General features: G+C 42.1%; 1 protein-coding gene across 2 annotated transcripts; it reads right to left on the bottom strand.

The window, feature by feature from the left end:
* Positions 1-17,444: 17,444 nt before the first annotated feature.
* Positions 17,445-78,849, bottom strand: PRLR (prolactin receptor). 2 transcript variants are annotated; one of them, XM_060295407.1, is made up of 10 exons: positions 78,819-78,849; positions 67,297-67,357; positions 33,803-33,915; positions 30,762-30,894; positions 29,186-29,355; positions 24,477-24,646; positions 22,926-23,067; positions 21,587-21,686; positions 20,804-20,873; positions 17,445-18,984 (listed from the first exon to the last, which is right to left on the bottom strand). In XM_060295407.1, the coding sequence occupies exons 3-10, from the start codon at positions 33,870-33,872 to the stop codon at positions 17,962-17,964; spliced, it is 1,878 nt and encodes a 625-aa protein (XP_060151390.1). In that variant the 5' UTR covers positions 33,873-33,915; positions 67,297-67,357; positions 78,819-78,849; the 3' UTR covers positions 17,445-17,961. The 2 variants fall into 2 exon arrangements, with proteins under 2 accessions (XP_060151390.1, XP_030699522.1); XM_030843662.2 differs by lacking the exons at positions 67,297-67,357; positions 78,819-78,849 and having other exon boundaries at positions 33,803-33,932.
* Positions 78,850-144,179: the final 65,330 nt, after the last annotated feature.

The following is a 144,179-nucleotide window of genomic DNA, read 5'->3' on the forward strand; positions in this document are numbered from 1 at the left end:
CCATTTGTCACTCCTGACTCCCCTGCACCCCTAATCTCCATAAACAACTATTTTGTGTGTTTAATATATACCTTTTTGTTGGTATGTATTCTTGTAAAATGTTTATTGTTTGCGGTGAATGCATTTTTAAAAAAAAAATACTTATTTTTGGCTGTGTTAGGTCTTCGTTGCTGCATGCGGGCTTTCTCTAGTTGCGGCGAGCGGGGGCTACTCTTCATTGCGGTGCGCGGGCTCCTAATTGCAGTGGCTTCTCTTGTTGCGGAGCACAGGCTCTAGGTGCGCGGGCTCAGTAGTTGTGGCTAGTGGGCTCTAGAGCGCAGGCTCAGTAGTTGTGGTGCGCGGGCTTCGTTGCTCCACTGCACGTGGGATCCTTACGGGATCGAACCCACGTCCCCTGCATTGGCAGGCAGATTCTTAACCACTTCACCACCATGGAAGTCCTATGCATTTTTAGTTTATGTCAATAGGTGTGCTTTTTTTTTTTTTTTCACTCAGAACCATGTTTTAAAAATCCATCCAGGTTGCTGTAAGTAGATCTCTTCCGGGTTTCCAGCTGCTCTGGACTGGGTGTCCACGTGCCTTTGCAAGGCAGTGCCTAAGAAGGGAGAGTGACAAGGGCAGTAGGAGCTGGGAGGGTGAGGGGGTGTTGGGTTGATAACTGGCTCCCATCCACAGAGGGCAAGGAAGAGCCAGGCCTCTCCACAGTGGCAGGTGGCAGATTTAATAAACAGGGGAACTTATGAGACTTGTCTTGGGAGAGTAGGTCTCTGCATCTGCCCACTGGAATCTTAAAATTTTATATAGAGGCCTTAATTGGGTTCAGTAATGTACACCGTCCAGTCATGTACACATTACTCTCTCAAGGCTGCGTCCTTGGACGAGCTCTCACTGTGTGAATGATGGGAAGAATGTATATTCCAAGGACAGAGGAGGGGGTGAGAGCCTCTGAGTGCGTGGATCCAGCTCGCAGGTCAGCCAGTGGTCACATCTTCTCAACTTTCTCCTCCAGCAGGGTGGGACTGGGGGAACAGCATACAGAGTGAACGTCTTGTATCACCTTGCACAGGGGACAACTGGCTTGGCCACATCGCCCACATCTGGGAAATAACCTTTTATCCCAAATGCCCGTAAGAGGTGAGATTACCAGGTAAGCACAGAAAGGTTTTAAATTCAATGTCAAGTGTCCCCTTTTGCGTGGGCTCCCAGCTCCCAGCCCATCCTGCTCTGGGGCTGTAGGAAGTGGTTCTGTGATCTGGCTGGTCCAGTGCTGTGGGAATGACACATGTCGGCAAGGCCAGTGGTGAGGCGAGGCCAGTGGTGATGCAGCCTCTCCCTGGGGTGCCCAAGCGATCACGGTGTTGGACTGAGGTGAGAAAATGCTGAGTTCCTGGGGGCTGGCATGTGTTCCTCAGCTCTACTGGGCTGTGATCTATTTTGCTCCTGCGAGCGCTGGAGGCTGTAAACTCCTTGGATTTGAGACTTTTCTTGGGCTGTAAGTTTAAAGGCTGTTATGGTGAGAAGTGCCCAACAGCATCAGGGGCTGCCTAGGGCGGGAAAGCAAAACACGGCATATTCTGAGCAACTTCACAGTGAGAAGTTGTACCTTCTTTATTTAAAAGGAAATATGTTTATTTTGATCACTGTAACGTAACGTATGCTTTTCGTGAAAACAACAAACTCAAGCCTAGAAAACATGAGAGAAAGTAATAATCACAAAAAAATCTAACCTTTATATTTTAGTAAAGATTCTTTCAGAAATTTTTTTTCATGTGTGTACCTGTGTATATACATGATGTTTCATAAACTGCTTATAGTCAATAATATAGCTTTTCATTCACAAAATGTCGATCTGGGTCATCACTCCTAATTCTTTCATAATATTTCTTGATATATTTTATTTAATTTTGGAAGATTCTTGGCCACTGTTACTTCAATAGTTTTTCCCTGTTCTTTCTTCTCCTTCTGATATTTCAATTATACACATATTACACTTTTAGAAATTGTCCCACAGTTCCTGGAGGTTCTGTTATTCTTTTCCCCCCACTCTATTCTCTCATTGCATTTTAATCTGGGAGTTTCTATTACCCATCTTCAGAGTTCACTGATTATTTCCTCAGCCATGTTCAGTCTACTGATGAGCCAATCAAAGCCATTTTTTCATTTCTGTTTGTTGTTGTTATGTGTTTTTGATTTCTAGCATTCCTTTCAATTCTTTCTTGCAGTTTCCGTCTCTCTGTTTACATTACCCATTTGATATTACATAATATCTGCCTTTCCCATTAGGGCCTTGAATGTATTAATCATAATTATTTTAAATTGTCTGATAACTCCAGTATTTGTGTTATAGCTGAGTCTGGTTCTCATGTTTACTTTGTCTCTTCAGACTGTATTTTTTTTTTCCTATCATTTTAGCATCCCTGCAACTTTTTAATGAAAGCTGGTTGTGATGTATTGAGTAATAGGACCTGAGGTAAATGAGCCTTTACTGTGAGGTTTTATGTTAATCTGGTTAGAAGCAGGGATGTGTTTGTTTTCTGTAGCTGTAGGTGCCAGAGGATTCAAATTCCTCTAGTGTCCTTGTTTTTGTCCCCTCTTATCTTAGGGTTTCCTTAAGAAATTCTCTTTAAATAGAGCCAAGGCAGCTCTTTCAGCTGTAATCCACTGTTACTATACTGGAGGCTTAAAACTCTTATGATTAGATCTTAGTCTTTTAGTGGGCCTATGTCTCTGGACTGGGCTGTGATCTTCACAAGTATTTCTCTATAAGTTCTCTGTAAGTATAAACTAAAAAAATTTTCCGCCCTTGACTCCCTCCCCTGGCTTCTTTTTCCCAGTTTGTTTCCTTGAAGCCCTTACCCCTTTTGACTATGTTCTTTTTTTTTCTCCCTTAGGTGAGGTAGGAAGCATAGAGGTGGCTGCAGTGGGAGCGATGCCCTTCACACAGCTGATATAGGGCTCTGACAAAGTCATCTTTGTTACATCTTTGTTAACAGATCTTTGTTAAGGTGAAGTCTCCGTGCACATCGTGTGATAGTTACTCTTCCCCTTTCCCAGCCAGAGCAATGAAGGGATCTTCACCATGACAAGGGATCTTCACCTGGTGATGTTCCCTTAAGTAAGGCCCAGAGAAGTTAAGGGTCCTCCTAACACTCTGGCAACCAGGGAGTTTCTCATTCTCACGCTAGTCCACACTCAGCCTCTAGCAATTTGTCAAAATTACTGTTTAATGTTTCTACCAGTTATGGCTCCAGGTTAAGAAGGTCTTGCCTGTGACTTTGAAGATCTGCCTGTATTTCTAGATTTCAGAGTGACAATTCACTATGCAACCTCACTTCTCTGATGGGTTCAAGAAAAGTCATTGGTTTTCAGTTTGTTCAGCTTCCTCTTGTAAAAATGGGAGTGATATCTTCCAAGCCCTTTACATGGTAGAGAAGCTGGAAGTCTACATATATTTTATTTAGTGAGTCCCTATAGATGGACAGCTGTATTTTCTCCAGCATCCTAGGAACTAGAACTCTGTGCACTAGATTAACTATTTTTTCCTTTGGAGAAATACTTGAAGAGGGATTTCTAGGTCAAAATGTATGTCTGTTTTAAATGCACTCCAGTAAGTTGGCAGTTTATAATTCAACTAACATGGCACAAAGTTGTTTTCCAAGATGCTGGGTCTTTTGATATTTTTAGAATTACAATGATATCCACTGAGTCTGAAAACTGGGATGAGGAGGAAACTTGGGTTCCCTCCCGATCTACGAGGCATTTGAAATAACACTCCAAGATCTTCCTGTAGTTTCAGAGGTAAAAAGACTATTAAACAGAAATTATTTCCAAGTTATAAGGGATGTTAAGAGACTTCTGCTCTGGTTCTTTTTGTTCTCTCTCCCTCAAGCAGATCAGGTGTAATTTTCTTCATTTTCTATAGGACCAGAGAAGACAAGGAACTACCCCATGACTGGTAAATAGGAAGGACAGGATATCAGTCAAGAGACTTGCCATCTCTATTTCCCAACTAATGAGTTACTTTGAAGATACAGAATATACTTCATCAGCTAGGAAAATATTGGAATCTCTCTTTGAAAAAGATAATTGGCAAAAGAGGAAACATGGAAATTCTGTTGTCATGTTAATAATTATAGGGTTTTTTTCTATTTGTACACAGGTTCACTAATGATTTATCAGTTAAACCCTGAGTGAACTTTGTTCTTTGACCCCAATCCTTCTGCCAATACCAGAGCAGGGTCCGTAAGATAACAGCTTTTCCAAAGTGATTCTTTCTCTCTCCTAACTCATTTAGGAGTGACGGATTGAAGGAAAGGGAAACATTTTGGAAAGATTTCAGATAAAACCCAATTTACATGAAACCTCCTATGACAGGTATTCCATTTCAGTGAACGGACTCTGAAGGAGGGCATGTGCAGGTGTTGAGACTGAGGGGCAGAGATAGCAGGTGTGCTGGGGAGAAGAACTGCATGGAGGTGAGGCTCAGACACTGCAACCCTTAGGTAGCACTGATTTTCTTGAAAAATGGTGCAGAGTCAAAGTCCTTCAATTTAGTTATTAGGATGAACTCTTTGAGCAAAGCTCATCTGGAATTATTAATTTTTTGTTTAAATAAATTTATTTATTTATTTATTTATGGCTGTGTTGGGTCTTCGTTGCTGCATGCAGGTTTTCTCTAGTTGCGGCGAGTGGGGCGTATTCTTTGCTGCAGTTTGGGCCTTCTCATCGCAGTGGCTTCTCTTTTTGTGGAGCATGGCCTCTAGGTGCACAGGCTTCAGTAGTTGCGGCACGTGGGCTCAGTAGCTGTGGCTCGTGGGCTCTAGAGCGCAGGCTCAGTAGTTGTGGCCCACGGGCTTAGTTACTCCGTGGCATGTGGGATCTTCCCAGACCAGGGCTCGAACCCGTGTCCCCTGCATTGGCAGGTGGATTCTTAACCACTGTGCCACGTGGGAAGTCCCGAGTTAATATTTTTTTAAAGTCAGCCTGATAAGACTTGGGGACACAGTGGTTACCCCAGCCTTCCCACTAGACTGTGATCCCCGGGAGAGCGGAAAGCACGTCCCTAATGCTTCCTGAATCCTAACACAGTGCCTGGCACACATGCTCATCAGGTGTTGTTCAACAGTGTATGTAGTTGAATGACTAATAGACCACTTAATGAGGAAGTGTTAAAAGGGGGGTCTTGAATGTTCAGATTAATTCCTTTTGGGTAGAATGTATGGCAGAAACATTTTTGTGCATAGGCCCCTTAGCAGTTGGATTTCTCCAGTTGTTCATTCCCTTGAACTTCACAAACAAAGCATGCTGTATCTCCCAATCTCAGCAGGATGGGATTTGTCAGAATTTGGCTCACTGTGACCGGGCTTGATTCTGCAGGGGAGAGAAGCTGCCCTGAAGTTTGGGCCCTCAGATACAGTGAATTAGCTGACTAGGCCCTTTAATTATATCCCATTCCTATGATGATGGTTACAGAATTGTTTGATTTAAATGACAAATTGCAAATAGATTCAGATTGCAAATGAAAAGTGAAGGAAGATTGAATCAAATGTGAAAAAGGGAACTGATTTATCACCTAAAAGAAGAAATTCTCAAGTAGAAGGAGAAAACAAAATCTAGCTATATCGTGTTTATAAAAGAAACATTTAAAACATGATGACATAAAACAATTGAAAGTAAAGGAATGGAAAGAGATTCATCAGAGAATTACCACCCAAAAGAAAACTAGTGTAGCAATATCAGTATCAGAAAAGAAAAATAAGGATTTTAAGACAGAGTCATTAAGGATATAGGGGATCATATTTAATGATGAAAGGAATAATTTGTTAGGAAGATACACCTAATAATATGGCCTCAAAATATATAAAGCAAAAATTGATAGAATTACAAGGAGAAAGAGGAATTTCTATAATCCTAGAAGATTTTAACTTATTTACAAATCACCTCAGAAAATTATATCTTAAGCAGCACAAAAGATGAATCTCATAAATGTAAAATTCTTAAATAAAATGTTACCAAACTGAATGCAGCAAAGATTGCAAAAATACATCATGACCAAGTAGAATTCATTCCAAGGATGTGAGGGTAATTTAATATTAAAGTATTTTCTCTAAATAAATTCTTTGTTATAATTTACATGTTAACTGAATAACAGAGAAAAGTCACATTATCATATAAATAAATTTGAGAGCCTTTAACACCAATTCAAGATAAAAAAATATTATTAGCAAACAAGGAATAGAAAGGAGTTTCCTTAACATAGCCAAGTGTATCTGCAAAAACCTACAGGAAACATACTTAAAGGTGAACTTTTAGTAGCATTTTCTTTAATGTCAGGATCAACAAAGAATGTCCACTATTCTGCTTCTATTCAACCTTGTACTGGAAATCCAACCCCAAGAAATAGATCAGGAAAAAGATATAAGTGTTATAAGGATCAGAAAATAAGAAAACCCAGTTGTTACATTCTGATGATATAGTTGTAAAAATGGAAAATCCAAGAAAACTTACAAATTACAAGGATTAATAATTAGAGTTCAGTAAGGTTTCAGGATATAGGATCAATATGAAAAAAATCAGTGGTTCCTATATACAAGCAGCAACCACTTAGAATAAGATAATCTTTAAAAAGATACCATTTGCAATAGCAACAAAAATATTATGGTGCCTAGGAATGAATCTAATAAAACACATGAAGACATTTATGAAGAATAGAGTAAAGCTTTATTAAAAACAAAAGTAAATGAAGTGATAAACCATGTTCGTGATTAGGAAGAAACAATATTATAAAGATGTGATTTCTCCCAGAATTAATACATAAATTCTACTAACGACAATTTGAATCCCAGAACAAGTTTTAGGCTTATCTCAAAATTCATGTGATGAGCAAATGGCCCAGAATTTCCAGAATAATTTTGAAGAAGGTATGGAGGTGTAGGAATTAATTTACCAGATAACAAGACTGCATAAAACTAGAGTAATAAAACAGGGGACATTGGAGCATGGATAGATAAAGAGACCACTGGACTGGAATAGAAGCCCAGACTTAGGACTTGTGCTTATGTAGAGACTCACGTGGCATAAAAGATAAGCAAATCAGGGATGAGTTATTCAGATCCAGAATGGATTCATTAGGACAATGAAAATTAAAATAGCAACAATAAATTATGTTATGCTCATCAAATTGTCAAAAATTAAATATCTGACAATACTAGGTAATGATTAAGGAGTGAACTCCTACACTGCTGACTGGGGTAGACATTGGTACAACCGCTTTGAGAGCAATTTATCAGTATTGAGAAAATGTTAAGATATGTGTCCCATATGATCCAATAATTTCACTTCTAGAGGGACATCCTGGAGAAAGTCTTGCAAACACTTAAAATGTGAAACTTGCATAAGAATATTCATTGCAGAGTCATTATAATAGTGGAAATGGAGAGTTGATCAACACAGGGATTAACAAATACATTTTACATAGGTACACAACTGCATACGGCAGATAAAAACCAATCAACTGGAGCTATTTGGATCTCAAAAACCCAATGCTGAATGAAAAAAAATCAAGGTGAGTAATGATCTATGTTATTATCTATGTAAAATTTATAAACAGCAGAAAAATTATATATATAGTTTACAGATACATATGTATGAAGTAAATGCATTTTTTAAATGGCCAGGAAGGATATACACCTGCAGGATTGTGGTTATACCACTGGAGAGGGAGATAGAGAATTTGGTTATTGAGGGATGCCAGTTCCTGCATCCATCATGTTTCATTTATTGAAAAGAAAAGGTGTGCAAATGTAAAATAGATAGCTAGTGGGAAGCAGCCGCATAGCACAGGGAGATCAGCTCGTGCTTTGTGGCCACCTAGAGGGGTGGGCTAGGGAGGGTGGGAGGGAGGGAGACGCAAGAGGGAAGAGATATGGGAACATATGTATATGTATAACTGATTCACTTTGTTATACAGCAGAAACTAACACACCATTGTAAAGCAATTATACTCCAATAAAGATGTTAAAAAAAAAAAGAAAAGGTATAGAAAAAGGTAATATTTGTGAAATTTGGGTGTTGGTAAGTGGATCTTTGTTGTATCATCCTCCCTAATTTTCAAGTGTGTATGAAATATTTTATGCAATAGACAAAATATTATAAATGGAAGAGTCAATTACAGCTGGCGTTCTAAGTGGAGACATGGGATAATTCCAGGTAGGAGGAAGCAAACAAAAGAAAATGTGCATTGTCGGTGCGAGATTTGTGGCTTAAACTTCATTTGGGAGAGTCGGTTGTTTATCAGATTTGGAACCTCTCATCTTCGCGGTTCCCAGAAGGCCCAAGGAACTTCTGAGTGCTTCCAAGCATGTTTGCATTTCTGAAGCTTGGGTCTGGCAAATGGCTGAAGACTGGAGGAACTTGAGGGCAGTGGAAAGAGAAGATGTAGGATTTAGCTGGGTTGGAAGCAAGATGTCAGTTTTGATTTAGAATTAGTAGGAAATAAAATCAGAGAATATGTTGAAAGAGGAGTACAAGAATGCATGCCTGGAAAAAAAAAACGCCTTGGATGAGCGTTCTAAACCAAATATTTTAGCCTGTGTCTGCGTTAGTATTTAGATTGCTGTTTCTTTCCTTCTTTAAAAAAAATATGTCCTAATAAAGTTTGCTGAAACAAAGAAAACCGCCCCCCGCAAACTTACATTACATATAAAATATGTGTTTCACATATATAGAAAAAGACCCTCCAAAAATCATTGCTTAGGAAGTAATTTATTGATTCAATTTAAATTAACCATTGCTACCATTGCAAAAGCAGTTGCTCTGAAAAAGTATTGAAAAATGTATCATGAGATTACATAGTTCAGTAACAATATCAATATTGATCATGTGAAGCAAAACTACTGGCAAATGTCACTGAAGCTCATTTTATAATTTCTAATAATTTATGCAGCGAATGTGTGTCACCTTAAAAATGTACCTGTGACGTTTACAAATTCTTTCAAACACATTTATAAATACAGTAATAAAAATTCCTGAGCTCCCTTAGCTTATACCAGTGTTCGCCAACCAACAATCCACTTGGTGTTTGACTAACACCCTCTAGCCTTTACTTAAAAAATATTTTAAGTAATAATCATAATAATTGCATTCGTAAAAGTATCTGTGCTTCAAGTCTGTTCGTAAGTGTAAGTTTTAACGTGAACCTGATCATAATAAGAGAAAAATGCTTAACACTTGTATGGGCAGCAGGAGTTGAGGGGTGAGGTGAGTAGGCGAGGTTGTAGACAAAAGAATTCTAATTTAAGTGTCGAGACATCCAAAGTAGAGTATGTTTTATAGTACGGGTTTTGTCTCATTTGCATTCTTCAGAAGGATTCTCAGAAGTAAATCTGCAAGAATCTGCTTCCCTGGCCAGTAAGGTCCTATTGGAGGCTTTTCAAAAACCCCATTTCCTATAGTCCTGCCCTATCTCCCAGCTCCAAGATTTCTGTTAAATAGATATTATATCTCCCAGTCCCTCAAAATAGTGGGGGATTTAGAATGTGTAAAAGTTGGTTAGTAAGTTGTAGAGTTTAGTGGGATTAAGGTTTCAGATATGGTTCTGGCAGGATGTGGCAACATATAATTTCTGTTTTCTTTTAGGAAAGCACATGTGATAACTTTGGAAAATTAGCTACACATTACTTTTCCAACTCGTCATTAATTATATGAACACCGTGTCTGGTGACTAACACTACAATTTTTTCCAGCTTAGAAGTAAAAGTATGTCCAGTAATTAAAGGCAGGTGGCACCAACGTAAGCATGGGGGAGTCAGTGTTTCTTTGACAGAAGCCAAGTTGTAGGGAGTGATACTCACTAAATGAGAAATTTCTCATTCCCTGGTAAGACATGGCATTAGGGGATTTAGGAGGCAAAGAAGAATTTGTAAAGCAAACCCCACACCATCCCACAATTCTGTAACACAAGCATGAACAGTAGGTAAAGATTCCTAGATCTAGATTCATTAAAAGTAAAAAGTTATCAGTTTACACTTAATCCAATGAACTTGGTCAGAAAAGATGTTGTTAGTAATATGGACGAATCATACTGTTCAAAAGCATCCCATTTTTTAATGGCTTGGTTTTACCTTTATTTTATAATACTTAAATGAGCTTCTCTGATCTGATCTCCATGTGCCTGGTTCCATCTCACATTATTTTTTAGCAGCTTCTTGTGTGAGGGATGGGTGCAGGAAGATTATGTTTTGCAATCATATGGAAAGGTGAAGAGAAAGGAGGAAAACTGTTTTGGTCCAATCTATATAAACAATTTCTGGATTATAGATCCTTAGCAGCAAAAATCCATCAAGAAAATTGTTTCAGCCATGAATGTGTTATTTTGCTATTTACATATCAAATAAAAATAAATAGAGGAAGGGGAGGCAAGGGGAATAAACATTTATTGAGCCAGGCACTGAGCTGGGTGTTTTCAACAGCATGAATAGAAATATAATGATCATATGCTACTGGGATGATTTTGTTTGGCAAGTGTTGTTTCTGGCGTGCAGTAAAAATGAAGATGTTCTGGCAATAGCAATTAGCAGAATTTCCCATACTGCTGACAAGGATTTAACTGTCCATGTTGCCCCCTCAAAATGGAAGGAGACAAATGAATAAATCCATGGGAAAGAGAAAGCACAATGTGCTATAACCAAAGATTTACAGAATTAAAGATGCAAGATGAATCAGATGACTATAGTCTTCTATAATTCTTTAAGGCTAAAAAAATAGGCATTACAATAAGTTCATGTAGAAGTGAGTTTTTAAAATCAAAACAAGATTATTTCTGATATATGGCTGATTTTCCCCATACCATAATATCTTTGATGGTTAAAATCAAATAAGGAGGGGCTTCCCTGGTGGCGCAGTGGTTGAGAGCCTGCCTGCCGATGCAGGGGACACAGGTTTGTGCCCCGGTCCGGGAAGATCCCACATGTCGCGGAGCGGCTGGGCCCATGAGCCATGGCCGCTGAGCCTGTGCGTCTGGAGCCTGTGCTCCGCAACGGGAGAGGCCACATCAGTGACGGCAAAAAAAAAAAAAAAAAAAAAAAAAAAATCAAATAAGGAAAAGATTTATTTCTAGGGGCTTTAGGGAAGTCAAATTGTGAGAAATGTCGCTATCGTGGCTTTGGGTAACCACCTTGAAGTGACTTACGGTTGGGAAAAATCTGCATCTATAGTTTTGTTGGTTTTTTACCTGGTGAATTACTATGTATTCTTTCTGGCTCTTATTCATCAGCCAGCTTTTATAAAAGGGAAAAATGGTTATTGAGAAAACCTAGCATAAACCTACTGACTGGTGAATTAGAAGGTGTATTCTCATGTAAAAACAAAACCAAACCCCAGTAACATATTATAACAATCACTTCTAATTTCCTATGTAATGTTTAAGAATTTTGCTTGGCATTTTCTAGGAAGAGAGAAAAAGCAGAGGTAGTGGTAGCTTTGAAAATGTGGAACCTTTTGCTATTCCATAGCCTTCACTTCAATATGGCTTTACAGGAGACACAGATCACCTAACAGTCCGGTTCTATAGGTTGCTTCGGTTTCCGTGTGAGACACAGAAATTGTCTGAAATGACTGATCAAGCAGAAGAACAAGCCTCATGATGCAAATAACATTCAAGAAGTATAAGAGGTCACGTGAAGCAAAGCTGGGGGGGGTTGACTTTTAAACAGTTGTTGGATTGTACGTTAAACACTTACCCCAGAGCAGCTGTACGAGGGCAACTTACACTACTTCTAGACAAAAATTAAGAAAAGAATGAGTACATTCATGGTTTCATCAGAAAGATATGATTACATATTTTTTTCAGTTTTGTTTTCCAGACATAGAAACAATCATACTGAAATACATATACATAGATTCTAAGTCATTAAATAATTATTTTCTTTTGTATTACATGGTGAGTTTCACAACAGGAGGATTATATATTTCAATGTGTCATACAGTTTTTGAACCACATAAAGCAATATAATATAAAATCATATAACAGTTACTTTAAAGTCAGGAATATCACATGGCAAATACACAACTATGGCACTGAAAATAGTCAAAGTGGGAGATGTGACATCTTCCGTCTCTAAATGATAAGCAATTTGAAGGAAGGATATTAGAACAAGAAGGGAGGTAGTTACTTTTAAAACTTCAAAATCATTTTATCAGGAATTTTATCAAACAAATTGCTGTTCAGGAAAATCTTTGCCATATAGTTTTTCAATTTCAGATAACACAACAACAAGATATTTTCCCCCCTCAGGATTTGTGAAATCTGCATGGAAAAAACTCAGACTGGACCTTGAAGTGTACCCAGGTGAAGCATAATTTGACCATAACTATTAAACTATCATTTTTGATGTTACTACTTAAGTAGCTAAAGTTTTTAGAGTTAAGTGTTTTTTCTTTTTAATCAGCAGCAGGTAAAAAGTTAACTAATAGACTGTGATTATCTAAGGGTCTCTCTCTTCACTGACGACAACCATGTAAACAGTACATGTTTTCCCCCTTTGCACATCTCAGTGCTTCCTGACATGAAATCAGAGCATAACTCAAAGGAATCAGTGTGGACAAAACAGTCATGGGCATATGGTATTGTGAGTTACGTGCATCTCTTAGCCATAAACTCAGAACACTGAATAGATTATAGAGTGACTATGTCCAATAAAATTTGGGTTTAGCAGGCTACTCTCGGCATCTTGTGGAATCCTAAGGTGCCCAAACATTTGGAAACACCCTTTCTATCTCTTTCCTTTTATTGAAATAGATACCATGTAATGGTCTCAGACCAAAAATCACCTTCTTGAAAGACACAAATCTAGGGAGAGAACTCCTGTTTGATTTGCAGATGACATGTATACTGATCATGAAATAAGTCCAGGCCATAACTATAAGTAGAACTTCTGGTTAGGTCATAAGCTCTCAAGCAATCATTTTGTATTTTTAAGTTTCTGCTTAAGACCTCCACGGCCGAGTCGTCAATGTAGCTGGATTTATTCATGGCCTTCGAATGAATGAATTGGGCTAGAATATCTAAGCCTGAGAACCTTTAAATGGGGTAACTTGTGACCCTCAACCTGGGCCTTGATATCTGTGTGGCTGACTTAACATCTGACTCAGTCCTTTGACTCAGGCCAAAGTCATCGTTTATGTGTAATTTAGTTTCTTGCAAATCCTATGGTTGCTACTGCACATAATGAACTCTCAGGAAAAATAAAGGCCCTGGAGTGAGAGCATAAGAAGCCTACAAGATGGACAGCTAAGCAGAAGAGAAGAAGCAAGGATGCTAACTGAAATCGATCTGACTTGGAGGAATGGATCTGTTTTTCTCTTCAGCGGTGTCACAGCCACATTGTCCACTGCTTCAGGTTAAGGCCACACCAGCAATATTTCCCTGCACTGCCCCTGGGCCTTCTACAGAAACCCTGGACTTTACTTAGATCATGAGCATCAAAGACAGTTAGAGCCGGAAGGGGTCTTAGAAATATTTTAGGCCAATGCACTCGTTTAACAGGTGAGGGAACTAGTGGCTAGAGTTTAAAGGACTTGCCTAAGATCACACAGCCTGTTTAGTGGCAGCAGGATGACCTCGACCTGGAAATTGAGTGCTCAGCCCACTACCCTAGCAACAACACAATGACGCTTGGGCTGAAAAAGGAGAAAAAGAAATTGGTTCACTGAAGTACACGTGAGGCTTTCATCAATGACAAATCTACGTTAGCAACCCTGCGGATGGTAACCCAGAGCCTTTACATCTTTCTGCATGTGTGCAAGTTTCCACGGTGCATGCATTCCCCTTCTCAGGCCCTGGCATGCAAGTCCAAGCTATTCAGAAGTTCATTAATATGTTTTCAAATTGAGGGTCTCAAGTAACAGGGTGGCAGGCTTATTCCAAAATCCTAGCCAGAGTCAATTTCTTGTCAAAGTAAGTTACACTATTCACATCAGCTCTGTGGCAATTCAATTAAACAATAAATTAAAATCCACTCAGTAGTTGCTGATTGGACCTTAGACCGTTTAGTCATTCTCTTTCTGGCTTTTTCATTCATTTACCTAAATTGTAAGATTTACTTTCTAATCGATACACTTTTCTTGTGAAAATGAAACTTCAAAAAAACAAAAAGTAAAGAAAGGCACTTTGTAAGATGTGTACAAATCTGTTTCTTTCATGTCTACTCTAAGGAGATAGTAAAATTACTACAGGCAGCGGCAAGTCTTTCTGCCAGTGATGGGCAGTGGCGGGCAGCCTGGAGAAAGAGGCAGATTTGGGAAGGGACCCTCCTTAACCAAGCTGCACCCTGGGGCTCAGGTGCCTCTGGTTGTTCATCGGATTCTCCTGTTCGGCTGGGTCACTACAGGACAGTCAAACTCCTTCGTCTCGTACAGATGGTAAGGGATTGACCAGCTTTGGACCAAACCAGTGAAAGCAAGTATTTAGTACATAACTGCCTACCAGGATTGGCCTTAGGCACTTAGGAGGTGGAGAGTCTGTTAAATGTCAGTGACATGGCTGATCATAACTTGTGCTCATTTGAGGTGCCTTGTACCCATTTGCTAAAACTGACCAGAGAAGATTTTGCAGTTTGAGTCATCAGCTTCCATAAATCATCCATTGGCTATCCCTCTTCCGTGTGCTTTGTAACTTGAATATGTAGGTGTTTGTTTATAAAAATATGACCTTTATAATTAAGAACTTAAGGCTTTTAAAGCCAGATGTGCAATGGTGGTACATAATCCATGGGAGAAAAAAAAAAAACAAACCAGAATCAGCCGCCTGATATAAGAAAAGTGTTTTTCTTTCTAAAAATCAAAGCCTCTTTCAATGTCTTTAAAAAAATATCTCATGCCTCTTCTCTCTACACGCATATTTGCACATAATCTTAGACTATGATTCTATACCTACATGATGTATAAAATGCATGTGCGATATGTTAAGATCAGTTGGACTTGATGATTTGCAAGTGAAATAAAATGACCACATCCCTGAAGAGGACTTGTATTTCTATGATAAAGGGCAACTATTTATTAGCTTAATTATGATACAAGGCATTGGTTAATTATCTTTGCAGGACACTATTCAGTGAATCATGGAATCAAGGAGTCGGAGTTTGAAAGGACATTAGAGATTTTCCGGCCTAACATTTCCTTCAGAGGAAACTGAGGCCCAGAGAAGGGAGTTGATCTGTCTAAGGTAACATAATTAGCATTAGAAGCTGGGTCTCTTGGCCCCCAATCTGCATACTTTCATTCGACTAGGGGATTCCTTAACAGAAAATAGGCTAGACCATGAAAAAAACATAGTTTATTAAAGAGTGCTAACTGACCATAGACTTATAGCCTTGGCTTTAGTTAACAAGTGGTAGTAATTTACTTGCTAACTGGTGTTCTTTTTAAGGATTTAGTTTGAGTCTTCAGCCATGACATTTTTTTCCATATATGCCAAATTATATATCAAAAGCAGACTATTTTTGAATTTTCATACTATCAGACTGATTGATACACATCTTGGAGGAGATTGGACTATTTTTGGGAAAGGTTTAGTCTGTACTGGCTGTGAAGGGCAGAGTCTTTTGTCAATGCTTCTCAAGGTGGAATATATTCCCTGGACCTCTTAGAAGTTGTGTGTACTTTTTCAGGTCATTCTCTACCATTATGCGAATCCTAAACCACTAATATGTTTTAAAAAATGATGCCTTTTTCTTACAGTACCGTTCAGTGCAAGTCAAATAGGCTCAACCTGTACTTTCCAGGAGAGGATCGCTTCACGCACTAAAATAAGCTTTAGTGGAAATGATCACCTAGGGCAATGCTTCTCAAACTTCACTGCGCACATGAATCATCTGGGGATCTTAGCAAAATGCAGATTCTGAGGCAGGGTTGGGGTGGAGATTCTGCATTTCCAAGCAGCGCCCAGGTGATGCTGATGCAGCTGGTCAGACCATATTTTGAGTAGCAAGGATCTAGGGGATTGAATAAACTTGGACAACTTTCCCAAATAGCCCCCTCACTCTGAACATGTTGTTTGCATATTGGGAGAATAGAGCCTCAGATGTATTTTGCATTTCTGGAAGCTCTGGCAACGTGTTCACTTTCACACATCAGGCCACTTCGGAGTCCAGTTCCTATCCACATGGACTTATTGGGCTGGAATATTTAACTCACAGAGGGAGCTCAAATTCTCTATGTTCCAGCTAGTGAGCGGATACAGAAATGGATTTGCTTTCAGGTGAAATGGAAATAGAGGCAGGCAGTTTGATGAGTCATGGATGTTCTCTTTAAAATGGAGATCCAGGCTTTTGACCGCTCTTGGAGAGCCTGCCCTTGGAACTGACTTGGGGCTTCCAACTACCATACCCTGGCCTTTGTAGTGGTTCCCACTAATCCACAGATGCCTGGTTTCTTGGAACTTTGCTTTGGATACTTCTGACGTGAGTGCTCTTCCTGCCCCTGCCAAAATTTTGCAAGTGGATCTGCTGGATCTATTCCAGAGAGACACGAACTCCTGGCTTTACTTAAAATGTCCTCGCTGTCCAAGATTATTCAGAAAAGCAGAACAAGAACCCTCTCTCTTGGACAGTGCGTTAGATGTTACCACTCTCCTTTTTCATTGTAGCTTTATGAATATTCACCCAGAGAAGAGCAGAAGCCCCGGAGTAGCCCTAAATTACAAGAGAAGTAATTTCTGGTCTGTGGAGAGCCCTAAAACTCTAGCTCTATGATTGTTGTTTAAAGTATCCTGGAGATAAAAAGAATCAGCTAAACTATACTACACTGTGTTGGAAACTGAATATTGTCATCCACTTCATATTCCTCAGTGGGCTTTGGGTTGGTGTGGTATTTTATTCCACAAACAGGGACTGCATCTATCACTCTGTACTGTAAATACTCCTTATAATCACATAATGGAAAATACTGTACCCACTGAATAGGTAAACAGCTGTACTGGGAAGGTAGAAAACAGTGTTTTATTTACCTAAGTGATAGAAAAATAGTCTTCAAAAATACATTGTTCAACTTACGGGTTTCTATTAAAGTAGAATTTGTATGTACAGTAAGGCAGTACTTCCGTTAGCGATGATCTTTTAAATTAAAGTTAGTCTTTGGGGATTTTTTTTTCACTAACAGAAGACTAGGGTGTGTAATAAATTATCATGCTGAAATGAAGGAGGAAACATTTTAGAAAGATTCACCACATGAAACTCATTTGCCTCTTATGTAAGAAAATTTCACTTTCTAAAACTCTATTCTCCAGAAACTTCAGAATGAAATACAATTTAGCGGGGGGGGGGGGGGGGGGAATCCATGCTTAATAAATTCAAACTATTTTAAGAAAAAATCAGAGGCATCCTTTTTATTTGCATATTGGCAATGCGTCATTAAGGTAATAGGAACGGATGTAAACAATTTGTCAGGTGTTCTAGAATGCACTCTTTTTTTAAAATGTGTTTAATTTGGTTAATCCTAATAAAATGAGAGAGGAGTGCTAAAGGTTAAGCAATTGGTCTTCAAAAGTGGTTTTCATGGCATTTTTCTCATATCTACCATCTTCCTGTGGTAAACAGTTTTGACTAGTTGATATCCTTCTGTCGTATACCAGACCATGAAAGCCTGTTCCAGGGGATACACCTATTGGCACTGTCCCTCAAGAATACTAAGCAATGTGCTTTTATTTCATTGAACACATAATTTTGTAACTGATAGCAAAACGTAACTCTACAAATCACACGAAACTAAACGATTTGTTCTGGAATCAACTGTTGGAGAAAGAGGCAACTGGTTGAAAATGGATCATGAAGACGAGTGACCTGGGAGTTTGGTAGTGTCATTCTAACCCCGTTCTCAAGCCTTCTCTGGTAGAGTGCATTTCATGTACTCTGTAGTGTTACCTGAAGGAAAATCACATTTTAACCCATCCTTCCATGAATCAAGCTCTCACTGAAAGGGGTGCATAAAACCTGTGGGATGTAGGTAATCCAGCCCACCGAGCTGGAGTCTGCAGCTGCTCGGGGCCGTGGGGAAGGAGGCCAGGTCTACCGCGGCTGGATTCTGTGGCAGGGATGGCGGGGCCTCCTTGGCCGGTTCTTCAAACGGAGCCAGGTTTTGCGCTCGCCGATCCTGCACCAACACCAGGATGTTGCTCTCCATCACCCGGGACACCTTCGAGTACTCCTTGCTGGTTTCAGGGGTGCTGGTCTTCTCCGCCCGGCCGCTGTGCTCGTTTTGTTTCGGGAGCAGCGCCAGCGCTCCATCTTTGCTGACTTTGTGGATCTCCACGTACTCCAAGGGTTTAGCAGAGGTCAAGGGGGTCTTGTCCTGGGGCAGCAGCCGTGCCGCATCTTGGTCGGTCTTGGAACGGAAGCTTTCTGACTCCCCGCGCTCAGCTGCCTTTCCTTCCCCGCCAGTCTCAATAGTTTGTGAGGGTGTTAAAGCACGTGTGTCTGTTTTGTCCAACAAAGTGGATGCAGCACCTGCCGTGCCCAGGCCCAGCTTACACACATCAGCAACGCTGTGGTAAGATGACCTGGAGTAGTGCAGGCCGGGGGGCTGCAGCAAAGGCCACGTTGAAGATTGGGATCCGCTGGCATGAAGAGAGGGGATTTTGCCTTCCACGCTTGTGCTCTGAGGGCCTTGGGGCTGGGTAACGTTTGTTTCAGGTTTCTCTGCCTTCTCAAGGCCCTCAGGAGTGTGGAACTTGGAGGGATTGGCCCGAGGTTCATCACACTTTTCAGACAGAAGGGAAGGGCTGTCGCAGCTGCCCCGGCCAGAGTCACTGTCGGGATCCGAGTGCGTGGGCTTCACGCCTTGCCCCGGGTGTTCTTTGGAGTGAGCTGCCAGCAGCTGCTGGTCCCCACTGTCATCCACCTCTAAGAACTCCACCAGTAAGTCCTCGCAGTCGGAAGTGGGAGGGAAGTCTTGGCACCCCAGGGCGCTCAGAAGTTCCTCGGACTTGCCCTTCTATTAAAACACAGACACAAGGCAAGAAGGCTGTCAGGTTCATAACATTCCAAATGGACATCGCAGCCAAGTCTGTGTTCCTGACTACGGGCAGGTGGGACGTGGCCACGGCCTCGCAGAATTTCCCAGACGTCAGACATCTGTGTCCCAGGCCATCTAGAATCACCTCCTGGACTATTACTCACCTAATATTTTTCTTTAAGTCAATTCACGATTTTAACTTAGTCTTTCTCTAAGCAATAATGATCACGAGTTGAATGGGCAAGTAGTATATATGCATATAATAAAAATATAACTATTAAATAAGAAAAGCTTGGGAAACATCTAAACCCATAGTGCTCATGCGTGCACTTGGTACTGGGACTCACTAGTTCTGAAATTGGGTTGCTGGCCTCCTAACTGGCTCCCTCACCCCACGTTCTGGAGTCTGGTAGTGAGAAGTTGATTCTCATCTTTTCCTTCTTCTCTCCCTTCTCCTCTTCCTTGCTTCTCCCTCCCCATCCCTCCCTTCGCCTCCCATCCCACTCCTTCCTTTCCTTCTGCTCCATTTCCCCTCCCTCCCCTCCCTCCCCCACTTCCTGCCAGCCCATATTCCCTCCATCTCCTTGGGTTCCTCTCCCTCCTTCTTCTCTCTATCCTCCTCTCCCCCGACTTCTCCTCCAGCCTCCTCTTCTTATTTTCCACGCTTCTCCAGATGCTCTGATTTAGGTCAGGGACTGGTGCCTAAATCTTGGCTCTATTACTTATTAAAGCTCTATGACTTTGGATAAGCTGTTCTGTGATCCTCAGTTTCTCCATTTGTAAAATGGGAATAATAGCACCCATCTGGGAAAGTTCTTTTGAGAATTAGGGGTAATGGCATTAAAAATCCAAGAACTTTTTCTTCGGACACAAAAAGCAGTTTTTAAAAGTCATTAAGTCCCTGTGGCTACAAGGTCAAATTGCGAGCTAAACAATAATTCATTTAGTTAGCTGAGATGTTCATGCTGGGTCTATAAAGGTCAGTGCTAGAAACTGGGTAGCAGAATAAGAGCCCAAATTCTGGGGCTCTAGTTCCTGCTCTGATATCTGCAATCAGAGCGAATGCCGTCAAGCCAAATTCCCCAGGACTCACTCTTCACATTCTTGTGCTTTTGGCCTCACAGTAGCTGGGGTCAAGCGACAGTGTGTAGGTGACTGCTTTTATATACATCAGTGTTAAGCAGAAGGTCAAACTGAAACTATAGATTTCAACCTGCAGAGAAATTAAAAATGTTCTAACACCTCTTTTCATTGGAAACACTTAAATTTCATTCCCACTTGAATCGGTCTAAATGGGCCCTGGCAAACACCAGTTCCACTGTACTGAGCCAGTCTTAACTGAGCTCTCAAACTGAGCAAAAATTGCAATAGGATATTCTGTTACTATGGCCTTCTGTAAGGAACATTCAAGTGAGAGCTTACACCAAAGTATGACGGAGGGGCTGGTGGTAGGTTCCTCTTTCGTATTCATCAAAATATTCACCCTCTTTCTCAATTGATTATTTGTACAAAATGTTTTAGATGGGGCTTATGAAAAGAGCTGATAAACCTAGCAAGCATTCCTATGTGTTTTGAGGTTTTCTTGGCTTTCTTTCATTGTCCTCTGACACTCAGTATCTGATGGTAAGTACCCTCATGCTTCCCACATCTTTCTGTAAACACACCTGCTGAAGAGGAGGGACAGCTGGTCAAGGATGGCCGAGCTGACCAGGCTGCACTGATGGGAGCTGTGTGCTCATGTGTAAAGATAATGAGTAGAGAGAAGCTGGTCACAATACATTCTTACCTCTGGACTTACCTCCAGCAGATGAGTATCAAATCCTTTTATTTTTGGCCCGGGAACTGGAGGGAGGATGCAGGTCACCATGCTATAAAAAGATTTGTGAGATAAGATAAATGACACATGTTTTCACTTTGTAATTTTTGAAAGATTAGCGTTATCTCCAAATAGCTGCTACATGGACTATGGTAGATAGAAGTTAGAGTTCCGAGGTTATGTGAAACTAACAATCAGTGGTGAAGACAATGAATACTTCTAGAGGTCAACATCAAAATGAATCCTCGCGGGCTTCCCTGGTGGCGCAGTGGTTGAGAATCTGCCTGCCGATGCAGGGGACACGGGTTCGTGCCCCGGTCCGGGAAGATCCCACATGCCGCGGAGCGGTTGGGCCCGTGCGCCATGGCCGCTGAGCCTGCGCGTCTGGAGCCTGTGCTCCACAAGGGGAGGGCTCGCAGCAGTGAGAGGCCCGCGTACCGTAAAAAAAAAAAAAAAAAAAAAGAATTCTCGCTAATTAACTCTGGCTGATTCTGAAGTGACTAGGGGATTATTTGCTGTTCTTGCCAGATTTTTACTACTTCACAACTGTGAGCCTCCATTTGATGGAAAGAGCGTCAACTTCAAATGTGTCTATTCTACTTTTGCTAGCACTGATAAAAGTTTTTCATGGTGAACACACTGCAACTAATGGCTAAAATGAGGTGCTTGAATTAGCTGTAGGTTTCCATCATTTTTGTATTGTCTTTCTTGGCCATTATCCCTGACAACCATGATTGGGAGGAGGGTTGATAGACAGTGAAGTACCTGTAGCCCTTCAAAGCCACTGCCCAGACCATAATCAAACAGATGACAGCAGAAAGAATGGCCACAAAGATCCACACGGTTGCATCTGTCATTGAGAAGTCTAAAAAGCAAACAGCCAGAAAGTTTTGATCACATACAGCATCATTAAAAACAAACAAACAAAACAAATCAATGAAACTTTTGAACATAAGTTCCGCCCCTCCACACCTTTTCTGATTTGAACATCAATCCAGAGTAACATTAATGATGGATTTAGTTTTTTCCAGTATTATTAAATTTTAAAGTGGCATATATTTTATAGTTCTCTAAAATTTTCAAGATCCTTAAAAATATTATTTGATTTGATACTTATATAGGAAGTCCAAGGGGACATGGTCAGTTGCAGTAATAATAATTTAAAAAGCTAACATTTATTAAGTTCTCAGTAAAAGCCATATGATGTTAAGCTCTTTATATATATTGCCTGTATGTAAACATGAGGAACTGAGACTGTAAGAGTGGTTTACCCAGAGGCATGTAGCTATAAAGTTGCAGTCTGGGATTTGAACCCAGGGCTTCTGCTTTTATTTAGTAAGAGCCAGGGCTGGACTGGATGCACACTTTTATGGCCTGTAATGCGGTGCTCTTTCCAGTATGCCAATGCAAGCCCTGATACTTTGGCCAGGCAAGTTGTCACAAGAGCTAGGTTTCGCCATGCAGTTCTGGGCAAGACTTCTAACTCCACTGACCTTTAGTTTCCTCCCTTTCAGTTCCTAATGGCAATTCTGTTCTCTCTGAATACTTGAGATGGTTGGGAGGAACAAACAAGGTAAAGACTTTGTAAACTGTAAAGTACTTGGAAATGCAAATGATTCATTCCATGTAGAATGCCAGCCACCATGTTTAATGGCACTTAAAGAATTGGGTGTCTTTTATACACTGTTCCTTGACTAAGAGACCAACATGTAATTGCCTTCAAGCACTGAAAATCAATTCATGCTTTTCAGATGGGATAGCGCCTTACAAATTTTAGGAGAACTAGATGATGACCTTGAATGATAGGAATGGGGCAGATGGGGAGGGCAGAATGACTGACCATCAAGCCCTCTGAGACATTTCAAGCCCATGACTGCAGACTTATCCTAGAAACTGGTCCTCACTGACAGTGACCCAGGGAGCAATGCTGTACTTACAAATGTCTTTGTGTTGAGAGGAGAGATGATAAACTCACCTCTACTCATTCTTCTGGCTAAGACTCAAAATAGTTTCTCTGTTAGTAGTTACTACATACAAATTTACCAAACTCATTCTATTTTAAAAATATTTAGGAGTATAAGCAAAAGAGAGCCAAGACACTCACCATTAGGTATCGGGATGGAGCTCTCTGGGCTCCACTCACTCCAGAATCCATGGTCTGGCTTGCAGTGAACCTGAACAAGGTATTTCTGCCCTGGATATAAGCTGAGAATCTTAAACTGAGTCTGCTGCCCAGCGAAATGAGTCTAAGGGAGGCCAAGGAAAACAGAAGTCACTCTGACTTGTGTTATGAAGAAAGAGACTTTTTCTATAGGCAGTAAACTATTGGAGGAGCGAGACAAAATGATCACACTTAGTAAATACCCTGTTCACACCATTCCACCCTCTCAGCCCACCCCTTCCTCCTGTTAAATACTGCTCACACAAAAATCAACAGGCTTTCTATCTCTCCATTGGGAACTCTAGTTCGGAAAGACAAATGTTCTGCTCCCTACACCTTGCTTTCTAAATTCTACATTATGGAAGGTGACTAGTTAATAAAATTGGAAAATTATTCTTTTCTAAACTCTAATAAAATAATTGATTCAAGGATCATTCACTGATGTAAAGCCACTAGGTGGAAGAGAACTGGGAATTCATGAACACTGAAGCAATTGTGCACAAATTAAACATGACTTTACAATCAAGGGATCAAGATGTGATCTCCCCGATCCAGGGGCCACTTTTAACATCATTTATGGTAGGTTGACCAGATGGTCTTTGTTTCCTGATATGATGGAATATGAAGCATATATATCACCTCTGAAGTTTTCTTACCAAAAATTGTTCACCTGGAATCTAATCAAGTCTTTAGATCTAATGTCTGGTTACAGGAAATATGGGGACATAGAAATTGGTTAAATGACCTCACAAAGAACTAATCAGACAAATGCAGAAGGTGGGGCATTCTATGTGACAAGTGGCCCAGTCTCCTGAGCACGTTGAGAGTGAAGGGATATATCAGCCAGCCACAGTGAGTGATCCTGGAGTGGATTCTGGTTTGAACAAACCAGCTGTTAAAAATATTTTTTGAAGCAATTGGGGGAATTAAAATATGGACTGGCCATTAAATGATATTAAGGGATTCAAAAAGATGATATTAAGGAATTTCAATTAATTTTCTACATGTGATCCTATTATTTTGGCTATATTTGGAAATATTCCCTTTTTAAAAGAGACATATACTAAACTATTTAAGAGTAGATTATCATAATGCCTATAATTTATTGTACTATTTGTTTATAATGAAATATTTTAAAGTGAATAAAAATGCCATTAGCCGTGGACTGGTTACACTGAAATTTTTTCCTCCCACTTAGTGCCATTTAAGTACTCTCACAGATGTTAGATCTAAGTTATCCTGAGGGAGGTGGGCTGAAAACTTGGCAGAAGTGGCTGTTCAGTTGCAAGGAGCTAGGCATGGGAGAGCTGTAAAGATGAGCCCCCATCCATCCCAGTGGAGGGGAGAAGGCCCTTCCACACATGGGTGGGTAACATCAGCATCAGGAAGGCAACGTGGTGGCCCAATAATTAGGGGGCATGACCTATTCTCAGTTGGGGTACTTCATCTTTGCCAAAGGACAGGGTTCCCTCCAAAAGCTTCTGGTTGACTCACCTCCCACTCAGCTGCTTTCTCAGGTTTTAATCGAATTTCATACTGGAGTGTGAGCCAACCAGATCTTACATCAACCAGGGTGGGTGGAAACCATTTTATCCACAGATACGGTTTTCTGTCTTCTGGCTGTTTAAATTCCAAAGTCAGGTTCACAGGAGGGTCTGGTTCAACTGTAGATATGAAAGAAACTCCATATTTAGTCAAATATGGGTATTTGAATCCAGAACTATATGACTTAGAGGCAGATCTCTCTACCTTTTTTATCTCCATGGTTATGAGACACTTGGTATTTGATGTCAGGTTCCTTTAAGTACAGGTCTGTGAACGCCTCCTTAAGAGTGAGGTGCCTAGACCATACTCTCCAAAGCAATCTACAGATTTAGTGTATCAAATTACCCATGACATTTTTCACAGAAGTAGAACAAATAATCCTAAAATGTATATGGAACCATAAAAGACCCAGAATTGCCAAAGCAATCCTGAGGAAAAATAACAAAGCAGGAGGCATAACCCTCCCAGACTTCAGACAATACTACAAAGCTACGGTAATCAAAACAGTCTGGTATTGGCACAAAAACGGACATATGGATCAATGGAACAGAATAGAGAGCCCAGAAATAAACCCACACACCTATGGTCAATTAATCTTCAACAAGGGAGGCAAGAATATACAGTGGAGAAAAGACAATCTCTTCAGCAAGTGGTGTTGGGAAAGTTGGACAGCCACATGTAAATCAATGAAGTTAGAACACTCCCTCATACCATGCACAAAAATAAACTCAAAATGGGTTAAAGACAAATATAAGACATGACACCATAAAACTTTCAGAAGAGAACGTAGGCAAACATTCTCTGACATAAATCGTACAAATGTTTTCTTAGGTCTGTCTACCAAGGCAATAGAAATAAAAGCAAAAATAAACAAATGGGACCTAATCAAACTTACAAGCTTTTGCACTGCAAAGGAAACCATATACAAAATGAAAGGACAATGTACAGAATGGGAGAAAATACTTGCAAATGATGCAACCAACAAGGGCTTAATTCCCAAAATATACAAACAGCTCATACAATTCAATATCAAAAAAAAAAAAAACAAAAAACAAAAAACACCAAATAACACAAACCAATTGAAAAATGGGCAAAAGACCTAAATAGACATTTCTCCAAAGAAGAAATACAGATGGCCAACAGGCACATGAAAAAATGCTCAACATTGCAAATTATTAGAGAAATGCAAACCAAAATTACAATAAGGTATCACCTCACACCGGTCAGAATGGCCATCATTAAAAAATCTACAAATAACAAATCCTGGAGAGGGTGTGGAGAAAAGGGAACCCTCCTACACTGTTGGTGGGAATGTAAATTGGTGCAGCCACCATGGAAAACTGAATGGAGGTTCCTCAAAAATCTAAAATTAGGGTTGCCATATGGTCCAGCAATCCCACTCCTGGGCATATATCCAGTCAAAACTATAATTCAAAAAGATACATGCACCTGTATGTTCATAGCAGCACTATTCACAATAGCCAAGACATGGAAACAACCTAAGTGTCCATCAACAGATGAATGGATAAAGAAGATGTGAGACACACACACACACACTGCAATACTACTCAGCCATAAAAAATAATGAAATAATGCCTAGAGATTATCATACTAAGTGAAGTAAGTCAGAAAGAGAAAGACAAATACCGTATGATATTACTTGTATGTGGAATCTAAAATATGATACAAATGAACTTATCTACGAAACAGACTCATAGACATAGAGAACAGACTTGTGGTTGCCAAGAAGGAAGGGGGGTGGCAGAGAGATGGAGTGGGAGTTTGGGATTAGGAGATGCAAACTCATATATCGAATGGGTAAACAACATGGTCCTACTGTATAGCACAGGGAACTATACTAAGTATACTGTGATAAACCATAATGGAAAAGAATATAAAAAAGAACATATATATATATATATATATATACGTATAACTGAATCATTTTGCTGTGCAGCAGAAATTAACACAACATTGTAAATCAACTATACTTGAATAAAATAAATTTAAAAAAAGAGTGAGGGCCCTAGGATGCTGGCTTGCCTTACCCTAGTCTCAGCCCTGCTGGCCAGTCACATTTTCTCCATTCATTTCTTACCTCCTCAAATCAGTCTCCACTACAGGTGAGAGAAGGGTGAGTGTAACTCTAGTGGACTTGACATCATACCCTACAGTTGCTTAAAAAAATAGCTTTAGAAAATTTGCCACTAATCCTAATGCTTGTATGTTACTAAGTAAATACCTAAGAAAGATTGTTTTATATGGCCTTACTAAATAAATATCAGTTATTTAATATAAGTTTTAATTTGAACACAAGACTGAGAAATGCTGATCAAAACATCTTTGTACAAAGGTGCAAGTAAAATGTTCAAGATGAATCCTTGAAAGCAAAGTTTCTCAACCTCAGCATTATGTGTATTTTGACCAGATAATTCTTTGTGGTAGGGGCCTTCCTGAGCATTGTAGGACGTTAGCAGCATCTCTGGCCTCTCCCCATTAGAGGCCCTCTCTCCCTGTGTTGCAAACATCAAAAATATTTCCTGCCATTGCCAAGTACCCTATGCGAGGCAGAGAGCACCCAGTTGAGAATCACATTTCAAGTGTCCTCAGCATAGCTAAATATTTCTCAGTGACAACAATGAAATCTATTTCTGAGAGATTATGTGCCAATATCTTGTACCGCAGGTTATCGCTGGATGAGATTCAAGTTGGTAGACTTTACTGTGGTTAAAACTGTGTTGTAAATGAACTTCTGTGGCCTGTCACCAACACTGTACGCTGCAGGGTTATATGAGAATTCCATGAACACTTCTTTTATTATTTTGAAAAGTATGGCCCAACACATTCTTTCCCCAGAGAATTTGTTTTCCAGAGTCACTATGAATTGGATCCATTCATTAATTTCACTTTTTAAACATACTACTTTTCTTTAGTGATCCCATTTTTGTTTTTGTGGATAATCTTTGTTACAGCAGTTGTACATTTCAGAACTTCTCTTGCTTTCACTGTTTTGACCTTAAATATTTTAACACTTGAGGGCAGAATACTTGAGGACAAGGAAATTTAAGAAAGAAACTATGCAAATGGAATTATTTGGTGTTTAGCATTTTCAAGACTTCATATCTCAAGTAAATTTATATGAATGGAATTTATTTTATTCCTACTTGTCAGTGGGGTTACTTTTTGATTTTCTTAAGCTAAGATCAAGTTCTGTTTCCATCCCCATGCTCATTGCAATAATTTGCTGGGGAGAGACAGAATTCAAATGGGTACCAGTTGATGTTGCAAGCTTCTCTAGTTTTTAAGGATCAATCACTGATAACACGCCAATGGGATGACACTTGAGAGTCCTAGCCTGATTTTCCTTGTTGGTTGGTGTTAGGTAAGTCAGGAAGACTTGGGTGACCTTGAACCTAATTAGCTACTCCTTAGGTTAGCTAAGGCCAAGCCATCTCTTGTCCTAAGCCATCTCTTGTCCTAAGATTCCCTTTGTTGTCCCTGCTAACCCATACAGATCACTGCAGTTATGTCTCATCACCCTGCAGCTCAATATTGATCACGCACAGCAAGAAGCAGCTCTCAGGTCGATTTTGCTTCACTTTGCTAATGACTTCTCCAAACATCGTGGCTGTGACCCTGGCCTTCAGCCTTCTGTTCAAGCAGCACTATTTACTCCCCAAATTCTTTATTTTGAAAAGAATAGCTCCAGGTGCTAAGAAACATATGTATGTTGAGAATTGAATTTGGGGCAAAGCAGTTTGGAGCAATTCCTGTGGGTGGAGAAGCAGATGAGACGCTTCTAAGAGCTGCTACTCCATGAAGCAGTTCTGTCTTTCAGGGAGAAAAATCTCAGAAAAGAAATCCCAGCTTGCCAAGGGAGAAGGGGACATCGGTCGCAGGGGGAGGGCTGGAGAGAAGCATTGATAAGGGAAGCTAAATAGAACATTCCTGTTGGATGCAAGGGGATGGGAAGAAGGGTCAAAGGAAGGCATAAGGATTTTACTGTCTTACCATCATAAATAAAAATTGGTTTACTCAGCCATAAAAAAGGATGAAATAATGCCATTTACAGCGATATGGATGGACCTAGTGGTTATCATACTGAGTGAAGTAAGTCAGACAGAGAAAGACAAGTATTATATGATATCCCTTATTATGGAATCTAAAAAAAGGATACAAATGAACTTATTTACAAAACAGAAATAGAGTCACAGAGGTAGACAACAAACTTATGGTTACCAAGGGGGAAGGAGGGGGAGGGATAGATTGGGAGATTGGGATTGACATATACACACTACTATATATAAAATAGGTAACTAATAAGGACCTACTGTATAGCACAGGAAGCTCTACTCAATACTCTGTAATGACCTATATGGGAAAAGAATCTTAAAAAGAGTGGATATATGTATATGTATAACTGATTCACTTTGCTGTACAGCAGAAACTAACACAACATTGTAAATCAAATATACTCCAATAAAAATTAATTAAATCCAAAAAATTGGTTTAAAACACTCAGTTGGCAAGGATGGTGTGAATTTTCTCATCTTTCTTTATGGGAATCTATCCATAGCCCAAGAAGACTCAAACTGAGTTTGACGATTGGTAGATTTATATTGGAGAACAAATTCCTCACCAATCACCCTTCCCCTTACCTATGTAAGTCACGTCCACGTAACGTGGATCCGAGGAACTGCTTCCCATCTGGTTCGTGGCGTTTACTGTGATGATGTATATCGTCCATATGGAGGTGTGCTTCTTGTTAAAGTAGCAGGAGTTGGGACCACCGGTTTTGTAGTCCGGACATTCATGGGTGAATGTCTCTCTGCAACGAGTAATATATTAGGAGTCAGTAAGAAAGTGGTAAAAAGAGTCTAGTATTTTCTTAATAGATCAATACCACTGGATTTTGGGGAACAGGCATTCCAGATGCAAAAACCAGAGCTGAAGAAGGGCTCCCCAAGTCCTTCTGCCCTTCCCATGTCAGCTGGGGGTGACAAAGGGAAGAGAGTGCTGGAGAACGGGTGGCAGGGTCACATCACAGCCCCAGTGACTCTGTTTCTCACCAACCCTTCCTGTCTACAGGTTGCTGTGGGCTTTGTGATATAAGCCCCCTGCCAATAAACACTTGAGTTTTCTGTGGCCAATGCACCGCTTTCCTCAGGGAACCACCATTGGGTCATCGCAGGACACTGGGACTTTCCCCTGCACATACACACGGGGTGGGGGTAATGCACGAGGCAGCATTTATTGCTCATATGTTTTGAATTACATTTCATTAAAAAACGATTAAAGGGAATACAAACTGCAGTGTATTTCCAATTACACTAAGTCAGCCACAGAGAAAAGTGACTCTGAAAGGAGATATTTCAGGCCCAAGAGGCTCCTTAGGCCACTCACGTTTAGACTTGGGGGCCTCCTCGCGAGACTCACCACAGAGGTGTGCAGGCGTGTTCCACTTTGCTCGCCACCTTGAGTTCCTGAGACCTGTTTGCATGACACCCCTTTGGGTCCCAGAAGGGATGGCAGCTTTGCACACCACTAAGTCCTGTCACTGGGAAGTGAGCCAGGTGTTTCTACTAGTAAATATTCTCTTCACTGGGGAAGGATACAGCCGTCCCTGGATTTCCAGGAGGGTCTCATTGTAACTGACGAACTCCTTGCCCAGAGATCACCCTGTTTACTCTGCACTGCAGTTTTAGCTCCCAATATGCCTTCTGGGAGATCATGGGTCCATGGATTTCCTAAGGAAAACACCTCATCTTCCTTTTCTTGTAGGGCTTGTTATTTTCTTGCACAAGAAACAAGTTCGAAAAGCTAATGTACCACGGTTGTCAAAGATTACATGATAATACTCTGAGGTTACAAAAGTAATGATTACAAAAAATGATAAATGGCACAAGATTGATAGATAAGCATCTAAAATTAACTAGCACCTAGGAAACACTTATACGTGACCTTGGGCTACAACCTAAACTTACGACAGGCAATGAGAACATTGCTGGATTGTGTTGCCGAGGTGGTGGCTGAGCTTATGTGCATGAGGGAGCTCGGCAGGGACATTAAGAGGAAGATGTGGACGCGTATGTTTGATTCCCTTCCTCCAGTAGCAGGAGTCTTATCGGTATCCATTCAGGGAAGCGTGGCAATTAACCCAGAGTCAGTGTTCCTGTGGCCCTGAGAGTGAGGACACCCCAGGTGCGCTTTGCTAGGAGAGAAGAGAACGTTTACCCTTCCTTGTGGTAAGTCAGCGTGTAATTGGTAGGTAATCCTCCGTCTGCCCCAGGCTTCCACCAGCAGGTGAATGTTTCCTTTTCGGGAGAACGACATTTAAAGATCTCAGGTTTTCCAGGAGGTGACTGTCCTAGAAAAAGCCGGAAGCCACTGGCGTCAATATTAAGGTCTGTTCAACTCTTTGACCATTCTGCTGGTGACAGAAGCAGACTGATGGGGCCAGGCCAGTGATGAGGTCTCGGCGGGAGTAGGCCTAGGGGTGGAGGGCTCAGAAGTGCCAAGGTGTCAACATCCAGCAACACTCCTCTGTGGGCTGCGCTGAAGTTGGCAGGACTCAGAGAGAGAGATTTGCGGTGGGGGCAGGGTGTGTGCGTGCGTGTGTGTGTGTGTGCGTGTGCGCGCGCGCGTACTGTGAGATGGCGATGCTACACCATTTGATGTAGTTTCAACAACGGTGAGCATTAAGAGTGTAGGGACCCATATGGACTGAGGAAGAGGATGTGGCCCTGCTATAATCCCATGGAGTCTATGGAGCGGATACACACCCACAGCCCCATACAAAGAATTCTTCCCCAGGCACCAGCATCCTGTGGTCATTTGCTAATCCAATGCTCTCTGGACCTCTCCCCTCTGGCTCACTAACCACCATCTTTCTGCCATTCCCACACAATGAACCCAGCTCTCTTCTCCTGTTCTTTCACTGTATCACCGAGGCTCCCCCTTGAGCTGCTTCCTCCCCATCTTCTCTGTCCCTTCCTTTTCCCCTTCACTCTTCCTTGATTCCATTCACTTTTTTTTTTTTTTTTTTTTTGCGGTATGCGGGCCTCTCACTGTTGTGGCCTCTCCCGTTGCAGAGCACAGGCTCCGGACGCGCAGGCTCAGCGGCCTTGGCTCACGGGCCCAGCCGCCCGCGGCATGTGGGATCTTCCCGGACCGGGGCACGAACCCGTGTCCCCTGCATCGGCAGGTGAACTCTCAACCACTGCGCCACCAGGGAAGCCCTCCATTCAGCTTTGACCTCCGATTCAGCATCACAGTCTGGCTCCCCATCCTCCCTGCCTCCATTTCCTAATTTGGGTTTTTGGTCCCTTTTCCCTTATATTTCTCCCTCTCCCCCTGGGTCTTTATGGGTAGGAGGCATGGCAGCTCCTACAGGTGGCTGCACTTGCGGTTACTAGCTACCATCATTATCTAGGAGCTGTACTTAGTCCCAGCTGGAAGCTAGCAGGGCTGAAAGAGCTGATGTGGAAAACCCGATGCCAAGTGGATGAAGGTTTTGAGTTCCCTAATCCCCAAAGCTCTTGGTGAGCTGGCTCCCTCTTCTAATCCTTGTCTGTCAGGTCCAAAGAGGGAAACAGTGGCCCTGATGCTGCTGGGCTGGGGGCCCCATCCACCGCGAGCCACGTAACCCCAGTTGGTGTTTAGTTCAGGAAATCAGGAGCAGAGAGGAGAACTTCCAGGTGGTGGTCCCTCAGCCTCTGGGGCTTCTCTGTTTTCTGCCACACTTGCCCTTCACCCCTCACACTGGCTCCCGGGTAGAACTGCTAGCAGGTTAGAAAGAGCAAGTTTGGAGGAGAACACAGGTGGGAAGACAGGGCACTAGGCAAAACCGCTGGAAAGAAGAACTGAATGGAAGGGGACGATGCGGTGCACAGGCTGGGGCCGAGGTCACCAGGCTGCGTGTCAGCCGGAGCCCAGCCACCTCCCAGCCCCCCGAAAACGGTCCATGCCAGACAGCCTGGGGTCAGCTCTGCCAATGTTTGTAATGTTGCTGTCCTCTACGGAACATTTCTTCAGGGTAATGTCACAGGGTGAAGCGATTTTTCGTTTGTTTGTTGTTGTGGCTATAGGGAGGAGTATGTGAGGTAGAAAGGAAAGTTTACTTTTAAAAAAGCACAAAACTTATGGCTCAATAATGGGCATCTTTAGAAGCCAATTAAGGCCACTGCTGATTATTTGAATACTTAAAATTTCGTTATGGATTATACTGCTCTCTGCGGTCCTTTTTCTCTGAAAGCTTCTCTCTCTCACATTTCACTGGTTATTAATAGTACCTGGAGGAAACTCAAGAGAGGAGGGTAAAGTTGTGAAATTATAATTAGTTAAATGTTTCTTTCACCCACTTTAGAGGAGATGGTTACAATGAATGGACAGTCTCACTATCCCTGTAAAATGCACACAAACACAGGAACAACCACAGAGGTACCACACACAGGCGCACACACACACACACACACACACACACACGCTCAAATAGAGCCCATATCAGAAGCACACCCACATACCACAGAGGAATAATATACACGGGTGCATACTTGTAGAAGTATACACCAGTACACACACAGGTACATACACAGAAATATACACCCACAAATGTGTACACAGACAGGTATACCCAGAGAAGCATTTGCAATCAGGCACATATAAGGAAGTTAAGATATACACAGGTATACAAAAGTATACACACCCAGAAATACGCAGTGGTAGATACACTGACGTGTACACACACAGGCTCACACACTCTAGTCTAGTTGTGAATTTCATTTCCCCATAACAGAGTTGGCTCTATACCCATTTCCCACCATGTAACAGCAATCCCCTTATAACTCTTTACAGGTTTTCAAAGATTTTTCTCACACACCTTTTCATCTGAGGTGGAAGAAACATCACTATTCTCACTTTGAAAATGTATAAATCCAGAGAGTTTAGGTAATTGGCTCAAGGTTGCACAGCTAGTAAGGGACAGAACCTGAACTGAAACTCTCGTCTGTTGTTGGTAGAGCTCTTTCCCTGCACTCCCAGAATGAGGATGGAAGTCAGCACAGTGACAGGATTTTGCATTAATTGCACTCATTCTTTTTCATTAATTTTTGCATTCGTTTTAATCCCCAAAATGTTGTAAATAATTTAATAGCAGCAAATGACATGGACATTTTCATTTCTCATAACTGCATTGCAAGAGGACTGTGATGGATTCTCCCCTCCTCTCATATAAACACCCCAGGGAATGAAAGAGAACAGGACAGTCTCTTACTTACCATTCAGAAGGTTGGTGTTGAGAAACAGTAGCAAAATGAAAACCACTGTGGATGCCACATTTTCCTTCATGTTGGCTCCCTTCTCTTTCCACAGGAAATGGATCAGAGGTTCACTGAAAGAGAAGGCACAGGCAACTCTTTTGAAACGACAGTCTGGTTAGGCACATGCACCACTTTACTCTGGGTGTTTGCAACTGATTCTTGCTCCTTGCTGAACGTGAATAACAAAACAGGAGGAAAGGAATGTAGGAAAATGTGACAAGGATGGCTTGGCTCAGAAGCATCGCTGCACACATGCTGGGAAAAATGCCACCACCAGAGGTCATCAGATGACAACGTTCAAGGGCAGCCCAGCCGCAGCTGGCTCTTTGCACACACCCCAAGGAAAAATTGTTCTCTTTGCACCCCACAGTCAACTAACGATAGATCACCTGTTTTACGTGACATAGATTGTATTCCCTACAAAAGAATTGTTCTGGGAGGGCTTTGATCCTCCAGCCAAAATTAAGCCAGGCTGAAAAAGTCAGTGCATTCAGTTTAACTCCAACCTGGCCTCACGGATGCCACCAAGTAAGGGGGGCTTCGCCTGAAGGTTCAGGTTGAGAAGACTCTGGAAGCCTTCTGGGCTATGGGCATGGCTGTGAATGATGCAGTGAACTCTAGTGAACCTCCACATGGTTCCTTTTTCCCCTTTGGAAAAGCCCCATAAACAAGAAATGACAAATCCCAGTAATAATTCAAGTCCCTTGGGTTTCAAGAATTAAGCAAATTTTGAACCTGCAGGGGTTGGGAGTTTTGAGAAATTTATTATTATATTATTATTTTTACCCTTGGAACAACTTTTAAAGCCTCTAAATGTCCTTCTAAGAAAAAAGGATTTTTAAAGACATTTGGAAAAGGCTCATTAGTCTTTTTGGACTCCACACAACTCTAGGAAAACAATAGATTTGATGAAGTAAGTGTAAATTCTTGGAAACCCATGGCTTACATTTTCCCTTTAAAATTTATGGGTTTTTTTAAATCAGGGGAAGGGCATCCAGGGGCAAGTCTGCCCGTCTAAGGACGTTGGAAATGACTGAGTGCTGTTTGATGAACCCTGAAAAGACCAGCCTTCCTTTGTCCATTCCTCCTGGTCAGAGGGCGGATCACCATCTGCCAGCCTCACACCACCTAACAGACAGCTTCTTGAAGCCTTCCACCTGCTACTACTCCCTCTGCGACGTACTCGGAAATAGAAATCTTAGTGACAGTAGAGGTTCGGTGCACACAGGAGCCATCAAGCGACTCTCTCATAACTGGGGCTCCTGGGTCAGTAACAACTCCTGTGAAGTAGCCAGTATCCTGTTCTTTGGGGACCTTCTAGTTGCTTTTTCAGGATTCTTTTTGAATATCCTCCCAGGTTACACGTTCTAAGCCACCTGCTCTATCTAACCCCTCAGGGTCATCTAATTAAATCAAGATGCTAAAGGCTCATAATGGGTTTCAAGTCATTCCTCCTGTGTATGGAACACTTACCATGGGCCAGGCATTGGGCTGAGTGTCTTTTAAAAATTTTTTTCGGCTGTGCTACGCAGCATGTGGGATCTTAGTTCCCTGACCAGGGATCGAGCCCGCACCCCCTGCATTGGAAGGGCAGAGTCTTAACCACTGGACTGCCAGGGAAGTCCCTGTGCTGAGTGTCTTAATCATCCAGATTGCACTGAGCCCTCACAGTACCCCTGTGCATAGCATGGGCTATTACAATCCCCCCCTTTTTTAATTTAATTTTTATTTTATATGGGAGTAGGTTCATTTACAATGCTGTTTCGGGCGTACAACAAAGTGGATCAATTATACATATACGTATATCCATTCTTTTTCAGATTCTTTTCCCGTATAGGTTGTTACAGAATATTGGACAGAGTTCCCTGTGCTATACAGTAGGTCCTTGTTGATTATCAATTTTATACATAGTAGTGTGTATCTGTTTATCCCAGCCTCCTAATTTACGCCTCCCCCCAACCTTTCCCCTTTGGTAACCATAAGTTTGTTTTCTAAGTCTGTGAGTCTGTTTCCTTTTTGTAAATAAGTTCATTTGTATCATTTTTAAAGATGCCACATGTAAGTGATATCATCTGATATTTGTCTTTCTCCATTACCACCCCTTTTAACAGAAGAGGAAATGAAAGTGTAGAATGGCGTGGTAAATTGTCAGTCACGTGCCATTGGGAGAGAGGAATCCGGCAAATCTGAGAGCGTCTGATGAATCATCCTCGTTTGTGGACAGTGTGTGATGAACGTGCAATTATTCCCCATTCTATGGGGGAGACGGTGGAGACCACAGTGACTGAGTCAAGGTGAACAGCACCCCAGCCTCGAACAGGTGTGGAGTCAAGACAGCCAAGACACAGCGAGCTCAACTGCCATACTTGTGCCTGAGGATCTCAAACACCGCTGTTCTCCCTAATCCAGCTTCACTGGATCCATCTAGACCTGAAAGAGTTTTTTTGTCCTAAAGATCTGATCTCAGCCTGGCTTGGGGATGGGAATTCTACCTACTGGCTGAAGAAGTTCTATAATATCATTTTATTGAAACTTCCCTTCTCTTTTTGCATCAAAATACTTGAGATCAACTGCTATAAATCACACCTTCTGGGCGAGGTCACGTGCTAACTAGACAGCTCTTCCAAATCAGGGCTCCACATGTTTTGAAAAAGAAATGCCTGGATGGGGAGCAGGGTGGAGCAGACAGGAGCAGATACTTTCATCACTTATGCTTCCTGGTATGCTGGTCCAGGCTCAAAGAAACTCTCCTAAATAAAGTTTTCCAATAAAAATGCTTTCAGGAAGCATTTTATAAACTAAAAAGGAATGAGCTCCTCTGGGATTTCCTAAGATATCCTGGAATCTGTTGACTAGCCATGGGTAGTTTCTGACACCTTGAAACCCCCATGTCAGGGAATTGGACACACTCATAGTGGTCTCATTACTGTGTTTCAATATATAATGATTCCCAACTCATCCTGCAACTGACTCTCCAGCAGGGTAAACACAGTGGGGTAAGTAAACCTTCAGAGAGAAAGATAACCCCAACTGCCCATTTTGCTATGCTGACTGTTAACCTGACCATCTGTTGTGGTCTCTCCCCACACTAGGCATACCTCCTGCCGTCCACTGATCATTTTTATGGCTGGTGGACATGAGGCTGGGGATACATTTGGTTTTTGTCTCAAACTAAAAATAGAGTTACAGTATGATCCAGCAATCCCACCCTTGGGCATATATCCAGAAAGGACAACAATTCTAATTCGAAAAGATACATGCACCCCAATGTTCACAGCAGCACTATTTACAATAGCCAAGACATAGAAACAATCTAAATGTCCATCAACAGATGAATGGATAAAGAAGATGTGGTGTATATATACAATGGAATATTACTCAGCCGTAAAAAAGAGTGAAACAATGCCATCTGCAGCAATGTGGATTACCTAGAGATTATCATACTAAGTAAAATAAGTCAGACAAAGACAAATATAATATGATATAACTTACATGTGGAATCTAAAAATGTTGATACAAATTAACTTATTTACAAAACAGAAACAGGCTCACAGACATGGAAAACAAACTTAAGGTTACCAAAGGGGAAAGTCGGGGGGAGGGATAAATTAGGAGGTTGGGATTAACAGATACCACTATACATAAACAACAAGATCCTACTGTATAGCACAGGGAACTATATTCAATACCTTGTAATAACCTGTAATGGAAAAGAATCCAAAAAAGATATTATAGTCAGATCTGAAGTCTGACTCACTTTGCTGTTTGCTGTACACCAGAAACTAACACAACATTGTAAACCAACTATACTTCAATGAAAAAAGTGTAAATAACTTAAAAAATTTTTTGTTTTTGTCTCTCTGAGTCAACTCCCCCATTGCAGCAGGATCTTGGTCAAGATTATTCACTCTAAGTGGGGCTGGAACATCTGAAGAGTGTCCACAGGCCGCTTTTAGTGATGGTTATAGTGGTAAATGGCTCCAAATATTTGGAGTGCAACTAGGAAAAAGTTAGCCCTATACTCCCACCAGAGGACAGCTATCTTGGTTTCACTCCTCAGTAGCTCCCCTAGTGTGACTGTGGTTTAAAAATGCAAAAATTAAAACTGAAAAGCAGGTCTGTAGCAAGTCAGCAGCCTCCACGCCTTGCCCATGACAAACTGTCTTGGCTTCCTCGCTTCTGAATCCTCAGAGACCCTCCCATCTTTACGCTCCTCCGTAATCTTATTCAAATGTGCCTTCTCACGGTGTTACGTCCCACTCTGGTATGACCCCACAGACCCTCTTCTTCCTCACCTTGCTCTGCATTAATGCTCATCTGGTTCAGATTCTCCGTCCAAACGCTTCCCTTCATCACTCTTTTCCCTTAAGCCAAGTCTCATCTACACAGGCCAAGAGTTGAGAAAGCAGGGGCAGGACAGGAGTGGAGACGCAGACGTAGAGAATGTACTTGAGGACACGGGGAGGGGGAAGGGTAAGCTGGGACAAAGTGAGAGAGTGGCATGGACATATATACACTACCAAATGTAAAATAGATAGCTAGTGGGAAGCAGCCGCATAGTATAGGGAGATCAGCTCGGTGTTTTGTGTCCACCTAGAGGGGTGGCATAGGGAGGCTGGGAGGGAGACGCAAGGAGGAGATATGGAGATCTATGTATACGTATAGCTGATTCACTTTGTTATACAGCAGAAACTAACACACCATTGTAAAGCAATTATACGCCAATAAGGGTGTTAAAAAAAAAAACAAAACACAGACCTGAGCTTTCACCCTTTACCCCCTGGTAGACTTATCTACCTATGCTGGCTCATCCAGGCCCCGAGCCAATCCCAGACGCCAGAAATCTCAGTCCTACCATTTTGTGGGACTTGCTCCCAAGACCTGGTGTCAGGTGGTCTTGAAGTGAATGCAATTCTCACCTTGTCTTGCCTCATCTGCTACTGTTGCCCCAATGCTCTACTCAGATTTTGACTCAGTTTCCCTGACTCTAGAAATGAACCTAGCATGCTGGGCAGGGATTCTGAGGACCTACCTAGCTCTTGCAAGCCCAATTCCCATGGATAAGCAGGGCCCCATCCAAGATTTGAATTTCTTTAAAGAATGTCACACATGTGAAATGCACAAATCATAAGTATTCTGCTCAATGAATTATCACAAAGTGAATATGTCTTTGTTACCATCAGGTCAAGAAATAGAACACTAATAGCATCCCAGGAATCTCCCTGGTGCCTCGCCCCAATCTCTACCCACCCCTTCCCAAGAGGAACCACTCTTCTGACTTAACACTGCAGATTAATTTTGCTTACTTTTGGACTTTATAGAAATAGAATCATACAATATGCATTTTTTGAGTGGGTGTGTCTGGCTTCTTTCATTTCACGTTGTATGATTCAATCTTGTTGTTACATGGACTCATACAAAATTCATTTTCACTTCACCTCATTCATCTTCATTCATATTACATTGAATGAAAGACCATAATTTATTTCCTCATTCTACTCTTGATGGACATTTGAGGGTTCCAGTTTTTGGTAAACTTTGGATTTTGCTAAGATCGATCAAGACTCCGATGGCAGGGGAGCCCTGCACACCTCATACCCACTTTGCGCTCCTCCCCAACTTTCAGTTCTCTACCATCAATGGTTAGGACACCACCTGCCACACCTCCTGACTATAAATGCAAATTAAGTTCCAAATGCCTGTCTGGTCCTAAAAATGCAAACAATCTCATTTCTTGCAAACAAATTTGAAATACATTCACCCATTGTTTGAAATGTTGGGGATTGTGTTAGCTGCTCCCTTTGGGGTCTGCTGGGTTGGTGTCCTCTGCCCTCTGGGTCTCCTTACCTGTTGCTCCACCTGTTAGATGGCCTGAGGCTAAAAAAACAGGGCCAGAACCCCACAGGTACCTTTTGACTTCCAGGAATCTGGCATGTCTTTCCAATATAGAATGCTAATATTTAGTTTGGAAAGCAGAGGACATAATCTGCTAAGGGTGGGGAGAGCAGCAGGAAGGATTAGCTATTTCACACCAGGCTCAAGATTAAGGCCATTTTACAAGCTCTGCCCCAAATCAATGGTCAATGACTGTAGAGAGAATAAGTGAATCCCTGAAGCCTTCAAGTTGAAAAAGCAGAACAAGAATCTAAGATAGGGGATGCTAATCTGCACGCAGAAGAACTGGTCCTGTGCTAGTATTGTCAAACACTGGACTTAGAGCCAGCTTAGCGTTCTGTCTTTGACAGGGGAATCTGAAGAGGTTTTCAGGATAACATGGCAGCCACTCCTGAATGCAGACATTGAATGCTGCGGATACAGTGCTAGGAGAACCCCGGCCTGAGTGTGGGGAGGTGAAGGTCCTAGCTCTTCCTGGGTTGCCTGCAAACATGTGCCCACAGCACTGAAGTGTTTATCTGTCCATAGCCCAGAAATCATAGTTACACATTTGTTTGAAATTTCACAGCAGGACGTTTGCTCATATGTCATCCATTATTATTTTTCTTTTCTTTTCTTGTCTTTTTTTTATCACTGCAATGATCAAGTTTACATTTTATTGCTTCTCAAACAGGTTGCCTTCTCATTCCCTGTCCTGAGATATCCTTTGGTGGGAAACATCTAGCACTTTCCATAAGGGAACCACTTCTATGTAAAATGACCATCCCAGTCGAACCCAGCAGTTTAGTCAGAACATCATGGCTGTGTGGATGTTACTAGAAATAGTAGAGAGACAGTTAGAGAATGTCCACCTCTGATTCCAGACACCCCCTCCCTCCTCCCGTGTGAATCCCAGCACTTCTCGAACTTCTTGAAGACTCTCTGTCTGTGAAAATGCATCTAAGCAGAGGGAGTAGGCTGTGCATGACCACAGCTGTGTGATGTAAGAGGTACGCAATTAGCAGAGATCGGATTTGTCCAAACTGGGGCAAAATCAGGGTTGGTACTGCACCTGGGGACTTATATAGAAAGATCTCCTGGCCCCTAACCTAACTGGGGTAAATCGCTCACGGTGATGTATGTGCCTTTGCACGGGAGTCACTTTAATAAAACAGGACACTGAATGCTTCCCCATGGCTGGAGGCATCGCTTCCAAATCCAATTACACCAACTCCTCTCACTGGCCGCAACATCCCAGCAGCATCTTTGCTCTCAGACAGGCTTATTTTCACTCAGCCTCCTGGGCTTGAAGGCAAGAATAGGAACTGGGTGAGTTTCAATTTTCCCCAGTCAGTGCACACTTCAGACAGATGGTGGAAATTGCCCTTTGGCTCGATTTTCAGAGGAACTAGTTCCTCATAAGACCATCAATTTAAAAAATCCACAGGGCTTCCCTGGTGGCACAGTGGTGGAGAGTCCGCCTGCCGATGCAGGGGACACGGGTTCGTGCCCTGGTCCGGGAGGATCCCACATGCCGTGGAGCGGCTGGGCCCTTGAGCCATGGCCACTGGGCCTGCGCGTCCGGAGCCTGTGCTCCACAGCGGGAGAGGCCACAGCAGTGAGAGGCCCGCATACCAAAAAAAAAAAAAAAAAAAAAAAAAAAATCCACAAATTGTACATTAAGTTTTGTAGTTTACAAAGCTTTTCCAGACTCCAGTGGTTTTCAGTCCAGGATTCACATTAGAACCATGTAGGGAACTTCTTAAATGGACAAACTCCTATGTCTCGCAAGAGGTTCTGATTGATTCAGAGCTGGGTCCACTGGCACATGGACATTTTAACAAAGCCCTCCAGATGATTTCAATGTAAAGTCAGGGCTGGGAACCACTGATGCCGCCTAACACATATAATGTCTCTGCTAGGAGGCTTCCCTCGATGGGAGAGGAAACCGAGGCTCAGAGAGGTAGCTGGCTTTGCTCACCATCACACAGCTCAGCCAGCACAGCAGAAATGGGAATCCAGTCTTTAGACTGGGAGTCCTGCCTCAAATTAACAACAACACCAAAGACAAAATGACAAAACATTTACACGGTGATCTGTAGTGTTTAAAGCACTTTCACATCATGGTCATATTTTATTCTTAAAATAATCCTGTGCAGAGGCAGGAAAGCTATTATTGTTCCTACTACTATGTCATGGCTCCCATGTCAAAGATGAGGAGATGGAAGCCCAAGGGGGTAAGTGGTTTAAACCAACAAGCTTATCTTAAAAGCCTCCAGTGTGCTCAGAACTGCGTGGTGATAAAATCAGCAAACCCTCGTGTAGGACACACTACATGCCAGGCACTGAGATGTAAGTTCTATGAATATGTCCATTTTACAGATGAGGACACTGGAGCCCAGAGAGGCTCCATGAGTTGTCTGAGGTCACACAGCTAGTGAGCAGTGTATGGAGGGAGAGGAACTCTGCAGCTGGGCTCCATGATCTGGGTTGTTAACCACCATGCTTTGCACTTCTGATGGCTACAGAGGAGTAGTGGCCCCTACCTTCAAGAAGCTCCAACGCACAGAACCCAGCCCGGCCATGGCTTGGTGGACAGGTCAGAGGACCTTGGGACCATGGGTTCTGAGCCAACTAAGGCATCCCTCTTTCTGATAAAGGGCTCTCTCAGCACACTCTCCCTTCCCAAAGTCGGCTCTGATACAGGGTGCTGCGGGGATCTAGGTATGGTCCTTCAATAGCAGTGGATGTTCCTCGGGCACTGCTTCTAGAGTCTGTTCTGGGCACCACTGCCCATCCCAGATACAACGGGTCAAAATTTTTGGAGGGTGGGACCTAGGAAGGGGCATTTTTTAAATTAAAAAATGTTATTGGAATATAATTGTGCAGCATTAGCTAAAACCTCTATCAAGTCACATAACAATCATTTCTGTGATGGGAACAATTAAGATCTAGTCGCCTAGAAACTTTGAAGTTTATAGTACATTGTTGTCTATAATGACTACGCTCTGCATGAGATCTCCAGGGCTTATTTATCTACTGATTGCAAGCTGGTACTGGAAGGGGCATTCTTAACAAGCACTTAGGTGATTCTTAAGGAGCCCTGATTATAGCATAAAGGACTAGGCAAGGCAGCTACTGGTTAGGGGGTAGGATTGGATCCGCCTCCATCCTCTGGGCCTGGAAAGGGCATTTTCCTAAAAGGACTGCCCTGAGCTGAGGGTTCCTTGTGAGGAGGGCTACGAGGTCAAGGGCACTCTCCCCGGGAGTGTAGGTCTACACCAGGGAGCAACTGTTACATTTTCAAGGAATGTTGTAAGCCAGCGGGCTTCCTGTTGGTAGCTTGAAATCAGCTGTAGTGGGAGTACTTCTATGGTGGGAATTGGCAAATGCTATAAATCAGAATGTTTCTTTCTTCTTGTTTTTCTCCTGGAAGAGCAGTTGTTAAACTTTGACCAGCATACCCCTCGCTCCACCTCTCTGGGCTCGGCGTCCCCCCATGTAAGAGGAGGACTTGGGGGCAGTTGAAACTTTCAGGCCAGCTTAATGCAGGCTTGCAGGGAGCCCTTTCTGACTGGGGGAGACCTCGTGAACCCAGGATCCCTTCCCTCCTCCCTTTCCTCTCATCTGCCTCCCTCTCTGTGCTGACTTAACCCGGCCTTCCTCGGGGTCCTGGTCAGACTCCCCCCATTGCTGCCTCTGTTTGTTGAGGCTGCAAGGTTATTATTTTGCTCCTTCCTGTTGACAACTGCATCGGAGGTTAGTGGGACTTCCAATTGCTTAACACGTTAGCTTTCTAGATATGGTACGCAACACCAAAATCAAACAAACGAACCCCCCATAACCGTAAGCTAAAAACTCGGCTCACCTTGACCCTTGTAAGTGCGCCTCTCACAGTAGCCTGGCTCTTCTGTGATAGAACATTTTCAGTGTGTGTCTATTCACCCAGCCCGGAGAGTGCCCTGACCTGCCTGCCACAGCTTTCCATAGCTGGGGCCACTTGAGCTCCACCTGCAGGCTCTGGGCACGATACCCATGCAGTGAGAGAAGCCCAGGGAAGGCTTGCATCGGGTCCTGTTCTGTTCCTGGTGCTGGAATCCTGCGTGGTCAACTGTTAAGACCCCATTTCTTCCATAACAGGCCCTTCAGGCCCTGGATCTCTGCTCAGTGCCCAGATCAGTGGCTGACTCCTAGGGCCAGCCTGCATCCCCGTATTCTGTTGGCCCCAGCATCCATGGTGTGTGGCTGGACCGTCTTTCTGAATGCCTGGCAGAATTCCCAGATGCTGCCTCCTTACAGCTCAGCTTGTCGCCTGACCCCTTCCGTCTTGCGCTGTCCCTCTCATTGTCGACTCTCCTGCTCTTCTTGGGAGGAATGATAGGTTTCAAGGTCCTGGCCCCTTCTCATCCTGGTCCGTCTCATTCCTAGAGAGCAGTAAAGCGCCCCTCTGCATTCTTCTTTTTCTAATAAGTTTATTTATTTATTTATTTATGGCTGCATCGGGTCTTCGTTGCTGCACGCAGGCTTTCTCTAGTTGCGGTGAGCGGGGTCTCCTCTTCGTTGCAGTGCGCGGGCTTCTCATTGCGGTGTCTTCTCTTATTGCGGAGCACGGGCTCTAGATGCGCAGGCTTCAGTAGTTGTGGCTCGTGGGCTCTAGAGCACAGGCTCAGCAGTTGTGGCGCACGGGCTTAGTTGCTCCGCGGCATGTGGGATCTTCCCGGACCAGGGCTCGAACCCATGTCCCCTGCATTGGCAGGCAGATTCTTAACCACTGCGCCACCAGGGAAGTCCCCTGAAGTCCCCCTCTGCATTCTTGATATCAACCAGGTTTAATCTCTGCACACTTCCGAAAGTTTCACACCTTCTCATTTACCCATTTTGCTCAGTAATTCTATTATCTGTCTGTTTTCATATCTGGCTCACCTCCCTGTCAAAATATGCTCAGCCTCGTCTAACATGCATGTGCAGGCACACAGACTAATAATAACAGCCCAGATCAGCCCCCTTCCTCCCACCCTGCAGCCCAGAGCAGGTGAACAATTGCTACCATGTGACTCCTGCACATTCCCAGAAAAATCCCTCGGCCATTTAAAGAGATCATAGGTGTGTCCTCTTCCACCCTGGAGGAAATTCATTGGTGAAATTGGAAGTGGCAGCAGCCACGTGACGGAGGAAGAGCATCCGGACTCAACCAGAAGATCAGCTTGAATTATGCCAGGGGAGGGCGGGCCTGGCCAGGTCTGAGTAATAAGGTAACTTGTTTCTTTTTTTTTTCCTTCACCAGGATACTTAAATATGGTTGAGTATTCATTCATTCATTTATCAAATATTAATATTTATCTCCTTCACCTTCTTCAAGCCATTGCTTAAATGTCACCTTATCAGCAAGATCTTCGTTGACCACTGTCTTCAAACCCCATCTCCAGCACTGTTCCACATTCTTCATCCCTCACCCAACTTTACTGTTCTCCACAGCTCATACCATCAACTGACCCGTGATATTTTTCCTCATTTGTTTGTTGATGGTGTGTTTCCCTCCACTAGTCTGTAAGCTCCATTAGAGCAGAGACTATGCAGGACAGTGCCTAGGGCAGTGGCCTAAATCCCAGTAATCTCAGAATGTTCAGTTTTGTCTATGTTCTGGAAAACATGTCATGTCTTACTGAAACAATGTCTGCCCCTTCCAGAGGAAATTGGTATCCTTGTTCCCCTAAAATTGTATCATATCAGCAACTAGCTAATCCATGGTGCTGGAATCCTCCCATTTCTCTTCCCTTCAGAGTATTTAAGAAGAGAGATTTTGGAGCCAAATTATCTGAGTTGGAATCCTGTTCTGTCATTTACTAGATGTGTGATCACAGATAACTTACTTCTCTGTGCCTTAGTTTCCTCATCTGTAAAATGGGAATAATGCACAGATCAACCTCACAGAACTATGATGAAGATTCAGAGAGTTGGTATTGGTAATGGGCTTAAGATAGTGCCCAGTCTACAATGAAGACTATATAAATGTTTGTTAAATTTCCTCCACTCTCCCATTGCTGATTGCTTCTCCCTCCTAACTCTCTCCTACCCAAGAACTTTCCACAGTGGAAGAACTAAGGTAGAGTGGCATCCTTTCTATGGGAAATGTTGCCATTAGAATTTCAGTGGAGGCAATGGGGGTGTGAGCAGATTGGATTATAGTCCCCAACTCTTTGCTCCCTCCCAGTCAGAGGATTCCATGCCCCCATCCATTGTCATTAGACACACTCGTGTAAACAAAGACGAACAAAGAGTTTGCTCACTCCCCAACTCTATAAAGATGAAGTTGTCAGCCACTGCAGTGCACCCTAAGAGGAACAGAGGATGAAAAATGGGATGAGGCACTTGGCTTTGGAAAAACAGCCCCTTGGATGGTTGGATGCACAGATCGGGGAGAATTTTAATGAACCCAGATTCTTGCATCTTCCCACACGTAGAAGAGTAAAAAAATCATTAACTTGAGATATCCATTCTTGTGACCAGCAGTAATCTTATTTTTTTTCAATTTTTATTGAAATATAGTTGGTTGATTTACAATGTTGTGTTAGTTTCAGGTGTACAGAAATGTGATTCAGTTAAATCTATCTATCTATCTATCTTAGATTCTTTTCCATTATAGGTTATTGCAAGATATAAGTATAGTTGCCTGTGCTATAGAGTAGGTCTTTGTTGTTGGTTATCTATTTTATATATAGTAGTGTGTGCATTTCAGCATTAATCTTTTACAAGATGTATACTGAATTGCATGTATTTCCTAGCCAAGAATCATATATAAACTCTCTCCTCCTTTACCTCTTCAGAAAGGTTCCCTCCGAGCTACTGAGGGGCTGTCTCCCAGGTTGTAGTCCTCAGTAAGGTCCTTGAATAAAACTTAAACTCACAACTCTTACGCTGTGTGTTTTTCTTTAAGGCTTCCCATGCGCCCTGTGGGTGGAGTACACATCTCATCTCAATGAATTTGGACTTGGCCACATGAAAAACTCTAGTCAATGGAATGTGAGTGGTTGTGATTGTTTTTGCTGTATCCAAACAGAGCCTTACATACAATTGCATGGTATTGTATTTATTGGCTGAGGCCTTCCTGCTCTAGTTCTCCATATGTCCTCCGGATGTGCCACATGGTACCTACTCCCTCCATCTGGGTTCCAGAATGAGAAAACAGGTGGAGCCCAGATAAGCTCAGCTGAGTCCAGCCAACCCCAGCAGAGCCACGGCCAACCTACTGCTGAGCCACAGTCCTTACGTAAAGGGAGCAAAAGGGAAATGTGTTGTCAGCCACTGAGAGAGCATCATTTGTTACCACTGCAGAACTGACTAATCCAGGGCAAGAGCAGTAGGAGGAGAACATATGTCTCACAAGACTGTTCAAACGAGATTATTTTTTCACAGAGGGATCTCTGTGTGTGTTATATATGTGTCTGTGAATGTGCTGTTCATCCAAACACAAAACAACTTAAATAATCATCACTCTTATATTGGTAACAACCTGGTCTACTATGTATATTTCCATTGCTAGAAATGTGGTCTTGGGAAGTGAGAAGGGAAGCTAAAAACAAAATTAAAAACAATAAATTGTTGACCAACTGGCATTACTGCTCTGGCTCCCTGGTTATTTGTCTCAAGAGGAAATGAACAGCAGGATTTCTAGAATCATGGCATTTTGGATATGAAAGGAGCCAAAAGACATGGAAGGATTCTGATCCAACCTCTCCCTTTTACAGGTTGGGCAACTAAGGCCTGGAGAGATGAAGTGCTTTGGCCAAGTGCCTGATGGGAGAATCTTTAGAGCACTGAGAGCAGGCTGTGTGCATATCTGAGAAAGTTGCAATATCTAAGAAGAAATTTTCAAGAATGTGTCGAAAGCATTTTTCCTCTCTAATTCCTGCTTTTTTCTACATCTCGGTTAGAATCCTGGGAGACCACAGGAGTAGTAAAAGCTTCTAGTGTCCATCAGAATTTGGTTCTCCTTTTCCTTCTGGGCAGAGAGTTAAAGTTTGCTTCATGGGCTCCCCTTTAGTTAGACAGAGACAGGTGAAGGAGTTGGGGCCACTGAAAGTGGGCAGAAATGATGTACTTTTCGTCTAGTCCTGGTCTATAAGATATTCACACATTCTCTCTCTCTCTCTCTCTCTGATCCATTACTGCCCAGAGGATGATGAAATGGAAGACTTCAGTCGTATGGGCTTAGTACAGCCCATAGATGGAAGGGTCCTGCGTCCTCTTCTGATGCCCACTGGACTGGGACATGGGTGAGAAACAAATTTTGGTTGTTAAGCTTCTGAGACAGAGAGAGGTTGGGTGTTATAATGACTAGCCTTACCTAGATGACTAATCCAGGGATAATCCAGAGACAATCAATGCAGCTTAGTTTAGATGGTAACTACCGTATTTAACCAAGTAGAAGAGCTGTAAATAAGAAGGAAGCCCCTGACATCTGGCCCATTGCCACTGTTCCTTCTTGAATACCATCATCAAAGTCTCCGAGTAACCTGTGCCTTGCTTCCTCTGCATTTTCAGCCCCACACACTGTCACATTCATACGTGTCCACAGGTGTTCAACAACACTTGTTGATGGCTGACTGACTACTTTTATAAAGCCATACACAATATATTATTTTGATTCACAGATCCATTGAAAGAGCACTTGACTTGAGCTCTACAATACATTCTTCCCATTAAGCAATAGGCCCTCCATATTACTGAGGGCTATGTTCTGAGACCTTATGGATTCTTCCAGTAAAGCTGCTCGTGTTCATCAATTCAAACTCTAGGACAGATGGGGGACAAAGCCAACTGAGATGTGGTTGCTGGATAAGTGAGCTTTGAATAGCGATGCACTTGTGTAGCCCAAAGTAAGACAACAGCACTTAGAAAAAGAGAATATAATATGCCTAACGCCTTAAAACGTAAGTGCTATTGTCAATTATAAAAGAATCCCTCTATAGATTTCTTAATAAGTCCACCATCCTATTAGTGTATATTAACAACCAGTAGGCCCAACTCCCAATTGGTTGCTAGGTTTCCTGTGTCAGTGCATTTGCACATGGAAATAGAAAGGCCCACGCAAACGTCTGCGTATTTGGCTACCGTGACATTGGCCTGGCAGGACCCAGTAAATCATCGTTGACTCACTGCTTTACAATAATAGCATCACCTCTTTGTGCAACGTGTAGTTGACAGTGTGTCTTCCAGACAACCCTCTCTGAGATTACCAAGGAAAAAAAAAGATTAGGAAGTCCGTATCTAAAAGTTTAGTCAATTTCTCCTTATCTTTGTAAACATTCTTGTAATATTATCCATAATGATTTTTCATCCTTGGCCTGGCAGCCATCCCATACCATGCTTCTCAACTCAGCTTCAGAGACAGAAATTAATTTTAATATTATGACAAGAACAATATAATTTGGAAGGGAAGTTTGCTGATACCTCCAGTTCTGTCAATTACCAACTTATTTACAAGTCAAAATATAAGTGGCTTGGGATGCTTTTATGGGAGTGCCTCAGCAGAGGGACTGATCTGCACCTGGATGTCTGGAATGCCTTTCTGAATGTCCTTGATTGCTTAAAAAACTACAAATAGAACTACCATATGACCCAGCAATCCCACTACTGGGCATATACCCTGAGAAAACCATAATTCAAAAAGAGTCATGTACCGCAACGTTCATTGCAGCACTATTTACAATAGCCAGGACATGGAAGTAACCTAAGTGTCCATCGACAGATGAATGGATAAAGAAGATGTGGCACATATATACAATGGAATATTACTCAGCCATAAAAAGAAATGAAATTGAGTTATTTGTAGTGAGGTGGATGGACCTAGAGACTGTCATACAGAGTGAAGTAAGTCAGAAAGAGAAAAACAAATACCGTATGCTAACACATATATATGGAATATATATATGGAATCTAAAAAAAAAATGGTTCTGATGAACCTAGGGGCAGGACAGAAATAAAGACACGGACGTAGAGAATGGACTTGAGGACACAGGGAGCGGGAAGGGTAAGCTGGGATGAAGTGAGAGAATGGCATGGACATATATACACTACCAAATGTAAAATAGATACTAGTGGGAAGCAGCCGCATAGCACAGGGAGGTCAGCTCGGTGCTTTGTGACCACCTGGAGGGGTGGGAGAGGGAGGGTGGGAGGAAGGGAGGCGCAAAAGGGAAGAGATATGGGGATATATGTATACATATAGCTGATTCACTTTGTTATAGAGCAGAAACTAACACAACTTTGTAAAGCAATTATACTCCAATAAAGATGTTTAAAAAAAAAAAAGACCCATTATAATCCCCGCCTTTTCTTTCAGACTCTGTGCATGTTCCAGACACACAGAGCTGAAGTGTGGCCAGTGAGTCAGTCTGGGAAGAGCAGCAGATAATGTTCCCTTTAATACCCTGGGCAGTTCAGAAGAGCGGTTTCCTGCTTAGGAAAGTCCTCAGGAGCACTTACATGCTTACTGAATGAGGGATGAGTGAACCAAGGGTCGCAGCCTCCAACAGGTTGTCTTCGTTCTCAGTCTTTACCCCTCTGGAGGTCACATTTAGCCCCATGTCACTTCATGGATTAACAGGAACAAGGATTTTGTGGGTGGACAGGTTCCCCATATCACGGCAGACCCTTGGCCAGATTCCTTATCAGGCATCTCCGTCTTCCCCTCCAAAGTTCTTCTCCTTGTCAGTTGCCTTGTCTTACCCCTTTATCTTCCTTTCACTCCGCTCTAAATCCCCTTGGCAGTCCCAAGCCATCCTGCTCTCCCTCAACTTCTGTGTCTCACAGACTAAAATACCAGGCTGATATCTAGAGAAATAACCATGAGCATTCCTCAGAGTATGCCCCATGGGGCAAGTCCTCCCACCACATGCCTTGTTATAGCCTTTGCCCCACAGAAACGGCTCCCTTTCTATGCAGGCACAGGGCTGCATGGAAAATGTGATCTCTCCATGCTGTTTCAGAAGCAATAAAGATTGACACATGGCTGCCCACTCAAAAGCCCAGCTGCCTCCTTCGCCTCAATTTCAGCTTTCCTTCCTGCAGGCAGGGACTTCCTTGGGTCTCCCCAAAGCGGGGGATGCCCTGTCCACAGAGCACCCAGGACCTGACCCTATCATAGAACTGATAATGAAACCTGATTTATCTTTCTTCCTGAACCTGCCCAGGCCGGTAGCTCATGTATGTCAAGAACAGTGTTTATTATTTTATTAGTTTTTCTTCTATGTTCCTCATCCTTAATATAAATCTCAATAAATGGTTTTGAATAAATAAATGTATTGGGTGTCAGCTGCATTTAGAGGGAAGTTGGTAAGGATTTTATGCTCTAATGGGCTCTAAATCATTGGCGTACGTGGTTGAGAGGGTAATGCCTTGTCTATATTGGGTGGTTTAAAAATTGATAATAATGGCGATGTGTGTTTTGATGGGATTTCCAATTTTCAAAGTATTTTCTTATAAAATATTTATTTTATTCTTTTCCCAACACTGTGAGGTTTCTGGATGGTATCACTGAGTTTGCAAATGCTTGTGGCTATTCAACAGTAGAGGCGGGGCTGGCAACTTGCCTTCTGAGTGTAAATTGGTGAACTCTTTCTGGTAATACATGTTAAAGCCTTAAGAATGTAGATACACTTTTTTTTTTTTAGAACAGTATACATAGTTGCCTGTCATTTTATTTTTTCTCTTTATTTTTAACATCTTTATTGGAGTATAATTGCTCTACAATGTTGTGTTAGTTGCTGCTTTATAACAAAGTGAATCAGCTATACATATACATACATCCCCATATCTCCTCCCTCTTGCGTCTCCCTCCCACCTTCCCTATGCCACCCCTCTAGATGGGCACAAAGCACCGAGCTGATCTCCCTGTGCTATGCAGCTGCTTCCCAGTAGCTATCTATTTTACATTTGGTAGTGTATATATGTCCATGCCACTCTCTTCGTCCCAGCTTACCCTTCCCCCTCCCTGTGTCCTCAAGTCCATTCTCTACGTCTGCGTCTTTATTCCTGTCCTGCCCCTAGGTTCATCAGAACTATTTGTTGTTGTTGTTGTTTTTAGAGTCCATATATATGTGTTAGCATACGGTATTTGTTTTTCTCTTTCTGACTTACTTCACTCTGTATGACAGACTCTATGTCCATCCATCTCACTACTAATAACTCAATTTCGTTTCTTTTTATGGCTGAGTAATGTTCCATTGTACATATGTGCCACATCTTCTTTATCCATTCATCTGTCGATGGACACTTAGGTTGCTTCCATGTCCTGGCTATTGTAAATAGAGCTGCAATGAATATTGTGGTACATGACTCTTTTTGAATTATGGTTTTCTCAGGGAATATGCTCAGTAGTGGGATTGCTGGGTCGTGTGGCAGTTCTATTTTTAGTTTTTTAAGGAACCTCCATACTGTTGTAGATACACTTTGAATTGGAAAATACACTTCTAGAAATTTATCCAAAGGAAAAGAAATGTGCAAAAACAATTTTGTACACACACAAAACATCCCCCCTGTGCTATTTATAAAAAAAGAATATTGGGAAAAAAATCTAAATATCAAATCATAAAGGCTTATTTAACTAGATCATGGTATAGATATTCAGCAAAATATTGTCTAATTTTAAAAATAATGTGATAAAACTTTTAATGATATGGAAACATGTGAAAGAAAGAAGATAACTGGGTACAGAAAGTGGATGTGTTTGACCTCAATTCTAACATATGTATCTCCATATGTGCACAGAAGAAAAACTGGGAATATATATATGCACCCGGTATATTAGCAGTGGTTATCTCTGGGAGGATGATTCTAAAATTAAAAAATATTATTTTTGTAATAAAATAAAGTGTTACTAAAATACCTAAATAAAATTAAAAGTTATTACTTTTATAATTGAGGGGGAAAATCCCAATAAAAATTTTAACACCATAAAAACAATCACTTCACGGACACCTGGCGTTTTGGAATGTAAATACATGGACGGAGTCCCCACTAGGGTGAGGTACAGACATTGGTTATATGTGTCATGGAACAATTTTCAGTTGCTGACAGCCAGCCTCCCTGTGTTAATTAGTGGTTGTGTCTGAGCACGTGACCCATCTCTTGGGCAATAAAGAGGGGTTTCAACATTTCTTGTTGTCCTGCTCACTTGTTTTTAAGAACTCCCTCCACTTCTCAGAATTCCATTATTATGTCCATCTTAGGGTTATTTTAAATCCTCTGGGGCAACTAGCTATTATTTGCCATTAAGCTTCTGACAAGTGGATGAGAGGCAATTTCATGGAAAAACCCCTTGCACTGAGCCTCAGAAAAGGGTGCGTCATCTTATTAAAACGGAGTTTAAGAAGTTCAGCTGGGTTCTCTCTGCGAAGCTGTGTACTTGTTTTACCCTGGCCCCTCAGCTTCTGGTCATCCTTGGGATACGAAGCAAAAGGAATTAGAAGTTTAAAGTGTGGAAAAGAAGGAAAGAAGGTGGAGAAAGTGGGAGAATCTGGAAGTCCAAAAGGTGGTAAGGAAGAGCGGCAGTTGGTGGACTCAAGGGTTAAAGCCCCACTGTCTTGTCTATGGCCAGAAATCTGAGCATCTCTGCCACATCCTGAAACCACTCCCAGTGCCAAAGTCTCTCTCTCCCCTTACCTTGCTCCCTCTTGTACCGGCACATCCTGTCCTTACCTGATTTAATCACCTGTTCTCACTCTTGTACGATATGTTCTTTCAAACTTCCTTCTTCATTCAAAGCATCTGGGCTACTTACACAGCAAGATAATTACTTGTCTCTCTTACTGGCTTATATTTACTCTATTTTTTCTTCTTTCCCCTTTACTCAGCTTCCCTCAGGAGCCCTCTCTTAGCAGAAAAGCCACCTGTCCAATCAAAGATGTAATGGCCAGGGATCTGAGCTAGGCTGGATCTGTGGGGAGAGCAAAAAGTACTCCCAGTGCAGACTCCTTGAGAGAAAAAGGAAGGAGGAATGAGAACCAGGGTTCACCCCTTTAAATGCATTTTCAGAAAACTTCAGGATGACTCTAGTTTAGTGGCTGGAACACCTATCCATCCATCCATCCATGCATCTTTCAAACGTCCACTGAGCGTCTCTGATGCAGCAGACATGGGCAGGGCCCTGATAATTTAGTCTTGTGCTAAAGCAACCCTCCTAGTACTTAGGCTGGTAGAGAAGAGAAAAGCTAGTATAACACTTTAGTGTAAATGACATAAGTATTAAGAAGGAACTCTGCAGGGGCCATGAGAGCCAAGAGCAGGCAGATTTGACCTACTCAAGGAGGTTGGGGCTTCCCTGGGGAGGCTACCTGAGGGATGACGAGTAGAAAGTCCCTCTTCTCTCTCTATTCACAGCCCTGCGTATAAATGGGTATGAGATGCTCCTGGTTGCTTCTCCAACAACCATTTCCCCTTTGTTTTTGTACACAGAGCCCAGTTTTGTCAGCTATCAGCTGTCCAGTCCCAGCGGATGGGGTGTTATCATTCTAAGGTAACTGTGGTAATCTCACTTCCCATTTATCTGTGATTGGTTTAGGACTGGTTATTCCACCCAGTTCTGGGCACTGAGACATGGCAGAAGTCTTCTGGGGTCTGCTGGGGAAGATTTTCCTCCCTGGTCAAAAGAGAGAGGGTGGAAGAGAAGGGTCCTCAGATAAAAAGAGTCTGGGTCCTTGGTTGTATTATGAGCTCCTAAAGCAAACCTGGGACTGGTTTTCTCAGGACTTTTTTGGTAAGTGTTACACGTCCATGGTTTAGTCTGCTTTTAGCCAGGCATCTGGCCTTTGGGGGATGATTTCATCAACGTCTGGCATGGACAGCTCTGTGGTCTAATTGGTGAAATGGGTATGTTTTCAACCCTAGTGGCCTACGGGTGGAAAAGGTGGATGTGAGTGAGAACTCTCAGTATGCTGCTGTGAAGGGAAGGAACAAAGTAGCTTGTGGCTGGGATATTGCTTTATTGGGCACGTTCAAAGTAATCATATCCTCCCGTTGCGGAGCACGGGCTCCGGACGCACAGGCTCAGCGGCCATGGCTCATGGGCCCAGCCACCCCGCGGCACGTGGGACCTTCCCTGACCGGGGCACGAACCCGCGTCCCCCGCATCAGCAGGCGGACTCCCAACCACTGCGCCACAAGGGAAGCCCTGCTTTATCTGTTTGAATATCCTTTTGATTTTTTTCTTTTTGGTTCTCTCGACAATGGCAGATTTAGTGCTAGGAGTCATTAAAAGTGGAAGTCCAATAATTACTCTGCCTATCTGTTTTTTGATGTGCATGTTCTGTCCAAGAAAATACAGAACCTGATTGGTTATTTAGCCATGTATGTAAATAGCTCCCACGTTGTGAGACATTTTCTCAACTTTGAGGAAAGTCATATATATTTGGCGCCAACCACTTTAAGTCCTGTAAATGGACTAATCTGATTCAGTTTTCTGGATATTTTTCTAGCAAACAAAAGCAACCCGCATGTTCCAGGGTCTCGCACTGCAGACTCAGAGTTTTGGGAGCCAGGAGAACTATATCTTCCTGCGTCTCGGGCACAGGAAGACAGACTTGGCAGCTCTGCTGCCCAGGCTGTCACGTGCGCCATTTCCTCAATGTTTGTCTGGGAGGGGGTCTTCCGGGAAAAGTCATATCCTTGTTCTCAGTCTAGTCCTTTGCTTGGCTGTTCGCAAGTGTTATTTGGTAATGAAGAGTCCACGAGATGGTCAGGCCTTGGGGCTGGATGTGAACTGATGTGCAGTATGATCCAGGTGGAGGTCACACACTTTGGGACTGGCACACTTAGGGATCTGGACAGGTACAAAATAACCCTCATTCACCCGAGAGGCGACGCAAGCTGCAGAAAGAATTGGACAGTGGTTTCTAGAGCTGGTTCTGCCATTTCTCAGTCAGATCGATTTGGGCCCATGTCTTCCTCTTTCTGAGATGAATTTCTTTTAATAGAAACTGTCGAGAGGGTCACATCTGTCTTGCTTTCCTCAGCCAACTATTGTGAGGATGAGATGAATTAAGGTTATGAAAATGCTCCACGGGACTGCAAGTGCTACGTGAGTGTGAACCCGTGGTCAGTAAGAGGTGAATGCTCCCAGATCCTCCACGTCTCTCTGACTCTTTGAGTGGAGGTCTAATTCCAGATGGAGAAGGTTCTCCTTTCTCCCTGAATGTCTTTTGATTTAGGAACTCCCAAGTATCCTTGCTTTAGGACTCTTGGTTACTGAGGGGCTGCCATGTGCCACCATGGTGATGATATCCCTTTGGCTGGGAGCCCAGTGACCCCTGTGTCCCTCTTGGCTCCGGATTCAGGACAGGGTCATTTGCTCCACAAGGAGCCGCAGATCCCAGGGGCCATACAATGGAGGAAATGGGGCCCAAAGTCAATGCCAACCGCTCCTTTAGTTGCAGGTGTCAACACCAAGAGCTTTGTGGTGGGGTGGCTTCATGTTTGTTCAGGGCTGGAGTCTGGGAAAAGCACACAAAGTTTGCCTTTGGTGCCCTTTTGCTTTCTCTTTCGAATTCTGTTCTCTCTCCTACTCCTCTCTGTCCTTCCCTACACAGAGGTAATTTCAGGCTCCCTCTGCTTCCCAGAACTCTGCGTTGGCAGTACCAGCAAAGTCAAGAGGAATTCCACACAACAGAACTCCCTACGGTGATGGAAATGGTCTATGTCTTCTCTGTCCAATACAGCACCCATAACCATATGTGACTGTCAAACATTTGAAATGTGGCCAGTGTGACCGAGGAATTGAATTTTTAATATTATTGAATTTCAATGAATTTACATTAAAATTACCACTTGAAGCCAGTGGCTAGTGTGTTCGACAGTGCAGGTCTGGAGCTCAATACCTTAATCATTTCAGTCCTTCCACTCCAATCACAACTAACCTGTCCTGCAGATGATGGATAAAGAAGATGTGGGACATATATACAATGGAATACTACTCAGCCATAAGAAAGAATGAAATAATGCCATTTGCAGCAACATGGATGCAAATAGAGATTATCATACTAAGTGAAGTAAGACAGAAAGAGAAAGACAAATACCGTATGATATCTCTTATATGTGGAATCTAAAATATGACACAAATGAACCTGTCTACAAAACAGAAACAGATGCCTGAACACAAAAAACAGACTTCTGGTTGCCAAGGGGAACGGGGTTGGGGAAAGGATGGAGTGTAAATTTGGGGTTAGGGGGGACCTTCAAGATGGTGGAGGAGTAAGACGTGGAGATCACCCTCCTCTCCACAAATACACCAGAAATACATCTACATGTGGAACAACTCCTACAGAACACCTACTGAACGCTGGCAGAAGACCTCAGACCTCCCAAAAGGCAAGAAACTCCCCACGTACCTGGGTAGGGCAAAAGAAAAAAGGAAAAAAGAGACAAAGAATAGGGACAGGACCTGCACCAGTGGGAGGGAGCTGTGAAGGAGGAAAGGTTTCCACACACTAGAAGCCCCTTGCAGGTGGAGACTTTGGGTGGCGGAGGGGGGAAGCTTCGGAGCCACGGAGGAGAGCGCAGCAACAGGGATGCGGAGGGCAAAGCGGAGAGATTCCTGCACAGAGGATCGGTGCCGACCAGCACTCACCAGCCCGAGAGGCTTGTCTGCTCACCCGCCGGGGCGGGCGGGGCTGGGAGCTGAGGCTCGGGCTTTGGACAGCTAGCTGGGAGAGAACTGGGGTTGGCGGCGTGAAACAGCCTGAAGTGGGCCAGTGCGCCATGGTTAGCCGGGAGGGAGTCCGGGGAAAAGTCTGGACCTGCTTAAGAGGCAACAGACTATTGTTTTGGGGTGCACGAGGAGGGGGGATTCAGAGCACCACCTAAAGGAGTTCCAGAGACGGGCGCGAGCCGCGGCTATCAGCACGGACCCCAGAGACGGGCATGAGACGCTAAGGCTGCTCCTGCAGCCACCAGGAAGCCTGTGTGCGAGCACGGGTCACTGTCCACACCTCTCCTCCCAGGAACCTGTGCAGCCTGCAACTGCCAGGGGCCCGTGATCCAGGGACAACTTCCCCGGGAGAACGCACGGTGCCCCTCAGGCTGGTGCAATGTCACGATGACGGCCTCTGCCACCGCTGGCTCGCCCCACATCCGTACCCCTCCCTCTCCCTGCCTGAGTGAGCCAGAGCCTCCGAAGCAGCTGCTCCTTTAACCCTGTCCTGTCTGAGGGAAGAACAGACGCTCTCAGGCGACCTACACGCAGAGGCGGGTCCAAATCCAAAGCTGAACCCCGGGAACTGTGTGAACAAAGAAGAGAAAGGGAAATCTCTCCCAGCAGCCTCGGGAGCAGAAGATTAAATCTCCACAGTCAACTTGATGTACCCTGCATCTGTGGAATAGCTGAATAGACAACGAATCATCCCAAATTGAGGTGGTGGACTTTGCGAGCAACTGTAGACTTGGGGTTTACTTTCTGCATCTAATTTGTTTCTGGTTTTATGTTTATCTTAGTATTTAGGGATTATTATCATTGGTAGATTTGTTTATTGATTTGGTTGCTCTTTTCCTTTTTTTAATTTACAGATTATATATATATATATTTTTTTTTCCCTTTATCTCTTTTAGTGAGTGTGTATGTGTATGCTTCTTTGTGTCATTTGTCTGTATAGCTTTGCTTTTACCATTTGTCCTAGGGTTCTCTCTGTGTTTTTTTTTTTTTTTTTTTTAGTATAGATTTTAGCACTTGTTATCATTGGTGTATTTGTTATTTGGTTTCGTTGCTCTCTTCTTTCTTTTTTCTTTTATTACCTTTTTATTTTTAAATTTATAATAATGTTTTTATTTTAATAACTTTATTTTTTTTAATTTTCTTTCTTCCTTCCTTCCATTCTTCCTTCCTTCCTTCCTTCCTTTGTTCTTTCTTTCTTTCTTTCTTTCTTTCTTTCTTTCTTTCTTTCTTTCTTTCTTTCTTCCTTCTTCCTTTCTTCCTTTCCTCCTTCCTTCCTTCCCTCCTTCCTTCCTTCCTTTCTTTCTCTTTTGTTCTCTTTCTCTCTCTCTTTGTTTCTCCCCCCCTTTTCTTCTAAGCCATGTGGCTGACAGGGACTTAATGCTGTGGCTGGCTGTCAGGCCTAAGCCTCTGAGGTGGGAGGGCAAAGTTCACGAAATTGGTCCACCAGAGACCTCCAGGCTCCATGTAATATCACACGGCAAAAGCTCTCCCAGAGATCTCCATCTCAACGCTAAGACCCAGCTCCACTCAACAACCAGCAAGCTACAGTGCTAGACACCCTATGCCAAACAACTACCAAGATAGGAACAAAACCCCACCCATTATCAGACAGGCTGCCTATTATCATAATAAGGCCACAGACACCCCAAAACACACCACTGGACATGGTCCTGCCCACCAGAAAGACAACGTTCAGCCTCATCCACCAGAACACAGGCACCAATCCCCTCTACCAGGAGGCCTACACAACACACTGAACCAACCTTAGCCACTGGGGGCAGACACCAAAAACAATGGGAACTATGAACCTGCAGGCTGTGAAAAGGAGACCCCAAACACAGTAAGTTAAGCAACATGAGAAGACAGAGAAATACACAGCAGGTGAAGGAGAAACATAAAACCCCACCAGACCAAACAAAAGAAGAGGAAATAGACAGTCTATCTGAAAAAGAATTCAGAGTAATGGTAGTAAAGGTGATCCAAAATCTTGGAAATAGAATGGAGAAAATATGAAAAACGTTTAACAAGGACCTAGAAGAATTAAAGAGCAAACAAACAATGATGAACAACACAATAAATGAAATTAGAAATTCTCTAGAAGGAATCAAGAGCAGAATAACTGAGGCAGAAGAACAGATAAGTGACCTGGAAGATAAACTAGTGGAAATAACTATGGCAGAGCAGAATAAAGAAAAAAGAAAGAAACGAATTGAGAACAGTCTTAGAGACTTCTGGGATAACATTAAATGCACAAACATTCAAATTATAGGGGTCCCAGAAGAAGAAGAGAAAAAGAAAAGGACTGAGAAAATATTTGAAGAGATGATAGCTGAAAACTTCCCTAATATGGGAAAGGGCATAGTCAATCAAGTGCAGGAAGCATAGAGTCTCAAATAGGATAAATCCAAGGAGAAACATGCCAAGACATATATTAATCAAACTATCAAAAAAAATAGAAAGAAAAAAAATAAAAGCAGCAAGGGAAAAATAACAAATAACAGACAAGGGAATCACCATAAGGTTAACAGCTGACCTTTCAGCAGAAACTCTGCAAGCCAGGAGGCAGTGACAAGAAATATTTAAAGTGGTGAAAGGGAAAATCCTACAACCAAGATTACTGTACCCAGCAAGGATCTCATTCAGATTAGATGGAGAAATTAAAACCTTTACAGAGAAGCAAAAGCTAAGAGAATTCAGCACCACCACACCAGCTTTACAACAAATGCTAAAGGAAATTCTCTAGGCAGGAAACACAAGAGAAGGAAAAGACCTATAATAACAAACCCAAAACAATTAAGAAAATGGTCATAGGAACATACATATTAATAATTACCTTAAATGTAAATGGATTAAATGCTCCAACCAAAAGACATAGACTGGTTGAATGGAGACTAAAACAAGACCCGTACATATGCTGTCTACAAGAGACCCACATCAGACCTAGGGACACATACAGACTAAAAGTGAGGGGACGGAAAAAGATACTCCATGCAAATGGAAATCAAAAGAAAGCTGGACTAGCAATTCTCATATCAGACAAAATAGACTTTAAAATAAAGGCTATTACAAGAGACAAAGAAGGACACTACATAATGATCAAGGGTTCAATCTAAGAAGAAGACATAAAAATTGTAAATATTTATGCACCCAAAATAGGAGCACCTCAATACATAAGAAAAATGTTAACAGCCAAAAAAGGGGAAATCGACAGTAAAGCAATCATAGTGGGGACTTTAACACCCCACTTTCACTAATGGACGGATCATCCAAAGGAAAATAAAGAAGGAAACACAAACTTTAAATGATACATTAAACAAGATGGACTTTTTGATATTTATAGGACATTCCATCCAAAAACAACAGAATACACATTCTTCTCAAGTGCTCATGGAACATTCTCCAGGATAGATCATATCTTGGGTCACAAATCAAGCCTTGGCAAATTTAAGAAAATTGATATCATATCAAGTATCTTTTCCGACCACAATGCTATGAGACTAGATATCAATTACAGGAAAAAATCTGGAAAAAATACAAACACACAGAGGCTAAACAATACACTACTGAATAACCAAGAGATCACTGAAGAAACCAAAGAGGAAATAAAAAAAAACACCTAGAAACAAATGACAATGAATACAAGATGACCCAAAACCTATGGGATGCAGCAAAAACAGTTCTAAGAGGGAAGTTTATAGCAATAAAATCCTACCTCAAGAAACAAGACACATCTCAAATAAACAACCTAAACTTACACCTACATCAATGAGAGAAAAAACACAAAAAACCCAAAGTTAGCAGAAGGAAAGAAATTATAAAGATCAGATCAGAAAAAAATGAAAAAGAAATGAAGGAAACAATAGCAAAGATCAATAAACCTAAAAGCTGGTTCTTTGAGAAGATAAACAACAATGATGAACCATTAGTGAGACTCATCAGGAAAAAAAGGGAAAAGACTCAAATCAATAGAATTAGAAATGAAAAAGGAGAAGTAACAACTGACACTGCAGAAATACAAAGGATCATGAGAGATTACTACAAGCAACTATATGCCAATAGAATGGACAACCTGGAAGAAATGGACAAATTCTTAGAAAAGCACAGCCTTCTGAGACTGAACCAGGAAGAAATAGAAAATATAAACAGACCAAACACAAGCACTGAAACTGAGACTGTGATTAAAAATCTTCCTACAAACAAAAGCACAGGACCAGATGGCTTCACAGGTGAATTCGATCAAACATTTAGAGAAGAGCTAACACCCATCATTCTCAAACTCTTCCAAAATGTAGTAGAGGGAGGAACACCCCCAAACTCAGTCTACGAGGGCACCATCACCCTGATACCAAAATCAAAGATGTCACAAAGAAAGAAAACTACAGGCCAATATCACTGATGAACACAGACGCAAAAATCCTCAACAAAATACTAGCAAACAGAATCCAATAGCACATTAAAAGGATCATACAACATGATCAAGTGGGATTTATGCCAGGAATGCAAGGATTCTTCAATATAGGCAAATCAATCAACGTGATAAACCATATTAACAAATTGAAGGAGAAAAACCATATGATCATCTCAATAGATGCAGAAAAAGCTTTTGACAAATTCAACACCCATTTATGATAAAAACCCTCCAGAAAGTAGGCATAGAGGGAACTTACCTCAACATAATAAAGGCCATATATGACAAAGCCACAGCCAACATCGTTCTCAATGGTGAAAAACTGAAACCATTTCCTCTAAGATCAGGAACAAGACAAGGTTGTCCACTCTCACCACTATTATTCAACATAGTTTTGGAAATTTTAGCCACAGCAATCAAAGAAGGAAAAGAAACAAAAGGAATCCAATTTGGAAAAGAGGAAGTAAAGCTGTCACTGTTTGCTGATGACATGACACTATACATAGAGAATCCTAAAGATGCTACCAGAAAACTACTAGAGCTAATCAATGAACTTGGTAAAGTAGCAGGATACAAAATTAATGCACAGAAATCTCTGATATTCCTATACACTGATGATGAAATATCTGAAAGAGAAATTAAGGAAACACTCCCATTTACCATTACAACAAAAAGAATAAAATACCTAAGAATAAACCTAGCTAAGGAGACAAAAGACCTGTATGCAGAAAACTATGACACTAATGAAAGGAATTAAAGATGATACAAACAGATGGAGAGATATACCATGTTCTTGGATTGGAAGAATCAACATTGTGAAAATGACTATACTACCTAAAGCAATCTACAGAGTCAATGCAATCCCTATGAAACCGTCAATGGCATTTTTCACAGAACTACAACAAAACATTTCACAATTTGTATGGAAACACAAAAGACCTCAAATAGCCAAAGCAATCTTGAGAAAGAGAAACTGAGCTGGAGGAATCAGGCTCCCTGACTTCAGACTATACTACAAAGCTACAGAAATCAAGACAGTATGGTACTGGCACAAAAACAGAAATATAGATCAATGGAACAGGATAGAAAGCCCAGAGATAAATCTATATACATATGGTCACCTTATATTTGACAAAGGAGGCAAGAATATGCAATGGAGAAAGGACAGTCTCTTTAATAAGTGGTGCTGGGAAAACTGGACAGCTACATGTAAAAGAATGAAATTAGAATACTCCCTAACACCATACACAATAATAAACTCCAAATGGATTAAAGACCTAAATGTAAAACCAGACACTATAAAACTCTTAGAGGAAAACATAGGCAGAATACTCTGTGACATAAATCACATCTAGATCCTTTTGGACCCACCTCCTAAATAAATGGAAATAAAAACAAAAATAAACAAATGGCACTAGTGAACCTTAAAAGCTTTTGCACAGCAAAGGAAATCATAAACAAGACAAAAAGACAACCCTCAGAATGGGAGAAAATATTTGCAAATGAAGCAACTGACAAAGGATTAATTTCCAAAATTTACAAGCAGCTCATGTAGCTCAATAACAAAAAAACAAACAACCCCAGTGCAAAAATGGGCAGAAGACCTAAACAGACATTTCTCCAAAGATGATATACAGATTGCCAACAAACACATGAAAGAATGCTCAACATCATTAATCATTAGAGAAATGCAAATCGAAACTACAATGAGGTATCACCTCATACCAGTCAGAATGGCCATCATCAAAAATCTATAGACAATAAATGCTGGAAAGGGTGAGGAGAAAAGGGAACCCTCTTTCACTGTTGGTGGGAATGTAAATTGATACAGCCACTATGGGGAACAGTATGGAGGTTCCTTAAAAAACTAAAAATAGAACTCCATAGGACCCAGCAATCCCACTACTGGGCATATACCCTGAGAAAACCATAATTAAAAAATAGTCATGTATGACAATGTTCATTGCAGGTTTATTTGCAAAGCCAGGACATGGAAGCAACCTAAGTGTCCATCGACAGAAGAATGGATAAAGAAGATGTGGCACATATATACAATGGAATATTACTCAGCCATAAAAAGAAACGAAACTGAGTTATTTGTAGTGAGGTGGATGGTCCTAGAGACTGTCGGAGTGAAGTAAGTCAGAAAGAGAAAAACAAATACTGTATGCTAACAGATATATGGCATCTAAAAATAAAAAAAGGGTTCTGAAGAACCTAGGGGCAGGAGAGGAATAAAGATACAGACGTAGAGAATGGACTTGAGGACATGGGAAGGGGGAAGGGTAAGCTGGGACGAAGTGAGAGAGTGGCATGGACATATATACACTACCAAATGTAAAATAGATAGCTAGTGGGAAGCAGCTGCATAGCACAGGTAGATCAGCTTGGTGCTTTGTGCCCACCTAGAGTGGGCACAGGGAGGGTGGGAGGGAGATGCAAGAGGGAGGAGATATGGGGATATATGTATATATATAGCTGATTCACTTTGTTATAAAGCAGAAACTAACACACCATTTTAAAGTAATTATACTCCAATAAAGATAAAGGTTGGGGTTAGCAGATGTAAGCTATAATATATAGAATGGATAAACCACAAGGTCCTACTGTATAGTACAGGAAAGTATATTTAATACCCTATGACAAACCATAATGGAAATGAATATAAAATAGAATGTGTATATATATATACACACATATATATATGTATATATATATACTTACATACATATAACTGAATCTCTTTTTTATACAGCAGAAATTAACACAACATTGTAAGTCAACTATACTTAAAAAAACCCAAGAAACAATTAACCTGGCCTGTGTCCCAACCTCAAGGTCCCCTTCTTAGAGAGGTACCAGCAAGCTAATCTGACAAACAAATTCCTATCCACGTATTAAGTTCTCACCCTTCTTAGGTAAATGCGTAGGTTTTGAACAATGCCGTGCTTCAGTCAGTGCAGAGGCTCAAATGATAGGCATTTGAAGGACTCTGGTAGGCAAGCACGGTGGGTGAAAAGATTATCGGCTTAGAGTTTTAGAGTGACCTCAATGCATACTCTATGGATGGGCCCATCCTCCCCAGTGCCCTGGGCTGCTTCGAAGTTCCTCCTAGTCTCTTGCAGTTTGGGGAGAGTTAAGGATAAAGATGTGTAGATGGGAGCCTGGGAAAGAGCTGGACGTGGGAGGGTTGGAATGGGCAGAGCCTAAAGGATGCCAACCTCCTGCAAGAGAACCTGGCATGCCATTCAGAGTGGCATCTGTTCCACTCTGGGGAGGAGGCGCCAGGGAGAGGTTGTTAGGGAGGGGTCATTACCACCGGACAGGATTGAAGGGTTAACAGTTCAAAGAGACCAGAAACCAGACTGAAGGCCACAAAATGGGCTGTGGGACTTCCGGTGGGGCCTCAGACGGGAAGTGTGATTCTCCTCTTAATTCTAATCCTCCTTTATAGGGAGCATTTTGTTTCCTCTGAATTCTTTTATGAACATTGCTTTCTGGATGTTCCTTTCACCCTGAAACTGAGCAGCGTTTCTGTTTCTCTTGGACAACCATGGGACTGCTCTCAAGTTCTTGCCTGTGTTTTCACAGATACCTACTGGTATCAGAAGCCAACACTTTCACAACAAACACTAGGTTGGGTAAAGGGTGGAGGCTAATGAGGGGTGGATGTGGTTTGTAAATAAGTATACATATAAATAAAAAAGAGTAGCCAACCCCCCCTGGTGCTTTGCGACGCCATTTAGATCAGGCTGTGATTTTCCAGACCTCATGAAGGGAAGGATTGCTCAAGCATTTAGTGTTACTCTGTCCTCTCTCGTTTGCCTTTCATTCAATCAAACCTCATGAGGCATTTGGCATCAAGGGGCAGAAGCCTAGGAAGAAGAAAGAAACTCCGAGAAGCTGGTGGTTTGGCTGGGTTGTTTCACCGGTTGCAGCGTTACCAGATAGTCCTGGGCTTTAAGCCAAAGGGTCTTGCTGTGAGGAAGCACTTTGACAACTTATGGCATCCCTTCTGCAAGTCCTTGCTATGTTTACTCGGAACACTGTAAATTTCAGTCTACTTGCGTGAAAAATACAAGTCTTGCTGGGCTGAGGTAATTTAGAGCAGGGGGGATTGTGGGGGATTTTGTCTCCCCCAACCCAGGGGATGCCTGGCAATGTCTGGAAACATGATTTTATTGCCACTACTGAGGGGAGGACTTTCTCCTCTCTGGAGCCCTAGGCGACATCTGAAGACATGGGTGATTTTCACAAGTGGGGTGGGGGTGGAATACTGGCATTTAATGAGTGGAGACCAGGGGTGCGGCTAAGCACGCTACAATGCACAAAACAGCCTCCGCTACAAAGAATTATCTGTCCTAGAATGTCAGCAGCGCTAAAGGTGAGAAACTCTGGCCCCGAGGGAAAGCCCAGGCTTGGTTCTTGACACTGACGTATCAGATGGTCCTCAAAGGACCATCACTTTTCAGTATTGGGGAACAAGTACCCTGGAGTGACCTCAGGAAATCCTAGGATAATTCTCATCTACCCATGACCTAGTCAGTTTCATATCTTCATGAGTCCTTAACTTAACATGCTCTGAAAGAGAGAGTGCATCCTCAGGGTGACATGTGCCAAGTTGGTCTCAGAGGTCAAGATCCCATTTTTCTGTAGTACATACAGAGGGTAGCCTTGAGGCTTGGTTTCTCCATCTGTCAAATGGACTCATAATACTTCACGACCTATTTATCAGCTGGGCCTGGTATCCTAGGGAGATGGAGTTGGAGCATAGTATTTGATCCGGTATGAAGGGGGAATATGCGAGTTAAGTACATCTACCCAACTCCGACTCCAAAATGGCAATAGGATATTGTAGGTGGGGAGAGGCAAACAACAACCTGTGAGATCCAAGTCAGTAGATTGTGCCTGGGGTTCAGTGGGTCATGGGACCAGGAAGTGATTTTCCCTGCCGATGGTAGATAGGGAAGATGCAGAGCCCAGCATGTCTGAGTCTTTCCATGAGGACTGTCAGTGGGCTGAGAGGAAGGGGACATGCAGTTGTGGCAATAGTAGGGGCTGAAGGGGACACAGAAAGCCATGGCAAGAATTTATGCAGAGCTGCTTGGGAAAACAAAAGCAAATACAATATTTCTTTTTCTGATTTTAAACGAATAACACAGTCATTGTTGAAATTGTCTCAAGTACAGACAACTATGAAGAGAAAATTAAAATCTCCCATAAATGCACCATGAGGAGATATCAGCTATTAATAGGTGTGGTATTTTCCTTGAGAAAAACAGAGAAGGGTTTTCTGGGCAGAATAGGCTGGGGAGATCAAAAAAGTCTTTGAGAATAGCAGAATGCAACAATGTGGATGTTGACTGGTTCGGAACTATTCTCTCCGAGAGCCAAGAGAGAAGAGTCCTTTCCTGAGCCTGGATGAAGCGCACAGTAGGACAGTTGGGCGATGTGTCAAGTTCCCCTTACCTCAAGGTTCATGTAGAAAGCATCCTTAGCATTCGCCTCCATGAATAGAAGAGTTCTTTAGCTGAAAGAGGAAATGACTCATTTTAGCTCAAAGATGATAAAACAGGAGATGCCATTTCTCACTCACTTTGCAGCAATAGCATGACTGAAATCACTGCCCTTCAGTGATGGCATAAGACACCTCTAGTTTGTTTTTTTTTTGAATTAGTTTTCTATCAACCTTATTATGAAGTAATTTCAAACATAGAAAAGTTGCAAAAATACTGAAAAAAGTTATATTCCCTTTACCCAGATACTCTAATTATTAATACTTTACATTTGGTTTATCATACTCTTTCTTCTTTTTGTTTTTTAATTTTTTGGCCACACCATGCACCATGTGGGATCTTCAATCCCGACCAGGGATCAAAGCTGCATGCCCTGCAATGGAAGCCCAGAATCTTAATCACTGGACCTCCAGGGAAGTCCCTATCATTCTCTTTCTTTTCTGTATACACAAATGATTATTTTTATTGAATCATTTGAAAATAAGTCATGATGTCTCTTCACCCTCTAATATTTCTGTTGTGTTTTCTTAAGAGCAAGGGCATTCTCTTATAGAACCATAATGTAATGTCTAAAATCAGAAAATTAACGTTGATATAGTACTATTATCTTATCTACAGATCTTCCTAATATGTTGCCAGTTATCCTAATCGGGATTTGACTTTGTGAAATTTGGCCCTGGAGACGTTGAATGAAATTTATTGACATATGCTGCCACAGCCATGGCTGAACTGGGAATTTGGCCACTCCAGCTCAAAGCTCAAGTTTGATTCTATCTCATGGGTTCATACGAGCATTGGCAGAAGCCTGCTTTTCGAGATGTGAATAATTTTTGGTAGTGACAGGCTTGTTCCCTGGGCTGTTGCGTGTGGGCTTATATCAGCTGGGCTATGCCCATCTGGAATCATGGTTCCCATCTTGTTCCTTCCAATATATCTGGCTCTAGGTTTTGTCTAAGACATCTTAAACCCTGAGGACTAACTGGCCTGGGTCTGTGAGGCATGAGGTGACAACTGCTAATAGTATGGATCTGAGTTAGAACAAAAATGATTTCAGGACTTGAATACAAATTAGGCTCCTATATGTGTGCAGTTACTTTGTAAAATTTGCTTTGATATATAGACAACAATTCCTAATTTAGTGCTCAGTTTTCTCTTGCACATTCCATGCGAAAACAAACAATCTAACCAGAGTAGCAGGCCAAATAATACTTTTAAATAATTTCTATGTTTTCAAAATCCAGAATCTTGGGGATTATTGTTCAAGGAATCCAGGGCTGAGTGTTCTCCATGCTGACACCCCTGGAGAAGGAAGTGCAAGGAAGGCAGCAGAAGGAAGGCAGCTGTGGATTGCTACCAGCGGCTTCAAGCCAACACGAATCTCTCTCATACACCCCCAATTCCTCAGCATCACCGTTACTGGCCTAATGAATGCAGAACCCAGACATCTTTGCAATAAAAACCTATGATGTGATGAGCCCATTTGAGCGTAAAACGGCCAGCCCCAAGGCATCAGATAATGAGGTGTCTGGTGAACCCAGAGTTCATAACACAACTGTCTGGGGCAGCTTTCTCAGAAGCCACTAATTTTTCTCCATAGATACAGTGATGCTGAATTTTTCATTTTAAAATTCTGAACATTCTAGAATGTATTTTAAATTCTGGGTATCATTTCAGGACTTAAAGCCCTCTCTTTGATAATGTTCTAACTCTGGTTAAAACAACTCCTGCTCTGCTCTGTTACCTCCCAAATTAAATTCAAACTTTTTACTCTTTGGCGGGAAATGCTGAGGGGTCAGCAGAGGCTAGGGGAGGGTGCAGGGGTGGGGCACAGGAGGAGGGCTGCGTTGGGGGTGGAAAGTCTGGAATGATGAGCAGCAGTAGTCAGGGCTCTGCAGCAAGAAGAAGTAAAGGAGATTGTGGTCCTTTCACTCCTGCAGTTCAACAAACATTGACTGAGTGCCAGGTCTTGGACTCACTTCATTCATTCGTTGTTTATTCATTCAGAATTTTAAAAAATGCCTGGCACACCATTTAGCCCTTGTCACTCTCTACCCCGACTCCCACACCTACTCTCAGTCCTCTTCTGTGCCCTGTGGGCTGGCTCCTGTGATGCTCTTGTCCTCCAGCTCTGGTTGGGTCCCACCCATGGGAGGCAGAGGATGGGAGCAGAACACATCAGGGTAACTGTTTCCCAAGCCCCCTGTCTTCATATTGGCCTGCTTCCGGCAGTGGTTGTGTCTCCACTGCCACAGCTCCAGGTGGGCAGCCCCAGCTCTCACTGGGTCCCAGCAAAATCCCTCCCTCCCCATTCCCCTCTAGGCAGAGAGGGTGGTGACAAATTCCCTTGTTACGTTTCTCAACTCTGCCCACAGGTATGTAAATTATAAGATGACCTTTTCTTAAACATCCTAGCTAAGTATGTCATCTTTTTCCTTTCTGACCCTGACTGCTACAGCCCTTGAATATGTGCTGAATTGTTTTCTCATTGCTTGGGACAGACTGGAAAGATTAAAGTTTTGTAGATAGTGTCTGACACTAGGTTTCACCAGTGCAGGGTGGGGAGGCGTAACTTAACAGAAGCTCCTGGGGGAGAAATCTCAGAGGTTTAGTCCCTGATAGACTCCAGTATTGTGTGTCAAAGACTGACTTGATCTCTGGCCACATAATTAGAAGTATGATGTCCAGAATAAGGGAGGTGATAGTGCCACTTCATTCTGTCTGTATTTAGAGTTCTAGGCTCAGTTCTGGGCTTTCCACTTTAAGAGGAGACATGTTAGTTGTCTTTAAGTGTTAGAAGTTCTGTCATATAGAGCAGAGGTTGAACAAGTTTTTCTTTAAGGGCCAAATAGTAAATATTTTTGGCTTTGTGGGCGACATGTTCTCTGTTGCAACTACTCTACTGTGCAAAAGCAGTCACAAACAATATGTGAATGAATAGGCTTGACTGTGTTCTAATAAAACTTTATTTACAAAAATGGTGAGCTGGATTTGGCCTGTAGGCTTTATTTTGTTGACTTCTGATATAAGGGGAAAAACATGGATTTTTTTTCTGGGTGTTTCCAAAAGACAGAAGTTAGATACATGTGTAAAAATTGTAGGGAGGTCGATTTGTGCTAATTTTAAGGAAGATCTTTCTAGAGGTAATGACTGTTCCTAAACAGGATAAGCTGATTCATGAGGCAGTAGGTTTCTTGTTATTGAACGTGTTCAAAGGAGAAGCTGAGCGTCGCAGAATAATTTTCTGCAAAGCACACAGAGTAACTCAGATGATGAGGAAGGTAACAATACCTCCTATATCTGTATACTTAGTAGAGTACCACATACAGTAAGTCTTCTAGATTTTATGCTCTTAGAGGGAAGAGACTGTGCTATATCTATCTTTGCATCCAGCCCACTCCTGAAAGCCTAGGATAGTGCTTTAAACACGGTGGGCGTGACCAATACAGGTTTTGTCAACTTGGCTCTTTAAGTAATCTTGCTGACAGATGAATTAAACTAATTTGTCTTTAGTACAGTCATCACTACTAGTCACGTTGAATTAGTTCAATTACCTCTAATAAGCTTCAATATTGAGGATTTTCACTGAAAAGAACAGACATCATAGTGAACATTTATTGAGTTCTAAAAGCATGCCAGCTACTGCGCTAAGAATTTTACATGCATGATTTTAATTCTCCCAAAACCTATGAGGTAGGTGATATTATCACCCCCATTTTATTGGTGAAGAAATTGAAATCCAGAGAAGTCTCAAAGATGGGAAGTGGCATAATCAAAAATCGAGCTGGGATCTCTTTGATGTCAAAGGCTGTGGTCCAACCACAACGCTATCCTGCTTCTCATTCATTTGTTCATTCATTCAGCATTCAACAAACACCAATTGGCGGCCTGCCATTTGCCAAGCACTTTAGCTGTTGAGGACAGAGCTGTGATTATAAACAGATCAAGTCCAGGCTCCGAAGGAATTTACACTGCGGGTGGGATATATCTGGGATAGATGTATCATCGACAAAGGAGACGATATTAAATGGTAATTCATCACAAGATACAGAGATTAAAAAGAGAATCAATATTTCTGTCCACATCAGAACTTCCGGTATACTCCTAACTGATGAGTTCATCCAAGCTCTTTCTTTGTACTGGCATTGGCCCAAGTTTAGTCTTTAGTCTTTTGTCAAATTCTCAGATGGGTTCAGAGATTCAGAAGGAAGCTTCACGCATTTTTGGCTACTGATGCAGATCACTATGGTAATTTGTAGATATGTGAATGAAGCCCTCGAAGGGAAAAAAAGACTCACGAAGCACTCAGGTATCACTCTTCCAGGGCAGGTTGAATCTGAGCATCATCAAACTGGGAGACCAGAGGCAAACAGATGAAAAGCGGTAGAAAAAGCCAGTTCAGTTAACGCAAAAATAAAGAAAAAAAAACCTCTTGGCAACGTTCCATGTTTTCCCTTTCCTGAAACACAGAAATACTAAGAGCCTAAATTCGAACTCCCAGCTCCCAGTATCAAAAAAAAGATCAATATTTATAACAAATGCTACAATGTTGAACGGAAAACACACCAACTTGGGTCAAGCGATGGGCCTTGTTTAGAAGGAGGAAAGCTAGCCGGGGATAGGCAGGGGAGTGGAGGGAACCAAAGCGAAATTCCAAAACCTTGAGTGAGACTGAGATTGAGAGAGAGAGTAAGAGTGCTAAGGTTCAAGCAGCACAAAGCCAAATAAATTGTCAGGTCCAATAGGCAAGTGCTCACTGGAATGGGAGACAGAGCCCAAAGGTCAGGGGCTGAATAAACAGGAGCCCCGAGGAGGAAGTGAAAGAATTCAGGACTTTGTATTGTAACTTTTTGGGTGCTAACTGCAAGGTTTGTTTCTTGTGCTAACCTCAAGGGGTGGGCACGGATGGCCTAGTTAAAATCACAGGATAGGAACTGACAGATACTAGTGATACTTTTGCAATTCCAGAATTCCTTGTGTTAGTAGATTGCAAAGTGATTTTCAGATTGGTGAGTCCTTATTGCATTAGCATGATCTCATTGCTAAGATCATGGCTAGAAAACAAAGAATGATAATTAGTTAACATTTACTGACTGCCAGACACAGCTTTTCAGCATTTTAATGCATTGTCTCATTTAATCTTCACATGTACATTTTGAAAACCAAGCTCTTTAATAGAGACCTGGTTAAAAAATGATTAAAAACATAGGTACATTTGGAGGAAACCATAAAATGTCATCAGAAACAAGTACTAGTCATTTATTCATTCTTTTGTTTCCTGGACTATTTCTTCAGCCAATAGTGATCTAGCCCCTAATATGTGTTGGGTACTATTAAGGGTCTGTGCAAGGGTGGTGTTACTGATTTCCCTCATTGTTTAACACACGGGCAGTAGAGGGAGCAAGAGGCTGTGAGTGGCAAAATACCGTTCTGTTTCAGTCCTGCCTCTGCCTGTTCCTGTGGTCCTTGGATAGGTAAGTTTCTTCTCTGTTTAATGTCTTCTAGTGTAAAACAAGGAGCTGGGACCACATGATGCTTGAGGTCTTTTAGAATTTAATGGTAAGGTCTTCAGTAGCTTTATAATACATTGTATTTTATAATGAACATTCACTTATATTCTATCATTATACTCTCCCATCACCATTGGGTAAGTAATAATACTATGAAGCTTTAGGGAAATTTGTCAGGGCTTGAAGCAAGTTCCTCTGCTCTTTCCACTAGAACCCTCTGTCTTCTGTGTATGAGTTCATGCTTAGTTTCCAGAAGAATTATATGAGAGCTGGGTGCAGATATCAGAGGAAAAGGAAGAGATATAGGTGATACAGAAGACAAGGAGAAGTTGTGAATAGGAAGATGTGCCAACACTCAGGGGCTTCGTGTGTTGTCTCTGAAACCATTTAGGGCTGCTGTGATCAGAGGAAGTGTATCCAAAGGCACAAGAAGAGAAATCCTCTAACTGGAGTAAATTACATGGAGGTAGATTCAAGTTCAATGACTGGGGAGTGAAGTGCCTCCCTGGACATTCCACTTGTCCGTCACTGAATAGAACTACAATGAATGGGTCTTGTAATAAGGCAGAAGCCCTGGACTCAAGAGGAAGAATACCTTTCACATGATTATTATGCCCCAAAGATGAGATGGGCCCCTCTGGTAGGAGACTAGCTGTTTAAGCAGAGACCACATGAAACCCTACAGGGGTTAGCAACTTGGATCAGGCCTGGAAGACCAGTAAGGGGACTTCCGACTCTGAAATGCTATGGTTCTGGAGACTGGTGTCTTACAATTTAAGCTGTAGTCTATCATTCCTACTCCAGAGTTTAGATATTCCTGCAATCATCTGCTGGGACAATTCAAGGTCCTTTTCCAGCTACTCATATTCAGGACACGTTCCTCAATTCATTTCTTTCCAAGAAGTTCCCTGTATGGATCCTTGCCGGCATATCCACCCTCACCTCTTGGTCTTGGTGTTTCTGACCTCCCATTCTTGACCAGGATTGGAACCTCTTTGGAAGCCAGAGTTGAAATCAAACATCATTGTGTTGGACCAACACATTGAAACTCTAGTCTTACCAGTCCATTGATTAACAGGGTGACCCTCACATTTGTCCAGTGTCCTTATTTTCCAAGGTGTTTTCCATCTGCCAGCTTTATCAGAAGCGTATAAGTCAATTGGTATCCTGAGGGTAATCACTTTCACAAGAGAAGGTACATGGAAGTGCTTTGTAGAAGTGAAACACTGTGAAAGGTGAGATGTTTTATTATTGTTATAACATGCCCCGGGTCACAGTAAGCAGAGCTATATCTAAAGCATGTTCCTTCAAATCCTTTTGGGCATGAGTGTAAGGTAGATAAAGAGTACTATGGATAATTTACAAAGAACCAGAGTCCAGATCTCCTTGATTGATTGGCAGGGAAGGATAGAATTTAGAGCTGGATTTTACAGGTGTGATAGCACCAAATCAGGCTCACTTCAAAGCAGGCTGGTTGTTCCAGTCCAATGAATAGCCACGGCACGAATATGAATCTGCACAAATTGGCCAGTGTTCATCTTGAATGGGGCAACCATGGGTTGGATGAGGCAGCCACCAGCAGTGGACCTGAACCAAAGGCCTTTCTGCTTATTTTAGCTCAGAGACCAGAGGTGTAAATCCACCTTCCCAGAGAAGCTTGTAGCATCTAACAAGCTAGAGTTACACTCCTAATTCAGAGGACAATAAAAAACAACCTCCAACGATGAAAAGACCTTAGCCAGAATTCTCAAGAAATTGGCTTAAAAAATAATCCCCAATTGATTGCAACATTAAGAACATTCTTAAAATGTTACCTTTGTCCTGATGTCTAAACCCCCATGAAGGGGTTTACGAAAAGGTTCTTTATGCATTTGAAGCCACTAATACTATAAGTGGGGAAAGAACACACTCTTTTAATTAAAAGAGTAGATTGTTATGATTGTGGTAATCTGAATCGAGAACATCGTTTTACTTAGAAATATGAGAGAATAAATATTTCCCGGAGTTAGTATCCAAAGTTTGGGATTATTTAGGATTAGTAGCCAAAATTGTTATTTTACACTGTATAATCAGGAAAGCTGTTTAGAGGAGAATGTTAGAAGGAAAATCCGTTTTAGGTTTCCTGTTACTCCAGCCAGTCGGGGACCATCTAAATGCCATTTGTCTCCGACCCTTGAACTGTCTTCTCCCCCACTCTTGGGGCAACACGGCCAATGACCCTCTTGGAGCAGCAAATAACTGGCATGTATCAAGGCTAACACTTCTGCTTTGCGGTCTAGTTGTTTGCTTGACTATCAGATGTTGCCTTTCTTAGGTACTTGAACTTGGCAGGATGATAAACTGTGCTTCTGTTTACTCTTTTGTTCTCAAGGCTAATTTAAAAGTGCTCTTGGTGGGTGAGTGGTGATGATAATGGAAACATCTTAAACCATTAGGTTGAGAACTGAAATACCAACATGGGCACAGGAGACTAATTCCCCAGCTGACGGAAATGAGCCAATGTACCTTCTTTAGCCTGAGTACCATGTGCAGTGTTCTTTTAGTTCCCATAAACCACAGGGTCTGGTTCCCCAGAGTTGGGAGAATATAGCATCTAGCCAGAGGATTTGCTTTACTTTGAGGTTCTTTAAGCCCCATGTTTGTTCCAACAGCCTCAATTCAGCCTCTTAGTACTGTTTTCTCCCCATGGGTTTTGGTCACATCATTTTCCAAAGTGGCCCAATTGCATCAATCATTCCTTTTTATTAAAACAAATGTGTGTGTGTGTGTGTGTGTGTGTGTGTGTGTGTGTGTGTTATAGCTATATCCCACTATACGGCATATTGGCTAACATGATTCATTGCATATAGGCCCCATGGTCCAACGAATGTGTTAAGAACCAGAACCAGACCAAAACGTATATAAAAGTGACTTGGGCCATTTTTTAGCCACGTGACCTGGAGGAAGATACATAACTCCCTTGAATCTCAATTTCTTCATCTGTAAAGTGAAAATACCTTTTGCTACCTTTTTGGATTGCTGTGAGCATTCGATGCACAGTATCGAGGAACTAGCAAGTAGTGAATACATGCTAGTGATATTAATGGTTAGCACTGTTAATTTGTTGTGTGCCAGGAATTACGGGCACCTTCGAAGCATCTCTAGGAACTAAGACCCATTATTATCTTCACTTTGCTGATGAGAACAAGAGAGACAGGTTAAGTAGTTGCCCAGCATCACAAAGATACGAAATGGCCATGCCAGGATTCCAGAGTCCTCCGTCTGGCCACTACTCCCCATGTAAGAAGAGTGGGCAGCAAGGGCTTTGACACCTTAAGAAAGTGGAACCTTATTTGTTCCCTCTCACTCTTCTTTTCCATGCTTCTTCATGCATACCTGAGTCAGAAGCAGGGAAACAGAAACTGATACAATAGGACAGTGTAACAAGTAGACCTCCGGCAGACCAGCTACGGAGCTTGGCCTTAAACTCAGCTGTGAACTTGTTGTCTGAACACAAAGGCAGGTGCTATATTTCATGTGCACGTAGTCAAAAGATTTTAAACATTCTAAAGTTATTTTATTAGAAGGGAGGGGTGAACACTCTTCTATACAGATCCACTCTACTGAGATCACGGAAAAGCACAAATATAAGTATCATGACATTATTATACTATTATCATTAGCTCATCCTGCAAACATCTACTCTCCACAAACTTAAATAGAAATCATTTTTGCTATCAATACTAAATCTTAAATCCCTTAAATCTAAGATATTAAGACCAGGAACCGTTTTATTAACTCAAACCTATAGCAAAAAGCTGTTCAACTCGGATTGCCGAGATCGTGGCAATTTGCTCTTTTAATTAAAATACTAGGATGACTAGTGTGTTGTCCAACAGCTGATGAATGGACAAACAAAATGTGGTATATCTACGATGGAATCTTATTCAACAACCAAAAGGAATGAAGTACTGATATACGCTACAACATGGACACACCTCAAAAATATTATCTCAAATGAAAGAAGCCAGTCACAATAGACCACATATAGGGCCTCCCTGGTGGCGCAGTGGTTAAGAATCCTCCTGCCAATGCAAGGGACACGGGTTCAAGCCCTGGTCTGGGAAGATCCCACATGCAGTGGAGCAACTAAGCCCGTGCACCACAACTACTGAGCCTGTGCTCTAGAGCCCGTGAACCACAACTACTGAGCCCATGTGCCACAACTACTGAAGCCCGTGTGCCTAGAGCCCGTGCTCCGTAACAAGAGAAGCCACCGCACCACAAGGAAGAGCAGCCCCTGCTCGCCTCGTCTAGAGAAAGCCCGCGTGCAGCAACGAAGACCCAACGCAGCCATAAAAAAAAAAAAAAGACCACATATAGTATGATTCCATTTATATGAATTGTCCAGAAAAAAGCAAATCTACAGCGACAGAAAGTAAATTAGTGGTTGCCAGGGCCTGGGGGTAGGGGAGAAAGGGGAAAGGGGAATGACCGCTAATGTGTACTAAGTTCCTTCTCTGGTTGTTGAAATATTTTAAAATTAGGTTATGATGAGGTTGCACAACTCTGTAAATATACTGAAAACCACTGAGTTGTATACTTTAAAGAGGTGAACTTTATGGTATGTAAATAATATCATAATAAAAAAATTTAAAAGAAATGGTGTGTTATTTCCCCTACTTACTTGCAAAAATAATAGACATTCTTTCATGTTCAACAGTCCTCATTATTAGCAACACTCTTTTTGAATAAACAGTGATGAACATGAAAGCATTTATCTCCTTCCTCCCCCCACCCTCCCAAGAGCCTTGATAATTAATCTTGTCCTTACTTTTAACCTCTCTGTCAAGTATTTGACTGCTGGGAAGTCAGAGTTCTAGAGATAACTGGCTCTCTATTTAAGTACAATTTTCAGGCCAAACCTTCAAATCTGCCTACACCTCTGGCCCCTTCCCTGTGTTCTCTTTCTTTCTCTTCCAAAACCTTGCTGCTGAGGACCCAGTGTTCCAAATCAGAACTGACCTGGAACAGGGCCTCCACACTGCAAAAGGAACAGAGCCAATTGTTAATGAACACAAAGCATTATAGACAGAAACTGGTGGGGAAAAAAAGGATGGTGCCTCATCCTTTTGGATGTTGGTGGTGGAAATGTAGGCAGCTTTTATTTCAATATGTGTGCCTTACAACAGGAGTTAGATGGGAACTGGGATGCCAATTAAGAGAACTGCAAAAAAATCATGATTGGCATTTAGGCATCAAGAGAAAAAAGTTCTCTCCTTAGTGTTCTTGATTTGCTCCATTTACTGTACAAACAACAAAAGCAATGGCAAAATCGTATCCTTTGGATAGAAATCCCAGTCCAGTTTCTAAATATTGAGAGTTCTGTTCTCCACTCAGCTTTCCTGCCAGGAGATGTGCCACATGGATTTGTGCAGCTCTGACAAAACCCTTCCTTTACGTTCCATTCCTCTGGTCCAAGGAGGTTAGGGAGGATTTACCCATAGGTCAAGGGATTAACCTTGGCAAACATGGAGTAGGGGCTCAACTGGTTTTAAGACAGGCGGAGACCCTGAAATCTGGAAAGATTCCAGTATCTTGGCCAAATCCACTCCCTCGGTCATTCTGAGACCATTACCTCAGATAATACTAAATCTTTTTTTTTTTTTGCGGTACACGGGCCTCTCACTGTTGTGGCCTCTCCCGTTGCGGAGCACAGGCTCTGGACGCGCAGGCTCAGCGGCCATGGCTCACGGGCCTAGCCACTCCGCGGCATGTGGGATCCTCCCGGACCGGGACACGAACCCGTGTCCCCTGCATCGGCAGGCGGACTCTCACCCAGTGTGCCACCAGGGAAGCCCAATAATACTAAATCTTGATCATTTTACCCACTGCTAATTTTTCCCCCTTTGAAGCGTACTTCCCCTTTCTTTTCTTTCCTTCCTGCTCCCCTCCCCTTCCATCCTCTGTCAGTGACAGAGTAGCTTACCTCCTTTACCTACATCAGAAGGCAGGTAATATGCCAAGCAGTGGGGTGAGAGTGAGTACAGGATTCTGCAAACACACTTTCACTGTCAGAAGACCTGATCCTCATCCAGAGAGAGAGAGGGGGAGAGAGAGAGAGAGAGAGAAGAGAGTTTGTGACACCAGGAAATCCACCCAGAATCCAAGAAGCCCAGTGACTTACCCTGGGCATGCCACAAGCCAGGTGAAGTTTGGGCCCCTTCTTCCGAATTCAGAGGGCGAAGGCACAGAACTTGCAAGATTTACCGAAAGTGCCTGGTAGGGTTTGTTTCTGGCTCTGAACATCCTCAGAGACCAGTCTGTGCAGCTCTGATGAGCATCAACCCGTTCGCTGATTACCCCTAGGCAAGCTGATTCAGGCAGATTCATATTTGCCTTGTGATATATAAGGCCCTTACTGCCTCTCCCCGCCACTGCAAGAAAGCAATAATTGGATAACTTGCTTGTGACAGTGGTTGGATTTGCTTGGTTTTGTTTAATTTGGTTTACAGTTCACTTGCCACTGAATCAAAGAATCAAGGCAGATATTGTTTCCCAGCAAAGCAGAGAGGATGAGCAGGGCAGAGGGGAAGACTTGAGAGGGGTAAGGGCCAGGGCAGCAAGGGCAAGCTACAGTGGGTGAGCCATGAATCCTGCACCGCCCTTCCCACTACAAGCTTGAGTTTACCCCGCCATCACTGCGTTGCCAACATCCGATCACTCGGGTGCTGTGAGGAGTGTCACACGGGATGCGACACGTGTTTCCGAAGGGGCTGGCACTGGCACTGGCACTGGCCACGGCTGTTCTCTCAATCTTTCTTGCCAAAAATCACTTTCCAAACAGAAGTGGATTTTTAGCTCTAATATTGTGTAAAGTCAGGAGCCTAGTCACAACAGTAGATGCAAATGGAAACCTTCTCACAATGTCATTTGTTTGGATGGTATAATGGGTTGAATCGTGTCCCCTCAAAAGAGATGCTAAAGTCCCCCAGGACCTCAGAATGTGACCTTATTTGAAAATAGGTTCACGGGAGATGGAATTAGTTAAAGCGAGGTCATACTAGTAAGAAGTAGAGACACACAAGGAGAATGACCGTTGATGACAGAGGCAGAGACAGAAGTGATGCAGTTGTAAGCCATGGGACTCCAAGACTTGCTGGCCACCATGGAAGCTGGGAGGAGGCAAGGAAGGAGTATCTCCAGAGTCTCAGAGGGAGTATGGCCCCAGTAAAACCTTTGTTCCAGACTTCTAGCCTCCATAACTGTGAGAAGAGAAATTTCTGTTATTTTAAGCCATCTAGTTTATGGCACTTTTTTTACAGAAGCCCTGAGAAACTAATATAGAGGGTTTGTATCTCAGTGAGCTGGTGTGCTTATATAAACACCTTTTCTGTGACCAATTCATACTTCTTTTCTGCACCAGTGCAAAGTTTGATTGCACTTTTTTTTTTCAGTACGCGGGCCTCTTACTGTTGTGGCCTCTCCCGTTGCGGACCACAGGTTCCGGACGCGCAGGCTCAGCGGCCATGGCTCACGGGCCCAGCCACTCCGCGGCATGTGGGATCCTCCCGGACCAGGGCACGAACCCGTGTCCCCTGCATCGGCAGGCGGACTCTCAACCACTGCGCCACCAGGGAAGCCCTGATTGCACTTTTAATCAGTGAAAATAGTTGGACTGTACAGGATTTGGTCAGCCTGACTAATGTAGACACAGCACAGTCTGATTCTAGGGCAGCATCTATATTCCTTCCAGTGGGAAAGTTGCTAACGTAAGAAGCCAGCAATGGTGTTCTGAGTTCACTGCTATGAGGTCTGGTTAATTTTTATTTAAAGGAGAGCTCTAACCACTAGAAGGAGCTTTAAGAACGATTATGGAGACTTGAATACTGGACGGACACAAAAACCCTACAGGAAATATGGTGCCCAAAGCATATTTACACTTTTGGCAATTCCCCAGCAGGAGTGGAAGGAGATATGGAAGAGAGGTAGTCATGGAACCTCATCCTTCAAATCTCATTCTGGCTTTGATGTTGTCATTAGTTATGTGTCCCCAGCAAAGGCACTAAAACCTCTCAGGGCTTCCATTTTTTTCAGGGGAAACTGCTGTCAGCGTACCGTCCTATCCATATGACGTGGAAGAAAAAGGTGAAGTAATTCAACCTCCATATTCCAGATTTTCAGAGAAAGCTTTGTGTGGTCTCTAAAGCATCAAGTCTCTTGGCTCTGTGTCTACAACACTGAAGACCACCCACATCTGCTTACTCCAGCCTCCTGAATCCTTTTTCTAGAACATAGATTCCATATGTTCTATGAGATCTGGATATATTATTGGATATATTACTTTATTATTTTTTTAAAAAGCAAATCTTAGGCATCATGTTATTTTCCACCTACCTATTTCAGTGTGATATCTAGCAATTATGACCATATTCTTACACAACCATAGTGTTATTTTCATTATCTAACTGGATTAGTAATAATTCCTCGATATCATCTGATACGGCCCTGATTATATTTTTGCAATTCAAAATAGGAAACAAAGAGGTCAATTAGTCTGTAACTTCTTGAGTTGGAAGGAACCTCAGATAATCAGCTTCTATTAATATCTACTCAAGGCAGAGGCCTCCCTGTCCTGTTTTCAAATATCACAGAGCATTAGTGCATTAGGAAGGACTGTGGCGATCTCCCAGCTCAACTTCTCACTTGACTGATCAGGACACTGGGGTTCTGAAAAGTCACATAACATGCATGGTCGCATGGCAAGTTAGAGGTCAAGGTAGGATTGGGATCCTTTCTTCTGATCCCGATTTCACAGCAGACTGTCTCTGTAGCAAGAAACGCCACGGACTTCTTCTAATAGTCAGATCTATACTTTAATCCTGAAGTTATGGTTTCGGGCTCACTAAACTGCCAATTATCTGTGCTTTAAGCTTGTTTCTTCTGTGAAAATAGCGACCAACGAGCCTGAATTTTCTTTCTGTTCATCTGTCATGCTTTTGGAGACCATCATTAAGTTTCATTTTAGGCTATTCCTACGAGACTGAGCAGCCCTGAGTCTGATCCTATCCTCACAGAGTTTGCTTTCTCTCCTGAAGTAGTAAAGGACACAGTTACTAGAAGCACGAAAAAGGTCTCGCTCAAATGAGGCCACGCTCTCATTTTTGCCAAGTGGTCATGAGGATATGCCATCGAAATAGAATGCACTCAGAAACAGGCCCTAAAGTCTTCAGCTATGTTTCATTAAAAACAAACAAAAAAACTCTTCACGTGTCAGATGAAATAGAAACCAGGAAGCTGAGACAGAGTTGGAACCGGGTGAGCTCTTGAAGTGTTTGCTGAGATGGTGAGGTGTGCTTGAGGGCATCTGGTGGCTACTTTCTCCTTAGATTATCACACAAAGATCTGGTGCCCTGGAGACCGGATTGCCCTCTACTGACTCTGGAGAACAAGGTGGAGAATAGGTTAGAAAATCCCCAGGGTCCAAAACTGTGTCTGAATAAATTAAAACACCAAGTTACGGAGCTGAAGATTAAACTAACAACCCCAAGTCAGTGAAATCGACTGTTTTGACTACAGGACGCCAAAATGCTAGTCTGCTATTTTGACTGACGTAAGCCATTTGCCCAGCTGGTTGCCTTCTGGCAATACATTAGAGCACAACCTCAATTAACTGGGATTTAATTCAATTAATTGAAAAAAAAATGTGTTTTCTGTCATATTTCACTTTTTGGTAGAAAGTGGCAAGATAGCAATCCAGTATCAGGGCTTTATTAAAATATCCTCTATAAGGCAGTGGCTTCCAAAATCTACTGCACATTGAAATCACCAGGAAACCTTCAAAAATACTGATTCTCAGCTTCCCCCGCCCACACTCTGATTTAATGATGTAGGGCGCCACCTGAGCTTCAGAATTCTAACGTATGACAAAGTTGGCGAACCATTGCTCTAAGGTATTTTGAGGGGTGGGTATGATGCATCTTTGTCACCCAAACCATTCTATAACATTGGGTGGAGGAAGATTTGTTTTTCCCTCTTTGGATCCACTGAGCCAAAGAAGAACAATCCATTTAAGGCCACATAAATACAAATACTGTATAATTTAATGTGGTTTAGAGAATTTTGTGTTATTTTTCCTTAGAGAGTTCTGTTGGTTTTAAAATTAAAAATTAGGAAAGGGGCTTCCCTGGTGGCACAGTGGTTGAGTCCACCTGCCGATGCAGGGGACACAGGTTCGTGCCCCGGTCCGGGAAGATCCCACATGCCGCGGAGCGGCTGGGCCCATGAGCCATGGCCGCTGAGCCTGCGCAACGGGAGAGGCCACAACAGTGAGAGGCCCGCGTACCGCAAAAAAAAAAAAATTTAGGAAATAAATACTTCTTTACTATTCAGTCAGACAAACAAAATTCTGTCCTTGTGAAACCGGCTAAGAGAAAAAGCTAAGGGGCAGGCAGGGATCAGAGAGAGAAGGAATGAGAACACAAAGGACAAATCCAGTTTCTCCGCGGCCCCTTGGCTTCCTCGAGAAATGCAGCTTTTCCGGCTGTCTTGCTCTATAAGCCTCTTGACCGAGTTTTTATGTGGATGAGCTTCTGGTGAGAAAGGAAGAGAGTAAAGGCAGCAAGGGAGACACAAGTGCCTTGCTTTTGATGTTCATTCAGTTGTATTGGCTTGTTTCTGCTTCTGCACCTGAACTTATCCGGTCTTGATTATGTGGACCCCGTGAGCCCTGACCCTTCTTGCTTGACCCTGGATTACCTCCCCAGCTCGATTCCAAGAGCCCTTGTCACAGACTTGCTTGTCCTTGCTGCACCATGCATTCTGTTTAAGATCGACTCCATGCTCTTCCTACTTTTCCAGACACCCTGGTGGCTTCTCCAGACAGAACCCAAGCCCTGGATTTTCTTCTCATCATCTTAGTTAGACACGGCCACTGTGGTGCCCCAACCAGTGCCTATTCTGAAGGTGCCTGCCACGGACAGTCGTGTATGTACTGGCTGACATAGCTTCCCCCTGGCCTTACCCGTCTCACGGTGGATCTGACCAACTATTGCATTGGGTTGTCAGAGGACCACAGGGGAGTCTGGACTGAAAAACTCTGTCCAAAGAAGGGAGAGAAGTGACAATCAGATGTTTTATGCTGGGGATTTGAACTGGCCAACGGAACAGGAAAGAGAGAGCAGCAGTAAGGGTTGAGAAGTTGAGAAGTTATGATGTAGCGAGACGGCAGAGTGGCCATGATTCCAGGAGGAGCTGAAACCACCAGCAAACTGTAGTGGGGAAGGAGAGGAACTCTGAGGTACAGAAATAATACATGGAATTCACAAAGAAAAAGCCTTTTGAGAATCTGATGAAAGCTGTGCACAGCCCCTTTCCCAGACCTTGCCTTACACACAAATAAATAAAGGGACCATATTTTGTAAGCCTTTGTGGGAGTTTACCGACTCTCTGAGGCCCATGACGGGCCCGTGGAGGGTTCACAGAAGCCAGTTTGAGAGCGTTAGGGTAGAGGGTAAAGAAGTTAGTAGTTGGTTACGGGAAGAGAGGCAAGCGTATGAGGAGGAAGATGTCTAGAGCAGGGTTTCTTAACTTCGGCACTATTGACATTTGGGGCTGGGTAGCTTTTCATTGTGGGGCTGTCCTGTGCACTGTGGGACGTTGAAGACCATCCCTGAAGCCTGCTCACTAGATGCCAGCACTAACTCCGCCGTCATGACAGTAAAAAATGTCTCCAGATATTGCCAAATACCATGGGGAAGCAAAACTCTGCCTGGTTGAGAATTATGGCCCTAGAAGCTGACTGATTCGTGGGAAACGTAGCGTCAGGGTAAAGACCTATCACTGTCAGTTTCTGAGGTCCTTGCAACTGAACTGGGATCCGGTTTCCAATCCTTAAGAGACCCAGCTATTATTCGACTCCTCTCTCTGCTATGGGATAGGAGTTTCAGAGCATACCCCATACCTCTCCTGCTCTCACTTGAGCTGGCTAGTCCAACTGGATCGATTCTTTTCAGTGGTTTTCAAACTTCAGTGCACATCAGAATCCCTTGGAAGGCTTAGTAAAACAAAGATTGCTAAAATCCACCCCCGGGGTTTCTGACCCATAGGTTTGGGGTGAGGCTTGACATTTTACAATTCTAATAAATTCACAGATCATGCTGAGCCCGAAGTCCACACCTTACAGGAAAAAACAGGTGTCTACTTAGAACTCTTTCTGGAGCTCTTACAGCAGAGGCAGAAGGGCAGAAGACAGAATGAAAAAAAAGTGACATCACATCCGTGACTGTTGTCAGTACCCTGCAGGGTAGCACCAGCACCCATTCACCGAGGACGTGAACTTCATGTGAGACATACTTAATACTGTACTCTATTTTATAATCCTCTCAGTGACTTGGAGATAACAATAGCTAATAGTTTACTCACAAAGAAAAGGAGGCTTGCAGGTTAGTGATTGGTCTAAAGACCTCACAGGTTTTAAGGGACTGGGCTATAATTTGAACCTAGATCTGTTTTTTTTTTTTTTTTTTAAACATGTTTATTGGAGTATAATTGCTTTACAATGGTGTGTTAGTTTCTGCTTTATAACAAAGTGAATCAGTTATACATATACATATGTTCCCATATCTCTTCCCTCTTGCATCTCCCTCCCACCCTCCCTATCCCACCCCTCCAGGCAGTCACAAAGCACCGAGCTGATCTCCCTGTGCTATGCGGCTGCTTCCCACTAGCTATCTATTTTACATTTGTTAGTATATATGTCCATGCCACTCTCTCACTTTGTCCCAACTTACCCTTCCCCCTCCCAGTGTCCTCAAGTCCATTCTCTAGTAGGTCTGTGTCTTTATTCCCGTCTTGCCCCTAGGTTCTTCATGACCTTTTTTTTTTTTTTTAGATTCCATATATATGTTAGCATACAGTATTTGTTTTTCTCTTTCTGACTTACTTCACTTTGTACGACAGACTCTAGGTCCATCCACTTCACTACCCTGAGAAAACCATAATTCAAAGAGAGTCATGTACCAAAATGTTCATTGCAGCTCTACTTACAATAGCCAGGGCATGGAAGCAACCTAAGTGTCCATCATCGGATGAATGGATAAAGAAGATGTGGCACATATACATAATGGAATATTACTCAGCCATAAAAAGAAACATTCTGTTCTTAACAAGGCCTGCCTTCAGGAGAAACTGTTTTACCAGAGCCTAAGTTTCTGGTGATTTATAATAGCCTAACTTACCTGGGAGGGAAATACTCAACTCTATTTCCCTCTAGCTTTCCACATAGGGGAAGGGAAACACACAACTCCAGTCTCCTCTAGCCATTCTGTGCTGACTAATGGGGAGAAAACCTGAGAATCACTGGTGAAGTTTAAAATCCAGGAGCATAGGCTCACCAGGAGACTGAGACTTAATCAGAGGACTACAGAATGCTTCCCCTCCCCCACACCTTACCACTACATTACTGAAGGCCTATTTACTATCATTCTTTTTACCCAGTACATCATGTCTCCCTTTCAACACAAAATTATAAGGCATACTAGAAGGCAAAAAACAGTTTTGGGAGACTGAACAAGCATTAGAACCAGAGTCAGCAGGCTTGGAGGTTAGTGATTGGTCTAAAGACCTCACAGGTTTTAAGGGACTGGGCTATAATTTGAACCTAGATCTGTTTTTATTAGTCTGAACTTCCTCTACTCTTCAAGACTTTTCTTTAAAGCAGCACAACTTTCTCTTTCCCTTATGTAAAATCTATATGGGATCTCAAAATATAAAACCGATAGGAATAGTTGAAAGGGGAGAAGGAAGAGTAGGCGACCAGTCCCATCCATTTGGCCTCCTGTTTGTACCTTTTGGCCCACCTGGAGGCACCAGCGCAGAGGTCTAGGGCTCTTAGAAATCCAGCAGGAAAACCACTGCCTTACCTAATTCGGTCTTTCCATTAGTTCATGTATTTCAAAACAATCTCCTTCAACAAGGATCCAGTTATCTGATTCATCCACACACTTGAATGCATACCATGAAAGGCTATTCTCTGACTCCAAAGAAGTGTACTATCAGTAACGAGGCAAGACAAGAAACGAGATGTGGGAACAATTACTATAACGTGTCAGCTTCTTTAATGGAGGGCCACATTCTTTTTTGGTGGGAACCTACAAATAAGAACCATTTTAAAGTATTAAAGTGTTAAAATATTAAAACGTTGAATCCCATTTTACAGACCAAAACAGCCATTTATACTTACACACACATATTTAAAGAGAGTAAAGTTAGAAAAAAAAATGTTTAAAAGTTTAATGTGGTCTGGTCTAGAGCTAACCCTCTGGCTTGAGGCTTGGAACTATTTGAAAGAGTTCTGACAAAAATTGCAAGGTCTGTGTAGCTAAAAGATTAGAGAACTGCCTTTTAAAGGATATCACAGTAGTCCCAGTTTTGCCAGATGAAAAGAGCTCTGGAGATTGGTTGCACAACAATGTGAATGAACTTAACACTACTAAGTTGTACTCTTAAAAATGGTAAAATTTATGTGTATTTTACCAGCATTTTAAAAAGAGAAGATATCATGGTAACTACAACATTCTTGTTGAGTAGCTAAGGCGGCCAGGAAGTTAGTTATTTAGCGATTTGTTTGCTGTTTTGGTGGGCGACGAGTGGAAGGAGGATTGGAAATTTATAGAAAACAGGGCGTGCTTTAACATAGATGTATACTTTGGTTTTGCGAGTCATTTGCAAGGCATAAGTCAGTGAGATTCAAAAACTGTAGTTGAGGGCTTCCCTGGTGGCGCAATGGTTGGGAGTCCGCCTGCCGATGCAGGGGATGCGGGTTCGTGCCCCAGTCCGGGAAGATCCCACATGCCGCGGAGCGGCTGGGCCCGTGAGCCATGGCCGCTGAGCCTGCGCGTCCGGAGCCTGTGCTCCGCAACGGGAGAGGCCACAGCAGTGAGAGGTCCGCGTACCACAAAAAAACAAAACAAAACAAAACTGTAGTTGAGAAAAACACCCCATGTAGAGAATCAAAAGGAAGAGTGTTCATATACTTACTCTTATTTCCTATTTTCAAAGACTTAAACCTCATTCTGGTTAGGATAGAAGACAGCACGAGGCAGGAACAACTGTATGGTTCAGGGCAGATTCCTGGATCATTCAGAAATTCTTAGAAGTACACTGTACTGTTGGAGATTATTTCAACGCATGTGAGAATCCATCAATTATTTTATTTGCTACTGTTATTTTATTTACTCCCAAGAAAAGAAAACCTCCAGCTAAATCATGATATGCCAAAAATTTAAAGATATATCTCAATTTCAAAGCTAATGTTTATAAAAAAAGTTCATCTTAGAATTGAAAGTGTATGGTATAAAGAAGATAACCCAACATACTGTCTTAATTAAGTTAGCCTGGCAGAAACATTAAAAATAGATTTCCCTAGAGGACCAAGAAAAGATGTAAGTACATACCTCAAATATTAAGAGAAGCCAAAGCAAGAGATTAAAGGAATGAAAAAAGGCACCCACTATATTCTAACCTTTATTACTCCATGGAATCATTTTCATTTGAGAGATGTTTTAATGGGAATGATGATTCAAAGATAGGTCTTTCCAAAGCCAATTTGGAAATTGGGTATTGCATATACATGTTTTTCTTAGTAGCTCATTAATTCTTCAAATAGTTTCAGACATATTTGTATTGCATTTCAAGAAACACACAGAATGGAGAATAAACTGGGAAAGTAGAGCAAATGAAAAAAGTGTAGTAGAAACTGAAATATCATTTGAAAAGAGTAAAGCAGAGAAAATAAAGGCACTCGAAAAAAATTTAGTTGATTAAAATTAAACTATGAACATTAAAAATCCATCTTTTTTTAAGAATAAGGATTGATTCATGAATTTCTGAGTTAATCTCAAGTTTATAAGAAAATTAAATTAAGTAAAATGCTCTACCCCAACCTCTGAGCATTATGGTTACTCAAGATGTGAATGAAAAGAAATAATACACTATTAGGTTTATTACAGGCTTTAAGAACCAGACACAGCTCTTTAAGGAACTGATTTTTAAAAATTCTTTACACTAACAGGATGGGGGGGGGCTCCTTATTAATTCTATTCAATCTAATAAATGGAGGAAAAGGTCTTCTGAACCTCTATTATGCCTGAAACTTTTTGCTTCAGGCAATACCTCTTTTTCTTAAGTCTATAATAATCCTTTTGAATAGTTGTAAGAGATCTGGACAACTTCAAAGCCCAAATCCATCTGCCAGTTTTATAATCAATTGTACTGTGGCATTTAGGATATACAGTCACCATTCATAGGAGTTATTCATTCCTGAAGAAACAGAATAGGTAATAACTTGAATACTTCTTTACTTGGTTGTCTTATCCTTAGATTATAATATGAATAATTCAATTCCTTTCAACAAAAGTGAACTCTTACTCTATGTAAATGCCACTTTCTGGGGGAATGGAAAGAGTATACATAAAATATAGTAAGTCCCCTACATACGAACGAGTTCTGTTCTGAGAGCACATTCATAAGTCCAATTTGTTTGTAAGTCCAACAAAGTTAGCCTAAGTACCCAACTAACACAATCAGCTATATAGTACTGTACTGTAATAGGTTTATAATACTTTTCACACAAATGATACATAAAAAAACACAAAAAATAAAGAAAACATTTTTAATCTTACAGTACAGTACCTTGAAAAGTACAGTAGTACAGTACAACAGCTGGCATCCAGGGGCTGGCATCGAGTGAACAGGCAAGAAGAGTTACTGACGAGGAGGGAGAAGGGGTGGGAGATGGTAGAGCTGAACGACTGTCAGCAATAGGGGACTGCGGGTGGGAGGCAAGCTGCAATTTCACTCGTGCCTGACATTGATGGAATGCATCTTTGAAGGTTCGCAACTTGAAGGTTCGTATGTAGGGGACTTACTGTAGAGTCTTGTCCTTGATGGAGTTAGGCTTTATTATGTGGGGGGAAGAGGCATGATGACTATAACACCAAATAGAAAAACGTGAGGCCAGCTACTCAGCAGGCATGTAGTGCTACAAGGTTCTGGCCAGCACCTGTTCTGATTGGTCAGTGGCTATGCCAGTCCTATTTTAAAAGAGTTTGAATATTACATCTGAATAACCTTCAGAAAATGATGCAAGCTACCTATCCAATATCCCTTCTCCCTTTCCTCCTTATCAACACAGCCCTCATTCTGTTTAGTGTATCAGTGTGCCTAACCAAAGGAAAGAGCATTTCCCAGACTTCCCTGCACCCAGGGGTAGCCATGTGACACAGTTCTGACCAATGAGTTTTAAGCAAATGCCACTAGGGCAAAAAGCTCTTTCAAAGAAAGTCGATTCAGCCAGCCCTTGACTTGCCCTTTTGATATCCCTTCTTGCGTGGAACCCAAACTTGTGAAGTTTTTAGAAGGAGCAGCTGTCTTGGAACCATGGATGGCTAGGAAGAGAGTTTGAAGGAACTTGGGCCCCCGGTGCCCTTGTTTGGCTACCTCATCAACCATGGGCTGCCTACCTCTGGACTCCTTAATAAATGAGAAAAATAAAACCCCTAATTTGCTTCAGTTCTTGGTCAGTCAGGTTTGGTGTGACACACAGTATAATACAGTTCTAAAAGACACACCATCCTAAGGTTCAGAACTGGGAAATTCCACAGTGATTAGTAAAGCATTATGAAAAGGACAGGACTTAAAAAAGTAGAATTTTAGAGGTGGAAGGAACCACAAAAATCATTGTGTTCAGCATCGTTGTGAAGGTGAAAGGGCTGGGGCCAAGTAGAGTTCTCTGCCCAAAATCCCACAGCTGGTTACCAGCAAAGTGAGGCGGATTGATTCTCTTGCTACCTTGAAACACAAGAGCATCCATGAAACATTGCAGAAGGTGTGCTACTTTGAATGGATGAGTAACAATTTTGGAAGTGTGTAGAAATATATACTGAGAAAAGGTTAATAATTCAACAAAATGTGGGTGATAAAACCAGATGTCTTCCTCGACTCCTTAATTTCCAATCTTCTCCCTTCCTACACTCCAATTCTGATAAATTTTACCTTCTAAATTCTATCTTTTAGGGAGCCTTCCTTGACTATGCCCTCCACCCTCAACTCCTAGTTGGGTGCCATGGCTTTGGACTGCTCTATCATCCGCGCTCTGTATATCATAACACTCACTACATTGTATATTCATCTTCTCTTTAATGGTCCCTATCTCCACCATTCCATGAGGATGGAAATCAGGGCCATCTGTGTGATAAGGTACTGTTTAGTGCTTTGTGGTTACTCAATAACTATTCATAGCCCATACTCGGACTTGGGAAAAAAAAAAGGCAATTCTCTAATGTTTACTGTTTTCATTGGGTGTGTAAGTGTTTCAGTTCAAATGACTTTTGGAAGCTTATACCGACCTATGGGAAATCTCTTCAGAAGTGAATAGACTGCCAACAAAAAGATGCAGAGATATAGACGTCTTTCATAGAGATTAGCACATATAGTTTCAGGGATACTGCTGCTAGCCTAGGTTGAACTGAACATCACAAAATTTGGGCTTTCTTTTTTTTTTCTTTTTTTTTGCGGTACGCGGGCCTCTCACTGTTGTGGCCTCTCCCGTTGCAGAGCACAGGCTCCGGACGTGCAGGCTCAGCGGCCATGGCTCACGGGCCCAGCCGCTCCGTGGCATGTGGGATCTTCCTGGACCGGGGCACGAACCTGTGTCCCCTGCATCGGCAGGCGGACTCTCAACCACTGAGCCACCAGGGAAGCCCTGGGCTTTCTGAAATAGATTTTTCAGCTGAGTTTACACATGGTTGTACCAAGCATATCTAGGATTTTAGTGGAAGTCACCCAGAAATCCAGGGAGGGAATGCTTAAGTGACACTGGATCCTTAGGAAATGGGGAGAAAAGGAAGGGCGACAATGGCTCCACTGGTACCTCTTACAGCCAAAACAAGAGAGAAGGTTGCAGAATTATCTGGTACATTTAGTAATGAGCACCTTTGGGTAATTAAAGAAACAGTCTGGATTTCCAACATGGGCATTCTTAAAAGAACCAATTATTTACCCAATGCTTCTCAATGAAGCTTGAGATGAAATCACTTGGAAACCTTTACATTCTGAATGCTAAGCAAGGAATAGCTGTAAAATTTGTCTCTAAAGCAAGTTATAAATTCTTTGAAGCAAGATGTTTGCTTACTTGTGCAAATTAGGAATAGATAGGTAGTTTAAAAAAAATAAATTCATTCATTTATTTATTTTTGGCTGCGTTGGGTCTTCATTGCTGTGTGCGGGCTTTTCTCTAGTTGCGGCAAGCAGGGGCTACTCTTCCTTGCGGTGCGCGGGCTTCTTGTTGCGGTGGATTCTCTTGTTGTGGAGCACAGGCTCTAGGTGAGTGGGCTTCAGCAGTTGCAGCATGTGGGCCCTAGAATGCGTGGGCTTTAGTAGTTGTGGCGCAGGGGCTTAGTTGCTCCGCGGCATGTGGGATCTTCCCGGACCAGGGATCGAAACCATGTTCCCTGCATTGGCAGGTGGATTCTTAACTACTGCGCCACCAGGGAAGTCCCAGATAGGTAGTTTTAAGCCATGGGGTTTGTTATGTGGTGGAGTTGCAGAATGTTAACTCACAAAGGTAGTTTTAGGACAGTGTTTATGACCCAGGCTGTCCGGCTTTGACTCTTGACACCACCACTTCCTTCCTGTGTGACATCAAGTGAGTCACTTCTCTGTGTCTCAGTTGCCTCATCTATAACCTGGAGTGATAATCGAACCCACCACGTCGGGCTGTTGTGAGCATTAAGTGTAATGCAATTCACACAGAGTGCTTAAAACAGTGCCTGGGACACAATTTCACTCAATGAATGTCAACTGTCATCACTAGGTGCAGTTTAACAGGGTTTTCTGTAAACTGTTGAGTTGATCTCACAGAGTTAAAGACAATAGAATAAAAAATGATCACAAATGTAACGATTATTCAAACTGGTGATTTAGATCAGGGCTTGGTAAACTTTTTCTTTTAAAGAGCCCCATAAATGTTTTCCGCTTTGTGGGCCATGGGGTCTTTCTTGCAACTATAAAGCTCCGCTGTTGTGTGAGAATGGCCGTAGACCATACGTAAAAGAATAGGCTTGGCTGTGTTCCCAAAACACCTTATCTACAAAAACAGGACTAAAATGTTTTTATAGAAACAGATGGCAGGTGGAATGTGCCAACCCTTGATTTAGATAACTGTATACTGCTTTTGTCCAGAGCCATCTTTTGTAAACAATAGGTGAATATTCCGTTTTCTGCCTCAAATTCTTTTCCTCCCCTATTTGCATGATTGGCTCCACCTGATCGCCTTATGTAACGTACCCTTTACACACACTCACATTCACACACACGCATGTGTGCACACACACCATTTGTTTTCTTCATATCACAATTTCTAATATCTGGCATTTTTTTGTCTATTTATTTATTTGTTTTCATTGTTTTCTTATCCAGTGTAAACTTGAGGATATAGGACCCTTAACTCTCGGTGCTTAGAACAACAACTGACTTATCCACAGTAGCAGATCAATAAATATTTGTTAAATAAATAAATAGTGACCACAAAGAACTAAAATATTCTGACAGTTTAAATATACATAAATCAAGTGCTACTCTCAGTAAAATACCCTTATGTACTCACTTCTCTCTTAGTAAACTGATCTATGCATCTGCTTTCAATACCCCAGGTCTATAAATGGGGCTTTCGGCCCCAGATCCATGGGCCCAATCATGCTGTTTCCAGCTTATCAGTTTACCCACGGCTACTGATTGAAATATGTATTCTGGAGAGCTTTTGAGTCCTCTCATTCATTATGAATCCACTTTTATTTAAGGCATCTATTTCATGTTCTCTTTTGTCTTTAGATGATGCCACAGTTTTTGGAAAAGTTTGAAAAAAAAAATTCCCTGAATGAGGTGCTTCTATCTTTCTCATTGTTCTGTGTTTAAGATTGAGCATAGTGTCAGGCACACAGTGGGTACTTAATATATATTCATAAATCAACAAATGAGTCTTCGTTGAGTTATTCTAGAACATTCCACAGTAAGAGTATGAGCAAAGGGGTTGCACGGTCTAAAAACACTGGTCAAAACAGAGAAGAATGTACTATATGTGCTGTGTGGGCACCAGAAAGTGAGAACAGGAGGAATGTAAAATCCAATTTTGAGGTAACCTTGCCTTTGACTTTTTTGCAGCATTTACAAAAGACAGAGAAATTTCCAGGACTAAAAAAAAGAGCAATGGGAACATTGTGTTTCTCAAATTACCATATGCATATTATTTACCAGCATGATGAGGCAAGTAATGAATAAATTAGGAGAATAGCACTCAATCCCTTTGTATTCGTGATACAATATCAGCCCTGTCAAATCACCCAAGAATGAATAGGATGGTTGTGGAAAGCTAGTTCTCACATTAGCCTGATCCGGCAGATACAGAAAATTGATTTCATAAACACTATGCTGGTATCAGAGCACAGACTCTCTCTGACTGCACAGAAATACCTATCTTTTGTTTTTCCCTGACATCTATTGCTAGAGCATTCAGCTGCCCTGAGGATGACTTAATGAAAAAAGCAAATAAAGATGAGAAGAGAAATGTTACTCTTCAGGGTCTGCTCCTCTGATAGTTTCATGGCAAGAAAAAGTGGACAACACCTAATTTATGTCACCTGCATACTTCCTCCCTGGTTAAGGGAAGAAGTCCCCCACTTTACAAAGCTCGTAGAATCTCAGGATTGGATGAATGTTTGGAGGTTGCCTGCTTCTATCAAATGTACCCTGTAAGCAACTTTTTGTGGCACACCACATATTAGAGGATTTTCTGAACTCTGCCTGAGCATTTCCATCGCTTTGTCTATGCATCTACTCTACTTTGTACACACTATTATTATTGCATTATTGCAACTCAGAAAAAAAGTTTGCCTCGACCATTTGACCATCTTGAAGACAGGGGTCTTACTCCACTTTTGTGCCTCCAAAACTTTGCTGAGTGCCTGCTCATGTCAGGATGACAACAAATGTTTGCTGACTGAATAAAACAATAAATAAAAGGTTAATATGTCAAACAAAATTCATTTCTCTGCTTAGAAACTTCTATTTTATAACAGTATAAAAATATAAGAAATAGCTTACATTTCTATTTCTCAACAACTAAGGCAACTGCAGTCAAGAGAGAAAAACAAAGCCCCCATCACAACATACTTGTTATTAAAATTAAAAAAAAAATTTATTGTGTAAGAACACTTAGCATGAGATCTACCCTCTTAAAATTTTTAAAAGTGTACAACACATTACTGTGGACTATAGGTACAATGTTGTACAGCAGGTCTCTAGAATTTATTCATCTTGCTTAACTGAAACTTTATTCCCATTGATTAGTAGTAACTCCCCAATCTTCCTCCCCCCAGGTACTGGCAGCCATCATTCCATTTTTTTATTCTATGAATTGGTCTATTTTAATACCTCGTATAGGGGGAGCCATGCAGTATTTGTCTTTCTGGGACTGGCTTATTTCACGTAGCATAATTTCTTCACGTTCTATTAATGTTGTAGCATATTGCAGGATTTCCTTCTTTTTAAAGGCTGAATAGTATTCCATCATGTGTATATACCACTTTTTTTTTAACATCTTTATTGGAATATAATTGCTTTACATTGTTGTGTTAGTTTCTGCTGTATAACAAAGTGAATCAGCTATACGTATACATATATCCGCATATCCCTTCCCTCTTGCATCTCCCTCCCACCCTCCCTATCCCACCCCTCTAGGTGGACACAAAGCACCTAGCTGATCTCCCTGTGTTATATGGCTGCTTCCCACTAGCTATCTATTTTACATTTGGTAGTGTATATATGTCAATGCCACTCTCTCACTTCTTCCCAGCTTACCCTTCCCCCTCCCCATGTCTTTAAGTCCATTCTCTATGTCTGCATCTTTATTCCTATCCTGCTCCTAGGGTCTTCAGACCACTTTTTTTTTTGATTCCATATAGTTAGCAAATGGTATTTGTTTTTCTCTTTCTGACTTACTTCACTATGTATGACAGACTCTAGGTCCATCCACCTCACTACAAATAACCCAGTTTCGTTTCTTTTTATGGCTGAGTAATATTCCATTGTATATATGTGCCACATCTTCTTTATCCATTCATCTGTCAATGGACACTTAGGTTGCTTCCACGTCCTGGCTATTGTAAATAGACCTGCAATGAACATTGTGGTACATGACTCTTTTTGAATTATGGTTTTCTCAGTGTATATGCCCGGTAGTGGGATTGCTGGGTCACATGGTAGTTCTATTTTTACTTTTTTTAAGGAACATCCATACTGTTCTCCATAGTGGCTGTATCAATTTACATTCCCACCAACAGTGCAAGATGGTTCCCTTTTCCCCACACCCTCTCCAGCATTTATTGTTTGTAGACCTTTTGATGATAGCCATTCTGACTGGTGTGAGGTGATACCTCATTGCAGTTTTTTTTTTTTTTTTTAAATTGAATTTTTAAATAAAAATGCAGATGAATCAATCTTGACCCATTATGCTAACAATTTTAGTTAGCTCCCTGAGCCATTGAAAATCTCTTCCTTAAATGACTTAATGCATTGCTTTTTTCTTCTTTTTTTAGTTTCAATTTTTTTGTTTTTTAACATCTTTATTGGAGTATAATTGCTTTGAAATGGTGCATTAGTTTCTGTTGTATAACAAAGTGAATCAGATAGATGTATACATATATCCCCATATCTCCTCCCACTTGTATCTCCTTCTCACCCTCCTTATCCGACCCTTCTAGTTGGACACAAAGCACTGAGCTGATCTCCCTGTGCTATGCGGTTGCTTTCCACTAGCTATCTATTTTACATTTGAGAGTGTATATTTGTCCATACCTCTCTCTCACTTCATCCCAGCTTACCCTTCTCCCCCCCTGTGCCCCTGAGAAAACCATAATTCTAAAAGAGTCACGTACCACAACATTCATTGCAGCTCTATCTACAATAGCCAGGACATGGAAGCAAACTATGTGTCCATCAACAGATGAATGGATAAAGAAGATGTGGCACATATATACAATGGAATATTACTCAGCCATAAAAAGAAATGAAATTCTGTTATTTGTAGTGAGGTGGATGGACCTAGAGACTCCCATACAGAGAGAAGTAACTCAGAAAGAGAAAAGCAAATACCATATGCTAACACATATATATGGAATCTAAAAAAAAAAAAAAAAAAGGTTCTGAAGAACCTAGGGGCAGGAAGGAATAAAGACACAGACAAAATTGTAGTTTTGATTTGCATTTCTCTAATAATTAGTGATGTTGAACATCCTTTCATGTGTTTGTTGGCAGTCTGTATATCTTCTATGGAGAAATGTCTATTTAGGTCTTCTGCCCATTTTTGGATTGGGTTGTTTGTTTTTGATATTGACCTGCAGGAGCTGTTTGTATATTTTGGAGGTTAATCCTTGGTCAGTTGCTTCTTTTGTTGTGCAAAAGCTTTTAAGTTTCATCAGGTGCCATTTGTTTATTTTTATTTCCATTTCTTTAGGAGGTGAGTCCAAAAGGATCTTGCTGGGATTTATGTCACAGAGTATTCTGCCTATGTTTTCCTCTTAGAGTTTGATAGTGTCTGGTCTTAAATTTAAGTCTTTAATCCATTTTGAGTTGATTTTTTTGTATGCTGTAAGACAAGGGTTCAATTTCATTCTTTGAATGTCGATATCCAATTGTCCCAGAACCATCTGTTGAAGAGACAATACTTTCCCCATTGTGTATTCTTGGGACCCTTGTCAAAGACCGATTGACCACATAAGTGTGGGTTTATTTCTGGGCTCTCTATTCAGTTTCATTAGTATATATGTGTGTCTTTATGTTTTGATTACTATAGCTTTGTAATATATTTTGAAATCAACAAATATGTTGCCTCCAGCTTTTTTCTTCTTTCTCAAGATTTATCTGGCTATTCATGGTCTTTTGTGGTTCCATATGAATTGTAGAACTTTTTTTTCTATTTCTCTGAAAAATGCCATTGGGATTTTGATAGGGATTGCATTGAATCTGTAGATTGATTTGGGTAGTGTGGACACTTTAACAATATTAAATCTTCCAACCCATAAACATGGGATATCTTTCCATTTGTTTGTGTGTTCTTTAATTTCTTTCATCAGTGTTTTGTAGTTTTCAGTATACAAGTCTTTCACCTTCTTGCTTAAGTTTATTCCTCAGTAGTTTATTCTTTTTGATACTATTGTGAATGGGATTGTTTTCCCAATTTCCTTTTTAGATAGCTTGTTTTTTGTGTATAGAAATACAACTGATTTTTTGTGTGTTGATTTTGTGTTCTGCAACTGTACTGAATTCATTTATTAGTTTTGACAGTATTTTTATGGAATTTTTAGGGTTTTCTATATGCAAGATCATGTCTGCAAACAGGGACAATTTCACTTCTTCCTTTCCAACTTGAATGCATTTTATTACTTTTTCTTGCCTAATTGCTCTGCCTAGAACCTCCAGTACTATGTTGGATAGAAATTGTGAGGAATAGGCATCCTTGCCTTTTCTCCTGATCTTAGAGGAAAAGCTTTCAGTTTTTCACCTTTGACTATAATGTTAGCTATGGGCTTTTCATATATGGATTTTGTTATGCTGAGGTACTTTCCTTCTATTCCTTGTTTGTTGAGGGTATTTATCATGAAGGGATGCTGAATTTTGTCTAATGGTTTTATTACATTTATTGAGACAATCATGCGGTTTTTGTTCTTTATTCTGTTAACGTGATGTATCACATTAAATGATTTGCATATACTGAACCATCACTGCATCCCAGTAATCAATACCACTTGGTCATGGTATATGATCCTTGTAATGTGCTGTTGGATTCACTTTGCTGTTATTTTGCTGAGGATTTTTATATCCATATTCATCAGCGATATTGATCTGTAGTGTTTTCTTGTGGTGTCTTTGTGTGGCTTTGGTGTCAGGGTAATGCCAGCCTCATAACAGGAGTTTGGAAATGTTTCCTTCTCTTCATTTTTTTAGAATGGTGTGAGAAGAACTGGCATTGATTCCTCTTTAAAGGTTTGGTAGAATTCACCAGTGAAGTCATTTGGTCCTGGGCTTTTCTTTGTTGGGTGGTTTTTGATTACTGATTCAATATTTATGCTAGTTATATCTGTATTCAGACTTTCTATTTCTTCATGATATAGTCTTGGTAGGTTGTAATGGTTGTAGGAATTTATCAGTTTCTTTTAGATTATCCAGTAGTTTGGTATATAACTGCTTATAGTAGTCTCTTATACTCCTTTGCATGTCTGTGGTATCAAATGTAATCCTTCCTCTCTCTTTTCTAATTTTATTTATTTGAGACTTCTTTTTTTTTCTTAACCAATCTAGGTATGGGTTAGTCAATTTTGTTCATTTTTTTCCAGAGATCAACTCTTAGTTTCATTAATTTTTTTTCTATTGTTTTTGTATTTCATTTATTTCTGCCCTAATCTTTGTTATTTCCTTCATTTTGCTAAGTTTGAGTTTAATTTGTTCTCTTTTTTATAGGTCCTTAAGTTACAAAGTTAGGTTGTTCATTTTAGATTTCTTCTTTTTTAATGTAGGAGTTTATTGCAAAAAACTTCTCTCTTATAGCACACTTGTTATTTACATGGACTTTTATTTTCCAAAAGTCAGATCATGCAATGGTAACTTTGCAATGTTAGGTTAGCTTTTAACTGCTTTTAGCCTTTCCTGGCCCACAGTGGCATAAGTCTAAGCTTTCTTTTGTCTCTATCTTATTCGTTTAAGGTTTACTCATTTTTGATTCATCAATGAAAGAGAAAAAGCATTAATGAGGACTGGCTTCATGGTCTTCACACTGTTTTTGAGTATAGTTACTTTATTCACAATAAACATCTCCTTGCAATGTGCACATTGTTTCAATACATTGGAGATTAAGTCCCTGCCATAAAGGTCTTTACATTCCTAAAGCCATTTCAATTTTGAAAGCAAATTTTGTTATATTTAATGCCTAGTGTGGTTAACTCGTCATTAAGGGCCCTAGAGAGCCCAGACACTGTAAGTGTTGTAGCTGAGGCTCTTGGTGAGTTCTAAATCACTTTGGAATCTGGTTGACTCTTTTGCTGGTGGAGGAAAATGTTCACAGTGAAATAAAACCACTAAAATGGAGAAGGAAACAGTAGTTGCCCTGGGCTGGTTACTTCATCACTCACTTTTCCCAAATTTAATTAGTCCTAAGTACTACACATGTTGACTAAACATCTCACAGTAATAATTGTCAGAAGGAGGAGCCTGGAGGGGGAAAAGTCATGCACAAACCAGAATTCTCAGTGAGAGTTAGAAAGGCTGGATTCCATACTGAAATGTTTTTCAAAATATAGCCAAAGCAGATGGTATTTGAAAGCTGTTGAGTGGAGGAAGATCTTCCCCCCAATTAATTAGGTGATACTAATTGCTTTAAACATGCCTGTTCATAATAGTCCGCATAAAATTTCCTTAAGCTATTGGTGGTGTGAACAAGTTGACAGAGAACCTCCACAAATCCTTCATCACGATCTTCAAATCTAGGATGATGGAATTCTTACAAAGCTAGACTTGCCAAGTCACTGCCAGAGTCTGGTTCTATCAAGTAACCAATCAATCAAAGTAGGCATTCAATGTGACATGTTTAGTGCCAACTATTCAAAAGGGACTACACTAGCTGCTGGTGGGGGGTATAATAAGTAGCATATATAGATGTAATAAATGAGATGCTTGCCTTCAAGGAACCTACAGTGTAGTGGGAAACAGACATGTAAACAAATCATTTGCAGTACAGTTTTGTAAGTGTGTTTTTGAGTATAGTTACTTTCTTCATAACATACATCTCCTTGCCATGTGCACAATGTTTTATTACATTGGAGATTAAGTTCCTCTCATAAAGTCCTTTGCATTCCTAAGAAGAAACACCCTTCAACAGAGCTCTTTCTCAAACACTATTGTAGTCAGTATGTGGGTGGCAACCTTATTTCCCAATTGAATTTTGGGGGATACCTGAATGTCTTCCCCATGCTTGTGGGGATTATAACTATAAACTCCTCCTGAGAATATGAAGTCAAGCACATATGCCCTGGGTGAGCACCACACATGCTGGCAGTGGTTTAGAAACGTGGAAATTTCATTCCTCTCTCTACAGGGAAGGATGGAGTTCTCAGAATATAAAGGCATAGGGTAATGAAGGACAAACCCAGTGCTTGTTTGAGAGTAGTGCTCTTGCCAGAGCAACTGTTTGATTAACCAGGGCAATCAAGGCAGCTTTTTTAAAAAAGCAAATCCAGGTTCTGCACTTATGTAGTCTCCCTATATCTTTCTGAAGCAACATTTCTTTCACTCTTTTGGAAAGGCGTTGGAGAAGAAGAAAAGAAGAGGAAAGAGGAGTTATCCAACAGGCTTGGGAACAGAAAAGAACCTCCAACCATCTCACCCCCTCACCCTGGCACCCCCAACTCTTGTCTCTAAACTTCCAGGAACCCAGAAGAGGAATGGATGCTGTGGGGAAGAGGAGGATGCTAAAGCGAATCTCAGCCCCTCGTTCCAACACTACCTCATCTGCCAAGCCATTAAAAGTCAGTCCCTTTTGTCTCACCATAGGCCACCGATTCTTCATATAGTTTTCTGTTTCACAGTCTCTTCCATCAACCCAGCTAGAAAAGCAAAGATTTAATGCAGTCATGGCAGGGTGTCAGCCATAGCTGGGAAAATGACTGGTCAGGTCTGTGATTGGACCTGACACTGTGAGACCCACTTTTCTGCGCCAGTCACTGTATCGTTCAGCTTTCTCTGAGATTTACTGCCCACTCTAGTTGCACTGTCTCCAGCTGTGCCTGAGAAGCATCGTGGCTTCATTTCTACCCTCATTTCTGGAAGATGAAATGCCTCCTCAGGTTCACATGAGTCTGCTATAGTCTCCATTTCTGAAACTATTAAACCACAGCTTTAGAAAGCAGATTTCTTTCCTGTGTCGAAATAAAACACAGAGGCAATTCAACCATCTTTTTACCCAGAGTAGACGTTGACAATCAGAATGTAAGGCTTGGGAGGCAGAGTTTAATCAAGGCTGAATGGTAATGGGACTCATGATAGCTAAAAGCTCTGATTATCTGATGTGTGTACTCAGGGTTTGTGGAGAAAAATGCTTTTGTAAAAATCAGAGCCAAAATAAAAGATAAATTCCAAATCAGAAGAGGCAAACTTAAAACAACCACAATTTTGAAGAATCAGAATATAGACAAAATTCCGAGCACTACTGACTTCCCGAAAAGAGGTCTTGGACAAATATATTTTAATGCTCAAAAAAGAACACACAATGAAATGTGGTAAAAACCTGTAGAAAACCAAAGATTCGTCAAATACATATATTACTCCTTCTGGAACCAACTGATTGTCATAGGTGTCAATGCATTTACTATGGTAGAACTAGAAGAAAATTGCTTTTTAAAACTCTCTGAGAACAGTAAGTTAAATATATTTGTGTTTCTAATATAGATAGGGAAACAACAGAGACTTCATCACAGATTTAAGTTTTTCATTCATTTTTAAAGAAACGAACTCAGAAAGGGGTTTTGGCTAAATTCTCTAAATTGACAGCACTAACTTAAGTTGGACAATTTTACAACCTACTCTCTGAAATATTTCAAATTGTCTTTTCCTTAATAGCAGTTATTTAGATCTTAATTATCTAGAAAGTTGTTTCAATCTCTACTTCACTTTGGGGCATCAATCTTTAGGAGTGGATCTCCTTCCCTCTACATACTAACGATATCCCAACCGTTCGATTTGGGTTGAACTTCCAGGGTGTGGGCTTTCTGAAAATTAGTGATACTTTTTGTAATGCCAATAAAGGGAGCCCCTCCTGAGAAAAAATAAAAGGCTTAATATTTTGTGGTGTGGATAGTCACTGTTTACTGCAAATCGCCAAGCGAGCTGAGGAGGGGCAAAGATGGGAGAGATGGGCTTTGATGCTGGACAGATTTGGGGTGGAATTCCAGCTTCACTGCTGATTGGTCACGGGAACACTAACAGGCTTTTTAGCTTTTCTTTTGTTTTGTTTTGGCCGTGCTGCGCAGCTTGCGGGATCTCCCCTGACCAGAGATTGAACCCCGGCCCTCGGCAGTGAAAGCACTGAGTCCTAACCACTGGACTGCAGGGAATTCCCTGAACAAGCTTTAATCTTTAGGAGGTTTGGGTTTTTCATTTATAAGAGAAGAATAACAACATTTACCTGATAGGGTTGTTGTGAGCACAGGGTGCATAGTATATGCCCAATAAAAATGAATTCCTTTCCTTCTCTCAGAGAAGGGAGAGAGCCTAGAAACCATTTAGTTCAAACCCTGATTTTAAAAGAGACAATTTTAAAAATTAACATTTTACAGGACTTTGAGTAATGCCAACAAGAGAGATCCTAGTTTCAGATTTTAAAATGCCATTATTTGCACTTAAGTATGAAAAGGAAATAAATTATAGGTAGTATGTATGTTTGGGAATTTTTAAAAGTATGCATACATGTAGAATTCTAAAGATGTAAGACATATACATCAAATATATACATACATATAGAGTTTCTTTAATTTTTGAGAACTAGTAAGGCTTCAAAAGTTTTAGAAGAATGCAAGAATGTGACTTTAAGAGTATAGCTTTGGGCTGTAAAATAGTGTTTTGGACTCCAAAGCACCAAATAAATATAGTTGGTAGTCTTTATCTGCCATGATGTAACTAAAATTCTTAGAATTCAAAATGTCGAGCTGCTTGGTAATTTCCTTTTAGTATAACCATCATCATCTAGCTTAGTTTACATCGGACTGACCTTAAAAGACCTGAGATTTTATTAAAAGGTAAAGTCATCATCAGAATACCTATTGTCAGTTTTGCTTGTGGTTTTGATAATATCTCTGTTTATTTCTTTTGGCTCAGTCATATATGGTATACTAGGTCTGAGGGCTAACTGGTTGACCTAGTTTGGAAGACCTAAGGAAGCCATATAGTTTTAGCAAATTAAAACCTATGTGAATCATTCTATAAACAACCAGTTTTCACCCAGCTTACGTGTAAAATACTGGGATAGACTAGCAGACAACTAAGTTTCTTACACAATTCCTACAAGGGTTCTTGTCACTGTGGGTGCACTTCAAACGCTAGGGGTCTCTGGTGAAGAGTTTTAGCAATCCTGGTTTTAATTTTACCAACTACACACTTATTTAGACACGTCTTGAAGATATTTTTAGTGTGCACCGCCAGTGATTTCCATTATTTATAAATCCTATTATTTGCTTTTAAATAAGAACTTGCCCTAAGTTCTCAATACATTAGAAAATTTCAGTGGGAAATTCCACAGTATGATTTGCTGTATGGATCGACCATGGTTAAGAGTGATTTTCCACCTACCTCGACAGCCATCGAGGCAAAAACACATCCTTGCTTTAGTCTATGGTAGAGCTCATTTCTTCCTCTTTATTCCTTCTTACCAGAGAGTAAGGGTAGTTCTATGGTTTTCCATTAGAAACACACACTTTCTAATGGAAGACTGAGACACAAACAGGCCCTGAACAGAGCTCCTGCTGGTTTTTGTTCCTTTTGTTACTGAAATGTAGCTTATGAGCTCTGCTTTTGGAAAATAGGAGACTTCTGGCCACACTTATCTACTGTTTACAGCCCTGATATCTAAATTTCCTTTAAAACAACAACAAATGGAATCATGCCATCAGACTAATGATGTGTGATAACTCTAAACTGGATTTAAAGCCATTTAATTGATCACACATTTTACTGCTATGGCAGTGTCCAATTAATAGTCACCATCTGCATTTTCTAGAAATACAGCTGCATCCTCAACAGTCTGTCATCAAATTAAGGGCCTGCAGAAGGGGAGATAGATGATGAATTTTGAAAGTAAAAGGGTTCTGACTACGCTAGTGAATGAAAATGATAAAATCAATGAAGTGGGAGGTAAGGAGAAAAAAAGTTTTATTTCATATGCCTTGGAGGGGATAGGACAGTGTAGGATCTGAAAGAGACATCCCGCTGCCCCCATAGGAGTCAATGACAAAGAAACCGAAATTTCAGTTGTTTTTCTGGAGTAAAATTATATGCTTTCGGGGGGCAGCTGAATTCCCCCTAGGAGCTAGCTACGGACATGTTGCACACAGTAGGCATCTAAAACATATTTGTTAGATGGATGAAGGAATGAAGGAGGTGCTTTGACAAAAACCAGCATGGAAAAGAATTACAAGGTTTCACTACTCAGGCAATATCTCTGAGGCTGTAATAAACACTACTGCTATTTGCTAACATTCCTAGCTCTTTTCTTTCTGGGCACACCAGAGGGCCACACTTGCTTGCTCTCCTGAATTTAGGCATGGCTGTGAGAACCATGAAATGGGAGTAGACATGACTTCTGTCCCTTCCAGATGGTGGTCTCTAAGGGCTGGTGTGTGATTGTCCATGCTGCTCTTACCCTGCGGCAGTGGTTGTGGAATCATGAGTTGATATGGAGAGGCTAAGCCAATAGGAGGACATCTGCTCTGGAGAATTGCCTGGATCCACAGAAGACTCTGAGCAAGAAGTAAACCCTTGTTGTTGTAGCCAACACGTGGCAGCTGGGATATTCCAAAGACCATCAAGCTGGCCCATAATATCTCCCATCCAACATGCTCTTCTTCAGTGTGAATTGGCCACTCTCCCATCCAGAGTGGGTGCTATTTCCTTTCCCCTTTGATTTGGGTGTTGGAAGTGATGCTGTATGACCTCTGAGACTAGGTCAGAAAAGGCCAGGAAGCTTCTCTGGGAGCATTCACTCTCCTGGAACACCTGCTCTCTGCACGCTCCCTCTCAGGATCTAGCCACTCACACAGAATCCCAGCTAGTCTGAGACATCTCAGCCAAGTACCAAACATGTAAGTGAAGAAGTTTCTAGAAAATTTCAGCCTCAAGCCATTTGAGAGTTCCCAACTGAGATCCCAGACTACAAAGCAGATACAAGACATCACCACTGTGTTGCATCTAATCTCCTGGCCTACAGAATTTGTGAGCATAACGATATAATTATTATTTTACACTACTAGTTGGGGCAGTTTGTTATAAAGCCACTGGTATCTGGAACATACCAATCTGGAATTTGTTACCACACCATAATTTAGCCCATCCTAATACAAAGGTGATTTCTGGAAAGTCAGACAACATAAATAGCAAAGTAAGGTGAACAATAATGTTTTCAGTTTTTTGGTAGTAGTACCCTACATGGTACCACCATAATGGGGGAGTTATACAGGCTTAACCTGGCATCCATTCTCCTTAACTACAAATCATATTCCCAGCACCTCATTCATGTATGCAAGATTTAACAATCTGAATTTACTGGTGCACAGTAACAATATTTATTGTTTCATCCAGGCAAGATCTATTCTACAAATAACTGTATCCTTCTGTGCCTCAAGGAAACAAATGATACATTAAAACATATTTACACATGGTAAAATGTTAGGAAGAAAACTGGGAAGCTCATTTGTGGCATGATTGGTTGACATTACAGAAATGGTTGGCATCTAAGTCAACTATGTTACATGTAAGTTTCAGATATTGCCATGCAAGTCTGGGAGATTTCTTAGTAAATGCTGCTCTTCCCCTTCAAATTATTAGTACAAAAAATTTAACCAAACGACTTGAATAGCTTAGGAGTCCACATCACATTATATTAGGAAGTGTGGATGCAAGGAATGAAAAAGCGTAGAAGAAAATTGCCAACATTACACACAACCGTAATACTGATTAATGAGCTTAATTTTAAGGTTCTACAGTTCTAGGGACAAATGGACATCGTGAATCCACACTAGTGCAACTTAGTCTGACTTAAGGTCTGTTTCACAGCTTCTTAATTAAACTTCATGGGCTGATTTTCATGATTCATAACGTGTTGGGAGATACATGTCCCAGAGAAGATATAAAATGTACATTAGTAGTTTGCATAGAAGGCAAAATAAATATTCCAACGGAGGAGCAAACCAATCCAGAGCAAGGAACCAACTATACACAGAAGACATTGATATATGTGATGACTTCATGTCATTCATGTCTGACTCATAGCAACAAGGCAGGCAGAATGGAGAGAAGTATGTAAGGGTCCACATACTAGGGTCATGCACGTGTTCACTAAGTATCACACAATTTAAAAGGCCATGGGGCTTGCCATTGGCAAGACCTGGAATTAAATTGCAGCTCCTCTGTAACTTGCTGTTTGACCTTGAGCAAATAACTTTTCTATGTCTCAGTTTCCCTAACTTTAATATGAGGATAATAATTTCCATCATGCAGGGTTATTTTGAGGAGAGGAAATCATGTGTATAAAATAAAATGCCCGATATATTGTGAGCACTTAATAAAGGGTGGTTATCGTTGTCATATTTTAATAAGAAGTAGTAGCAGTCTCGTCAACGCAAAAGGGTTTTGTAAACCCTTGGATTACAAAATCCAGCAGTCAGTCTGCTTCTTGGTGCTTTGCTGAGAGAGCATTTGGACTTAGGCAAAGGCTTTGGATTGTCTCGTTTTGCTTTTTCATTTTGTTGCCAGGGTAAACTCATTAGGGACTTCTTCTCCCAAAAAGCTTTGTAAGGACCAGTCTCAAATCTGCCTGTTCAGGTCTGTGGGCCAGAGCTATAGATCCCCACGTTTGAAGCCTTTTTCCACACGATAGCCCTATGCAAAACTAGCCGGTAAGCCATGATTCCCTTCTGGGCTTTCATCAATGACACTAAAATGACTGTCATTATATAACCAAAAAAAAGGGAGGAAGTGATTTGCAAGCCAATAATTCACACATAGCCAGTGCTGCATTCTAAGAAATTCTTTGATTTGCTCAGGGTGGGTTGCTGTTTTTACAATTGTCTTTCTTTTTCCCACTTCTTCCTCATCTCTCTGCCAGCTGTCCTCCCCGCCCCCATCCTTTTACTCCACCACACACACACACACACACACACACACACACTCCATCATTTCTCCAGTACTGTGGGAAGCCAGCCGCCTTGTCCCCGAGCAGTCCCCTGGACCCATGGCTGATGGCTGCCTATTTATTCAGTCTGCAACGGTACCCAAATCCCAGGTGCCAGTCTAGGTTGCCTTATTTACCACAGAGTCTGTTGATCATGAGGTTCCTTGCCTCTAGAGAGAGCCCTGCTGACAGATTTCAAAATCCATCACATAGAATTGATGATTCCTTTCACTGGGTTTGATCATGATTTTCTCATATCCCAGAGGATCTGTTGACAAATTACTGCAGTTCACCAAAACTGGATTCTAAAATTTAAGGTTAAATAAAATATACGTGAAGATATTTTCTATGCCAAACAGAAGGAATAGTTTCCAGGTAGAAGACTCATAGAATTACAGATCTCTTAAGCTGGAAGACCTCTTTGAAGTAAAGGAGTCCAACTTCTTGGTTTACATTTGAGGAAGAAAAGATTCTGACAGCCAGCACTGGAAGCTCAAATAATTTAAGGTGTAGAAACTCTTGGAGGCCATGAAAATAACGTCACAACCATTTTAGTGCCTAAATACTTCATGACACATTTTCAAGTTTACAGTTATTCAGTCTCACACTGTCTTTCCTCTATTTGACTTATTTTAAAAATGTATTTATTTATCCTTGGCCATCACCACAAAGCATTCAAGGCTGCGTCTTTCCAATACGAAGAAAATATTACTCTCAGCAGGGACGCTTGTTTTTTGAACTGTTTTCTCAGTGGCAGAGATGGATTTCCACTCTCTTGTCTGTTTCATTTTTTAATGAATTCCACTCATTTGTGAAGCTGAGTGAGATGTGTGGCCAGGAAACAGAGTGAAGCTAATTTGTGAGAATACAACCAGTTGAGCTAACTGGTTTCACCTCCTTGTTCACATAAACCACAGCTACAAAAAAAACCCATCACTAGCTATTTATAACAAGGAAGAACAATGAACAAGTGTAACAAGTGTATAAATTAGAATAAGGATGAGACCAAATATTTGTTTAACTAAGCTTCTGCTTAAATAGAGGCCATTAGGATTTAATGACACCTGGGATTTGGATGCTGCGTCAGGGTGGACAAAATGGGCAACCATCACCCTCATTTTTAAGATGTGGGAACTGAGGTTTAAAAGAATTAAAGAACTTGCTGGAGATCCCAAAGTTAATAAGGACCATTCCCAGGACTTGAAGCCAGGACCGAGGGTTCATCCCCCTGTACCCTAATCATTTAAGGTGCTGACCTATTGATTAAAGGCACAAAATGAAGTTCAAACAAAAGATAAGTCACAATTTTGCAAAGTTCTTTCCAGCTGTGAATATTAGTGTACTGAAAAATATACATGTACGCATTTTTATACATTGCTTGCATATGAAGAGCAATGCAAGTTCATCTCCCTTCTCACCCAGAAACTTTCGTTTTTACTGTACTTCAAATCATCCAGGTGCCTTTTTTTGACTGCCACCAGTGAGATAGTTTATGACTATGTCCACCCCTATGTTACTGAAAAGCAAAGTAAATGAAAATACTGACTTTATCTTTCCAGTTGCTCAAACTAAAAAGTCTTGGGGTCATTCTTGACTCCTTCCTTTTTCTTTTATGCCATATCCAACCCATTGGCAAATCTTGTTGATTCTACCTTTACAGGAGATAGAAAATGCAACCATCTCTCACTTTCTTCATGGCCACCACCTTGGTCTAAGCGATTGCCATCTGCCTGGAGGATTGCATTCACCTCCTGGCCGATCTCCCTGCCTCTCTCCTTACCCTTTACAGTCTATTTCCAACATAGCAGCCAGTATGATTCTTTTAAAACAAGTTAGATCCTAACACTATTCAAAACCAGTCAATGGCTCCCCATCTCGCACAAAGTAAAAGTTACTGTAATGACCTACGATCTGGTCTCCAGGCAACTCTGAAATCACCTCATACTATTCACCCCTCCCTCCCGCCCCCCACTTGTGCCACTCCTGCCACTCTGGTCTCCTTGATGCTCCTGGAACGTACCAAGCATGTTCCTATTTCAGGGCTTGTGCAGTTGCTATTCCTACTGTCTATAGCACTTTCCTCAAATACCCTCCGTGGATTGCTCTCTCAACTCCGTTGGGTCTTTGCCCCAAATTACCGTGTCAGTGATTTCTTCACCAGTTCTGTCCTTTGACTCAGGCAAGAAGGGCAACTGTCCTGGCTCTCCCATTTTAGAGGGTCCTGTTCCGATTCATCCTCCCCAGTGGGGCAGAGAGTATGCAGGGCTAGGTTGTGTTGCCTGATTAGAGCTCACTCCCCTCTTCCCACTTCTAGACAACATTCTGAGTACCCATAGCTCCTGGTCCAATGGCCCTGAGCCCACTTCCAAGACAGTGCAGCCAGTGCGCTCACGCCTAGGCCTGGGAAGAGGGCCAAGCAGCAGCTGTTTATGGGGTATGTGGTTAGAACTTGGACTTATGGGCTCAAGTGTTCACATGCATCCCTCATGATGCAGGACATTGCTGGAGGTAGAGAAGGAACAAGTGAACTCTTCACTTTCTAGTGCAGCACTCGGAGGGGTCTGAGAGTGCCAAATGTGAACATGGCCTTCTAAGACGTAATGAAGGTTTATGGTTAAGGAAAGAGGATGATCCATATTTGATTTCAGAGTTTATCAAATATTTAGACATTTGGCATGAAGTCCTTCATTTGTAATTTTCCCCCAGGCCCTGCAAATATCAGGGGCTCGTCTGGCTCTCCATGACCACTCTATTCGTAATTGCTTCCCTTCCCATGGACGCTCCATATCGCTCCTCCCTTCTTTTCATTTATCTCCTTGGCACTGATTGCCATCTGGCAGGGTGTTTGTTCAGTTTATCTCCTACACAGAGCATGTAAGCTCCACTGAGGGCAGGTTATTTTCTGTTTTGTGTATTGCTATTTCCCTAGTGCCAAGAGTAGCCCTTCGCACATGGTAAACACTCATTAAACATTTGTTGAATGAATGAATGGTTGTTGGCTATCTTCTAATAAGCACCTACCGTTTTACATGTGTTATGTCATTTAAATCTAACTAACCCTATGAGCCTATTACAATAAACCCAATTATTATTTCCATTTTACAGTGTAGTCTTAGAGGGTTGAAATAAATTCCCTGAGGTCACACAGCTTCCAAATATTTGATCACAGGTCTCTCCACTTCCAAAGCCCATGTTCTTTCCACCATATTGCCTTTGGATATGCTAAGATCCAAATAGGAGATCTAGAAGTTTTGTGATGCAAGGATTTCCATCCCATTTGCCTGGCTGGCTGACTCTCTCTTTAAACTCAAGAGAGTACTGAATTGACAAGAGAACTTGAAAATGGTAGAAATTTTTCTTTCAGCAATTTGAATTTATTTATTTTCTTTGTTTAGCCTGGACAGGTAGTGATGATGTATATTAGTCGGGGAAATTCACATAAACATGGTGCTTGGACTGAAAATATTCGGAAGGAGAATAAATATTTTCTACTAGTCAGATGTGTTCAAGATGGATGACTTACACAATGCTTCAGGGTGGAGGTGGGGCAATTATCAGTGGTCCGTAAGATAGCCTGCACTTCGGAACAAAGGCAGAAATTGGAGGAAATTGGAGGAAAAACAGGACTTCGCTGCTGTTTTCCCCAGTGTTAGGTTTATTCATAACTGTTTTCGCTTGGTTAGGACTATGAACACTTCATTCTTAGAGTGCCACGTGGACTGTGGGTTGAGATGTCATGGAAAAATTACAGATGCCTAGGTGGGGCTGCTTCTCACCAAAGCTTCCTCAAGTCTTGTGACTGCCTTCTTTCTCCCAAGATGTCTCATTAAATCCCCAGTCTAGCTCCTGATTCAAAGCCAATCTCATGTTCCAGGAAACAGTCCAAGATATTTCCTGCCTGGGGTCCTGCCCCTGGATACATTAACGCCAGGCTGCCCTTTTCCTGTAAACCGTCCTTGAAGCTTTCCTTTTGAATCACAGCCCTTTGGGCTCATTTTGGAAATCATAAATCTTCTCTGGATTCAAACAAGGTCTTATTTTATTTCAGAAGATGTTGAATCCTTCTATGCCAGATTTGTTTACTATACTATTAATATATAGTATAACATGTATAGATAGTATAATGCCAACCTTTCACACCATGTTTTTAAACTTCGCCGCTCGGAGTTCCATGAATAGCATTCATTCATTTTCTGTTTATGTACCGAGAGCCTGCTACATGCTCCGGCTGGAGCAAAAACCTGAAACTAAATGTAGTCACCACATTCACAGAGTTTACAAACAGACTTAACATGGAAACGAATACAACAGTTATCTAGGGACAGTGATATTTTAATTGAGCTTCTCAGTGTAAAAGAAATGATATCCAAGGTGGCTTAGACTCAGCTTTCCTCAAAATGTCAAAAACAGGGCTTCCCTGGTGGCGCAGTGGTTGAGAGTCCGCCTGCCGATGCAGGGGACACGAGTTCGTGTCCCGGTCCGGGAGGATCCCACATGCCGCGGAGCGGCTGGGCCCGTGAGCCATGGCCGCTGAGCCTGCGCGTCCGGAGCCTGTGCTCCGCAATGGGAGAGGCCACAGCAGTGAGAGGCCCGCGTACCAGAAAAAAAAAAAAAACATTAATTCCTTTATCCTTCTGTAGATGGATATTTGTGTAGCTGGCTAAGGGCAATATCTTGGATCTGAAATATGCACTTCCTACCAGGTCTGGGGGCAGAACTCACTGGCAGTCCAAATTTGTATCAGCACAATATCTTCTTAACATTTTATGAAAGGCATGGAATTTCGGGGGCCCTCATGGACACTTCCAGGGGGCTGAGATGGAGATGTCACCATACCCAACCTGAATAATCACTTCCTGGTTAATGAGATGTCTCATCTAGGAGAGGACTTGACCTCTTCCCTTAACAGAGCAGAGATTGGTGGCTCTTAATGTAAGCCCAGAATATAGGTCAGGAAGGTGGGCACAGGATCACAGTGTGGACAGGACCCTGGGCCTTCATTCATCCAAATGCCTAATTTTATTCATGGGTGTCTAATGTTCCAAAACCCTCAGGCTTCTACTCTGAGTACACACGGCCTCATCTCTTGAAAGCCATTGGAAAGCCTGATGAAGGTAAGGAAGGAACAAAAGAGTGAAATCCTGATGACTTTACTCCCTTTCTCCCTGCAGATTGTAATTTCTCTTCTTGAGAAGTCATCTGTCCTCATATTTTAATATTGCTTTGGGTGAGTTTTAGCAGTCTTTAAAGGCTACCTTGAAAATACTTTTTTGGCGTATTTTATCTAATACCTCCTTCCCAGCTGAGGCATCTACTGATTCATTTGCCATTAAAACATTAACTGAAAATTCATTATTTTCTCGCTCCGTTCTTGCCATGGTGTGAGGCTCCCCCTGGAAGCCAACTATTTGCTAGCTCCACTCTTTGGGTATGCGTTGTGCTGAAACTGATGGTACTTTCATCTGAATTAGGGCCGGTTTCTGTCAGGCAGTGATGTTAGTCCTGACCTCAAAGTCTTTCCACTGTCTAAACCTTCACAATAGCAGAGGGAGATGGCCTCTCTTATCCCTGCTGTATTTGACCCCCAGCAGAGTGGATCACCAGTTACTTGAGCAAATATCACAATCTGCTGTAACGACTTGTACGTGTGCTGTTTACGGGTTGCCTTCCTGAGCTAGACCATGAGAATACTGAGAGCAAGGTGGGGTCTTTTCCATTTGTGTTCCGTCAGCTCACAACCCAAAGAAAGGAAGGAAAGAAGACGACCAGGGAATGAAGAAAGAGTAAAGAAATGTCTAGGGATAACTGATGATTCACCAGGTGTCTTCTGATTTGCTTACTGTTGATGAAAAGCACATTCTTACTAAGTACAGACAAGTAATTTACTAGCATAGTGCACAGCTTTCAGTTTTGCATCTGTCCCACATTCTTCCATTTTCAGAACTTCCTCCTGATCATTCCACCTGATTCTAGTAAGACCAAGCAGGTAAGCGTGTGGCCCACACAAGCCAGTCAGAGGATTCCTGCCTCCTGGACTCATGGATAAATCCAAAGGTGAACATAAGACTCAAGCGGGGACATCAGGATCCTTTCACAGAGACAGAAAGAGATGCTGGGAGGGATGCTCTCTCCTTTGGAGAATGTGAGTTGCAAGGACCCTACGAGTCTGGAAAGGCTGCAGCCCATCTTCCCTTCTACATGGAGAAAGCTCCTCAGTGCACGAGACCAACACAGATGAGAGCAGAGAGAAGAGAAAGAAAGGGAAGGAGAGATGATGTTTGCTGCGTGGATACTGGATACAACTGTCTAAAGATCAGCCTATAGTTTTTTCAGACTTTGGAGCTAATGGTATTTATTTTTTTTTAATGTATTTAATTTTGTTTGGGTCAGTTTGAGTTAGGCTCTATTACTTGCAACTCCAAAGTCTTGATAACAGTAAATATTATAATAGGCAACGTTGTACCAAAATAAGTGATTCTAGGGAGGTATCATGTGTGACAATACAGTAGGAGCAAGGTAAGTTAGGGGTCCTCAGAGCCTGGCACCCCGGGAAGGCGCGTGGATTACAGCTCTAGTGTTCACTGTAGCCCCTTCATTCTGTGACGGCTCCAGCCAGAAGTCACTACTGTGACAACTAACTGTTTTGGCTTCCTTCAGCCTTCTCTTGGCTTCCAGAAAACCTTGACGGCCCGCTCTTTTCCTCGGAGGGCACTCCAGTCAAGAAAGGAAAAAGAGCACAGAGCATTCTCCCCTGAGCTCAGACCTACTGCCCTCATGCACGTCAGAAAAACCACAGACCTGCATCTGCTTCTTCTCAACCCAGAAAAAACTAGCGAGTGTTACCAGAGGGCAGTCCGCTCCACTGATAGAAATAAACAGTGTCCGCAGGAGAGAAAGCCCTTGGATTTCAAGAGGTCGTTTGGCTGTTATGTCAAGCGAGTAAACAAATGAGGCCTGTTCAGGGAATGGGCCACCAGAGCTCGTACTCATCCAAGGAATGTGGCAAATTCCTGAGGCTGTTATTTATATACAAACCCAAGTATTTCCCTTCACGGTAAACATGTAGTTAGTGATCTTAGCAAGGAGTTTGGAGCTTTCTCTGTATTTCTCACTGAAGTGATGCTAACAAGCGACATTCGTATTCTCTTTCGCCCTGTGTTATTAGGTGCATCCCAAGCCCCCAGCAGCCACCGAGATGTAATGGCATTTGTGGCAGGGTGTGTGTCAGAAGGAATTCTTCCCCTTGGTCCTTCTTCTATGTGAGCTCTGTGACTTTAGTCTTACCTACAATGACTTTTATTAAACGAGGCACTTTAGAGACGAAATGCAAAAGTGACCTCATTTGAGTGTCTAATGGGACAGCACGCACACAGAGGAAAAGTGAGATCTGAGGTTCTGGGGTGTGGAATGGAGCCAGAGACGATGACTGCTTACCCAGGATATAGATTCTCTCCTGGGCTGGCTGTGTTACTGTACAATAGAGATAGACAAGCACTGCCCTTGGGCCAAATCCAGCCCACCATGATCTAAGAATGCTTTTCACATTTTTAAATAGGTGGAAAAAACCAAAAACGGAATAATATTTTGTGGTGTGTGAAAAGTATATCAAGTTTGTATTTCAGTGTTCATTGATAAAGTTTTATTGAAACACAGCCATGCCTGTTTTGTTACGTACTGTCCATGGCTGCTTTTATGTTACAATGACAGAATTGGGTAATTACGGCAGAGACCATATGGCCCGGAAAACCAAAAAATACTATCTGGCCCATTACAAACATTGTTTGCTTACCCCTACTCTACAGAGATCTTTCTTCCAAGGCTATGGATTATATCGCTATCCTTTGCCAGTCATCACAGAGGCATAATGATCCCACAGAAGAGCAGCCAGGGTTCCCATCCTGGCTTCATGCCCAGCTACCTGTGTAACCATAGAAGTGATTTAACTCTCGTAGGGTCTTGTTTCCTCCCTCTGATCCCTCATTACAGAGCTAATTCCAGCTCTCAGATGATTTGCTCTCGTGAAGGCCTGATGATGGTTGCAAAGGGATGGACTGGATGGCTTAGAGGCCCCTTCATCACAACCACAGATTAGTGCCCGGGAAGGGACCTCTGCAGGGTCATCATTCCACAGAAGAATGCAGTGCTACATCCTTAAGAGGCATTCTGATCCCTAAAAATCACAACTCTATCCACATGACTTTATTTTCAAGACTGTGGCCGTAATTACAGAAGCAAAGTGAAGCAGAAAATTGAAGGAACTGGCTGGATGGTATCCAACTTGCCAAATGCTTTGTCCTGAAAATATCTGCTTGTGGTGTAAGTCACAGAGGATGCATTAAATCTGTCTAATGGTGGAGGCTCCTTGCTTCAACAGGCAAGCTTCTTTTAGTTTTCTGAAGGGGGTAGCTGATCTGGGATTATCTGGATAAATGCTTCGGCTGTCCTTCTGACTTGGTTCATGAAGATCTGGCCAGAACCAGCACCCCTGGCAGCCCAGATCCATGGTGGAAGATCCAACTTGCACAGAGGATAATTTTGCAAGTGACAGATCCTTTTCCTTATGAGTCTTTAAACACTGTTGACCCTAGTCCTGTTCCAATAGTCTTGTGAGAAAGGGAAAGCTTGAGGTTTTCCAGATGATACTCTCTAAAGCCAATTTTCCCAGGCTTTAAAACCCTTGAGCTGCTGTGGTTAGCACCTAGTCATATTCTTCTGTAGATGTGATGCATGGTCACAATAAATGGCTGTCACTTACCCAGTGAGTATTCTGCATAAAGAAAAATTCTGGGCATTTAATTCTAACACTTATCCAACCTTTCATCCTTCCCAGTAACAAAAGGCTTGTTAAGGATTGCGGTGAAAAAAGTTCTGCTTACAACTTAAGCGCAGCACAAGATAAAATCTAACTCAGCATCACTGTTTATAAGCTTCAGTATCAGTTAACATTCCTGATAGATCACAAAAGATCTCAAATTCAAGCTTAGTCCCCAAAACAAACCACAAAGCTCAAATAGCCCACATTGATTGGCCCAACCTTGTCTTTAACCAAAGGAGACTGTTGGCCTCTACGGTTCACTTCTCCTATTTTCTCATCCATGTTTTGAGGAAGTGTATACAAGGATTTTTCCACTCAAAATAAGCAGGAATACAAAAGTAGCATAAAAATGAATTTCACTGGATAGGAAACTCTGTGAGAATACTAAGTATGTAATTACATACTCAAACTTTTGAGGAGATTCTTGCTAGGAACTGCAGTTTCAGAAGACAATACTTCTCGAATCAGAGGTTCAGAGTTGACAGGGATCTCAGAGGTGAGTGGTCCAGCTGTTGTATATTCCAGATGATGAAAAGGAGGCCAGGGAGGGGAGGGACCTGCCCAAGGTGAGGAGCACACTGGTTGTAGGACTGCATTCAGGTTCTACCTCTCCATATGCCTAGTCTCTGTGTATACTGGGCCGTTTCCTCTACCCCACCTCCATTTTGACAGCTTGTAACTCAAATGATTAACTATTTTTAAGACTCATTGCCATGTGAGTGGGAAAAGGGTACAGTGGTATATTTCAATGGACACCTTAAGTGAACACGTCTATATTATCTACCACTTGGACTTGTTGGATCAGACTTTCCTCTGCAATTGGGAGTCCCCTGGACTTATTTGCACTACCCACACAACAACGTCCTGAGCCTTCTGGAAAGCCTGCCAGAGTGATGTGGGATTTGTTTTGCCCAAACCCTGGAACTCAACAGATCCAGATGAACACCACTTCCTGAGGAGGAGTCAGAATGTGAGATAATGACGAAGTGAAACATGCATTGAGGCCACGTAAAAGAAGGGCTTCTATGAACATGAACGTGAGCTGAAGGAGGGAGGGCTGTGCCTCCTTTTAGTTCTGTTCAAGGTTTCACTCTCAGAGTGGAATTTGCAAAGCAAAGGGTCAGAAACATGGTAAATGCTACCTGGGGATGTATTTGCCTACATGAAGCATATGTATTCCTAAAATCCTACATGTAATTGAATCACAGATTTCCATTATAATAGCAGAGAAGGTTTATGTTAATTTCCTAATGCTCTTCAAATACCAAAGTTTCCTAACTTTTTAAACTTCCGGTTTCTCTGGCTCTCACATTCCTGAGAATTTCATTCATTCATTCATGCCTGCATCAAATATTTACTGATTGATTACTATGTAGAAGTATCATACAAGGAAAACTGTGATAGAATTAAGTTAGGAATCAATATCAGAGATGTAACTAGAAACTCCCCAAACATCTACAAATCAAATATTTACTTTTAATAAACCCATCAGTCTAAGAAGAAATTACAATGGAAATTAGATCATATTTTGAACTGAAAATAATGGAAATATTTCATTCCAAGAGAAGCAATGAAAAGGCCGAGAAATGGTTGTCCTTTCTGAAAAAAAAAAATGGTAGAATTAAGTAGCCCTGGGACTTTTGAAGATCTTGTTTTATTTATGGTGTGACTACATCACGGATTGACACGCTGCAGATCTGACAAAATGATGCTACATGTTCCAATTTGACATTTCCTTTATTTACTTGATATATAATGTCGATAGAGGACTTCGATATAAAGCCACAAGTTTGTCCTCTGTTCGTATCTTGGTCAGACTGCCAGTGAATCAGGATCCCACAACTCAGATCCTGGAAAGCAGGGTCTTGATGATGCTCTGGATGATTGCAGAGGCAGAGCAAATTCTTTTTCTCAAGTGCTTAACTGAAAGCCCTTCATTAAATGATGACTAAGAAACCAATTCTAGTGGGTGGTGATACATCAGCAATCGATTAGAGGTCTCCTACTAAGGACGATTTCCTGCAGTAGCAGTGTAGCTAATCGATCTCATATTAGTTTGATCAGTGCTAAGTTTTGCATAGACTTTTCTTCCAGGAAGATCAACGAGGAATTGAATGACCCAAGGCACAGTGTGGAGGCTTGTCAAATGTAGATGGAAAGTGTATCAGAGTCTCCACCTGACTGTGTGGCTCTATTATCCATAATCTATACAGAAAGATTTTATTTTATTAGATATTCAAGGTTTTCTTTATTAGTTTCTCACTAAGGCAAAAAGACATTTCATGCTTATAAGTACTTGGTGTGGTAATTGGGTCAATATAAAAATATTAATTTCTGTACACCAGCTTCTGATTCCTGAGAATGGTCCAGGAAATCTCAAGACAGTGACTTTGGAACAGCAGGAGTCCTAATGATGTAAATTAATAATGACGATATGAATTCATAGTAGTGTGAAATGGATCTGTACCGAGAGCTTAACCACAAAGGAGCCACACTGCATATCCCCCCATGACATTCACAGTACCTCTTGTTTGACCATGGCCATCTTGGAGAGCGGTGTGGTCACTGAAACAACTTTACTAAAGACCCTTATGAGGCAATGTTGTGAAAGATCTCAGATCAATTACTGATTTACCACTACCCACTAGATTGGCTTCCACTTTGTTTGTTACCCGAAACTTTCTGAATTATCACACAACTCCTAGACACCACTTAGTACTCACACATCATCAGGTGGTATGGAATGCTTTCCACTTCTCCACAGTGTGCTCTTTCACGGTGGCCACTTTGCTTGCAGAGTCTGCACTTAGCACTCCTAAATGCAAGCAGCCTGAAGCACTTCTCCGAATTCATCTATAGCGTGAGTTTCCTGTGTGCTGCCTAACGTTTTAGTCTAAGGCTCAGTCTCTATGATAGGGAGAGTATTTCTTTCAGATGCTGCCACTTAATTTCCTACGGTGTAGTGTTACAGAATATCACTAAGGAAAACTGATCCATGGAGGTTTAGAAGAATGTAAAATTTTGGCTTAGTCAAGAGGTTCTGTTGAGAACATACAGTTATGATCCCATAATCCATTTAAGAAATCACCCGAATTGAAGTGATAGGATAGATGCTATGTGCTACAATACAAGCAGCAGTGTGTAGGCTGTGGATTTTGATCGCAAAATTTGAATCTCAGGAAAAGAACTGATCTGCTGGTGGGAACAGACTTCAGGCATCATTAGAACTCATCATATGCATTAGGTGAAGGGGGCTTTTTTTTTTAATATTTATTTATTTTTGGCTGTGTTGGGTCTTCGTTTCTGTGCGAGGGCTTTCTCTAGTTGTGGCAAGTGGGGGCCACTCTTCATCACGGTGTGCAGGCCTCTCACTATCGCGGCCTCTCTTGTTGTGGAGCACAAGCTCCAGACGCGCAGGCTTAGTAGTTGTGGCACATGGGCCTAGTTGCTCCACGGCATGTGGGATCCTCCCAGACCAGTGCTCGAACCCGTGTCCCCTGCATTGGCAGGCAGACTCTCAACCACTGCACCACCAGGGAAGCCCGAAGGGGCCTTTCTTAAAACGTCTTCCCTAGGGACCACCAGAGTTTCTAAATAAGCCCTTGGTTCCACTCACTCTGGGAGATAGCTTTTAAAGAAACTTCATTTTGAAAAAGTAAAAGTTTCTTTTCCTTGGTGTAAATAATCTCATCTAAGTGTGTGTTTTGAAACACCAGGGTTTCTTAAACCAGAGCAAAGCTGTACTATGTATTCAATAAGTTATGGTAATACAAAAAACAAACTATCCGCGGGAGACCTTCAAGGTGGTGGAGGAGTAAGACGCGGAGATCACCTTCCTCCCCACAGATACACCAGAAATACATCTACATGTGGAACAACTCCTACAGAACACCTACTGAACGCTGGCAGAAGACCTCAGACCTCCCAAAAGGCAAGAAACCCCCCACGTACCTGGGTAGGCCAAAAGAAAAAAGAATAAACAGAGGCAAAAGGATAGGGATGGGACCTGCACCAGTGGGAGGGAGCTGTGAAGGAGGAAAGGTTTCCACACACTAGGAAGCCCCTTCGCGGGCGAAGCCTGTGGGTGTTGGAGCGGGGGACCTTCGGCGCCACGGAGGAGAGCATGGCAACAATGGTGCGGAGGGCAAAGTGGAGAGATTCCCGCACAGAGGATCGGTGCTGACTAACACACCAGCCCGAGAGGCTTGTCTGCTCGCCCGCCGGGGCGGGAGGGTGCTGGGAGCTGAGGGTCGGGCTTCGGTCGGATCACAGGGAGAGGACTGGGGTTGGCTGCGTGAATACAGTCTGAAGGGGGCTAGTGCGCCACAGCTAGCCGGGAGGGAGTCTGGGAAACAGTCTGGAACTGCATAAGAGGCAAGAGACCATTGTTTCAGGCTGTGCGAGGAGAGGGGATTCAGAGTACCGCCTAAACAAGCTCCAGAGATGGGCGTGAGCTGTGGCTATCAGCATGGACCCCAGAGATGGGCATGAAATGCTAAGGCCGCTGCTGCAGCCACCAAGAAGCCTGTGTGCGAGCACAGGTCACTATCCACACCTCCCCTCCTGGGAGCCTGTGCAGCCCACCACTGCCAGGGTCCCGTGATCCAGGGACAACATCCCCGGGAGAATACGTGGTGTGTCTCAGGCTGTTGCAACGTCTCACCGGTCTCTACCACTGCAGGCTCGCCCTGCAACCGTACCCCTCCCGCCCCCCCCGGCCTGAGTGAGCCAGAGCCCCCGAATCAGCCGCTTCTTTAACCCCGTCCTGTCTGGGCAAAAACAGACGCCCTCAGGCGACCTACACGCAGAGGCGGGGCCAAATACAAAGCTGAACCCCAGGAACTGTGTGAACAAAGAAGAGAAAGGGAAATCTCTCCCAGCAGCCTCAGGAGCAGCAGATTAAATCTCCACAGTCAACTTGATGTACCTGCATCTGTGGAATACCTAAATAGACAATGAATCAACCAAAATTCAGGCAGTGGATGTTGGGAGCAACTGTAGACTTGGGGTTTGTATCTACGACAGACTAGTTTCGGATTTTTAGGTTTATCTTAGTATAGGTTTTAGTGCTTGTTATCATTGCTGGATTTGTTTATTGGTTTTATTGCTCTCTTCTTTTTCATATTACTTCTTAATTTTTTAAATAATATTTTTTATTTTAATAACTTTATTTTATTTTATTTTTTTTTCTTTCTCTTTTTTTTTTCTCCCTTTTCTTCTGAGCCATGAGGCTGACAGGGTCTTGGTGCTCTGGCTGGGCATCAGGCCTGAGCCTCTGAGGTAGGAGAGCCAAGTTCAGGACATTGGACCACCAGAGACCTCCAGGCCCCATGTAATATCAATCGGTGAGCACTCTCCCAGACACTTCCATCTCAACGCTAAGACCCAGCTCCACTCAACGACCAGCAAGCTCCAGTGCTGGAAACCCTATGCCAAACAACTAGCAAGACAGGGACATAACCCCACCCATTAGAAGAGAGGCTGCCTAAAATCATAATAAGTTCACAGAGACCCCAAAATACACCACTGGACATGGTCCTACCTATCAGAAAGACAAGATCCAGTCTCATCCACCAGAACACAGGCACCAATTCCCTCCACCAGGGAGCCTACACAAACCACTGAACCAACCTTAGCCACTGGGGGCAGACACGAAAAACAACGGGAACTACAAACCTGCAGTCTGTGAAAAGGAGACCCAAAACACAGTAAGTTAAGCAAAATGAGAAGACAGAGAAACACAGCAGATGAAGGAGCAAAGTAAAAACCCACCAGACCAAGCAAATGAAGAGGAAATAGGCAGTCTACTTGAAAAAACGTTCAGAGCAATGGTAGTAAAAATGATCCAAAATCTTGGAAAGAGAATGGAGGAAATATAAGAAACATTTCACAAGGACCTAGAAGAACTAAGAGAAAACAAACAATGAGGAACAAAACAACAAATGAAATTAAAAATTCTCTAGAAGGAATCAATAGCAGAATAACTGAGGCAGAAGAACAGATAAGTGACCTGGAAGATAAAGTAGTGGAAATAACTACCACAGAGCAGAATAAAGAAAAAAGAATGAAAAGAATTGAGGACAGTCTCAGAGACCTCTGGGACAACATTAAACACACCAACATTCGAATTATAGGGGTCCCAGAAGAAGAGAAAAAGAAAGGGACTGAGAAAATATTTGAAGAGATGATAGCTGAAAACTTTCCTAATATGGGAAAGGGAATAATCAATCAAGTCCAGGTAATGCAGAGTGTCCCATACAGGATAAATCCAAGGCTGAAACACACCAAGACATATTAATCAAACTTTCAAACATTAAATACAAAGAAAAAATATTAAAAGCAGCAAGGAAAAGCAACAAATAACATACAAGGGACTCCCCATAAGGCTAACAGCTGATCTTTCAGCAGAAACTCTGCAAGCCAGACGGCAGTGGCAGGACATATTTAAAGTGATGAAAGGGAAAAACCTACAACCAAGATTACTGTGCCCAGCAAAGATCTCATTCAGATTCGACAGAGAAATTAAAACCTTTACAGACAAGCAAAAGCTAAGAGAATTCAGCACCACCAAGCCAGCTTTACAACAAATGCTAAAGAACTTCTCTAGGCAGGAAACACAAGAGAAGGAAAAGACCTATAATAATAAACCCAAAACAATTAAGAAAATGGTAATAGGAACATACATATTGATAATTACCTTAAATGTAAATGGATTAAATGCTCCAACCAAAAGACATAGACTGGCTGAATGGAGGCAAAAACAAGACCTGTATATATGCTGTCTACAAGAGACCCACTTCAGACCTAGGGACACATGCAGACTGAAAGTGAGGGGAGGGAAAAAGATATTCCATGCAAATGGAAATCAGGAGAAAGCTGGAGTAGCAATTCTCATATCAGACAAAATAGACTTTAAAATAAAGACTATTACAAGAGACAAAGAAGGACACTACATAATGCTCAAGGGATCAATCCAAGAAGAAGAGATAATAATTGTAAATATTTATGCACCCAACATAGGAGCACCTGAATACATAAGGCAAATGCAAACAGCCATAAAAGGGGAAATCGACAGTAACACAATCATAGTAGGGGACTTTAACACCCTATTTTCACCAATGGACAGGTCATCCAAAATGAAAATAAATAAGGAAACACAAGCTTTAAATGACATATTAAACAAGATGAGCTTAATTGATATTTATAGGACATTCCATCAAAAAACAACAGAATACATTTTCTTCTCACGTGCTTATGGAATATTCTCCAGGACAGATCATATCTTGGGTCACAAATCAAGCCTTGGTAAATTTAAGAAAATTTAAATAATATCAGTATCTTTTCCAACCACAATGCTAGGAGACTAGATATCAATTACAGGAAAAAATCTGTAAAAAATACAAACATATGGAAGCTAAACAATACAGTACTAAATAACCAAGAGATCACTGAAGAAATCAAAGAGGAAATCAAAAAATACCTAGAAACAAATGACAATGAAAACATGATGGCCCAAAACCTATGAGGTGCAGCAAAAGCAGTTCTAAGAGGGAAGTTTATAGTGATAAAATTCTACCTCAAGAAACAGGAAACATCTCAAGTAAACAACCTAACCTTACACCTAAAGCAATTAGAGGAAGAAGAACAAAAAATCCCCAAAGTTAGCAGAAGGAAAGAAATCATAAAGATCAGATCAGAAATAAATGAAGAAGAAATGAAGGAAACTATAGCTAAAATCAATAAAACTAAAAGCTGGTTCGTTGAGAAGATAAACAAAATTGATAAACCACGAGGTATAGAGGGAACTTGCCTCAACATAATAAAGGCCATATATGACAAACCCACAGCCAACATCGTTCTCAATGGTGAAAAACTGAAACCACTTCCTCTAAGATCAGGAAAAAGACAAGGTTGTCCACTGTCACCATTATTATTCAACATAGTTTTGGAAATTTTAGCCACAGCAATCGGAGAAGAAAAAGAAATAAAAGTAATCCAGATCGGAAAAGAAGAAGTAAAGCTGTCACTGTTTGCAGATGACATGATACTATACATAGAGAATCCTAAAGATGCTACCAGAAAACTGCTAGAACTAACCAATGAATTTGGTGAATTAGCAGGATACAAAATTAATGCATAGAAATCTCTTTCATTCCTATACACTAATGATGAAAATCTGAAAGAGAAATTAAGGAAACACAGCCATTTACCATTGCAATAAAAAGAATAAGATAACTAGGAATAAACCTAGCTAAGGAGACAAAAGACGTGTATGCAGAAAACTATAAGACATTTATGAGAGAAATTAAAGATGATACAAACAGATGGAGAGATATACCATGTTCTTAGATTGGAAGAATCAACATTGTGAAAATGACTATACTACCCAAAGCAATCTACAGATTCAATGCAACCCCTATCAAACTACCAATGGCATTTTTCACAGAACTAGAACAAAAAAATTTCACAATTTGTATGGAAACACAAAAGACCTCAAATAGCCAAATCAATATTGAGAAAGAAAAACGGAGCTGGAGGAATCAGGCTCCCAGACTTCAAACTATACTACAAAGCTACAGTAATCAAGACAGTATGGTAGTGGCAGAAAAAGAGAAATATACATCAATGGAACAGGATAGAAAGCCCAGAGATAAACCCACACACATATGGTCACTTTATCTTTGATGAAGGAGGCAAGAATGGAGAAAAGACAGCCTCTTCAATAAGTGCTGCTGGGAAAACTGGACAGCTACATGTAAAAGAATGAAATTAGAACACTCCCTAACACCATACACAAAAATAAACTCCAAATGGATTAAAGACCTAAATGTAAGACCAGACACTATAAAACTCTTAGAGGAAAACATAGGCAGAATACTCTATGACATAAATCACAGCAAGATCATTTTTGACCTAGAGAAATGGAAATAAAAACAAACAAATGGGACCTAATGAAACTTAAAAGCTTTTGTACAGCAAAAGAAACCATAAGCAAGATGAAAAGGCAACCCTCAGAATGGGAGGAAATATTTGCAAATGAAGCAACTGACCAAGGATTAATCTCTAAAATATACAAGCAGGTCATGCAGCTCTATATCTAAAAAACAAACAACCCAATCCAAAAATGGGCAGAAGACCTAAATAGACATTTCTCCATAGAAGATATACAGATTGCCAGCAAACACATGAAATGATGCTCAACATCACTAATCATTAGAGAAATGCAAATCAAAACTACAATGAGGTATCACTTCACACCAGTCAGAATGGCCATCATCAAACAATCTACGATCAATAAATGCTGGAGAGGGTGTGGAGAAAAGGGAACCCTCTTTCACTTTTGGTGGGAATGTAAATTGATACAGCCACTATGGAGAACAGTATGGAGGTTCCTGAAAAAGCTACAAATAGAACTACCATATGACCCAGCAATCCCACTACTGGGTATATACCCTGAGAAAACCATAATTCACAAAGAGTCATGTTCCACAATGTTCATTGCAGCACTATTTACAATAGCCAGGACATGGAAGCAACCTAGGTGTCCATCGACAGATGAATGGATAAAGAAGATGTGGCACATACATACAATGGAATATTACTCATCCATAAAACGAAACGAAACTGAGTTATTTGTAGTGAGGTGGATGGACCTAGAGACTGTCATACAGAGTGAAGTAAGTCATAAAGAGAAAAACAAGTACCGTATGCTAACACATATATATGGAATCTAAAAAAAAAAAGTTTCTGAAGAATCTAGGGGCAGGTCAGGAATAAAGACACAGGTGTAGAGAATGGACTTGAGGACATGGTGAGGGGGAAGGGTAAGCTGGGACGAAATGAGAGAGTGGCATGGACATATATACACTACCAAATGTAAAATAGCTAGTGGGAAGCAGCCGCATAGCACAGGGAAATCAGCTTGGTTCTTTGTTACCACCTAGAGTGGTGGGATAGGGAGGGTGGGAGGGAGATACAAGAGGGAAGAGATATGGGGATATATGTATGCATCTAGCTGATTCACTTTGTTATACAGCAGAATCTAACACAACATTGTTAAGTAATTATACTCCAATAAAGACGTTAAAAAGTAAACAAACAAAAAACAAACTGTCTATTTCTTCTCCCCCAACCACAGCAAGCAGGTTGTTTACCAAGAGGGGTGAGGTGCCTGTGAGGAGTATGCTTCTAGAATAGCTAAAACGATGCTTCCTGCTCTGGCTATCTGGACTGCTTCGAGGGCTCTCTTGCCTTCTGACTTCTAGGATGAATTTGGCCCACAGGCAGCCTTGGCAGGAGATGGAGGGAAGGAAGGCGTGTTTGGGGCATTTTTCCCCCTGCTGCACTACTGTGAGGTCACCTGGGGCTGACTGAAGGTCATTGCTTCCCTCCAGTTGGTCCTTTCAGCACAATTCTCCCTTTGGGAGTTGGGGTAGAACTGTTCTCACCCTGATACTCCATTCTCCTGTGGTTCCGAATGGTCTTCTCACACCATGGAGCCCTTCTCAAACTGCCCTGTCCCTGCAGGGCCCCTGTGCTGAGGACCACTCCAGTCTCCCCAGTTTCCGCAGCAGCAAGAGGTCCCTCCCTCCCCACACTGGATGGACCCTGCTGACCGCGACCCATAGTGGAGCCTCGTGTCTGCTTTCACTGCTGGAAGCACTTTGTCCTCCAGAGTGACAGGACTTGATTTGTTCTGAGGAAAAAGTTAATATTTTTATTGAAGCAGAAATGGCTTCTGGTTCAGGAAAGGAGTCTATGAAAATGTAACCAATTCATTTTTGCTTTAACTTTGTGGATAATAAGAAAGTTTCTGATACTTAGGCTGTGTGGTTTAGATTTTCTTTTTCTCTTATTTATTTATTGCCTGGCTTTCTTTTTAAGTTTTAATTTTTTAAAATTGAAGTATAGTTGATTTACAATGTTGTGTTAATTTCTGCTGTACAGCAGTGATTCAGTTATACGTACATACATATATATATATTTAATATTCTTTTCCATTATGGTTTATCATAGGATATTGAATATAGTTCTCTGTGCTATACAGTAGGACCTTGTTGTTTATCCATTCTATATATAAAAGCTTACATCTGCTAATCCCAACTTCCCTCCCCTGACCTTCTCCCCCTTGGCAACCACCAGTCTGTTCTCTATGTCCGTGATTCTGTTTCTGTTTCATAGCTAGGTTCATTTGTGTCATGTTTTAGATTCCACCTATAAGTGATATCATATGGTGTTTGTCTTTCTCTTTTTTTTTTTTTTTTTGTGGTACGCGGGCCTCTCACTGTTGTGGCCTCTCCCGTTGCGGAGCACAGGCTCCAGACGCGCAGGCTCAGCGGCCATGGCTCACGGGCCCAACCGCTCCACGGCATGTGGGATCTTCCCGGACCGGGGCACGAACCCGTGTCCCCTGCGTCGGCAGGCGGACTCTCAACCACTGCGCCACCAGGGAAGCCCTGTCTTTCTCTTTTTGACTTACTTTACTTAGTATGATAATCTCTAGTTGCATCCATGTTGCTGCAAATGGTATTATTTTGTTCTTTTTTATGGTTAATATTCCATTGTATATATGTACCCCATCTTCTTTATCCATTCATCTGTTGATGGACATTTACGTGGCTTACATGTCTTGGCTATCGTGAATAGTACTGCTATGAACGCGGGGGTTGCATGTATCTTTTTGAATTATAGTTTTCTCCAGCTATATGCCCAGGAGTGGGATGGCTGGATCATACAGTAATTCTATTTTTAGTTTTCTGAGGAACCTCCATACTGTTTTCCACAGTGGCTGCACCAACTTACATTCGGCTTGGCTAGCTGTTGTTTGTTGCTGCAATTGTTCTTAAGATGGTCTCCAGAAATGTGAGCCTTGGAGAAACTTGACTGGTTGGGGAAGTATGTCCTATTCACACTTTTTGCCCCTTTTGTCCTTGCTCTGTCTCCCACCCCTCTTTCCTCATCCCCACCCCACATCCCATCTGTGGTTTATTTATCAGTCTTGATCTCCAGGGACTTTCACCTGGATGCCGGCTGATAAAGTTCAATATCTTTCAGGGCTGGGTTCATCTTTATGAGGGCCTCTTACAATCTAGAAATCCCTCACTGTGATGGTGGGATGGCAGGCAGACAAAACGAAATTATTATTTTAGGCACAGGATCCTTTCATCACCTGCCTTTTCTCTTAGCTTTGATCTGGTTCCCTAGGGAGAGTCATTCCAGCGAAGGAGAAAGAGCCAAAGCAGGTCTCCTGGACGCTGCACAACTCAATTCTAAGGGATTTGGCAGGATCATTTAAGAACTCAAGGGGCAAGACTGGGCTGAATTCCACGGCTATTTATTTAAGGAAAAAAAAAATTGGGAAACAAAATGCAGAACCTTACCCTCCTCAAAGGCCGCTGGCAAGAATGACCTTCTAGTTCAGAAGTTAAATTCTTCCCAGTTTCTCTTTTATTTTTGGCAGCTGAAACTTGTCTGCCTCTTGTTCCTTCAAAAAGATGTGTCACATTCAACCGAAAGACACGTCAACTGATGTGTCAGCAAACAAATTGTGAAAGAAAAGGGAAAGAAAGAAATGATTGTCACTATGCGTTCCTTTTAAGGGTAGTTTTTTGTTTTTCTTCATTTCCTATGTTGACCCATGCTGTTCCGGTTTATTAATTTTCCATGATGATTTGAACCCCACGCCCCCAATCAACTTGTTCATTCCTGTTGATGGGTGTTTCCCACATTTTTTTCTTACAAACAATGCTGCTGTGAACCTCCTCTAGCTCAAAGCCAGGCCCAGATGCAGAGACCCTGCCATTTTGCCCCATCCTCTGTCACTCCCTTTCTTCCACCTCCTTTTCCAGGGAACCCTTTGCCTCTGCCCCACGTTGAAGCCACTCTGTTTGGGCTCCACCTCTTGGCTCCTATTGTCTGACCAGGCCCTTGTTTCCATAACCTGTTTTGGGACCTACCAACTTGACTTTACCCTTGTGAACTCCTCCAAGATGAGGCCCTTGTCTCTCCCCTCCAGCTTCAGACTGGAGATTATGGGTAAGAGCCCCACCCTGAGCTCCACAAAGCCCGTGGGACTTGTCATATGTGGACTAGCTTCTTCCTGGCTCCTGCTTGACTAGACTGTAAGCCCATAGATGCAAGAAGGGGTCTGGCTTAGTCAATGATAGATGCTCAGCTCAGGTGAAGGGCCTGGCATGTGTATAATCTTAAGCGTGATTTTAAAATTATTTTATGACTTAGCAAATTAAGTTTCATGACTTTTAGGTGTCAACTGCCTTGTAGACATAATAAGATTAAAGATAGATAGATAGATACATAGATGATAGATACATAGAAACATAGACACATAGATAGATACGTAGATAGATCTGTAATAGGCCAAGTACCTAGTGGCTTATATGGAGTATACATACGGATGCCTCAAACCAAGGGAGAACCTGGTAAACAAGAGGAAAAAGACTGTTGTACGCTTTGCCTCCAGAATTTCTAAGAACAAGGCTTTTAAGCATTAGCATTTCAGAGGCCTTGCCGTGCCACGTCTTCTGCGGTGATGCCCACCTTACTCTGTTTTCTCCCAATGTGACGACAAGTCTTCTCAGGTAGGGCATTATTAGTTAGTAAGACTTCAAAAACTGCCCCTACTTTCTTGGTCTGATCAGAGAGTGCACTTTCTCAAGCAACAGCCTTACACACTCACTTTTTTCACTTCCTACTTAACTATTACTCTATGATCACTGCACACAAAGTAAGAGAATACTGAGAAGCAAAAGGAAGAAGAGGAATTAAATCACCCCAAATCCCACTAAACAGGGACAACTGCTGTTAACATTTGGGTGGTATATTTTTTGAGAATTTTCCCCATGTGAATATATATACATAATATATATATATGATATATATATATAAAATTATATACTATGGCATCTAAGGTATAATATTATATATGTGCATATATATATTACAAATACACACACACACCCTCCTCATATAATCTGCCTGATTGTTTTCATAAACCTCAACTTAGTCTCCCTGTGTACCGTCTCTTGTTATCATCAAATTCTTTCCCAGTCTTCTTTGACTCATCCATCTCTTTGTTCATAACTTCTCCCAATTACAATCTTTTTTCATGGCTTTCCCCAAAACCAAGAACTAATTTCACTACATGCTCATCTGCTTCAAAAAACCATCAACGATTCCAAGTTTCGTCTTTTTAAAAGTCCTTTTTAATTTTTTAAAGGAAGAAATAATTCACATACCACAAAATTCACCTTTTTAAAGCACACAAGTCAGTGTGTTTTTGGTATGTTCTCAAGGTTGAGCGTCCATCACTACAATCAATTTCAGAACATTTTTATCACAACCAAAAGAAACCCTGTAACATCAATAGCTGCTTCTCCCCATCACCCGCTCCACAAGCTCCTGGCAACCAGTGATCTACTTTTCGTCTCTACGGATTTACCTATTCTGGACATTTTATATAAATGGAATCAGCAAATACACAGTGTTTTGTGATTGGATCCTTTCACTTTGCATAATATTTCTGAGATCCATCTACGTCATAGTATGTATTGGTATTTCATTCCTTTCTATGGCTGAATACTGTTCCATTGTCTGGATCATTACATTTTGTTTACCCTTTTATCTGGTGATAGACATTTGTGTTGTTTCTTCCTTTTGGATAGTGTGAATACTGCTGCTATGAACATTCACGTACACATACTTGTTTGTGTATCTGTTTTCAATTTTGGGGGTACATACTTAGTATTGGAATTGCTGGGTCATGTCGTAACTTTATGCTTAACTTTTCTTTTTTGCGGTACGCGGGCCTCTCACTGCTGTGGCCTCTCCCGTTGCGGAGCACAGGCTCCGGACGTGCAGGCTCAGCGGCCATGGCTCACGGGCCCAGCCGCTCTGCGGCATGTGGGATCTTCCCGGACCGGGGCACGAACCCGCGTCCCCTGCATTGGCAGGCAGACTCAACCATTGCTCCACCAGGGAAGCCCCAAGTTTAACCTTCTTGAAACCAGATTTTTGCCACTGGTTGCAAACTAAGCCTTCAGGAAAGATGATATTAAGGCACATTTCCACACTGGACCTTCTCCATCTTCCCACTTGCCCTTAGAAGCCAAATACACCTAGCTGTTATATGTCATAAACACCTCATATCAAGGTGGTGTATATCTGTGCCGTTAGCTATAGTTCGCATGATTCATGGGGCCCAAGGATAATTATGTGGCCTGTGAAGGAACTAGCTTGCAACCAGAATATACACTGTTAAAATGGCTGCCTATACAAAATGCAAAAATTCACTGTATGTCCCATAGGAAACAGTATTGGGAAGGGGTGGTTTAGTTATTGATGTTCATTGTTACACTGTGTGACTTTACATAAACGTAATGGAGCGGATGAATTCTAGCAAAGTGTGCTCTATGATGAAAGTTCCATTATTCCATTGAATTATATTATGAAATGGAAGTGTAGTCTTCTAGAAAAGACTTTTGTCTATGAATATATTCAAACCACATTTTAACAATGCCCTAAAGCTTCTTAGAAATACAATATTTAAAGAAAGAAGCTGTATTTATGAGAACAGTACAAATCACTGTTACTATTAACATACTGGTTAAGTAAAAATGAAACAGAAGTGCAAATATAATCCAGCCCTGGAAATTCTGACTGGGTGAATATATATCTCATGGAAAGTTTTGAGATAGCAATTCTTTTTTTTTTTTTTTTTTTTTTTTGCGGTACGCGGGCCTCTCACTGCCGTGGCCCCTCCCGTTGCGGAGCACAGGCTCCGGACGCGCAGGCCCAGCGGCCATGGCTCACGGGCCCAGCCGCTCCGCGGCATGTGGGATCTTCCCGGACCGGGGCACGAACCCGTGTCCACTGCATCGGCAGGCAGACTCTCAACCACTGCGCCACCAGGGAAGCCCGAGATAGCAATTCTTAAAGTGTGTGCATCCTGGCTAAAGTTTCCATCAGTAACGAACTGTCTCCTAGCAAGGATGTCATAAGACCTCCTGGGACCTTTCCAATGACTTTTCAACCTTCCTTAGTTTAAATTTTTTTACTGGTTTTCCCTGTCCTCAGGACAAAGCTCTCAAGGCTCTTCCCACCTAAACTCAATTCCTCACAGCTCTGACCATTTCTAATCCCAGTCAGCCCCGTCCCACCTCACACCATCCGGGCTGGTCTCAAAATCTCTCCTCTGCCCACAGGAATGGTGTTTCTTCCCCTTGGTACCCATTCTGCCCATGCAGTATCCAGCACATGGTGAGGGAGCTGCAAATGTCTGCTGAGAAAATGAAAGAATATATTTGCCATGCTAATCCTTGCTTCCTGGTTTAGTTCATCTGTTCATCCTGCCATTACACTTACATGTGTGTTAAAATTTTGCGCATCCTTCAATATTTACTTCCTCTATGTAGCTTCATCTGCGTGACAGTCTTTTACTGATTGCTAGATACAGGCCAGGTGAATAGAACAGACATGGTAATAACAGAGTTACTGGCCCTGCCCTCATGAAGCTTCCAGTCCAGCATGGTGGTACAATTACACACAAGTGAGCAGATGAAGAACCATCTATCATTGTAAGTGCTTAGGGCGCACTGGCGGGGGTTGGGGGGTCACACAGTGACTTCATATGGCACTCCTCTATGCTTCTCATTTGGACATTTATTGCACATAGTTCTGCACAGTTATTTACTTTTTAAAAGAAAGTATGTGTCTCCTACCTCCTCAATTCAAGATTGAAAGTGTTTTTGAAAGCAGTGGCATATGGTAGGTATTTAAGAATATGTTGTTGATTAGTATGTCCTCAGGCAAAAGCACTGAGCAGCACATTCAGTTAAGTCCTAAAATGTTCAATTCTTGAGGTTCCATAAAAATGACAATTTGTCCTGATATTTGTACTGGGATATGTAGTTGAAGGGCCAACAATTTTTACTAACAATTTTTACATTAGAATGCCACTGGCCAAGAGTGATCTCGTTAGGGGCTAGGATTTATCAAAGTCATGATGAATACTGGCACTAATTAGTCAGGCATTAGAGTCTACCTATTGGTTAGTCTAATACAAGGGTGAACTATACCCTCCAGCTGGTGAAGTAACAGCAAGAGAAGGACGATTTGGCATCCTTAATTTTAGTAAGGTAGTGGGGCAGAGATGCTGTGCACTTCTATTAATTTTGAATTATTTAATGGACCCATTAAATTCAGAAACATTTCTAGGAAGAAAATTTCTTAATAGGCATCTCTATGCCCATTAAGTGAGAGATGCCATTCAGACTGTATTATTCTTCTAAAAGAGAATCCTTCCCTCTCTCTTAATAAGTTTAATAATACCTATTTGCAATATTCAGTTCTCATAACATCAGAACTCATTTACAGATTACGTGCAATCCTTTGTGAAATAAGGACTAAAGTCAAAACTCAAATAATTCAACCCAGTAAATTCCTTTTTTATGATTAAGGGGAATAGATCTTAAAGCCTTCCTAAGTGGGAAAGGCTCTTAGGAGGGAGAGAGCGCCTTGGCAACTACAGGCTCTGTGTGTGCAAGACGTTGGCTCTGATGCTCTCTTCTTCTGTCCACACTCACTGAAATGTTTCTGTAGGTTCTTCTTTCTGGAGATCTCCTTCCATGGAGTCCTGACAGCTGTCTTAAGGTCACTGTTGTTAGGTAGAGTTGACAAGTGATCACACGTGGTTGAGACGAGACTTTGAAGATGTCACACTACATCCCACCTGTGTTTACCATCACCCTGAATGTTTTCATGACATATTCTCTATCTGTGAGAACATAACATGCTGGTTCACAATCTTACGCCAATAGGCTTCATGGGCATTCTTTACAGGTCAGTATGCAGAATCTTCCAGACAAAAATCTTTGTGAAGAAAATTCTGCCGAATTTCACCACCATCTGTATACGTGCTATAGGTCAAATAAAGAGACAGAGAAAGACAAATACTGTGTGATACCACTTATACGTGGAATCTAAAATATACAATAAACTAGTGAATATAACCAAAAAAGAAGGAGACTCACAGATAAAGAGAACAAACTAGTGGTTACCAGCAGGGAGAGGGAAGGAGGGAAGGGCACTAGAGGGGTATGGGATTATGAGGTACAAACTATTAGGTATAAAATAAGCTACAAGGATATATTGTACATCACGGGGAATATAGCCACTATTTTATAATAACTATAAATGGGGCATAACCTTTAAAAATTGTGAATCACTATATTGTACACCTGTAACATATATACTATTGTACATCAACTATACTTCAATTAAAAAAAAACAAAACAAAAAAGTAACAAACAAAAAGAACAACTAATAATTGTTAACCTGAGGAAACTGGGGCACCGATTCTGCCTGAGCCTAAGTCACTAAGTTAGCTGGCCAAATAGTGCCTCTTAAGTTAAATGTTACTATTGCCAGAAATATTTTTCCCTCTGTGAATTAAGTGATGTTGTGTTCTATATAGTGGATAGATTTCCACGCAGATAGATTTTAACGGCTAGTGTCATAAGTGATAAAAGAAAGAAATAATAAAAGAAAGAACAAAGCAATCAGGAGAAACAACTTTCATCTCACACTTGATTCTCGCTCGTGTTTCGTCTGCACTCAAAATTTGAGGATAGGAATAAGTTTGAAGAGTCCTACGAGATGCGCATGACTGCAGATGATGATGGCGTATCACCCGGTCACTGAATCGGGATTCAGGACCACACTAATGAAGCGTAACCGTTCTTAGCATTTTGTAATAATATTGGTTTTAGAGACAATCCAGGGAGAAAGGAAGCAATTTACATGGCCGTTCTTGACACCATCCAGCTTCCGGAGAGACCATCCGGAGTTGTCTGCGGTCTCCTTGTTGTATTTACTGGGAGCGTGAAAAATAAGCTTGTCCTATCACATGCGATTGATCACTTAAAGTTAGGACAGAGCTGCCTTATTTCACAAAGAAACAAAGTGATGTAACTCCCAGGACTGGAAAACATTTTGCTCAACAGCTGACCTCTGCTATTTCCCCAGAGATCTATTTCATTTGGATAAATGAACCGGCAGAATCTCAAGATCTGCATAATACATCCTGAGAGGGATGTTTGAAATCTTTCTCCCCTTCCTTTCATTAGCTGCCAGCCTAAAAAAGTGATGACAGCCTGAGAAATTCGAAGGGCCAAAAGGGGATGAATGGCTCATCGACCCCAAAAAGCCCTCTCAGTGCAAATTATCTGGCAATTATCAAGGTGAGAAACTAAACCCTCTTTTGTCTTTTTCTCTTCTTCACCCCCCACCCCATGGTCATACAGGTGCTCTTAGGATAAGAAAAAAAAATTAAGGGAGAGATGATTAAGTTGTCAGCCAGATATTACTGTGTTTTCAACATGGGGGCAGATGAGCAATCTGAGTGAAGCCTTGATCTTTATTTCTCTTGGGGAACCAAGGAGCCAAAATACAGCCACAGGAAACGGTGGAAATCCCAGGGACTTGGCTACACTTCCATTCTCTTTGGGCTCCACTACTCAAAAAAAAAATCACTGGACTCTATTTTTTCCATTGCTTCACTGGGCTCAGCTGTCATTCACTCCACTTACAGGATTTATCACTCCTGAATTGGCCCTAAAAATGTCCATTTTTACCAAAAAAGCAGCCATATTTAACTCTTCCTTTTCACGACATCACAAATCAAAAGAAACATACACGTTTTTGTTGCAAGCTGATGCCCTGTTGTTTAAATTCTCTCATGGACCTAAGACATGATAATGATTTCTCCTTGTCTAACAATCATCACTAACCTTTACTGAGTGCTCACTATGTACCTGGCATAGTTGTCACATTTTAAGGTGCGTTCACTGACTTCAGGCTTACAACGGGAGGAGGTGGCAAGGGTTAACCTTTCCATCTCACAGCCGCACAAGTGAAGGTATAACTAAGGTGGCCCGTCCAAGTTCACGGAGCTTAATGAAGGCAGAGGAAGGATTTGAATCCCTGTGGGCTCTGATTTCACGGCCCACTCGCTCACCCACACCGTGCACTGCCTTTTGTGATCCAATCGCCTCCCAGAAAGTATTTTTAAAGTACCCTGCAAACTTCTTAGCTTTCCTGTTTCTCAAGCTTTCCATGCAGGAAATAGTTAATGTGGGAGATGATAGTTTGCGGAGTACAGAGACCATAAGCCCACCTTTATTGCTCACCCACTTCAAAAAAATCATAAAAGCGTTCTCTTTACAATTAGCAACAACCTGAGTAAAGCTCTAGTCCAATCTCCCACCCAGAGGAAGGCATCCCTCTTCAACCTCCCCTACTGGCGTCTCCTTCTCCCCCCGCCACTGAACCAACACATCAAGCAGCAGGAAAGGCACCAAACTGCACAGTGTTCGTGCACTACAGACAGCTCTGCTAGAGAAACCTGGCTGTCCCATAATCTCCTTCCACTGATCCTACTTTTCACAGTTGGAACAAAGAAGAATTCCTCTTCTTCCTCTTCTATATGAGTGCTTTAAAGAGTAGACAGCCGTCCCATTCCTCTGGGGCTTTCTCTTCTACAGGAAAGAACATCCCAATTCTTTCTCACATTTCTCTGGTTTTGTCAATCTGCTTCCTTGTCGCCCCCTACTGGATACACTGTGAGTTGCCAATGCCCCTTGTCCAAGGTCCGTCACAGAACAGGGTATACGGCTCTTAATGTGTCCTAGCTTTAAGTCTTGGGTTCTACAATAAAGCTGGCAGGTCTACGGCATGCCATCCACAGGCAGAAGGTGTGGCCTGATCCCAGGTCCCATGTCTCTCTCCTATGGATCCCATCACATTTGCTTCATTTAGGCCAAGGGTCTCCAGGACACAGAAAACAAGGTCCCTTAGACTCCATGCATTTTCCCTTTTATTTTATGCATGGAGAAGGGCCATACAGCTCACATGAAATCCTGGTCCTGAGTCACTCCATCTGTGGTCAGCTGTAGACACATATGTTGGCATGTGATTGTTTCGATTTAGAGAGCTCAGAACTGAGTGGAGCGTTGAAATCTCAGGGTTATAGACTGATAAATCTCTAAGAAAAACAGAACAGGCATGGTATTTGAAGAATCCCACCATCTGCTCTTGCCAAGTCACTCATTCAGGGTTATAAGGGTTTTTTCCCCACCTGAAAGAAGGCAACCCAAGAAGACCTGAATTTATTCTTATAGGAAAAATTCACTCTGGAGTAGATCAGACTAGATGTCAAATGACCACCTCTTATGGTCTGAATTCTCAGGCATCCCATCTGAGGCAACCTCAGCAGCTTGGCCTTTTCTTGTGCCTTTACCTAGATAATCTTGATCTTTTAGTTTCGTGGGAAGATGTAAAAGAATTCCTGATAATGTTTGGCTGATTCAAAGCTTATCCCTCAGAAGAGTATTTGCCTTTAAGTGAGGCTCCCTTAAACTTTCAGATGAAAAAAAAAAAGTAGAACCTGGTAGACTAGAATGAATTAGACGTGGGCACAGGGGCTGTCGCACCACAGACATCCCCAGCGATAGGGGTCTACCTGTAAGTTCAGCCCTGCCTGCACATGACCTCCTTCCATTCCTCACAGGACGTGGTTCTATGTGGCCAAAACAGGGACGCACTGAGGCTGTAGGTGAGATGGGGTGGTGGAGTTCTAAGCACTTTGCATGTATTTATTCAGTTTTCCAAATAACACAAGTATCCGTAAGGCACCTGTGAGGTAAGTCACCTGACTGTATGCTCAGTTTAGCATAGTGCTGCCATATAGTAAATGCTCAGCATTTACTATGAGTTCAGAATGATGATATTTTGGTATGAGTTAGGCCAAGGTGCACTTTTTTTATTATCTCAATAAAGGAAAGTTTTGTTTTGCACAAAAAAATTCAGGGGACTGTTTGAATGTCTTTAGAGAAACAACTGTTATATAAGTCATTATAAAGCACCCTAGGCTATCAGATCTCCTTGGGCAGGAAGCAAACTGACCTACGAGTCATTACTCTTGTTCTCTAGACTTGCAACTTCCTTTCATGTCAGACACTTCATCCATATACTGAGAAAAGACAAAATGAGTTCCCACATCCCTTCCAACCAAAATTCCAGGATATGTTAATTTCATGGTAAGTATAGTAGCCAATGAACCTGAGAGCTTACCATTATTTAGAGTTATCTTGAGCAATGAATAAGTTCTCCCCAAGTCAGGCCAGACTACCCCCGTTCCTTATAAGCTAGTGTGATTTTATTCTCCCAAAACACCTGTTTGGTTGAGACGTCAAATCAAATAGTCTACCTTCCAAGAAAAATCTTCCAAGTGAGTTCCCTGAGGTTTTAGGCTTGGGTCTATTCTAACCAAAATGACAGGACCTGTGTTTTTCTGTCTCTCTGTCCTGGGCCCTGAGGAGGAATCCGATAGGGGCAGAGTCCTCATGGAAACGTGCTTCTAGAAAATGCACAAGTCCCTGCTCGCTGTGAATTTCTTTGGCTGTTAATAATTAATTCTGGGACTCCTAGCGGGGGCAGTCACACCGGTAGAAGGCAGAAATTCTGTTTACACGTACACACTGCCGAGAACTAGAGGTGGAGCCTTATCAAGGGACGAGAACAGTTGTTTCCACTTTGACCAGGTGTCTCTGAGGCTCCAAGACTAGCCTGTTGACCCTTCTGAGGGGTGGGTTGAGGAGTCGGGGAGTCGGGGTTATATTTTGCGGCATCTGTTTCTGTTCAGAATACGGGGAGCAAGAGGAAAGTTTTCCCAACCATATTAGTACATTATAGGTCTACTGGGCAGTGTTGCTCTAATGGGTACCAATCACCCCACCTCAGCGTGATGTGATGCTGACCTGGTGCTCAAGACTTACTGTAATGCTGGACGGTGCTGCCGAGCATTAAGCCTAAACTTCATCTAGACTCACCCTGGAGAGAACTTAGAGAACTTAGTGAGCTCAGAGGGTGTCTCTTCTCCATCCAGAGGAGGCACTGGTGTCTCAACTGAGGCCTCCGTTTACCCAGAGGGAGCGGCTCTCCCCTAAGACCCTGAGAGGTGCTGGCACTACTTGGGACACCTGTGTTCCAGTGCCTCTGGCCCTTTAGGTCAGGGATGACAGGGTGAGGGCAAGAGAGTCAGTATAAAAACCTCACTGAAGCAGAGAGGCAGCTGCCACTCTGCTACCCTAGGGTGGACCTGGCTAACTCATTTTGCTCCACTTTTGATGAAACAGTTTCTCTCTACTGTCACATATGTAACATTTTCTTAAAATCTCATCTATCTGTCGCAAACTAGTTCACACTGGGAAGACGGATATTACTTTTCTGCTGCTGTTGAGAATAAGTATGCTTGCTTGCCTGTTCCGACTCCTGAGATGGACCCATATGCTCTCAAGAATCAGGTCCCTGCTCTTGCTGAGGTTGGTGGCCTGTGGCTGGGATTGTCTGCGGGTAATTGGAGGCAGCTGGTGTGCAGCAGGAAGTGCACCAAACTAGCAAGTCCTGGCTCTTCTACTCAGTAGCTGGGAATCTTGGGCAAGCCAGTTTCCTTACTTATAAAATCGGTATAAGAATATCTACCTCAGAAGGTTGTTCTGAGGCATAAATGTAAATACTCTGACACTACAAACAGAGGAGGGATCACTGTCGTTAACAGAATGGGTCCCAGGTAGGAGTCAGGACACCTGAGTCCTAGGTTCCTGTCCCCTCATTAATTCAATGACTGTGAGCCATTCAATTAACTTCTCAGCCTTAGGCTCCTTACCTACCAAATGGATCAGACTGGATTCCTAAGATCCCTTTTAACCTGAAGAGTCTATGACTATCATGACTCCAAGCCCCTCAAATAATAGATGAGGGAACTGAGCCCAGAAAGGTTAAACCACTTGCCCAAGGTCACACAGCCTGGGGGCAGCAGAATCAACAGGCGTCCCGCCTCCCAGTCTAGGGTTTTCCTACTGGAGTGCAGAAGCCTTCCTATTCACCTACTGAAAACAGACAGGAATTTGAAGGGCAAGAGGGAGAGAGCGACCTTGCCTTGGCCTTGGAGGTCAGGGAGTCTACCCCTTCAAAACCTCTGGTATTTCCCTCCACTGAAGCTGTATATCCCCAATCTTTCTTCTTCAGCAGCTCAGTTTGACTTTGGCCTGGGTCAGCTACCCCCTCTCCCGGGCCCATGCTGTCTCCTTCATCCCCTGCCACGGCAGTCACACGGCAGCCGCCAAGAGGGGTCAGGGGGCTTGCTAAGAAGAAGAACCATGCGATGTCCAGAAAGCTCTACAGAGGGGCCACTGGGTCCTCCAGGCCCAGCTCTTGCTGATTTCAGCAGCCGGCCATCTGATACTTCCCCTTATTCTTCTTTACCTGGAATTCATCTGGGGCCACCAGATTTGTTTAGCCATCCACACACAAGATCAACACACCTTATTTATTTTTAAAGGGCTCATTCTAATGTGAACTGAGGTGAGCAAACACTTTTATTCACGTCAGCGGCTCCCCCAGGCAGCCTGGGGTCAGCCCATTTATGACATCCTTCAGTAAGCTTCATCTCCAAGGCCCAAGGTGCGGGCCCCATCCCAGCCCCCGGGGCTGAGACATCGACAGTGGGAAGTTTCCTTTTGTGGGTTCATCAGGAAGACAGGGCCTTCTTTGGTTCCTTGCTAAAAAAAAGAGAGAGTTGCTTTTTTCCCCTCTGGGCTACTTGCATTGTCCAGTATACACAGCTTGGAGAACAAGGAAGCAAAAGCACCGACCTCGTTAGATCTACACATTCTCATCTTGCACCTGTTAGTCAAGAGTATTATCCAAAATACTCACTTGGTATGGTATAAGCCCTGACCAAAAAAAAAAAAAAAAAAAGACATAAGTGGTAACTAATTGGTAAGGCCATACTGGTGCAAACCGGCTGAATTATAACCCTGCCATCCACTAACCCGGGAGTTTTTAAATTTATACCTAGCATCATCTAACATTATTGAGAGCTTCTAAGTGCCAGGCACTGTTTTACAGGCATTAATTCATTTAATTTTCATTGAAAATTCTAGTTAGGTGGGGTGACGGGTTAAATTGTCTCCCTCGCCAAATTCATATGTTGAAGTCCTAATCCCCCAGTACCTCAGAAAGTGACCGTGTTTAGAGATAGGTTCATGACAGAGGGAATCAAGTAAAAAATGAGGTCATTAGGCAGACCCTAATCCAATGACTGGTGTCCTTATACAAATGGGACATTAGGATGGAGACACTCATTTGGAGAGGATGTCACGTGAAAGTGAAGGCAGGTATCGGAGCGATGCATCTACAGGCCAAGGAAACACCAAAGACTGCCAGCAACCACCAGAAACTAGGTGACAGGCGTGGAGCAGAGTCTTCCACATAGCCCTCAAAAGGAACCAACCTTGCCAACACCTTGATCTCGGGTGACAGCTCCAGAACTGTGAGACAATACATTTCTGTTGTTGAAGCCTCTCTGTTACTGGTACCTTGTCATGGCAGGCCTAGCAAACTAGTACAGGTGGGCAACAGAATTATCCCATGTTACGTGTGGAAACTGAGGCACAGAGAGGTTAAATTCTTCCCTAATGCCCCACAGCTCACAAATGGCAGGTAGCATGCTCCAGAATCTGTCTTCTTACCTACGTTAGAAGGAGGTATTTGCCCACTGCCAGGAGGCTCCGGGACCCAGCTGTCTGGCATATACTCACAGCCTCTTTGGGGAGGATGTTTCCTCTTGGATTAGACACAGGGACACAATTATCCAGACACTTGTTCTAGCACAGGATGGCAGAATGACATGGGCTGGACTATGGCCTCGCTAGGAAGGGTCATGGACCGCCAAGTTCATTTCTTTCTTTCTTTTTACTATAGGACTATGCCGAAATTAAGCTTCATTTCAAAGGAAGAGCATTCGACTGTTTAAGACGAAGACAGAATTATTTTTAAATACTGTAATTAAGAAGGCAGATTCTGAAACAAGCTGCCCACCACTTCTTAGCCGTATTGCACTGGGTAAACACTTACTCTCTCTGTGCCTCAGTTTCCACATGTAACATAGGATCATTAGACTTCCCACCTGTGTTGGTTTGCCGGGGCTGCCACACCAAAGTACCACAAACTGAGTGGTTTACACAACAGAAATTTATTTATAGCCTCCCAGTTCTGGAGGCTAGATTTTACCAGGAGGAAATATTTGCAAGATGCTGATTTTACACGACTGTAAAACAAAGCATTATAGTCACTGACAGTGACAAAACATTGCAATTAACGAGTGAGCTATTTTCTCGAAAACCTGTTTCGCCAGCTTGCTTTCCCCTGACAGGAAGCCTGAGGTAGACAGGTGTGGATGTAGAGACTTCCGAAGAACATCGTTTCCAGATGATGTTATTGCAACAGCCTGCTACGTGTTCTCCATGCCTCTGGTCTCGTTCCTTCCAAACTGATCTCCACATTTCAGCCAGGACTTTCCTTCTGTAAATGGGAATCTGATTGCACGTCTCTCCCATCCACAGTCCTTCTGTAATTTTCCATAGTCTCAGCATCCTTGCTGGCCTCAAACTCCATCCTTAGCTGCCTCTGCCTTCCGGCCTCAGGTCTCACCCATCTCAGGGTTCCGTCCACTTTACACCCTAGTTTCCCCATTACCACCTGCTCTCTCGGTGCCTCTGCTCTTGCACTGGGCCCCTTCTGTCAGGAATATGCTATCCGGTGTCCTACTCCTCCCAACTTTACCTTCAAGACTCAGTTCAGTCATTAAGTCCTTGCAAATTCTTCCCAGATCAACCCAGCTGGGTCCCAGACCTTCTCCTGCACACCCACTGCTCTTGGGTCTCTCAGGACCACCAACTTCTTCACACTTGTTATTGCCATTTCTGGTCCATGTGCCAGGGTCACCCATAAGCTTCTTGGGGACAAGGACTGGCTTTCATTTATACTTCCTGTTATATAACTGGTGCTCAATCAACATTTGTTGAGAGAATGAATAATTTGTTGAGAAACGAATAAATGAATGAGACACAATTTAATATTATAAATCATAAGGGCATGGCTCTGTACTCTGTCACGAGTGTCTATCCCCTTATGTTCCCAGACATTCAGGGGCCCTTGTGAAGGAGCTCTGGCCATTCTCAGCTCTGTGCCCTCCTCTCTCCCAACTCCCAGTTTCCCGGGGAGCCTGGACCCCTTGCCGAGGCTTTACCTTTGTTATGGGTGGATATTTAAATGTGCTCCAATGTGGGTGGCTGGGAAGAAAGGGCATAGGCTAAGATAGAAGGAGGTTAAGTCTAAAGAGTGTTCTGGGGCTTCCCTGGTGGCGCAGTGGTTGGGAGTCCGCCTGCTGATGCAGAGGACACAGGTTCGTGACCCGGTCCGGGAAGATCCCACGTGCCGCGGAGCGGCTGGACCCGTGAGCCATGGCCGCTGAGCCTGCGCGTCCGGAGCCTGTGCTCCGCAACGGGAGAGGCCGCAACAGTGAGAGGCCCGCGTACCGCAAAAAATAAATAAATAAATAAACAAAGAGTGTTCTG

This window comes from Globicephala melas, chromosome 3 (genome assembly GCF_963455315.2).
Source record: "Globicephala melas chromosome 3, mGloMel1.2, whole genome shotgun sequence".
NCBI lineage: Eukaryota > Metazoa > Chordata > Mammalia > Artiodactyla > Delphinidae > Globicephala > Globicephala melas.

What these genes read in the sequence shown, in the direction of transcription:
- PRLR (XM_060295407.1), bottom strand. Translation starts at nt 33,872, where the DNA reads ATGAAGGAAAATGTGGCATCCACAGTGGTTTTCATTTTGCTACTGTTT. An exon ending in CGTGGACGTGACTTACATAG is followed by an intron (nt 24,647 to 29,185) that starts GTAAGGGGAAGG and finishes TCATATCTACAG; the next exon opens with TTGAACCAGACCCTCCTGTG. An exon ending in AGAAAGCAGCTGAGTGGGAG is followed by an intron (nt 23,068 to 24,476) that starts GTGAGTCAACCA and finishes GGCCTCCCTTAG; the next exon opens with ACTCATTTCGCTGGGCAGCA.